The sequence below is a fragment of the Petromyzon marinus genome, chromosome 43 (assembly GCF_048934315.1).
Source record: "Petromyzon marinus isolate PM22_M1 ecotype Great Lakes invasive population chromosome 43, UKy_Petmar_22M1.pri1.0, whole genome shotgun sequence".
Lineage (NCBI taxonomy): Eukaryota > Metazoa > Chordata > Hyperoartia > Petromyzontiformes > Petromyzontidae > Petromyzon > Petromyzon marinus.
The window spans coordinates 5,303,879-5,414,022 of record NC_133709.1 but is presented as its reverse complement, the minus strand read 5'-3'; the positions used below and the strand labels follow the sequence as shown (position 1 = coordinate 5,414,022).

General features: G+C 48.9%; 5 protein-coding genes and 1 long non-coding RNA gene across 8 annotated transcripts; 3 read left to right on the top strand and 3 right to left on the bottom strand.

The window, feature by feature from the left end:
- Positions 1 to 3,512: 3,512 nt before the first annotated feature.
- GLIS2 (GLIS family zinc finger 2) lies at positions 3,513 to 29,358 on the top strand. Its single transcript, XM_032970529.2, has 7 exons — positions 3,513 to 3,998; positions 11,028 to 12,072; positions 12,614 to 12,717; positions 14,528 to 14,608; positions 16,128 to 16,261; positions 17,293 to 17,411; positions 18,054 to 29,358. The coding sequence occupies exons 2-7, from the start codon at positions 11,835 to 11,837 to the stop codon at positions 18,863 to 18,865; spliced, it is 1,488 nt and encodes a 495-aa protein (XP_032826420.2). The 5' UTR covers positions 3,513 to 3,998; positions 11,028 to 11,834; the 3' UTR covers positions 18,866 to 29,358.
- A 982-nt stretch (positions 29,359 to 30,340) lies between these two features.
- PAM16 (presequence translocase associated motor 16) lies at positions 30,341 to 38,538 on the bottom strand. Its single transcript, XM_032969990.2, has 5 exons — positions 38,233 to 38,538; positions 36,589 to 36,673; positions 35,874 to 36,010; positions 33,846 to 33,911; positions 30,341 to 32,421 (listed from the first exon to the last, which is right to left on the bottom strand). Exons 1-5 carry the CDS (start codon positions 38,233 to 38,235, stop codon positions 32,335 to 32,337), a joined length of 378 nt encoding a protein of 125 aa, XP_032825881.1. The 5' UTR covers positions 38,236 to 38,538; the 3' UTR covers positions 30,341 to 32,334.
- Positions 38,539 to 41,394: 2,856 nt separating this feature from the next.
- AMDHD2 (amidohydrolase domain containing 2) lies at positions 41,395 to 53,085 on the bottom strand. The gene is made up of 12 exons (XM_076073730.1): positions 52,848 to 53,085; positions 51,029 to 51,130; positions 50,042 to 50,178; positions 49,633 to 49,772; positions 48,143 to 48,197; positions 47,027 to 47,239; positions 46,395 to 46,483; positions 45,947 to 46,091; positions 45,683 to 45,790; positions 45,465 to 45,533; positions 45,038 to 45,139; positions 41,395 to 44,574 (listed from the first exon to the last, which is right to left on the bottom strand). The coding sequence occupies exons 2-12, from the start codon at positions 51,109 to 51,111 to the stop codon at positions 44,474 to 44,476; spliced, it is 1,242 nt and encodes a 413-aa protein (XP_075929845.1). The 5' UTR covers positions 51,112 to 51,130; positions 52,848 to 53,085; the 3' UTR covers positions 41,395 to 44,473.
- Positions 53,086 to 53,489: 404 nt separating this feature from the next.
- On the top strand, positions 53,490 to 65,600 carry ZCRB1 (zinc finger CCHC-type and RNA binding motif containing 1). Of its 3 annotated transcripts, none has more exons than XM_032970069.2 (8): positions 53,490 to 53,796; positions 58,304 to 58,407; positions 59,855 to 59,883; positions 60,888 to 60,999; positions 61,246 to 61,353; positions 61,699 to 61,814; positions 62,236 to 62,311; positions 63,075 to 65,600. In XM_032970069.2, the coding sequence occupies exons 2-8, from the start codon at positions 58,324 to 58,326 to the stop codon at positions 63,210 to 63,212; spliced, it is 663 nt and encodes a 220-aa protein (XP_032825960.2). In that variant the 5' UTR covers positions 53,490 to 53,796; positions 58,304 to 58,323; the 3' UTR covers positions 63,213 to 65,600. The 3 variants fall into 3 exon arrangements, with proteins under 3 accessions (XP_032825960.2, XP_032825959.2, XP_032825961.2); XM_032970068.2 differs by having other exon boundaries at positions 53,491 to 54,084; XM_032970070.2 differs by lacking the exon at positions 53,490 to 53,796 and adding an exon at positions 54,098 to 54,272.
- Positions 65,601 to 65,742: 142 nt separating this feature from the next.
- Positions 65,743 to 67,668, bottom strand: LOC116951682 (uncharacterized). The gene is made up of 2 exons (XR_004404272.2): positions 67,597 to 67,668; positions 65,743 to 65,959 (listed from the first exon to the last, which is right to left on the bottom strand). It is a non-coding gene; the product is annotated as an uncharacterized LOC116951682 (long non-coding RNA).
- Positions 67,034 to 109,641, top strand: SLX4 (SLX4 structure-specific endonuclease subunit). The gene is made up of 17 exons (XM_032970492.2): positions 67,034 to 67,784; positions 71,061 to 71,575; positions 72,016 to 72,508; positions 74,453 to 74,493; positions 74,976 to 75,174; positions 75,605 to 75,874; positions 78,205 to 78,425; positions 81,511 to 81,890; positions 82,732 to 83,116; positions 83,281 to 83,399; positions 86,667 to 86,807; positions 88,318 to 88,490; positions 89,086 to 91,153; positions 92,131 to 92,347; positions 95,365 to 95,470; positions 100,184 to 100,522; positions 100,905 to 109,641. Exons 2-17 carry the CDS (start codon positions 71,071 to 71,073, stop codon positions 101,359 to 101,361), a joined length of 6,114 nt encoding a protein of 2,037 aa, XP_032826383.2. The 5' UTR covers positions 67,034 to 67,784; positions 71,061 to 71,070; the 3' UTR covers positions 101,362 to 109,641.
- Positions 109,642 to 110,144: the final 503 nt, after the last annotated feature.

Here is a 110,144-nt window from a genome sequence, read left to right as displayed (position 1 = left end):
CTCCCCATAACGCATGCCACACAACACATTTGTAATGCAAATATAAAAGCGGCGACCTCTGAACTGCTACACAAATACATTTGTAAACACTTTAGAAATAAAGCCATTATTTTTTTTAGTCTAACAGATTATGGCTCTACCGTATTACTTTAAACAAATGCAATGTGTGCACTGCATACTGCGGCTATATATGTAAAATCATACGGTATTTACGAACCAGTGACCACATAACCCAACCACCCCTTCCCCTTAACAAATTGCTTGCATCCCACTGGGTTTTTTTGCACGGTGCTTTTTTCAGGAATATTTTGCTGTTTTTTCTTGGATTTTCTGTTTGCACAGTCACATAGTCACTTTAAGATGTTTTTTTCTTGTTTGTGTTATTGTTTTTTGTTTGTTGTGGTTGCACCCGATTCAAGAGCCGAATGGCTCACAGGGCTATACTAAAAATTGAAAAAATGCAGCTACGCATGCAGCCTCATTTAAAACCATGCATTGAGATTGTGTTAGTGCTGTGTCCAAATGATGGGCCGCTTTGTTTAACTATCATTTGTAGCCGGGTCACTTCTAAAAAAAATAAGTTAACACCTCAGCGGTGTTAACTTATTTTAGCTCATAAGATTAATTCCTGCAGTATAAATAAATATTCTGATTCATTCCCAACACACGCCAGCCACCTCCCCAACCCAGCCAAATGTATTTGTGAAACTGGCAGACTCCGGCTTTGCCCCTCTCACATTTCCTACACCGGATAGGCGGAGTTGGGCGGCCCCCGACTGCCGCGGCGGCGACGCAAGCGCCCATTGGCGCGCGAGCGAGCGCTCCTCGCCTGCCATTGGTTGGAACGAGAAGTAACGACCAATGGGAAGAGGGTCGGAGAGGCGAAGTTGGGCGTGGTGTTTGGGGGGGAGGTGGTGGTGGGTGACGTGGGGGAGGTGGGGGGGTGAGGTGGGGGGTTGGAGGGGAGGTGGTGGGTGAGGTGGGGAGTGAGGTGGGGGGGTGACGTGGGGGAGGTGGTGGGGGTGAGGTGGGGGGTTGGAGGGGAGGTGGGGGGTGAGGTGGGGGATGAGGTGGGGGAGGTGGTGGGTGAGGTGGGGAGTGAGGTGGGGGGGTGAGGTGGGGGGTGAGGTGGGGGAGGTGGTGGGTGAGGTGGGGGGGTGAGGTGGGGGGTGAGGTGGGGGAGGTGGGGGGGGAGGTGGGGGGTGAGGTGGGGGGGGGGCCCAAGAGAGCTAGGAAATGTAAAAACGTGAAGTGGACCCGGCGAGATTGTTGGATCCGGTTCCCCAATGGGAGTCAGCAAATGGGGGGGCTCCCCCCCCCCCGACCTCGCCCCCTCCCCCCGGTATTAATTGTAGCTATAAACTTATTTTATATATACTGTATAATACGTGTATTATGTAATTCGATCAATTAACGCGGGACATTCGTTACCCACTGCTGGGTGACGATCTTATTTTTCGTGACTGCAGTGATTCATATTCTTAGCTCTTTCGGTAAAGTCACGTTGAAGGGGAAACAATAAAATAAAATGAAAATATATAAAACAATAAAAAAAATTCTCACGACGTTTCGACCATAACACAAACGGTCATCATCACCTGTCGTGAGAATTTTTTTGTTTGTTTTATATATATTTTATTTTTTTATTGTTTCCCCTTCAACGTGACTTTACCGAAAGATTTCGATTTAAAGCTTTCGTGACTGCAAGGATTCATCTTCTTTGGTTCTTTCGGTAAAGTCACGTAGAATGAGAATAAAAGAAGGAACCAAAGAAGATTTACCGAAATATTGTATTTTTTGTTGCGTGGTTGTCGCTCATTTGGGTCCTCCCCTCGTGTGTCAGCCACCTGATCATCCCACTAATGTCCCCGACGTGAAGTGGGTAAAGCGCGCCTCACTCTTTACAATACTTTAAACTCTTTGCATACCCAAGTACGCACTTTGCACGAACTATATAGACGGATTTAGGGCGACTTGCTGTAAAGTATCTCAAACTATCTCAATAAGTAAAAAAAATCGAGGCAATATCAAGCAGTGTAACAAATTACCTGCTTTACGTAAACAATAACGTGCACCATGAGAATATATCACCGACTTTTACTTTAATACCCACAGGGAAAAGTGCGTCCTAATCTGGAGGATTAGCTATAATGTACAATTACCATTGGAACAATTAACCAAAAACCCCCCTTGGGCTCTACATTTCTCACATTCAAAAGCCACATAGCTCTATGACAGCTTAAGCACTAAATACTTAAATGGGCCAAAACATTTGGTAAAGTAATTTGTGTAAGCCAGTGTGTCCTGTTGGCGACGTTTCCACTTGTAATTGTTTACGCGGTAAAAATGGATAATTAAACAATGTGATCCCCATGAAATACGACTCACTGCGTGTCCCAGACACCTTTTCTCAAAAGTATTGCCAACTAATATTGGGATGTGTGGCCCATGTCCTCAAGTGAGATTGTGGCTTCACGTGAGAGCACAACGTACAACCTGGATCAACCCTCTCATGCGGGCGGGGGATACCAACTCAAAGCTCCGCACAGATAGATTTAATAACTCCTTGCTGTACGGACACAAACTGCAGGTCACCTCGAAGCCAACAAATACAATGGATATAGGCCCTGCCATACTTCCCATACTGTTGTGTGAACCTCGTATCTCTTAAAGCTCCCAACCGGGACGGTGGCTATGCTACGGCATGGATACCGTGCAGGATACATTTAGACAAAATACAATACGAAACATAAAATACATTTATGTGCACTGCGTTGGGATCCTAAGAATGAAATGCATCTTATAAATGCATACCTTGTCAACCCCTTATCAGTGCCTCTTTCTTTATTAGCAGACGGATTCAGACCTTATTGGCCACCCCGTGCCCTTATAAAGCTCAACGTTCATCTTACAAAGTCCCATCACAAGGGAGAAACACAAACAAATTAACAAAAAAACTTTTGCCAATATTGAAACGGCTGTACGCCGTATGGACTTGAAAACGCAATTTCCCCGTATAAGAATAGGAGGTAAACCGTATGGGTTGACAGGTATGCAAACTCGATGTTGCCAAGATAGTACTTGTACGTACAAACCATAATACAGGGTTTTTTTTTGGGGGGGGGGGGCGGGGGTTAGATCGCGTAAATATAAATGTGTCGTCGTGAAACCCGCCGCCACCACCCGACACAGCCAATTAGTAAGGTTTGTCAAGTGAACAAAACGTGCCAATGCCTCGCTAGTAGTACAGCAACAGCGGTGTGCTGGAGAGCAAATGCACAACATTTTGCAATCCGAGTACGACGTTTCGCCGGTAATTACAACGAGCATCATCAGGCGGAACCCATCCCGCGTTCCCTTCCTGAAACACCAAGCGCCGACGGACCATAATCGGATCGCCGCGACGGAATCGAACACCGCCCGCGATTCGAATGGGCGGGGCGTGAATAATAAACGCTGACGACGAATCGAATCGACGGAAATTATAAAACATACATTTTGGTGGATGAATCGAATCGAGTTCCCTCCCCCCCCACCCACCACTGCTGCTGCCGTGTGACTGAATTGGGGAGCGGTGGTGCAACGATTAGCGCGCCGCGCCACCCGAGTTGAGATCTCCCCCCCCCCCTCCCCACGGCGAACAACCAGCGCAAGTGTGGTTAGGAGACGACCTCTGAACCCTTCCCCCTGGACCTTCTCCTAGGTCGACTCGGCCTCAAATGAGCACTCGGTGGGCGGTGCGCAAACGTCTCCGCTCGGGCGACAAAGGCGCTGGTCAGCTCCACACCCCCTCTCGCGGCGGCCCTGCATAGGCGCTGCTCGCGAGCAGCACTTGCCCCGAGGAGTCTGTCACAGGCTAGCCGGGGGATCTTTGTCTTTGTTCCGTGGCTGAACGCTGCCCCGTTACCCGGTTCCCGCTGGGGGCTGGGACCTGGGACCCGGTTCCTCGGGGGCCGGGGCTCGGGAGAGAGCGGAGGCGGCGGCGGCGGCTTCCTTTGGTGAGTGGTCTCTGTGTGTGTGTGTACTCTTGTGTACTCTTGTGTACACACACACACACGGGTGTGTGTGTGTGTGTACACGGGTGTGTGTGTACTCCTGTGTACACACACGGGTGTGTGTGTGTGTACACACGTGTGTGTGTGTACTCTTGTGTACACACACGGGTGTGTGTGTACACACACGGGTGTGTGTACTCTTGTGTACACACACGGGTGTGTGTGTGTACACACGGGTGTGTGTGTGTACTCTTGTGTACACACACGGGTGTGTGTGTACTCTTGTGTACACACACGGGTGTGTGTGTGTACTCTTGTGTACACACACGGGTGTGTGTGTACTCTTGTGTACACACACACACGGGTGTGTGTGTGTGTACACAAGAGTTGAGTGGTCTCTGTGTGTGTGTGTACTCCTGTGTACACACACACGGGTGTTTGTGTGTACTCCTGTGTACACACACACACGGGTGTGTGTGTATACTCTTGTGTACATACACGGGTGTGTGTATACACACGAGTGTGTGTGTGTACACAAGAGTATATACACACGCGTGTGTACACACGTGCACACGCACAAGAGTATATACACACGCGTGTGTACACACGTGCACACGCGAGTACACGTCCACACGCGAGTACACGTGTACACACACGAGTACACATGCACGTGTACACGCGCAGAGTAGGCAAACGCGCAGAGGTACACGCGTGCAGAAGTAGTGTACACGTGTTCACAGATATACATGTGTACACACATTCCTATACAGGTTCGTCTGCATACGAATGTGTGTACACATCTGTGTTTACAGGTGTTGCATGTGTACACACATTCATACACAGGTTCATCTGCAGACAGGTACGCGCGTTGCAGAAATACCGTTAACTTATATACATATTAGTGAATGTCTATACCTAAGCATTGGTCACGTATTCACTCGTGTGTGTGTGTACAAATGTGTGTACCACTCACAGTATCGTATACGCGTTGTGGGGAGCATGCGTACACACTCGCTGTGCGCTCGGAGTGAACTGATAAAGGCATTTGTACACAAAACAAAGGATAAAAACTATCTCCTGTGACCTTAACAGACTGGTGGTGGTGGTGGGGTAGGGGTGCAAAACATACTGCTTGTTAGCGAGCGACAATCATGAGTTTAAAAAACACACAAATATAAACGATTGTGCGTGTGCATCACTGCAAAACTCTTCACCATCATCATCATCACCAACAACAACAATTATTTAACAGGGAGAAGGTTCGTGTCAAGTAAACAGAACGTGCCAATTCGTTACTAAGCACAACACGCACCGATTGTGCCACACAAGTTTACAAATCTGGCTGTCGCCTGATGTTGCTGGTTCTAAGTCGCTGGCGAAACGTCGTTTCACTCAGATTTGTAAATGTCGTGGATTTTACGCCACAGCACACCTAGTAACGCATTGGCACGTTCTGTTTATTTGACAAAGCTTACTAATTGGCTGTGTCGCGTTGGGTGGTGGGTTTAACGGCACTCTTTTGTTTACGTGATCTAACACTAAAAAAAAATACCCTGTACTGTATTATGGATAATATTGGTCGAGAAAGCCTACGTGTTAAATCGTTGTTGTTGGTGGTGGTGATGATGATGCTACGTGGCAGTCGTGCACACGCAACAATTGTTTATATATATTTTTTAAAAACTCAACACATTCGTCAATAACACTGCCTTAAAGGAAACTAATACATTAGGCGACGTTTCGGGCAATGGCCCCTTTTTCATAGGACTGTATATACACACACAATACCGTACAGACGCTCCAGTATGCGGGCTACATACGAGGAGGGGGCTTTTGCACATTCGCTTTATAATAATTATCACAGGGGGCATCACTTAAATGGAAATCCTTTGTCAATTCACTGCTTGATCCTGCAGACAACACCAATGGTGTGCACACACGTACTATGTGACAATGTGTACGTGTGTACGCACACACAAAGGTGTACGTGTGTGCACACTTGATATTTAAAAAAAAGCAATTATTGACGAAGGTGAGGATTTTGTTGTTGATACAATTACACACATGTACACCAATTCCATATATTTTATATCTGTGCATAGTGTACTATGCAAAGACAAAGATCCACCACACCCCCCCCCCCCCCCCCGTATAGCCTTTAACAGACTGTTGGGGCAAGTACTCTTTAGCGGGTGTCTTTGAAGGCCGGAACGACACACACGAGAGAGGGTGTTGGGTGGCGAATACTACGGCCTCATTTAAAGCTGAGTCGACCTAGGGGAGGCCCAGCACCGGTTCAGATATTCGCCAAATGTCGATGGTCCGTGAGCGGGCATTGACCTCGGCTCGCCTGGGATGTCGTAGCGCTCTGTACGCTAACCGCTTACACCACCCCTATACATACACGCGTGCACACAGATGTGCACACGCGTGCACACAGATGCGCGCGCGCGTGCACACAGATCCGCGCGCGCGTGCACACAGATCCGCGCGCGCTTGCACACAGATGCGCACACGCGTGCACACAGATGCACACAGATGCGCACACACGTGCACACAGATGCGCACACACGTGCACACAGATGCACACACGTGCACACACGTGCACACAGATGCACACAGATGCGCACGCGTGCACACAGATGCGCACACGCGTGTACACAGATGCGCGCACGCGTGCACACAGATGCGCACTCGTGCACACAGATGCGCACACGTGCAAAACCCCCCACAGTGTAGACTATTCATGATGCAACAAAGACAAAGCTCCCCCGTGTAGCCTTAACAGACTGTTGGGGCAAGTGCTGTTAGCGAGCGGCGCCTATGAAGGCCGGCACGGCACACGAGGGGCGGGGGGGGGGTGGCCAGCAACCACACCCGGCCGCCTTTGTCTCCCGAGTGGCAATGCTTTTACACATCGCACCAGGTACACATTTGAGACCGAGTCGACCTAGGGGAGGCCCAGGTACCGATTCAGATAATCGTCACTGGTGATGGCCGCGAGCCGAAATGTAACTCTGATTGCTGGGTTCGTAGCGCTAACACTACCACGATGCACACACACGCGCGCGCATAATTTATATGGCCCTGATAAAAAAAACAGATGCTCGCAGACACTCGCATGCATAACGTATCCATACAGATACGTACGTACTCGCACATCACGTAGTGTACAGATACACACACACACACGTGTGCGTGCACATTGTGTTGCGTACAATGCCGCTGCGGTCATATAACGCAAAGTCTATCGGGGTGCAAGTGACGTTTACGCTGATTTACACGCTACACACGTATACATTACAAGCGTATTAGGCACACGTGCGCACATGGTGCACGTACACACGTTTGCTCGTGCACAGGGAACACGAGCAAAAGAGTTGTATCATCACGGTACGTTTGATTGTTAGGCATGCGCATGTGTGTGCTAAAGTGTGTTTTCCTGCGGGCAGCGCATGGCTTAACAAGGGCAACCGGGTGATTTTTCTCTGCAGACTGTCAAAAAAAAACCTGTGCGTATATTCTTCGGTTCTTTCGGTAAAGTCACGTAGATAGAAAAAATAAACAAATAAAAAGAATACAAAACAAAAAGCACTAATGGAGACTGTAGCCTGGTTCTTAATCTGAGTGAGTGTACTGGCAGCCTATAATGTAGACTGTAGTCAAAATCTTGATTTGAATCTTGATTTGAAGCTTTCGTGACTGCAGGAATCCATACTCTTTGGTTCTTTCGGTAAAATCGCGTGGGTATAAAATAAAATAAATCACGACGTTTCGGGCGCAACACAAGCGTCCGTCATCAGGTGTGTTGCGCCCGAAACGTCGTGATTTGTTTTTCTTTTATACCTACGTGACTTTACCGAAAGAACCAAAGAGTGTGGCGTCAAAATGTAAACCTGTGTGCGAGGTAGCCAGGTGACGATGGCAGTACGGCAGTGGATTCTTGAGTCTCGTCTGTGCGGAGCTGAATGGCCACCACCACCACCACCCCCCCTCGATATCCGTGGTGGGTTTCCTCCGTGCGGGTTCCTCTCGACGCAAAGCCAACGGGCTCCGTAATTTTGGGTTCTTGACCAAACAAACGTCGGGACCCTTCCAAAGGATGGAGAGTCGCGAGATTAGCTGGGGCTACCCACCACCCCCCGCTCCGCAACCCCCGGAGTAAATCCATCGAATGGTTATTTCTGTGCGATATCATCATCATCGTCATCCGTCACCCACGGGGTGAGTGGTAGTGGCATGTGTCAAAATCGCACATTTGAGAGAAAATAACCACGTACGTTGTAACGAGTGCCATAAGTTTATACACTGTGCTGGTGCGTTTATGTTTGTAGACAGCGGTTTAAAAAAAAATCCACTGCTCGATGAGGACGAGCCGCGTGGGGTTTATTTGACCATTCTTCACGCTGGTCAGCTGATCAGTGCTGGCGAAGGCGACAAGCGCAGACGCGGGGGGCATAGAAAGTACGGTGCAACACGTGTAGTGGCATTGCCACCTGCTGATCACGTAGCCCCCCCCCCCCCCGACCTCTGTGACGGTCATCCATCCAAGCACTCTCCAGGCTTAACTCTGCTTATCATCCGAGATCTGACGAGACGCAGCGCATCCCGAATGACTTAAGTACTGGCTGCCCGTACGCACGCACGCTATTATTAATTCATACGTGACGCGTGATTTCTTAATGTAAGCACACAATATGCAGCATTGCCCCCCTCCTCCCCCCCCCCCCCCGTGATAACGCACACGTCCATAATTCCCATTCATTTCATTTAACGCGGTGAGAGCTCATTTGAATCGTGGCCAACCAAGCCTGGTCACCGCTCGGGTTGAACCGGTTAATTACGCCTTCATTAGCTCGGTCGTATTGAACAATTTGAAATCGCAGTGACAACAGCGGTTAAATTGTGAGCGATCGGCTTTATTAGGCTGCGCGAGTAAGCCCTGGGAAATGGAGCAAGGTGGTCGGTGCAGAATGGCAGGGCGCACTCCAGAAGTTCTTAGCACGACTAAAGAGTGACCTCTACTGGACATGGACGCGTGGACGCACATTTGGAGGTGACGGCTCAACAATTCTCCGTGCGTTTGTGTTTATGTCTTAACGGAGAGAGGTTTTGCGTCCGACGAGAACTCACTTCGAACAGACATCGTCCCTGCCCTATGATAAGTACATCAGCATTGTTTCAAGCAAGCCTCACTGCTGATGAGTCATTGAATGACGAAACCGGTCAAGTCTTTTGCTGGTACTTCGCCAATGCTGCTGATAATATGGCACTCCCAGAAAGAAAAGGCCGTGTTGCCGATGGGATGTGTTAAACAAACTATTGTAACTTATAATGTGGAGAGACAAACATGGGAAAGAGCCAACATTTTTGTTTATTTTGTGAACAACTTCCTTTGTCGCGATCCGGATAGGTGCTACCCGTGCGATAAAAACATCAGTAATCGTATCGTGCGTTTTATAAACTGTCGCTATATCCTCCCTTGTTTTTTAAATATTTTATCATATTTCCTGACAATATTTAGCGATGTCACGAGCACAAAAATGAACGTATTAACTAAACAACCATTTCAGACTTCCATTTAAAAATGCTGGATTTTCTTTTGCATCTCAGCGTAACGGAAGCCCTGGACTGTTGTTTGAAGTTCAATAAGTTGTAGAAGTTCAATAAATTACTTATCGTGGAACCCACGGCATATATTGCGTGTTATAAGTGTAATTAGATGGCAAAGTTGCAGTGATTTATCAGGACTATGTCGAACGAGCAGCATTTTCAGAACCTTGTAACACTACGGTAATCTTAAATTTTATTATTTTGTTGTTTCTCTTCAACGTGACTTTACCGAAAAAACTAAGAATATGAACTACGGTAATCATCATTCGAGCGGCAAGCAAAGCAGAGACCAAACCTCAAAAACAAGAAAAACGCGAAATACAATTACAGTACAAACTTATCAGAAGCCGATATCGCAATAATCATCATGTTGTTAAAAATCGGCATTGTATTGTCATATCTTGGGATTCCTAGATGATTTTGTTACTTGTAGCATGTTCCATCCCACTCGCGGACAAACACACACCCGCTTTAGATCATCATCGGTAAATACATTATTTATTCAGCATTTATAATACTGTGTTGTCGAGGAATGTTTTTTGTATCCGGTTTTTCCATGTTTATTACAATTATTTAGTTTTTAGACTATTTGCCATTCACTCCTTGTTTCAATTGCGATGTGTCTAGTTTTGGTTGCCGTGTACCAAACTTCATTATATAGGTTGGGCTTAAGTATTGAAAATCGCTGCTTTGGCTTTTGCGGCACTTTTCAAGAGCGTAATCCCCACGATATTCAAGGGTCTCCCTGTATTTCAATGTAGGTAGCGGCCCTGCTCTGAAGTGTACCTGTTACCTTGTCTTGATTGGCTCCTCCACTCCAGTCGCATCCTTTATCCTCCACCCTCTGAACCCACGCAGGGAGGACACCTTTGAAGTGTCATGCTGTGTCCATCTTCCCCATGCCACTTCTCCCCCGGATAAACTACCAGATGGTATATCATCCCCCTATAAACTGCCATATGGCTGGCCTTACCTTGGATAAACTACCAGATGGTAGATCTTTCCCAGATAAACTAATTTATGGTTGATGTTTACCCAGATAGACTATCGTATGGTGAATCTCTGCTCGGATAGAATACCTTTATGGTATAATATAAAAAAAAATAAAAAAAAAATAATATCACTAAAGTCGCCATTTAAAATATTTTTTAAAGTGTAATTCTTATTGTGAGGAGGTTGTGAAATAAATGTGAGCATCGGTGAATAAAAAACAAGATCACTGAAGGATATTCGAATGAGGTTAGTCCTGCTTGTGATCTGTAGCCACTAATGCGGATTTTTGTGTTTGTGGCAGAAAACTGGAATGCAAATGAGATTTGCATCTACGTGTCTTAAGTGATAATGTTTGTGAAAGTGGTAGTTTAAAATGTTAATCATTAACATTGTTTTTATAATGTATGATGTGGTCTCTCATCACAGGAGGGAAGAGCCCTGAAAATTGGATTGCTGAACAACCACATAGTCCCTCTTGGCACCACTGTGACCCAGAAGCCTAATCCTGAAGCCTGACCGTACATCTGAAACCTTCCTCATTTGCCGCACACGTCATGCACGAGAGATTTAAAAATAAAATCCGAACGTAATTTTTTTATATATATAAAAAAAAGTTGCCGTCAGAGCTTCAGCGACGAGGAGCTCACACATTGGATGGATGCGTCTGCTCCGATACTGATGAGTGCGACAGAGGGCCTGCGATGGGCGGCCAGGGCGCAACATAGCGATTGCTCGCGTGGGCCTGCCCTGCACGCACATCCCTAGCCCAGAGACCTCCCAGCGCCAACTCGGGGTCGCAGTATAAACGACGACACGTGCTGCACAGCACCAGCACATGACCCCAAAGTGTTTTTTACTTAAATTCTCAGAAACGTCCGTGGCTGAACGAAACGTCAATTTACTTGCGCAGAGTATACACTTATTTACATCAGTCTGCCGACTTCAAATTGCAGTTGCCCCTTGTTCACGACACTTAACCTAAAAAAATCCCCAGAAAACACCCCCTGCAAAAAGAACCACCGACCATCACTACCACCATCAGAACTCCGATCGCTTCACCAGCACCGTCACCCCCACGCGTCTGTCGGTGTTCTTGGCTCGCTGGCTCGGCGTCTCGCGCATGGTGACGCAGACCGTGACCTCCCTCGCGCTGCCGCTTCCTCCTTGCACCGGCCCCACCGTGCCCTCCGCCGCATCCTGGCCGTCGCGTGCCCCTCGCGTGCCGACGCGGTCATGGAGGCCTTGTGTCTGGAGGAGCCCCTGGACTTGAAGCTGGGCACCGGGAGAGCAGCGTTAGCAGTGACGGGGGCCGGCGATGACTGCGGACGTCGCTCTCTGTCCAAGAGCCGAGCGGCGGTGGCGGCGGCCGCTCAGCAATATTACGCAGCGCGTGAGCGCGGAGGGCTTGTGCTCAAGATGGCAGACGACGGGACGGCCCTCATCACCTCCTTGCCCACGTTCACCTCCACAGGTATCGTGTGTTTGTGTACGCATGTTTGTGTCTGTGACAGTTGTAATTTGGCACAGTATGGGGTACAGGTGGTGCATCTGCCAGTCATCTCAGTCAACCCATGGCACCTGGGTCTGCCCCGTGACCTCCTGCCAGCGTGTGTTCCACACTTCACGTGGCCTTAAAGTGTACATAGCCTGGCTTGCGTGCCGTGATGATGGCACCGCCACTTAGTGGCGAATGGCAATTGTTGTTGCGTGTATCTGTGTATGCGCGCACGCATGTGATGGTTCTAACTATGTACGAGTTTGCGTGTTTGATTACTGTGGTAACTGTATGTGCGTGTGTGTTTGATATTGGTGTGCAACTGTCTGTGTGTGTTTGTATTTTAATTTAGTGTAACTGTGTAAGTACGTGTGTGCGTGTAATAGTTGTGTAATGGTGTCTTTGTGCGCGTGTCTGTATACGCACGCGTTAGTTGTGTTTAACTGTCCATATCCGCACGTGTTAGTTGCGTGTAACTACGCGGTCTGGATTTGCACGCACGCACGGGTGCGAACAGATCTGCTGGAGCAGGCCCAGGAGGAGAGACTGGGCCTGGACGAGTCCACAAGCCTGGGCATCGCTTTGCACCGCGCCGCTCTGCTCGCCAAAAAGGAAGCAAACGTAAGCGCGACAGTGGCGCTCGCCCCTGGGGGGAGCGGAGACACCCGCCAGTGCAGCCTCACCACCGGCAGGGGATCTCGCTCCCGCTGCATACTTTCCAGGCCCTTTAACTATTCAAGCATTGCTCTCTCAATTTTTAAACCCATTTGCAGTGTACGATTTTTTTTCTTCGAAAAGCTAAATTTGCATTCATATATATTTTTTCCATAATCCCTTTGCGGGTTTCAAAAATTGGCGGCCTACCGCTTAACTCGGTAGGGTTTGTAAGAGCAGTCATCTCTCATTCTACGGCATCTAAATATACGGAATTTCACTATAACATAACTTATAAAATGAGGAAATAATTTGATATATGTTTTGTAAAATTCCCATTGACGGAAATTTTAATTTCTAAATTCTATATTTTTAGTGGGGGGAGTAAAATCGAACAATGCACAATTAGTAATTTGTCCTAGCGTGCATTGACATCAAACCATGTACCATTCGCAATTTGTGCTGGCGTCCATTCAATGCTGCTCAAGGTTGTTTGCGCACACTTTCATGTTTACTGGTTTCTCGCGCCTTTGATGGCGTCCTAGTTTGGCTGGTTTTGGTACGGTGATGTGATTTTGTGACTTATTTTTAGCATTAAGATTAGTATTTTAGCATAATGATCGATTATCCATGAAATATGCGCTTTGAAAGTGTTTGCTGTATTCTTAAGTGTCATTTTTATTACGTCCTGGGATCCGTAGGAATGCATCGCCATTTAAATAATGGAAGGTAATGGGAAAAATAGGGTTTGACGTACACAATGTTTTGCTTTACGGACAACTTTTCAGGAACGTATCTGTTGTGTATATCGAGGAATGCCTGTGTTATGTATTTAGACTTGATACTGACACCTAAGCCACGGTTAATTGAGCATCATGACCAAATGCTGGAATTTCTGCAAGGCATCATTCCGTAGATTTTTTTATCTTCATTGGCGGCCTCGTTGCGGTTTAAGGAGACGCAGGCTTTGAAAAACGTTGAATTCAATAGACTCGTGAGCGCGTAGCTTCACGTGAAGGTTCGTGTCGAATTTAGATTTTTTTATAAGGGGAGTACAGCAAAGCACAAACAAGTACAATACAAGTGTGAAATGAAATGACAAAGTAATGGGGAACTGATATCGCGATAATCGTCACGCATATGAAAACTTATATTACGGCAACGATAGTCACCAGCGCTGGCCAGATGGGTTGGCAAGGCTGCCCGGAGATTAGATTCCACTGACTCCAGTGCCCGAGACTGTTTGTACTGCATGGTGCGATCTGTAAGATACGCAGGTGCAAGCCCATGGGTTGATTTAAATGCCCTTATCAAGATTTTTTTAATATATGAACGGTTTCACTGGAAGCCGATGCGATTGTTGTAAAATTGGCGTGGGTTCCTATTCAGGGCTATTGATCTCTGCAAAAAGGTTTCTTGTGTGGAGTATTTAATGGTCTCGGCCGAGTCACTGTTGATTACACAAGACCATCCATTGTAAAACATGGTAAGTGCTGTGCTGTGATTGTGTGTGTGCGCATGTGCGTGCCGCAGGTGCCTTTTTCAGTTGTGTACTATACAGGTGCTTGCTAATAGCTCGTGCACTCCAGCGGTCTACGAGGCTACACAGGAGATATTTGCCTGACCTGTGCGCTGTAGGTGCCTTGTTTACCAATATACAAGTCATGATTTCTTGCCCCGCACCCCCCCCCCACCACCCCGTGTGGCTCTTTAAATAAGGATCTTTACCTCTGTGTTTTGTGTATCCTGTGTGTGCGTGCGCATGCGTGGCCTGCAGATGAGGTGGGATAGCCTGGTTCTGCCGCTGGGCCCGGATGACACAGATTTCACGGGGCCGCTGACTTGCCATTGGAAGCGAGTACGTCACGCAGCCACACACACTGCAGGGCCCAAGTCTAGCGTGGTTTGTGGCCAGAGAATACGTTACAGCAAAAATATGTTATCTGCAATTAAATAGTTACGGGAAACTGATGTGGTGATGATTGTCATATTGATAAGATGATGATATCGTGGCAATCCTAGTCACCTATGCTGGCGAGGTGAGTTGACGGTGCTGCCCAGAGGTTAGATTCCACTAGCTGTAGTGCCTGAGGCTTAATAATGCATGACAAGACTTGTAAGATAAGCAGGTGCAAGCTCATGGACATCGCTAATACTGAGGTTGTGTGTCCCTAAGTGTCCTGAAGTGCCTCTGCAGTGATGCGACTTAACTTGTATATACAGGAAAACCTTGTATTGCGAGCATAATTCGTTCCGGAAACATGTTTGTAATCCAAAGGACTCGTATATCAAAGCACTCGTATATGAGCTGTAATCACGTAATGCTCGGCAGTCAAAGCGTATACGTACTACTTGTATTGCAAGACCTCGCTCGTTTATGAAATTAATATTTACTTAAAATTTTTTGCTCGTCTTGCAAAACACTAGCAGACCAAGTTACTCGCAATCCAAGTTTTTACTGTATGTTTAATGTCTTTGGCACTGTATGTAGCCAACCGTGCTAATCGGAGGTGCATAATATTATGCACCTCCTATTCACAATTATGTGAATAGAATGCCAAAATAAAGTTTTACCATAATATTAACTTGACAGGATTTTTTTTTTATCATGAGTGAAACTTAAACTTGTGCCATACTGCTCAGGTGAATGCCTACAAGATAAATGCTACTTGATTTTAACGCTTTCTAAGCAAGGTTCGAAGCATCGATGCGTTAACTCTGTTCGTCCGAAACGGTGGGCGCACTCCAACTGTCGTAAAGATGATGCAGTATTAGCGATCCCGTAGGATAATTTTGTGTTGCTATTGGGGAATAACCTTTTTGACAATTGGCCAAATCGATCAAAGTGTTGCCCCAAAAACTTGATAGACAAAAAATAGCAAAAAGGGGTGTTTTGCGAATATGCAAATAAATGTTGCCCTCGCCGTTACTCGTAGACTTTGTTACTGCTAATTAAATTCCTCCGAAGACAAACACGCATTGGGAATAACGTTACATATAAATTACGCGTGCGGATGATTTTCCCCGACCTGTTTTCGGTGTTGCACCGTTCAGTAACCCACAAAGATCACCCCGTATAACCTTACCAGACTGCTGGGGCAAGCGCTGTTTCGAGCACCTTTGAAGGCCGGCACGGCACACGAGGGGGTGGCCAAAACCACACCGGCCGCCTTTGTCTCCCTTAGTGGCGATGTTTACACACCGCACCAGGTACTCATTTGGTTCTGGGTCGACCTAGGTGAGACCCAGGACTGATTTAGATAACCGTCACTGGTGTTGGCCGTGAACGGGAATCAAACTCATCCGCAAATACTACCGCTACCCCCCCGCCCCACGCGCGCTTTCCCACATGCGTGTGTTCTCGCGCGTGCGCGCAGTGCCAGCAGGTGTTCGACTCGCAGCAGGAGCTGGTGGAGCACGTGCACGACGCTCACGTGCGCGCCGATCGCGAGGTCGGATACTGCTGCCACTGGGAGGGCTGCGCGCGCATGGGGAGGGGATTCAACGCGAGGTGAGGGGCCGCGCTTGCGCGTGAAGGAAGGGGAAGAAAAATCGGGCACGCAAGCGGATTCTTTACCACTTTCCGACGTGCGGTTGTCCTCTCGACGCATCTACATTCGCGATAATAAACGATGGGTTTCAGGCCGCACGACGGGATGGCGTCGCGCGGCAAGGTGTCGTGCGATGTACGTTGCGAGATGACAGCACGTCGCCGAGGCCACTGAGGGTGATCCTTTTTAACGCCGTTTTTCTTCGTCAGTAATTTCACAAATTTTTCGTTCAATTTGAGCGTCTTCTGGTCGGTCCAACACCATGTGAGACTAGGCTCTAAGGAAAGCTGTCTCGGGTGTGGACCAATCAATTTCAAGGACAGTGCATATCATTATCAGAGTTGTTGTTTTTTGTTTGCGTTCCGACCGCAGGTATTGTGGTCAATGCAAACATGACTCCTTGTAAAAAAGGTGTCAGTTTTGTTGCCAGATAAAATGGTAAAAAAAAAAATTATCATATTTTGCTACTGACAAAGGAGGTTCCAGTGGAGGATAAGTCTCGTTTAGCAACTCTCTAATCTATATTGGATTATCGTTATTGAAGTAAGTAATCGTGCCCCCCCCCCATTACAGGCAGAAGGACAGAGATAATGCATTTAGAACGTGGGATTTGCTCCACTGCCATATACAGGACTGCTCCAGGCTGTAGCCCCCGCAGAAACCTATAACACCTGCATGGTGGTCACCCATGCAAGCACTATCCGGGCTCGATCCCCCTCAGCTGCCGATATCTGACGAGATTGGGTGCATTCCGGGTGACGGTGAGGTTGTACGGAAGCATCCTCTAGTCTCCATTTATATCCGTAAAGTGTCTGCAGCGACCAGGTGATTTGGCCATTAGGCCATTGACATTGCACATTTACGGCCCTTTTTATCAATTCGCTCCCGGGTGAGGGCCTCGCCACGCTATGTGAGAGGTGAGAGTTCATCGACCGTACTTCGCCACCCCGGCGTGTAACGTCGTGTAAATGTGGCGGCGATGACGACGCAGGTACAAGATGCTGATCCACGTGCGCACGCACACCAACGAGAAGCCGCACCAGTGCCCGATCTGCAACAAGAGTTTCTCGCGCCTCGAAAATCTCAAGATCCACGGCCGCTCACACACGGGTCAGGGTGGCGGTGGCAGTGCTCACCACACGGTGCACCGCCACCGCACGGCACATCAGCACCACACAGCACTTGACCACCACCACACTGCATGTTACCAGCACATGGTGCATCACCATCACATGGAACACCACCACATGGCACTCCACCACCACATTGCACATTACTACCACATGGCGCATCAACACCTCATGGAACACCATCACCACCACACGGTACTTGACCACCATACGCTAAATTTTGATTTAAAGCTTTCGTGACTGCAGTAATTCATATTCTTAGCTCTTTCGGTAAAGTCACGTTGAAGGGAAACAAGAATATATATTTTATTATTTTATTATTTTATTGTTTCCCTTCAACGTGACTTTACCGAAAGAGCTAAGAATATGAAACACCATACGCTACTTCATGCAAGCCACGTGGAACATCACGCACACTGTCTAGCGTGCACACTAGACAGATACACGCATACTTTGTCTCTCACTGTTCCTCGTCTGTTTTATATTCCTTGCAGTATTTCTCGACCTCTATTCTATAGTTTTTTTCCAGCTCCTTGCTGTCTTTGACTCCCTCCCTTTCCTGTGCTTGAACCTTCGCTCTGCCCTTCCCTCTCTGCATCCCTCCCCTGCCCAACGCCTCCAGGTGAGAAACCGTACGCGTGCCCATACCAGGGCTGCAGCAAGCGCTACTCCAACTCTAGCGACCGCTTCAAGCACACGCGCACGCACTACGTGGACAAGCCGTACGCCTGCAAGACGCCTGGGTGCCTCAAGCGCTACACAGACCCCAGCTCGCTGCGCAAGCACGTCAAGGCACACGGCCACCAGCACGGGCCGCCGCCCAACGCTCCGATCTCCTCCGGCTGCCCCCTCTCCTCCTCGTCCTCCTCGTCCTCCACCACCCTCCCCTCGCCGCCCCCGGTGCTGCTGCCGGGCTCGCCGCTGACGCTGCCGCTGGATCTGAGCGCCGTCGCGGCGCCGTTCGCTCTCGGCTCGCCCGTGGTCAACCTGAGCAAGGCGGCCATCATGGCGTCGCTGCTGTCCGCGATCACGCTGGTGCCGCCCACGCTGCTGCCGACGCCGTCCTCCTGCTCCTTCTCGTCCTCGTTATCTCCCGATGGTGCGACCCCCACGCTGGAGGCACAGTCGCCTACGCGGACTTACCCGCTCGTCGCCCCCTGCCTCGGCAGCAAGACGTCGCTCTCGTCTTTGGGACGGGGTCTCGGAAGTATTGGTGGCGGCGGCGGAGCTTTCAGCCGGGCGGCCGGAGTTCTGGACGCCGACTTCCTGCTGGGCTCGCCGATGGCCGGCGGGCTGCTGGCCGGGCTCGGGGGCCTGCCCAGGCTCTCGACGGAGGCGGTGGCGGCGCAGCCGCTGCCGTCCCCACCGCCTGCGTGGCTGCTCATCTCCCCCGGGCCACTGCTGATGAGGCCCACAGCCATCCACACAGAGTGACCACTGCCGCCACCGCCGCCGCCGCCGCCACACCCATGACGCCGTATGCTGCCGTAACGCGATTTTAAAGGAAGACGACACAACCCAATAGAACAACGTCGGCATCGTCATCTTCACCACGTAATATTTATACCGCACCTCCCATGCAGTACGTGTCGATGCGCTCTGTGGCAGAATGCAGTTCTAGTCTGTGAGTGGACATGAGTCTGCCAGGAGCGGGTGATGTTGCTTTGTTGTTTCCAAATTAAGTAATTTACGAGTCATTTGTCAATTTTGGCAAATTTGGACCAAGACGCTGGCACACAAGGCCTACTCCTCTCTTTCATAGTTCGTCACGTCATCTTTAATGTCCGCTGTGAATCAGACGGCACTTATCTTTTTTGGTATTACACCCACAGTATTAACTATGGCGGTCACTGGCCCTCGGACCTGCGAACCTTTGCAACAAGCGGCAAATGCGCTACCGCCTGCTCGTGCTGGGTGTTCCATTCATACGTTCCCTGAATAACACTTATTACATCTTTTTTACGCTCGCCTCTCTAAAATATCGCTTTTACAATATTCAATGACCTGTTGAGAAGAAGAACGGGTGGTCATTAGAAATCAGTGGGGTATCTATAAAAGGGATCGCCCTGTATTTCAATCGAGGCTGGCAACAGGGCGAAGCGGTTGCGGAAGAGCTCCAGTAGATGGGACCCAAGGTCCCTGGGCTGAATTGAGAATCTCTGCATCACTTCCAGGGCTGGTAGCGGTTCCTGAGCGCCCCTGGGGGCTTCTCTCAACAGGCAATTCATACCGTGCCAAGTGCTGTTTACATCTATAAGTTATGAACCGACCGCTGCGTTGTCCCGCCTGGCTGTCCGATGAGACGGTACGAGTGGGAAGCTTTGTCGATGCGAAAATACATTCAAATAATGGCCAGGCACTCCGCCTCGGCGCTCGAGTGACCTTTTTTGCTACGTTGCCGCATGTTACATGGTTTGGCGATGCCGCAGCGACGTCTACCCGAGTGCTGTGTTCGCGTGCCGAACCGTAACTTTAAAGTCCGTTTTCTCGTGAACGAAGCTTCAAGCTCGTGACGGACAGCCAGAGAAGCACGGCCGTGGCGTGTGATGCGTCTACACGACGAGGTGGTTGTTTTTTTTGGGTTACGCCTTATTGTTTTTTTTATGGAGTTGGTGTTGTAGCGTTCTTTGGCCACTTAATGCACGGATTCACGGGGAAGGGAGGGAGGTTTCTCTCCTGCAATAAACAGGCGCGCGCGCGCGCACACACTCGCTCCAGCACACACGCACACGTACACACCCGCGTGCAAGGGCACCCGCCGCGTATACACCCTCGCCTTCCCTTTTTACTCACGTGCTGTACCAGAGGGACGCTTTTTTTCAACGACGTATGCATTTGCATACATACCTTAGAAGCACTTGTGTGCATAATAATGTAATTATGCATACGCAACGTATAAATATAAGCGGGCCGTAAACTGTTGCTGCTCCGGTGACAACACTTCCGTAGCATTCGAATTGATCTCTCTTTTCTTGACAGAAAAAAACTTACTCGTGCCATTAGGCCACCTGCAAGCCTTGACAACTGCCGGACGTTAATGAAGGCCTGCCAGGCAAAGTGTCATATCCTTATTTTCGCCGGCGAAACAAAGACATTTTACAAATCTTACAATTACACCACAGTGTGGATGTAACGATGAATCCATTTGTCGATTCATATCGATTAGTGTTTACGATTCATTGCAGTTGTTTTGCTTGTGTCACATTTCACTGAACGGAGCACAATGTAAATGTGTAAATGAGGCGGAAAAACTAATTTAAACAGCACAAACAAGACCGTTAAAATGAGACGAAAAATAATCGATTCCTGATTCAAACGGTGTATTCCCTTGTCTTGAGAATTAACCGAGTTGCTGGGGGGATGGGGTCAATCGTCAAATGCATAAAATTGGCAGCAGTACCCGGCTGTAACAATTCCGGTTCATAATGCCATCCTGTTGTGTTGTCGGCTCGGATCAGATATCCCGTCAACTATTGGACGAAGCTAATTCATCGTCGTAATTAATTGGCTGTGCTGCCCCCTAGCACAGGCTGCTGGGTTAGACGCTCCCAGTCTCTACCCTCTGGCGCTGCGGGAGGCGATCGAGCGATGCGAATCTGCGCTTTACGAGAAATAACCACAGGGAAAAGGCGCATCATCCATCCGTTTCGTAAGGTAACCGAACGTTTGATCAAATATTAACTTCTGTTTTTTTATTTCATTGGTCATGAGAAAACCATTTCTGATATTCCTAATGCGCCACATAATGAAGCACTGCCATGCACCGTTCATAAACTTCAGTATTTTTCAGACAAGCTTTACTTATAAGCGCTGCTGGATTCGTGTTTGATGGATTGATTTAAAAGTCTGTTTGAATGATTTATTTTTACACTTCCATTCATTCCTCAATTCTAAATTGAAGAATGAACAAACACCCGAGGCCTTTAAACGCTTTTCGTTGACGACGGCTGCCGGGTTCACTGTGAACCCGTGTGAGCTGAACTAACCGGTGCGCGCCGAGCGATCGTGATCCGGCTTCCTGCTCGACCCCCCCCCCCCCACATGGTTCTCGTCTTTGGGGGGCTTGCGTTGGGAGGACCAGGACGGGCGCAGATGCTCACACCGGCTTGAGCCGTACCTTGCCAAGGTATCGGCTTGGGGTGGGGAGGGGGGGGGTGCCCTGTGATTGGGTTTACGACTACGTTAGGGTTCACGTCACGGGATTGTGGACACCCGGATAGAAATGACGGGCAGACTCGCAAATCGGCGGAGAGTTTTGTGTTCTCTCGCAACTGCTCTGCCCACTCCATCTCTGTCCTTTCTCTGTCCCCTGTGCCAGGGTTCTTCAATTGGTGGCCCACGGGCCATTGTTGGCATATTGAAGGCTCTTGCAGTGGCCTGCCGAGTAATGGCCCGTTGTGGCTTACCGAGACGTAAAGAGATTCAGATGGGTGAGATGAAAGAGCGAGAAACGAAGAGAAATATATGACACAGCTGGGAAACAAAGCAGTACATTAGCGGTCACGTATTCATACAGTAGGATGTCATATCTCACGTGGCCTGCCAGTGCATGCTAATTTTATTGTGGTCCTCTGGCACATATATTTGAAGAACCCTGTCCTACGCTGTCACCGCTCTCTCTGCCTTCTCTCTCAATGCCCCCCTTGTACAGTCTTCAATGTCTGCTGCACCGATTTGGCTGTTCGAAAATCTTCTCTCCATCATGTCCGACCCGTGTCTTCCTCACCCTCATGCTCACGCCGCTCACCGAACACTCGCTCCACGCTCATTCTGCGCTCGCTCACTCAACATTCGCCCCACGCTCACCCCACGGTCGTTTCACCTCTTCGCTCACCCCACAATCATCCCATGCTTAACCCTGCTTTCGCCCCACGTTTCTCACCACGCTTACCCTCGTGCTCACCCGCGTACTCGCCCCTAGGCTCGGCACACGTGGACGTAGCGCCAGCGTGTGCTCTCGCTCACGCTGGCGCTGAATTCCAAATGTTTAACTTTGCACTTTCTTAGGTTTGAATTCACGTTCCGGTGGCTCGTGACGTTCGATTTCACAACGCACGTTTAGTTCCCGTAGTTTACATGAACATTTTTTTCTTCCCATGGTGCATTTGCACCATTGACGTGTTGCTACAGCGCAACGTGTGTATTAAGGTTTCACCTCACTTAAGCGTTATTCTTTAGAGTTGGTAGCATGCATCGGCTTGCTTCGTGGTACGTAGTGCATATTAAGATGTTTTTCGGGGGGGGGGGGATCATTCCATAGCCGAGTTAAAGCCGCAATGAGCAATTAACTACCCATGATTACCGTCGACTAAAAGAATACGCATGAAAGGCCCTTGTTTCAAACTATATACGAACCCTGAGGACACTGTGTGGCTGACATTCCATGTTGTTTTAATCGGCCAGTCTTGGATCTGCTAGGCGAAAGACCTCTCAATGGGTTCTCACTAGGCATGCAACGATGCATCGATTTTTAATCGATTCTTACGCTCTCGATACGTGTGCATGCGGTGAATCGTGTTTGCGTGAATCGATCGTTTAAATTTAATGCAAATGATGCGGCGGTGTCATTTTAGGCTAATGGAGCAAACACATCTGTGCAAATCAGAAGGCAGAGAGGCCGAGAAACAATGCAATTAAGAGCATATAAAAATATGGAAAATTATCTGTTATTGAATCGAATCGCAATTCCCAATCATGACAAATAATTGAATCGCTGGGGAGTGGTGAATCGATGCATGCCTAAATTCTCACCCTCGTGAATAGCATCCTCATTTCACGATGCCCGCGTCTAAGACCACTGAGTTCACGAGGCTTTGTCATTTCTGAAGGCCAAGACCACTGTCCCTGCAGATGCAGAGCAAAATATGTGATTAAAGCACAACTGGTCATCTACCAAGAAAATCAACTTCGGCACTACCGGCCCTAATCAAAAGCCCAAACATAACTACAGCCCGTAATTCTAAATCCTAACCCTCAACTTTTATTCTAACCCCTAACTCTTTATCCTTAACCCCAAACCCTTAACTCTGAAGTTCTAACCTCCTCAACCCTCATACTCTTTGGTTCTTTTGGTAAAATACTAACCCCAACCCTATTCCCTAACCATTAACTCAATCAAACCCTACAACCCTAACCCCTTAACACTACACAATAACTCAATAAATGGTGTCCCCTAATATTTCATAAACTGAAATCCAAAAAAGGCCCTTGAAAGGATACAAATCTGAAGTGACAGTCGTCACTTGCTGTTGTAGGGGGGTCTGGCTCCTGACAACTTTGCCGTCGTCACACCCTTTCACCCACTGTCGCCAACTTAGCGATGTTGTCGCTTAATTTTGGTGGCTTTCTTGACTTCTCGTGCGACAACTTTTTTTTATAGCAGCGGGCTTTAGCGGCAAACCGAGTGTGACTGAGACGAAGACTTTTTACTCGTGCAGATTTAGGAGTGGTTTCAGGTCTGATTTAAGGAACCCGTATCAGCTGACTGTGTGTAATACGTGTCTTATAACATTTTAGACGACTTCAGAAGGTCCATCTGTTAGCGACGTTTTGCGACTTAATGAGGTTCGTTTTGGAGACATTCCACATTGAGCAGCAGTTGGCAACTTTGCCATTTCTCCCGCGAGACCCCCTACCGTTGTCACGGATGTCGCATATTGCGGTCAACTACTCCCATCTACTAACCGAGCAAATGTTACACAAATAACACCTACAGTAGTGTTTTTATATATATCGTGCATATTGAACAGACTACATATTTTCCGTGGCTTACACACCATGTACGTTGGTTTTGAAAAATGCACTGTAAGGCTCGGTGAGGGACACTCAGCGCATTCTGATTAGCAATGGACAGCAGCAAAGAAGACTCTGCCCAACGTCAGACACCCATATTTCATATAAATTGCAATCGTGAGTGTTATTGCTGTGCTTGTTCTACATGGTGTCCCCGTAATTATGTACCACGACAGTGGTGAAACTCCGGCGTTCGTGTTCACCGCCCACCTCCCCAGCGGTTGTGTTTCCTTTGATCGTCGCGATTCACGCTCGCGTTTCGAATCAAGAATTGATCACCTTGTTTTTTTTTTACATTGTGGTGAAGGTAGCAGCCACCAGTGGCCGCAATGGCCACGTGAGCCCATTTCGCACAACGACGAATCGAAATAACGTTGGATGCTTGTGTCGCCGCCCTTCATAAGGGCGAGAGATTTAAATCGATGGGTCGATGCCGGGCTACGCCTCCGGTGCCCTTTAATTATGAACAGATATCTGTCGGAGTAAAATGTGCACTTTGTATACAGCATGTCATAACAATGAACAATTGGTACGCTCTGCAAAGTTGTGCGAATGCATTCCAAATCGCTCAACCAGCCCATTGTGACGTCATCGCGTTCAACCAGACTAAATTCCACCTTCCAGCCACCGCCACGAGGGGGCAGGCAGCCAGTGGCTATCTGAACGGCTTCCATGTTGGGCCGCACGCGGCCACGTGTTGTGTGCAATGCGGTGTGTTGACCGTAGTCACCCATCACTTTGTTAATCCTGGTCTTGAGGCATCCTGGTCTTGAGGCATCCTGGTCTTGAGGTATCCTGGCCTTGAAGCATCCTGGCTAGCTGGGGGGGTCTATGTACGAGTGTAACCACCACATTGTAGTGCAAATGTAAAACGGGCAGATCCGAGTCCCAGGGCTTCCTGCCGCAACTGAGAGGAGCGTTGCGAGCCGGTTGGTGACGCGCCCCAACACTGAGTCAGCCACAGTCGTTGGGAGAATCACTCCGAGCCATGGGGCAATGAGCCGCTGCTTGTACGACGATTGAGGGGCTTTAATACGTTGCCCAAGGCATGCAGCTTTGCACTGAAAGTGGTGGCAGTCAAGGGAAAACTCGGTAATGGAGAGATGGGTACGTAGCTATGGAACGCGGTTTTCCCCCCCTTCACCGCTAGCAGTAGGGGGGTGTAATGATGCATCAATTCATAGATTGATATCAACACTTCAGCTCACGGCATATGCGAGGATTGCGCGTGTCAGCATTGATTTCCAAATTGTATGCGACGGGTGTGTATATGAAGAGGGGGACTTAAGCAAAGTAATCTTGCACGCCATGGTTTCAGCGAAACAGAGAGGGTGACCCAAGATCTGAAAACGTAATTCGGCACAACACCTGACAAAGGCCACGCAGAACAGCTCGAAGTGGACCGATCTCACAGCTGAGGTACTATCAGTGGCACCCGCAGTGACCGTTGCGGCTAAAGGAGAGGTGACGATGACCTGTGCGTAATACATTCACTAACAATGTAAACAAAAATCGACTCCTCAATCGAATCGCAACAATTAATCGAATCTCAAGGGGAGCGAATAGTTACGGGCCCCTAGTTATGGCAAGAATTGGGCGGTTCCCGTTGCGTTTTGGTACTGCAACGTGTGATCGCGCAACTCGATTCGGGTACAGCCAGCAAGTAGGGCCTCACATCGCGACTAGCCCAGACTGGCCGCGAACCGCTGGTCTTGCCAATATTAAGTTTTTACGAAAGTGGCAACAACAACAGCAAAACAACGTTTTTCACCTCGATATTTTGCGTGAATTATCGCCTCGAGCAGAACTTTTGCTTCAGCCGAGCCTCGCCAAACTGCTGCTATTGGCGGAACGGTGGAGTGGCTGCGTTGCGTTTGTGACGCAAACGAAAATGACGCCGTACGCCATCGTTTTTGAACAGCGTGGCTTTGCAGGCCTGTGGGGGGGGGGAGATTCATGCTTTGCCAACCCTCTGTCCAAGGTGGCTCGTGAGTAGAGCGAGCGATTTGGAAGGTTTGCGAGTTAACACCCTGCTTTTGGGGTTGATTCGTCCCATCAGCACTCTGGCATCGTTCAAATGAGTGCAGCTTTGTGGGGAAAGTCAACAGTGGTTGTCCTATGGATAGAACGTGGAATTTCTGACACTGGCTCAGGACTGTAAACAGCATGATGTACCGCGCACCGATTTCTGAAGCCGATTATATCGATATGTACGTGTTTTTTATGAAAAAATGTTGACAAAAGTTTTGCTTTGAAAATCGTTACACGGTGGAAAGGGTTTCAAAGTCTTAAGCCTGCTGCTAACGTGTGGGTAGGGTTGGCAAGTGTGGAGTTGTGGTTGTGATATTGCGACACTCGCAGAGTTATGCTGCACTTGTTGTTACGTTTTATTGTTACAAAAGGTTTGTGTACGGTGAGAATTACCATTGTGGAAAACGTGTTTGAAATGAGCTGTTTAAGGAGATGACATTTAACTTTTTTGAGGATTATCATGGACGAGAGAGATTTAAAAAAAAATGCTGGGGCTAGTGTTTAAATAACACAGTGATGTAGTTTTATTTTAAAGTTTAAATATTAAAACAAATAATTGAAGGGGGGGGGGAGGGATGTGCTGAAACTTTTTAAAAATAATGTTAATGGTTATAAAAAGGGGGGCCTCCTTATAAATGAGCTGCATGCGGCTCAATGGAACTGCCCTGTACAGAGGTATGACATTAGAATGTCAGTGTGGTGTATGAATGCTGTGCGCAGACATGAAGAGGTGAAAGAAGGCCCTTCTGGTCTTGGCCTATGAACGGTTGTGAACTGGGACCCTAGCAAAAGTGAAAGATGACATTCCATGGGATGGCTGCATAGCCTGAGCCTAACTGCCACATCCAATTACTGAACCATCTCTACAGAATCGAGATGTATTTGGTTGAAGCCCAGAGTAGGTGCGAAGAGTGAAACGATTGTCATGTGTGGTGAGTTTGACGGTCTTGGCTCCTTCACCAACGGCCACACGAAACATCCCAGCTACAATAAATCGGTGTTTGCACTTTGCTCGAAATTACCCAGTTTATGCGGGTTCATTAATCATCCACGCGTATAGGGAGAGGAGAAAAAAAACTGTCAACTGCACCACATTGCCTGGGGGTTTCAGGTGAAAGATGCGGATTAAAAACGATAGTGGGGAACAGGGGAATTCTGGTGGAATGCGTTTATGGGACTTGTTGGTGCATCTGCTATCTGCCCGTGGCTCTGGCATGTGAGTGAAGACCATTTCTGTTGTTTTCTATTACACTAAATTACATTGCAACGTAGGTTTGCGAGTGATTCTGACTGAGCTTCCCCCCCCCCACAGCTCAATTTAGCACTGCAGGACGAATACAGTAAATGCACCGATGGCTTTTCAGTCGCAGATATTGAGAAGTGTGATAATGAAGCCGTAGAGCTTCGTCCATCACTGCTCCATGCAGTCATCGACGGAAACATCAAGCCAGTGGTGTCTGGCAACGAGCACCCCCATTAATTGGTAAAAAATAATTTAACTTTTCATTTCACCAGGTAAAGCCCTCTGAGATATATAGATATTTTTTCAAAAGCAACCTGACTACAAATGATAGCTCAACGAAGTGGCTTATCATGTGGACATTTATAGCTACCAGATACTCTAAAACGCATATTTTTAAAATTGTAGGGGAAAAACCGGAGAATCCGGGGAAAGGTTCACACAACCACGGGGAGAGAGACACGCAAACTCCAAACATACAGGCATCAGGGTTTGGATCGAACCCACGACCTCCTGTATACAAGGCGAGATAGTTAACATCTCGCCACCGTGGCCTTCATTTGAATGAGAACTATTTGGACAGCATTACATTGGAGGGGGGGGGGGGGGGCGTGGACTCGCACTACCTTGCAAATCCAACAAAGATCATGTGAATAATGTGTATCTGCCTGAATCTATCACCACCAGACTTATTAATAAGTCGTTAGCTCTCGGATGTTTTTTTTTGTTGCTGTACCGCGTGTTGTCTAGTGCTGCTCGACTTTTCACTCCACGTGATTGGAGCTTTTTGATGAAATTTAGTTCCTGAAGAGGCTCCCAGCACATGCAGCGAAATGTTGTAAATGGCTCGCCGAGTTTCGTGACTCATTTATAAGACCATCTTCTTGCAACTGGAATGTTCTATTGAGTAAATATTCAGTCTTTAATGGGTAAAAAAGTGCCCTCTTGTTAATTTGCTATGGGCTGCCATGAAATATAAAAAGGTCACTATCTCCTTTTCCAGATTGGTGACTGGATCAGGTTGCTGTAAACATACCACCCCTCTGTTGGGCTTGCAAGCTTTTGTGGGTTTATCCCCACAACGCTCGAAAGATAAAAACACTTTTTGACACATGTACAACTGCCGTGCGTCTTATCAGTCCATGGGCCAGAGCATAAATTGGTACCACCTTAAGTATCACAACTTTAGGAGTCCCGATTCATGCGTCTAGCTAATACGAGTGAATTATTCGATAATGCACTCAATTTGAAATTGGTTTGCACATAATTCGGTGTTGTCAGTCACATTTAATAAATTGTAGCCGCTGAAGGGATGCCACCTTCAGGTTGTACCGACAAGTGAAATATCTGCAAATGGCCCCATGTACTATACTCGTATACGCAGCGTGCGATGCCCCCTGCGCTGCCCCCTGTGCCCCAGAAACAATCGAAGGCGCACCTGGTGGACTGACTCGCGCTGTGGATTGCGCGCGTCCAGACCGCCATGCTCGCCGTGCTAAAGTTGGCCAACTCATTCCTTTCCCCCCCGAAATGCTTCGCACATTCCGAATTGACTGCATTTTGTTCGTGACAATTCCAAGTGCCTTATTGCATGACGGTGTTCCTCATTGGCCTTTTGTTGTTATTGACGCATCCGTCCTTTGTGTCCGTTGTTACTCGTTGCGTTTGCTTTTCCCCCTTTCACCTCCTCTCGTGTTTTATAATCGTAACAGGCCGACGGCGGAGTTTTCCTCCGAGAAATTGGAACGCTCGTGACACGTGCATTGCGGCATGGCATGGCCGTGTAACATGCATTGCGTGATAAAAAAAAAATTGTTATATGAATTCACTTTAAAAGTTTGCTATTAAAATGTTGGTGAGAAAATGTGTCCCCCCCACCCCCCCCTTATCAGACACGGATCATAATAAACACCTCATGACGGGCGCATTTTTCGCGAATCGGACGCAACGGTCGATCGAGCACTCAGGAGGCGTGGGGCCAGAGCAACACACACACACAGCATGGGGGTTGAATCCATTAGGTCACGGTTGGGGCCACATCACAGTGACACACCAAACCCGAAGATTGCCACCTGTTCTGGTTTTCCCAGGATCGTCCTCCGTAAGGTGGTAGCCCTGTGAATTCTACAATTCTACTAGCGTCACTACCCGGCTTCGCCCGAGACTTGGATTCTTGTCTTGGAATAAAAACACGGCCTACGCGGAGGGTGGGGGGGGGGGTGTGACGTCAGCAGGCACCCTGTGTAACGCTGCCGCATGCGGGTGACATCACAGATGTGCCGTCACCGCTCACTTGCCGTGCAAAATATATCCATTATTGCGCCCCCCCCCCCCCCAAAAAAAATACAAAAGTCTATTTTTATACTTTTTGCATTGTGTACAGTCTGGAAGCTACCCACATGCCAAATTTCAAGTTTGGTGCATGTCGGGAAGTATGCTAAACATTTCGAAAAGACTTTCACAAATTTCCCTTTTATATAGATTTGTAAAAATTCCCTCCGGGTTTGTCGGCAGCATAATATTACACCACACGAGACAATGCGTGCATACGCAGTTCTCGCTCTTCCGGTATTGAGAGACGTTAACTTTTCTCGTGATACATTCAACCTCGCTTGTGTATATGTGGCGTTCCTAAGTGCCTTTACACACACTCCACATCTCGCACTGGATGTCCCTGATTTGAGGCGAATCCTTCGAGTCGCTTTAAACCCAATCTTTCATGAAAGGCAGAGGTAACGAATCGCAGTACGATGCAGTTGATTGAAAATGAAGTTACCAAATCAAAACATCTCGACGACCCAGGAGAAGGGGATATCCCCAAGGAGAGATGGAGCGACGCCAAGGGGTCGTGATGATGGGGCTTCACGGAAGTGCATCATTTATTGTATGTGTACAGAACTTTAACACAAGGATTCATTCACAATCGGTGTTTAGCAACACGTATCAAGACGGGTGTACAGCTGTGAACTTAAGCACGGATAACAATGAACGCCTTCATAGCAGCCTGTGAGATCCCAAGAGGATGGCTATCCAAACTTCCCACGGTCTGTCATCCCACATTTGCCATGTTGCTGTTACGCGCTCTGATCGGTAAGCACCTGTCCACGTAACCTTGATTAATTATTCCAACCAACGGAGATCTCGTTTGTGCGTCTGGTGTGCCGCAAAGAGTGCCGATTCAATGAATATATCGAATAAGCTTATGGGACGCAAGCTCTGTTGCAGTGGCTAACGCCCTGCTTTGAGTGAACCCTGCACCATGAGGAGTTCAATTCCCGGCCTTGGCTAACATCAGTGGTGAGTGGTCCGAACCACCTCACTTCAACTCGTACTTCCGATCTCGGCGACGTAAACAACCCGGCGTGGAGGGGAATCCTGCATCCAGCGAATTTGCAAAAGGTTGTACCGTTACGTTGGCCATATTAATTAATCATTGGGTAAATGGAGCGTGTGTTGAGGATTTGTATTTGAAAACGGTTGATAAATGTGGAAATAACGGACCTAGTGGCTCAAGACGACTGGAATTTTGGAAACCACACTATAGAAAGTTTTTTTTTAAAAGCCACCCAAGAATCTGCTACGAAATTGTCAGTCCATCCCAAGTGCCAAGCCAACCGCCTGGTCCACAGCAAACCCATGACAATCCGACCACATGTAACTTGGAAGTCTCGAGAGGGATTACGTGGTTGAGAGCTATCTTGTGTTAATTTCAAATGGCACTCCAAACACAGGTATAACATAGAAAAGTTAAGTCGTCACCAGATACAAAGATGGTGGCAGTGCAGTCATCATTGCGGCTTAACAGCTGTCCGTTGTGGAGAACACAGCGCAACCGCAAATACCCAGGGGTGGTGACAGGGGTGCCATTCTGCGTATAAGTGTACGACACTCGGTCTGGCGGACTCCGTGTAACTGCATTGTCAGAGTGTGTCGCCAACCGATGGCGTCTAGTTCAACAGCCTCTAATCATTCTTGAAATAAAAATTTGTTGAATGTCACCCCGGCCTGAAATCCTGGCTCCACAACCGCAAATACCTACATTATAGTATCCCCGTACTGTTTGTTGGCGAATTAATTCCTAATCGCGATGTAAGTGGTCATGAAAATATTCCATACGATATGGAAGGCTGCACTAATCTGGGTGCAGCAGTAAGTACGGACATCGCCGGCCAACCAATGGTGGAAGGGGAACTGGCACGTGCGGCACTCATGAATTTCGTAAACACTTAACGGGGAAAATCGCATTTACATTCGCTCTGCTGACCTCATAAGAGGTTCACCACTTGTGACCGGCTTGTCACGTTGGTTGTCAGTGCCTGTCCGCACGAAATATTCGGTTGCTTGATCAAACAAGCTGGCTCGGGCTCTTCCGCTGCATTCCCAAGGATGCTGAGAACACCCAAAATATTCTGAAAGCTCCATTCTTTGATTGGCTTTAGCAGCTAGCTGTAAATCTCCATTCAGATAAAATGTTATTTATTTACTTACATATTTATATAACATAGTTGTAATTCAAAATCGTACAACTAAAAAAAATCCTGGATGGGCATGATAAAGTTTACCATAAATATTGACTTTATTATTATGTCAAAATTTCTTTTTTCCTAGTATTGTTCACTGCGAATGACATATAACAAATATATTCTAAAACCGTCGCGTACCAAGCCCTTCCCTGGGTTCCAGAGCTGTATTTTAGTGCTGTGATGCAGTGTGGTGCACAATGATGTGTATTCAGTGAGGGTACTCTGTTCCTGTGTTGGTTTTAGCGATGGGTATTGCTTTGTTGTTGTAGGGCTGGTTGTTGCAGTGATGTTGTAGACATGGGTGTCATCAGGTCCTGCTAGGTTCCCGTCTCCGAAGTCTTCTGCTGATTTTCCATCTCCTGGATCTTGAGCTCCTCATCCAGACGCTCCTTTGCCCTTACCACCTGCCCAAACATGAACATCTCCCTTTTAGTCAGTGTTTGGCTAGAACCATGGCCAGCCACATTTATCCCTGCAGTGCCGATTTGGACCACATGACAAAAGCATTTAATTTAGGCTGAGTTGACCAAAGATAGGTTCAGACCAGGTTCAGATATCAATTTCCACTGGTGGTGGCACACATATGACCCTTTCGTCAATCCACTGCTGGATGAGGGCCTCCCTACCCAGTGTGGGTGACGGAGAGGATATTTTACCATGCTGGTCAGTGTGGGTATGTGAAGGCGAAGAGCACAGACAATGCATGAAAAATAATCCAACAAATGATTATGCTGCGTGGTTTTCGTGCGGACACCGCGTAGCACAGCCCCACAATTGCCTATGACAACCTGGCATACAAGGTGACCACCCATTCAAATGCTACCTAGGTTCAAACCTGCGTAGTGTCCGATTCGGTCATAGACACTGGCCGTGTGAATGACATTTCGGCAGTGTGGTTGTAACACGGCATTAAACCACTAACCCACCACTCTCGACGACGACAACAACCGGCATTCGCCACTAAGTGGCGGTTACTTCACCATGGCGCTTGTGCCAGGCCATGTGCACGTTAAGACCACGTGAGGCGTCGAACGCCCACTGGCCGGAGGTCATGGGACAGACCCAGGTGCCATGGGTCGACTAAGATGACTGGCCGATGCACCACCTGTGCCCCCGACTGTGCCAACTTGCTGTGTTTTAGGCACCCAACACTGCACTCATTGTGAGCGTCGCTCCTCTGCCCTCCATTGTTGCTGGAGGGCGACTGCCTCCAACTGCCCAGTAGCGTCCTTCACGAGCCTCCTCCACAGAGGCCGATCTTACCACCGCTGGTACCGGTCATCGGTAAGTCCACTCAGCTCCACATCCTCTTGTACCCACATCACTCCATCTCTTCTCTCGCCCATACCACGCCCGTTCAGCTCCCACTATCTCGCCGAACAAAAGCTGTTTAGGCATGCGGTGGCTGGGCATGCGGGCTACATGATCCAGCCAACGCAGCCTTGCCTGCCGGAGGAGCTCACCGATGGGACATTGTCCAGATCTTTCGAGCATTTCTGAGCTCACACAATCCAGCCTGGATAAAGCCAGGATGGATCATGGGCAGGCCGGCCTAAATGTTTCTAACCGGCGAAGATGTTCCATTGGGGGGGTCCACATTTTGCAAGCACGGAGAAGGAAGGGCATGACCCTGGCCAAGAAGACCCGACGCTTCGTGTGGAGCGACAGACCAGGTAGCTTCCACACAGCGTTACGTAGCCGATGAAAAGATGCCACTAGGCTGATTCGGAGTGAGACCTCTGCTGTCAAACCGGAGCAACTCTCCACAACAAACACACACAGCATGAAAACAGTTTTAAGGCTCGATCGCACCCAAACCCACTCGTACCTTAGACTGCAGGTAGAAGGACCCTCCTGAAGCCTTTTCATTCATTTTAAACAGGTTCTCGTAATTCTGTCAAAGAGAGACAATGGTTGGCGGGATGCATTATAACTGTGAGCAGATATACAACATCAAAATAATTGGGTTTGGATGATTCAGGGAAGACTGCCTCTTCTTTTCAGCCATTTGAAAATTAATTTATTTGACACTGCTTTTTGTGTTTAGTTTGTTGTCCTTCCCCGCACCTCCGATTAGCACGGTTTGGCTACGTACGGTGCGAAAGAAGTTCAACATCCATGCATATAATCCATCGGGGTTGTTTGAGCATCAGAGTTGTTTAACCATACTTCACCGTTGGTCAGTGCAGTTTGGTGATGGGGGAGGGAGCCTCAACTGGTACGGAGATATGAGATAGTCACCGATGTGAGTCAGGACCGCAAATCGAAATCTGGTCTCTCAGCGCAGTGCGTTAACGAACCCGTCACCGCTCCTCACAGAGAGACATTTGTAAGTGGATAAAGGAATAAAACTGCAGTGGCAGTGGTGAAAAAGCATCAATTCAACTAACACTGACCACATCCATCGCTAACCCTGCCGTGACAGCTAAGTGTATAACAGGCTCATGTTTCGTCCAATGGCCCTCCAAAGTCACTCGAAAAAGTGATCCTATTAAAGGAATCCCCCCGCCGCTTTAAGTTACCGCATCATGCATCGTTCCACACATTACGTTGCCAATTCATGAAGGAAATACCTACGTAAGTGTAATGTTTTGCACGTGCGTTATATGAAAACGATTGCGCAAAAATGTCGGCTATTTTGCGACGTAATACCGTGCTGTACACGCACGGCGCGCGTACCACCGAAATTCCCTCCGCCACGTGTTCAGCCTCTATCTGCCAGCCCGCCATTTTGCCTGATCGCCGCGCTCGTGTTAGGCACAAATACTGCATCGCGTGAGATGATAGTTAAACAAGAAGTGCATAGGGGGCTGAGAAAGACGAGTGCAAAACGCAGAGTAAATGATGATGAGCGCCTCTGGAAATAAAAGGCAAAAGTATTAATCGAGGGGTTAAATTCGAAGTTTTAAAGTGTTTTGAAGCTTGTAAAAAGGCAGTCGATTTTGCCCGGAACGTTCTGCAATTAAGCCAAAAGGTCCGGAGAAGGGCTGGAGAAGAGTCCAGTAGGGAGCCAGCTCCCTCTGGTGAACAGTCCTGTGGCTGCAGCTTCATCGTCAGATGAAAAGGAGTGAGATCATGCCCCTTCATTCGCATAACTCCACCACTGCTCACCCCAAAAGGCCTCAATCAGCAAGCTCTTCAAACACCTCTCGTACGTTTTATCGAATTATTTGCATTCATTATTCGTTAAATGTATGTCAACTTAAGATCATATGCATTTTGTACACTTCATGACATTTAGTCACGGATTTTTTCCCCCCAGAAATGCCAGCTAGGAATGCAGTACCTGATTTTAACATGTCTGTTAAAAGTTTACATTAAGTAGAAAAAAGGGGAAAACCTATTATCATATTTTGGTACTGGTGAAGGAGGTCCCATGCTGTAGCTGCTCACCCCGAGCTCTCATTACTCTGATAGTGGCATTGTCTTTGGGCTGTACGCCTTTTGGCATCCTCTGCTCTAACACCGTTTTGAGACGAGGCTCAAAAGAAAGCTGTCTCTGGTGTGGACCAATCAGTTTCAAGGACAATGCATATGTTATCAGTGTTTTTTTTGCATTCTGACTACAAGTATTGTGGTTAATGCATTCCTTGTAAAAGGTTTCAGTTTGGTGTTTTAACATCTTAACACCTGTTTTGTAGAATTTCTCAGGTACGCATGCATTATGTAAAGTGCGGGATTCCAGTGTTTGGCTGCAATACATTTCCACATAAGCCACTTTGTTGTGCTATTATTTGTGGCCAGGTTGCTTCTGAAAAGGAAATATAGAGCTCAGTGGGCATTAACTGGTGATAAAAATAGTTACATTCATAAGGTGTCCACATTAGTGACTCTAGCCGGCTGAGTCAGCCTGTACCTTCTGTATCTCAGCGGCATCCAACTTGCTCACGTTCAGGATGTCCTTGGCCTCCTGCAGGCCCAGACCGGTCATGCCGCTGGCGACGGCCGACTGCCTTCCAGCACGGCCGCGCGCCTCTGCTGCTGCCCTGCTCGCTGAGCCACGCATGCCCCTCGTCACCGCAAGGCCACACTCGCGCCTGCTCTCTCCATACATCTTTTACATTGCTACATCTGAACCGAGCCAGCGCAGGGGTCCTCGGGGTATACGGGTGGTTTTCCACTGCCTATTTGGCGTGCCGAGCCAGACATCCGAATCTGGCTCGGCGGGGGGGGGGAGTATCAAGCAGCCACCACGAGTGTGCGGAATTTCTACCCCTGGCTCAAGAGCTGTCGAGAGAAATGAGCAAAGACACCACTGAACAACACAAGCCAATTCGGAAACGCACAACCCAATGCCACAGTAGTTACCTTTCTGTATAGTGCCTAAGCTGGTACTGGCTGGCACGTGACGTTTCTCCCCAGCTAACAAGAAATTAGCTTTGTTTGCGCACTGTTCAGTGTTTCAGTGTCGAGTGCGATTTTAAATTATTTCAAACTTTTATGTTTTAAGGGTCACCACCCTGCTACCCCCTCCCCACCCCACCTAAAAAAACACATCTATTCTATATATAACACATGATATATCCACCCAGGTTATTTCAAGAACACGCTGTAAATTACTTTATTACTACCTGCAAATTCCTGGCGCACGGCCCGTGAGAATGCTTTGCCAACCACCTGAGCGCCCAGCATGACGATCTGAGCCAGGTAACGAGCCTGTGCGAGCACAAAAAGCAGAGGGTGAGCTGTGACTGTTAAGCATATTTCTGTTGAGTAAAAACTCCACGAGAGGGATTATTCTCCGCATGGGATATCACAGGCCGAAAAGTTGTGGTTATACGAAATTAGTGTAGTGTGTAGACACCATCAGTCTATCTACTGCTGGATGAAGCACCCCCCCCCCCTTCCCATGCCGTCTAGATCGTGCCAGTCAGTGTGCTTTGTTTAATAACACATAGTATTGCACGTGCAGGTGGTGTGTTCTGCCCTGAACATTAACGCATCATAATGGAGATAGATCTGTGTAAGAAATCACACGACTGCATCCTAGTCCAGAGAGTTAGACGACGGCACTTTTTTATGTGTGGCTCGGTTCGAAGTTTAACATAACGTCTGGAATGCAAGCCCACAGCCACATCACGCTAAATGTGCCCGATCTCGTCAAGAGAGCATATATACGCTCCGGGTTATTTTTAATCAGTGGACGAGAGGGCTGCCTGGGAATAGCAGACGTTGGTCTGTGCCGGGAGACGGCCAGGAGATGGCAGTAGAATCCTTGCGAGTGGAGCAATGAATGTCATCTCTTCATATGCATGGTGGGGGATCTCTGATTTCCTCCCCACATGAATTCAAGAGAATTGGCCAAACATCCCGATGCGGCAGACCTCGCATGAAAACGTGCATTGAGATTCCGCGCTACTCTTCCCCGGTAAATGAGAATTAATCATCATTCTCTTATAGAAGCGCCTTATCTGGATCCCGCAATCCCAAACGGGTGAAAGTCCGCATCAAACCGAACCCTCAGCAAGGCAATCTACTTAACGACGAGAGATAATTCACACGAAATGCCCTTTTCAATGAAGTCTTCCAGAAAGATCTCCCACCCCCCTCCTCCTGTACCCTACAAATACTATTTGGTGCGAGTACTCTTAGCGAGCACTTAAGGGCGCCACGGCCCACAAGGGGAAGTTGTGGTGGGATTTATTTTTGTTTTATCTGCCCAAGTGCAGAGGTTATCGACAATGCAAGAGGCGCTCATTTAAGTTCCGACTCAACTTTTCGATTTAAAGCTTTCGTGACTGCAATGATTCATCTTCTTTGGTTCTTTCGGTAAGGTCACGTAGAATGAGAATAAAATAATAAAATAACACAATAAAATTCTCACGACGTTACGGCCACAACGCAAGCGGCCGTCTTCAGGTGAAAGGTACAGACCTGTCGGGACGACAGAGCTTCAATGTCTCTGTCGTCCCGACAGGTCTGTACCTTCCGACTCAACCTCGAGGTTTTGCCCACGAGCGGGCTCAAAATTATTCCCGGTTAATGCATCCACAGCTCGCCCCGCGTGAGACGCCTCAAAGTTGTGTAACCACGCATCGAAGGCGCGAAGTGCGGCGGACCGCGCGGCCTAACCCCGTCCTACCGCCCAGGGGACGAGGAGAGCGGCGAGGGTTCTAGTCGAGGAGGGGGTGGGGGGTGGTGTTTGACCGAGAACCACCCTCTTCGAGAGGGGAGGAGGCTGGAGGGAGAACCCGCGTGTTAAGCGGCGGACTCACCATGACCCAGAGAGATTTGTCGGCTGAGGAGGTCACTGGTCTTGTTTCGTTTCTTTCCACCTCTCTGAAACCGCGAGGCGCTAAAGTCAAAAAGCGCCGCCGCTTAAAGGACACACGCGGTGGATCGATCCGTCGATTCAACTCCAACACGCGGAGTGTTACGTCGAATCGACGGGTGCGCTCTCTCGTTTGAGAGTTGTCTCTCGTTCGTTCGCTGTCGGTTTTTTATAAAAAAAAATTAAATTAAATTGGGACGACGGATGGAGACGAGCGGCGGCGAGAAATCGCCAACGACGACGACGACAACGTCAACAAACAACAAAAATCGAGACGAAGAATCGACCGGTGGTTAATCGTAATCGTCGACTCACTCGATTGGGCCGTGCCGGAGATTCTTTACCGTAATCTCCAGATAGTGAGACCCGCAATTAAAGTAAGACGCGCCACACACTGGCGCGCGGTCGCCAATTAAAGCCCTACAACTCTGATAGCACACAGATATAAACAAATCGACCGGACGACAAGACGATTTCCCGCAACTCTTTGCTTTAAAATACACGCGAAACGCGCGCTCGTGGAGTAATACGGTAACAGCCCGTGTGGTGCCGAGCGATTAATCGACATCGTTCGTAGCGTTCGCTGTCTTACGAATCGTGAGTTTGCTTCCGTCAATGTCCTATTTGCGACTCGTGTAAAGATTTAATCCACGTCCGGACGTTGTACCAACCCCCCCCCCCCCCCCCAAGAGGGCTGCGGGGGGAACGGGGGAAGACGACGACAAAAGGGGGTCGATTGTTTAATCTTCGATCGCCCACCGATTTGTAATCGGTTCGATAACGGAATCTGTGTGCAGGGGGTAGGAATCGACCCGCGCGGTCAAGGGCGCGCACTCAAACTGCGGCGGAGAACTCCGGAATCGATTCGATTCGGATCGAGTCGCGGCGAGTCGAAGTTCCGACGAACGGGGGGAGGGGGGTTGCCCAGCTGTGGGGTGCCCAGCTGTGTGGGGGTACCCCCCCCACCTCGCTGTGGGGGGGGGAGGGGGGTAACCCCAACAGCGGGGTGGAGGGGGGTAACCCCAACAGAGGGGTGGGGTACCCCCCCACCCCGCTGTGGGGGGGGGGCACCCCCCGACACAGGGGGGGGGGCACCCCCCGACACAGGGGGGGGGAGGAGGGGGGTAACCCCAACAGCTGTGTGGGGTACCCCCCCCACCCCTCTGTGTGGTGGGGGCACCCCCCGAAACAGGGGGGGGGGGGAGAGGGGTAACCCCAACAGCTGTGTGGGGTACCTCCCCCCCCCCACCTCGCTGTGTGGTGGGGGCACCCCCCGACACAGGGGGGGGAGGGGGGTAACCCCAATAGCGGGGTGGGGTACCTCCCCCCCCACCTCTCTGTGGGGGTCCCCCGGGGGGGGGGGGGAGCTGTACGCAGTCCGGGACCCCTCTCGTGCCCATTATCGTTGTTGGGGAGTCACATGTTGTGGGGTTTGCGTCATTGCGTTGTAGCATGACGTAATGTCTCTTTGGAAATGACGTCATTGATCCTTGGGCACGAGGTCATTGTTCTTTCTGCACGACGTCATTTGTTCTTTGGGCACGACTTTTGAACGTGGCTTTTGAACGTGGCCGCCGGTCTCGGGACAGGAGGCTGCTGTGGTTATTCAATGACTCTCGAACAATCGTACCCCGTGTCCCCCTGGTCCAGAGTCACGATTAAAGGTTGGGCAGAGGGGGGCAGTGGGGGGGCAGTGGGGGGCGGGTCAAGGTTAGGAGTTTGGTTCGTCGTGGTTTTTGGGTCGGGATGAGTTTTAAGCTTTCAGAGTTTGTTTTGTAGAACCAGCCGAGAACCAGAGCAACCAGAGTGAGCGGGAGTCTGGGTGTAGGGATTCAATGTAAAGAGGATTCGGTTTTAGCACGGTTGGCTAAAAGCCGAATCCGATTTGCACGTACCGTGTAAAATAAGTTCAGTATACAGTACATATAATCAGGACTCGGAGTTAGGGGTCATTTAAGGTTAGGGGTTAGGAGCTGGGTTTGTTCTGGATTAGGGGGGCATGGTCGTTAGGCTTTGGGGCCGCCCATAAATGACGTCACCCACCTGGGGGGGGGGGGTCAGATATTTGTGACGATGTGTGACGAGGGGGGGGTGAGGGGTTTGAGAAATGTGACGTCACATCAAAATACGCAACTTTAAATATAGACAACACGTTCTACTTAATTTAATATACTTTTTAAATAAATGTTTTCTCCTACAACATCAGAGTGCAACACCACATTAAATACGCACTACAGTGACAATAGTTTTAAAGCGATTTGAAGCATGTTTTATTTTCAAAATGCAAATATGGTTTTGGGGGGGGGGCAGAGCTTTGTGACGTCATATTTGAGGGGGCGTCTGGCTTTTTGTGACGAGTGTGGGGGGTCAAAAATCGCGTGACGTCATTTATGGACGGCCCCTTTGCGAATGAACATCACGTTCCATTCTGTCGTGGCCAAACGAAGAGCCGCCGTTAAGATTTTCAGTTAGAATTGATTTAGCCGTTCAGCCGCTTCTAGAGATGTCATAATAATAATAGTGCTGCACTATTAACCGTGGTGAATGTAGCGGCCTCCGGTGATCAGAGAGAACAAGTTGAAACTCTTTGCATATAATAGACGTGGGTGTCCAGTGCTTTGTTAATCCACGAAAGTATGAAGGCTACCCCACGTTGTGCCGGTTACGCGGGTTGTTTGACCATACTTCACGCTGGAGAGGGCTGTGGAGATGGAGCAGGCCCCGGTTTCAGTTATTAGCCCTGGCCGGGAGTCAAACTCAGGTCGCCAGGTTTATAAGCGCAGCTTCTTTCAGCAATGTACCCACACGAATTATAGACGCATGGATTGTTGATTTCTCACGGGCACGATTCTATTGCGAGCTTGGACAATGACACGGGGTTTCCCTCCACATTTAGAAACGTGTTTAAGAGTATTTGGCTGCTAGGATTTTCCACATAAACCACTTAATTCGGCTATCATGTGGCCAGGTGGCTTCTGAAAAAGATATACTGTAGTGTATATATCTCAGTGGGCCTTACCAAGTAAAAATATAAACAGATTTTGTTCAGTTTGATACGGATCAATGCGTCGATAACACTCCAATGAAAGACACTGCGAAGCGGTGGCGGAATTCACGTCTGTTTTATTGAAAACTTCTCAATCAACGAATGTCTTCACCTCCAGCGACGCAATCCACGATTGAGTTGCATCTAAGGCACCTTTCACCACAGGACATACGAGGGGGTGGCCAAACTTCCCGACTCTGGGAAGAGAGCCGCAAGCCAAGATCTCCACGTGGCCGAGAGCAACAAGGCGCCGCACACGGATCGCTTCCGCTGGTTGTTCTGTGGAGTTTGAAATTTAGAAATCTGCAGTGGTGCCCTGGGAGTGCTCATTGTCTGGCTCCGCTTCCAGGAGTGCCCCAATACACCAGCAGATCTTTTTTTAAATTCCTGGTTCAACTAAACCTCTATTGGAAAAAAAAAAAACCTATCTGCGTCTCTATCCGAAAAGGAAAACTATAACAGGTGACATTTCGGGCAATGGCTCTTCTTCATAAACACATAAAACCATAACTTCTGAAGAAGGGCCATTGCCCGAAACGTCACCTGTAATATATTTTACTTTTAGGGCAGTGTTGCTGACGAATTTGTTGGGAGTTTTTTTTGGTTATTTGCTCTTTAGCACCACTGCCCTTGCAGCAGCAGCATCACCAAATGATTCGTATCTCCATTAATCCGCATTTGAATTTCCCATGAGCCACGGTCTGGAAATGCTGTATTTGAACAAATACAGCATTTTGAACAAATACAGCATTTTGAACAAATACAGCATTTTGAACAAATACAGCATTTTAAACAAATACAGCATTTTGAACAAATACAGCATTTTGAACAAATACAGCATTTTAAACAAATACAGCATTTTGAACAAATACAGCATTTTGAACAAATACAGCATTTCCATCACTCGGTAGTGCAAACTGATGGGTTTAAAAAAAAAAAAACAATGATCTGCAAGTTTATCGTTAACGAATAGACTACTCTCACAGTGTACATACACGTAGCTCAATTGAGCGAGAGATTTGATATTGCAGTGTGTAGTCACACACTGCAGTGTGTAGTCACACACTGCAGTGTGTAGTCACACACTGCAGTGTGTAGTCACACACTGCAGTGTGTAGTCACACACTGCAGTGTGTAGTCACACACTGCAGTGTGTAGTCTACACACTGCAGTGTGTAGTCACACACTGCAGTGTGTAGTCACACACTGCAGTGTGTAGTCACACACTGCAGTGTGTAGTCACACACTGCAGTGTGTAGTCACACACTGCAGTGTGTAGTCACACACTGCAGTGTGTAGTCACACACTGCAATATCACCTGAACTAATCAGTTAGCTGAGGATTTGCGTGGGGTAGGTTGGTGGCCACCAGGATGGAGAGGGGGGGGGTCCCGTGGGAAACAGCCTGAGGGATGCTCGCCAGGAGCCTTGGCAGTGTTCCGAGCTTGGCCTCCCTCACCACCTGCCCCCCACTCCAAGATGCGCTCAGGCTGCGGCATAAACACCGTGCAGGAGAAATTCTGAACGTGCGTGGGGAAACGTCGGCCCCACGTTGCGGTGACGAATCGTAAAATACGCAACATGAAGCAAGTGTCTTACAAGTGCCTTATTGGTCGCGAAAGCCTACGTGTTAAAGTGCCTTACTACCACCGTGTTGACCAGAGGTGTGGGCATGTGACTTTGTTGCCTTGGTAACCTCTGGGAAGAGGGCACGGGGACCAGTGGTCTCAACTAGGTCGACATACCTACAATGTGGAGAGCCACTGGTCGAAAGGGTTGTAGGAAGTGGCACATGAAATTAAACATTTCACAGTACAACACTGAGGTCCTGCCTGCCCAGTGCATATGATTAAAGAACCTGTGGCATCAATCAAATATTTATACAGGAAATCCTTACAAGATTCCCAAGACTGTTCAAAAGAGGGCCCCCCCACTTGGCCAATTCCCTGATTGCATTTTTGGATTCATGGGAGAAGAGAAAAAAAAAAGATAACCCAAAGAAAACCCACCACACATACAGGGGGCTATAACACTCAAAGCCCGACACAGAAGGATATAAGATTCCATCTTGCAGCCCAGGGGGTTTGGGAGTTTTATAAAGTTGCGTGATGGACCAACCCTTTCCGCCTAAGTGCTGGATCACAGGCATGCGCCACCACCGTGGCCACTGAAGCTCAGTGGATCCTCCCTCTCCGAGGCCTTGTGCGTGTTTTCACAAACGGCTGCTCTCAGTTCGTGTCTGGCGCGTGCCTTGATGCAAGACCCAGCATGTGACTGCGATGATAACGACAAACACGAAGAATACAAACGTAGGATCCGAGCGATGAGAATAACGGAGCATTGGAGGGAATGTACGTGCACATACGCAGCCCGTTTGTCAATGCACTGCTGGATGAGGGCCTCCTCGTGTCTTGTGTAACCGTGAAGGGAATTTTGACCATAAATCACTATGCTGGTCAGTGCATACTTTTTAAGGTGGGGTGCGGGGGGGGGGAGTGCAGAAAAACAATGAAGCTTGCTGCACTGCTCTTTACTTGCCCCCACAGCGCCTCCTATGACCACACCTGTATTCTGTACACGGTGGTCGTCTGAGCATTATTCAGGTGAACCCTGTTTAACGTGCTAGATCTGGCAGGATCGCGCCACACATCTTGAGTTATTTGCTCATAAGCTGGGAATGTAAAGTGCGCGAGTAATGGACACATGCACACAAGTACTGCATTTTGTTTTCGCGTTTGCGCTATCGCCGCTTTTGGGTCATCCCACGGCGTGCTGGGGGGGGGGGGGGAGACTCCACCAGCGCGTGGAGCGAAATGTAAGCACGTTGTGCCGAACAGCAAGGGCGAAAGTACGACGCGAACGCGGTGCCGGAAGAGTTCTGCGGTCATCGTAAACGACGAAGGCGAGCCGGATGGCACGCGGGAGAAGGCGCCGGCCTCCCGCGTGGCCCCATCACGCGTGGTTGCTGGCCCCATCACGCGTGATTGCTGGCTCCATCACGCGTGATTGCTGGCTCCATCACGCGTGGTTGCTGGCTCCATCACAATCACGCGTGGTTGCTGGCCCCATCACGCGTGGTTGCTGGCTCCATCACGCGTGGTTGCTGGCTCCATCACGCGTGGTTGCTGGCTCCATCACAATCACGCGTGGTTGCTGGCTCCCGGAGCCGGTGCCACCCACACACGCTCGCCCCTTATGTAGGTGGCGCACACCTCCAGGCTCTGGCTGACGAGCACAAAATCTAGACGGGGGGAGGACAAGCATTGCGGACGAGACGTCGATTTCCTGCTTTTGGGATTGAGAGAAAGGTCGTAATTTAAATTTGGGTGCTGGCCCGCAACAGCCTCCTTTTTAAAATCGATACGATGATGTCATTACATACGAGCTGGTACCATGCGTTAGTTTTATACACTCCAGTGATATGATTATTATTCAGTTTGTTCACCCACGAAAGTATCAAGACTCATTTTCAAGAGGGTCCTACCAAGTTTTCGGAGTAGGGAGTTATATTACCACGTGTAATCCCAACAGACTGGTTGTCTTCGAAGTATTTTGTGATTTCAGTTCATGTGAGTTAGTAAATGCAGTGCTCCGTATTTCTTTCCATTCAGTTAAGAGCAAGCTGCATGCTTCCATGAGTTCCCCGTGAGAACGATTTGGGGGAGGTTGGCGACACACCGACACACACACACGGACGCGCTTACCTGCGTCCGTGCCGTAGTCAAGGGTGCCCTTGCGATCGCTGATACCCAGCATCTGGGCCGGGTGAAGGGAGGCAGCCTCAAGGGCACACTCCACGGAGCACCCTGGACACGCGCACGTGGGCACACACACACACACACGTCAGCACTTGCTCGGGAATTCTCTCTCATCAACGGACTACTCAACGCGTTTCTCAATGGCACTGCCCTAAAATGAAAATATGTACATAAAAGGTGATGTTTCGGCCAATGGCCCTTCTTCGGCAAGATAGATTATTTATTGCCAGTCTGGCTCTGTGCGGGCCCCAGCATGGATCGGCTGCTCTCCAATGCAGTGGAAAAAGAGGTATTTGCGGGTGAAGAGGCGCAACGCCGGTTCAGTGGGGGTGCGCGTGGCGTCTCGCATTGCAGGGGGTCCGCCGCTCGTCACCTGACGCCTGCCGGAGGTGACGCACGCACATGTCCATCGTGGCGATGCTGCCGCTAAGGGTCTTGGTGCCTGCTCACACGCGCAACCACGCGTTCGCACGCACGCACGCACGAGCGTTCACAGACGTAGGTTCACGTGCGCGCAGACTTGCGCCGCAAGAGGAGGGGGTTTTAAACGCCCGGCGACGGAAAGACGCGTGGAGGAGGTGCGGGCGCTACCGGCCACGTAGGCGTGCAGGCCCTCGATCTCTATGGTCTGCTGGCCCAGGTGGTGCCGCCCCTCGGGGAGACCCATCGCCATGATGGCATCGGTGACCAGCACGAGGCCTGCGCACACACACATGCACTACAATGGCTAGATGTGGTGTTATAGAGAGGGAGTACTTGCTATGTTTGATGTGGTGTAAAGTGTAGGTATCGGCTATCGGCCGGGTGTGGTATAGAGAAGGGTACTGGCTAGGTGTGGTCCGGCGAGGGCAGTACCGGCTGGGTGTGCTCGATGGGCGATGCGCAGCGCGGCCGGGTTCGTGTGGATGCCGTCGGCGATCATGCCGTAGAAGACTCTTCGCCCGGGCGGCACGCGGTCGCTCGTCAGCAGCCCCACGATGCCCGGGTCGCGGTGGTGAAACTGCGCAGAGCAGCGACGATGCACTCAGCCGCCTCGCCGCCTTCACGGCACTTGCACGCGTCATTAACGGTTGAGGCTACGAGTTTGGCACGGAGCTCACGGAGACCATGAATTTGAAGTCTTTAAATCTTAAAAATGGAAGTAAAACGCAATAGATCAGGTGCTTTGGTATGAACAAGCAATTTCAAGGCCGCACCTTCACTACCGTGCTAATATTGTAGCCTTAATCACGGTGAACGCGGGTAAACGGTTGTCACGCAGGGCAGCAGGGGACAGCCGTCGCCGCAGCATGCGCTGCCTCACCGGCACCATGGCGTTGAAGAGGTGCGTGATGAAGCAAGCACCTTCCTTCACCACCGCTTCGGCCTGGCATAGGTTGGCAGTGGAGTGCCCTAGGGGAAAGATGGAATCACCTGGTGTCAGCAGGGAGGGACACATGAGTGCCCGACACAGCGACCACCACTCACCACTTGGTGGCCTTGCCGCTACGCACCTCCGATTAGCACGGTTGGCTACGCACGGTGCGAAAGAAATTCAACATACATACATACGCAACTTGAGCGGGGTTATGTGTTATTCATGCATGAGAGTGCTGGAGGGCGTGTGGCAATTTGGCGCCAGCCATCATAGAGTGCAGTTGTGTCGCTACAGTTCTCTGCGGTGAGTACAATGTCTATACAAAAACAGTGGCGCTACACCTCTCTAAATAAAATCAACGCTGAACCGCTTGTGCGTTCCGAGATTCAGTGGCGAACGGGACCCACCCTGCAACTTTGCAGACATCTCGGAACGTGATAGGGTCAAGCAAGCACTCCATGCATTAAAATTCTCATCGTCTCTATGGAGTGATGTCTTTGTTTTTATATCGTGTGTGTCGCCTCCACAGTACGCAGCACAATGGGTGTCTCTCTGCGAGGGGTGCCGGCACGTCGCACCCAGGGAGACGCGGACCCCGCGGCGTGTCAGCTCCCGCGTGACCTCTCCGCTGCGTGGCATCTCGGGCGCGAGTGTGACGAGCGCCACGTTCGCCAGGTCCCCGTACATGTCCGCCACGTCCTCCATGCCGCGACGCTCGAAGCTGCGCAGCAAGAGCTCGGGGTGCGCGCCCTTCTTCTCCAGGCTGATGAACGGGCCCTCCAGGTGCACGCCTGCGTGCGCGAAGCAGGCGTGCCGGTAATTCAGGTGTGGTCCGAGCCAGTTTTGCTTAGACCGTGCGATTCGGGGCACTTTCCCAATCCGCTGACGGGTAAGGGCACCCCCCCCCCCCGTACTTCGCCACACTGCTCGGTGCGATTGGGTGAAGAGAAGGCCGCAAGGCGAATTCAGATTTAGTTTGCCGCTGATGTTCGAAGGGCTCAGAGCGCAAGTGTGTAAACCACTGCAGTGATTCCTTGCTCGAAGGGGCATTGAGGCAGTGCTCATTTCCTCGTTAGAGCCCTAAGCCCAGTGGTGGGAATTCCTCAATACCATGGCAGGTATGAGTCTATTGAAAAGATCACCACTGTTGATTTCTCCACAGTGGTACATATTTTATTGACCCTGGAGGGATGATTGGCCGAGTTAACCCCGAGACAGAGGAGTTGAAGTCGCAATGGTCTGATTGCGAGCCGCTCGCTTTACCGCTGAGGCATCTGGCCGAAGTCCTAGTCTAGTTGTCGACGGCCAGTGGAACGTTAACCAAGTCAAAGTCTGTGGATTTAATGCAGTGATTCTCTTGGACTAGTCGAGTAAAGCAAACGTTTCGTCTGCTCTTCGTCAAAGTGTTTTCATCACAAATTAGATGAACACTGCCCGCACGACCAGAGGAGAAAGAGGACAGCAGCAGAACAATGGCAGGGCTGGGGGTGGGGGCGACCTTAGCACGGCGGGGGGGCATTTAAAGAATTGAGAAACGTTGCACCATTGTTTCAATTGCCGGCGCTGGCAGATCAAACCAATCTCCCGGCGACCTCTGCATTGCAAGTTCAGGTGTGCTAACCATGACACTGCGGAGCCAACGGCGTGAATGTATTGAAGTGCAAAACGTCACTGATTGAGGGACGCAGACGCACCGAGCGTGCCGGCTCCGTGGGGGCCTCCCTCCGTGCGTGGAAGCTTGGGTAGCACCTGCTCGCTCACAAACAACGGTAGCAGCAGCAGCAATCGTCAATCACCAATAGTGGCGGTGGTGTCGCCATGGTGTTCGTGCCAGGCTATGCACGAGCACGGTTGGCTACGTACGATGCGAAAGAAGTTCAACATACATACATAGGTGCACGTTGAAGACACTTGACTTGACAAAGGTTTGCTTTCAAGGTACAGGTTCGGGTGTTGTGGGTTTACCAAGATGAATGGTAGATGCACCCTCTGTGCTCCCCACTGTGCCAACTTGCTGTGTTTAATCTGCCCAAAGCTCTACTCGTTATTGTGTCGCTCATCTACCTAACAATGTTTATGGAGGGTGACTATCGACCAACTGCCCAGGAGCAACTATCACAAGGCTCCTCCACAGAGGCCAATCACCTTGACACTGCTGGTACCAGTTGTCAGCAAGCCTACTCAACTCTCGAGATCCTCCTGCACCACGTGAGCCCATCGCCTCTCTAGCCTATGTTGCACCCATTTATCCCCCCCTTATTCAGCCAAACAGACGTTGCTTTTTTTATACGGTGGCTGGGCATCCGGGTTACATGACCCAGCCAATGCATAGTCTCCTGCCAAGGAGATCACTGATGGAATAAAGTCCATATATTTTTAGAGGACCTGTGAACTCCACACACTGTTCAATTTAGTTCCACCCGAAATGGATCACATGCAAACCAGAACAAATATGTCAGGCTTTGTCCGTTAATTCCTGTAAAAGGGTACACATTTTTTTGGATATAAATAGGGCATTATGGTGGCCAAGAAGACCCAGAGCTTCACGTGGATCAAGTGGTTTGAACCTTCCAGAAAGTGTTATTTATGCAACCGATGAGAAGATAATGCCACTCAACTGAATCAGAGACCTCCACCTCCAGACCGGAGCTGGTCATGAGCTTATTGGACACGTATCGGAACCCCTCCACCCTCTCTACAACCACCCCATTACTGAGGAAGAGTTGAAGGGTAGGAGTGTTTGATGAGATAAAATACCGAGGCAAGTGTTTTGTTCTGATGGAACACCTCCATCAGCCACAGTTTATGGACTGGATACCCAGCATTGCCTTAGCAGTTCCATAACCAACACTCGTGAACCTCAAGCATTTCTCCTCAGTATCAGCAGAGGGGAAAAATGCCAATTTCCAGATAAAAATGCTGATCAAATTCTCACTTGCAACTTTCAACAGCAGGCTGAGACAAGGCTACAGTAGGTTTGAATGGGGTCTTAGGTGGATGCTCAGTCCCACAATGATGAACAGAAGGCACATGTTACAGATGATAGGCAAAGTCAGTGGACAGATCATCTCACGGACACACACACACTCCCACATGTACACTTAAGTGTACACTGTTGTCATTCATCGATATACGCGCAGACACACCCACCCTAGTACGAACGAACACGACACACATACGGCACCTCATGGTAGAGCTGCGGAGGGGAGGTGATGAGCGTTGGGCAGAAGGAGGTGACGCCATGAGTCAGCAGCTTCTGAGCAACCAGAGATAGCCCTTCCTGTAGCCCTGATCCACCAGACGAAAAGTCCACTCCGTAGCCCCCTGCAGACACAAAAACAAGATCCCCCTTTATAGCCTAAACACACCGATGGGTAATGTACCGTTAGTGAGTACCTGATAAGGACAACATTTACCAGTTCAATAGAAAATACACACAGGCACAGACATGTGCTCACAACACACAGCAGTGCATAAGCTTCAGATGCTTATACGTTATTGTAAAACCGTACCGACCTCTGTTAAAATACACGAACCGCAAAATTAATGAAACGAGCACTTAATCGTAACCGAGAGAGCTGTGAGCATATTACCATTGAGTTGAACGTCGATGAAGCCGGGAGCGAGGATGAGACCGTGGCAGTCCACCCTGCGGTCAGCGTGCACCTTCTCATCGAAAAAAAGTTTTTCAGGATCAAGGATCCGTCCCGATCGCACCCACAGATCGTCTCTGCCCGGCAGAGGAGGAGGAAAAGGACAGGAAATGGATGTGAAATTTACTTTTCTGTGTGCCTATGTGCGAGTCTCTCTCTGGTTGTGTGTCTGTCTGTGTGTCTCCGTGTCTATGTTTTGTCTCTCTCTCAAATTTAGCAATCTTTGGAAGAACGTAATCAACCAGGTGGGGTGTTGATTGTTTTGTTGGCCGACTCTCTGTGTTGTATTGCATTATATTTCCATGTTCACTATGTTTATTTTCTCATTCATTTGTACCTGATGATGGTTGCTTGTGTTGCAATCAAAACGTCGTATTCTATTATTATTTAATTAAATTTCTTTCTACGTGACTTTACCGAAAGAACCAAAGAGAAATGTATGTGGTTCGTCCCAACATGCATTGGGATAACGATCCATTAACACAGTGGCTCTCAATCTATTTGGTACAGCAGTCCCCTCAATCAAGACCACTGGTTCCCATGCCTCCTCTTCCCCCAGCCACACTCATGCCGCAACCATCATAGGTTAAAAATGTAAGAATGGTGACAGCTTCTGCATACAGGACTACAAGTTTTAGAATGTCGCTCTGATAAATTCCATACGCAGCTCAATCTTGATTGAGTGTAAGATGTGGTGTAGTGACGTACCATCAGCCTACAGGCAGCTATTTGAACCCTTTTTGATTATTTCCCCCGCACGGCATCCATTCCGAAGCCTGCACCTCCCTCGAAAGGATTTGGAGAACACGCCCCATGGGTTGAGAACCGCTACTTCAAGGGAAGACGCAAACAAAAAAATAACTGCTCTTGCAGCGAAGCGTACGGGCTGTGTAGGTACGTACACATTTTCCCAAAGGCAGCCTTTACCTTATCAGCTTGTGGTCTTTGAGAAGCAGGCAGTTGATAAATTGCGTGATTGGCGCGTCTCTCACAGCCTGGTGAGAAGGCATGGCCCTGCGACACTTTGCCCTGTGCAAAGCAAAAGACACGTGTCGTACTTTCAGGCAGTTTATGCAGTCTGTATTCATAACTGGAAACGTCTGAAAGAAAACTTTTCACATTTTCGCATTTTTGGGCCCCCAAAATGTATGACTTGCAGTTTGATTGTTTCACTCATAGGGGCAGGGTCATTCTAAAGGTCTACATTGTTTTTTGTAAGTATCCTGCAATACACTTGAGCAGATTTTATTCCCATAATCAGTGAACCAAGCTATTCGCTGCTAGTGCAGGGTGACATTAAAGCTAAAGAGTGGTTGCCAGTAAAAAAAAATTAAGTTCGTGCTTGTTGAGCTTATTCAACGAATCATCATCGAATATGGTCAATCCACTGATGAAGTCCTCCATAAACCGCTCTCTCATCTCTCAAATCACGATCCTGGCTTTGTTACTAATCCACCTTCTACCTGAGCTGATTGGAAGGAACATGTTCATTAAACCACATGATTTTTTTCTTATTTTGCGACGGTAAAAACAAAACGCCTGCTAAATCAGGAAACGTGTTTACCCTTTATCCGTTACAACTTTGATTGTGCTGCTTGTTGCTGGCCGTTTGACGTTCTGGGCATGTTCAGAAATCCATACCAGTGCCTACCTTATTACAGACCAATTCAGACATAAGTCGTCTCCCCGTGCCCTTAAAAATATGACCGTTCATCCTTCAAAGTCCCATCACAAGGGAGAAACACAAAACACAGAGTCATAGACGAAACAATTTTTTGCTTGTCCGTATTGAAACGGCTGTACGCCGTATGGACCTGAAAACTCAATTTCCCTGTTACAATAATACGGCGTTAAACCGCATGCGTTGACACTGTATGGAAAATTGTGTGTTTTTTTTCAAGTAAACCTCCTCTACAGGTTTCATCCAGACGCGCAGCACCAGCTTGCTTGCACGTGTTGTTGTTGTTCGTGACGCGCATCACACACACACTCGGTCACGTGACTTTGTGCGGCGCGTGACTGCCCACGTGACCAACGCTGCCGGCGACTGTCAAGGCCACGTTGGACTTCCTCCTCGTCACGGGTCGCTTTGTGAAGTGTAAAAAAAAAAAAATTCAGCCCGAGTTTGTCCCGGGGCTGAACTCCGGAAAATATTAAAACATTTTTTTTTAAATCCCCCTCCCCTTGTGCAGTAAACCGTCTACAAACACTGACGCATGTGCGCGACACCAGCCGCTGGTACGTGCACGCGCGACGTCCGTGCTAAGTTTGTGCGCCTGGAACCCTTAACAGCTGCTGGGGGAGACCTTCACCACAAGCAGTAGGACTGACAATGGTTGCTGCTGACATGACGAATTATATCGTACGTGCGTGCCTACGACTTCACGCGCCCTTCTGTAATGATACACCCCGCGAATATGCAATGAGGTTCATCCCAATTACTGTCCTGTGGGGGGGAAGTTGAACAGCAGTTGGTTAAGTTCGCCCCCGTCATAGGAATGTGGAATTTCCACCACTGGCTCTTCAGGGCTGGCAACAGGAGTTTGAGCAACAATATGCATCAATGCTCACTCACGTTGACTCGTTGTGTCTTATACGCGATGTCATCTACCTTACACGCGCACATCAATACGCGACATCACACGGCGAAGGCAGGGTACAACAATCACAAACATTACCAGGGCAGTTGAGAATGTAAAGTACACACACGTACACACACGTACACACAAGTACACGCGCGCCTTACCCTAGTAAGGTCAGCTGATAACGCCGTGCAGAGACAGGCCTGCTGCTAGAAGGGGGTCCCCCGCCCTAGGCTCAAAAGACGTTTCCTTACGGAGCCGAGCTGCCTGCCGCTGCCGCCGCCGCCGCTGCCTTCGTCTGCCTCCACGAGCCACCCCCTCACAGAAGCCTAAGGACCTCGCGGGGTGGGGGGGGTGGCACGTGACGCCCGACGCGACGTCATTCGTCAACTCCGGCGTATGACGTCACGACGGCGTTCCGGTGGTTCCGGACGCTCTCGGCATGACGATGGCGGCTCGGCGTATTGCGTCACACAACACACACGCGACGCGTCGTCACGAGGCGTATGACGTCACGACGGCGTTCCGGTGGTTCCGGACGCTCTCGGCATGACGACTGCGGCACGGCGTATTGCGTCACACACACACGCGACGCGTTGTCACGAGGCGTATGACGTCACGACGGCGTCCCGGTAGTTCCGGACGCTCTCGGCATGACTGCAGCTCGGCGTATTGCGTCACACACACACACGTCGCCGCAAGGCGTGTGACGTCACAGCAGGCGGGACGTAACCGGGCGTCCGATGTTTTTGGTGTCTGTCGCGAGCTGTGGGTGACGTCATCGAACGTTACATCATTTAGGTGACATGACGTCACTTGACATTGGAACGTAATCCGACTTCAACAAAAACCCGACCACCACCACCACCAACAGCCGCCGCCATTCGCCACCAAGTGGCGGGGACGTCGCCACGGCGCTTGTGCCAGGCTAGGTGCACGTTAAGTGCCACGTGAAGTGTCGAACGCCCGCTGGCAGGAGGTAACGGGGGCAGACCCAGCAGGTGCCATGGGGTCGACGACTGGCTCGAAATGAGTGGCCGACGCACCACCAGCGCGCCCCCTACTGTGCCAACTTGCTGCGCTTTCTACACCCGGCGCGCTCCGCTCGTTGTTGTGAGTGGCGTCGCTCCTCCCGCTCTCCGTCCTTCACAAACCTCTCGACACCTTCCTCAAATAACACCGCACCCGAGACACGGGAATCTGTCGACGTAGCCGGGGTCTGGGTGGTGGTGGTGGTGATGCGGGACACGCACGTGTACGCACACCGATGATATCGCCCATCAGTTTATTATTCGAATCGGCCTCATATCTGCGAACGATTTCACTGCTGAGCGCGTGGGACGTCACGTGGGACGCGTTGAACAATCATCGGGCGCGTGCAGGGCGTTGAACGCTGAGGAAGTAAGTACATTGAACGCGGCAAGACGTGGCGCGGTGGTTGTGGTGGTGGGCCGAGAGGACTGGAACGGGGAACCCCTGCGTCTAGGCCCAGGGGTCTGCAACCAAAAATAACAATAAACAACAATAAACAAGATCCGCGTTCAGTGCATGTGAGGAACGTCACGAAGCGGTCCTTTAAAGAGCCGCAGGTTTGCCGACCACACAGGGTCCCTGGGTCCCTTCCCCCGGGGTCCCCCCACCACTACCACCGCACTACCATCACAGCACCACCACCATCACAGCACCACCACCACAGCACTACCACTACCCCACCACCACCACCGCACCACCACCACTACCACCCCGTGTAGCCTCTAACAGACTTGTGTCTGGGGGCAAGTGGTGTTGGCGAGCGGTAGGCCGGAACGGCGCACGAGGTTGTGGGTGGGTGGGTGGCCACCACCACCCTCGGGGCCGCCTTTGTCTCCCTCGGGACGATCTTTACGCACCGCGCGCCAGGTATTCATTTGAGGCTGAGTCGACCTAGGGGAGGAGGCCCCAGTTCAGATAATCGCCGCTGGTGTTGTTGGTGGTTGTTGGTGGTTGCGGCCGTGACCGGCAATAGAACTCCTTGTGGTCTGCTGTTGTGTCTCAATAGCATTGCGCTCCGCTGTTGTGTCTCAAGATGTTTGTGTTCCACTGTTGTGTCTCAAGACCTTTGTGCTCCACTGTTGTGTCTCAAGACCCTTGTGTTCCACTGTTGTGTCTCAAGATCCTTGGGTTCCACTGTTGTGTCTCAAGATCCTTGTGTTCCACTGTTGTGTCTCAAGATCCTTGTGTTCCACTGTTGTGTCTCAAGATGTTTGTGTTCCACTGTTGTGTCTCAAGACCCTTGTGTTCCACTGTTGTGTCTCAAGATGTTTGTGTTCCACTGTTGTGTCTCAAGACCCTTGTGTTCCACTGTTGTGTCTCAAGATCCTTGTGTTCCACTGTTGTGTCTCAACTCTTGTGTTCCACTGTTGTGTCTCAAGACCCTTGTGTTCCACTGTTGTGTCTCAAGATCCTTGTGTTCCACTGTTGTGTCTCAAGATCCTTGTGTTCCACTGTTGTGTCTCAAGACCCTTGTGTTCCACTGTTGTGTCTCAAGATCCTTGTGTTCCACTGTTGTGTCTCAAGACCCTTGTGTTCCACTATTGTGTCTCAAGACCCTTGTGTTCCACTGTTGTGTCTCAAGATGTTTGTGTTCCACTGTTGTGTCTCAAGATCCGTGTGTTCCACTGTTGTGTCTCAAGATGTTTGTGTTCCACTGTTGTGTCTCAAGACCCTTGTGTTCCACTGTTGTGTCTCAAGATCGTTGTGTTCCACTGTTGTGTCTCAAGTTCCTTGTGTTCCGGTGTTGTGTCTCAAGATGTTTCTGTTCCACTGTTGTGTCTCAAGATCCTTGTGTTCCACTGTTGTGTCTCAAGATCCTTGTGTTCCACTGTTGTGTCTCAAGACTCTTGTGTTCCACTGTTGTGTCTCAAGACCCTTGTGTTCCACTGTTGTGTCTCAAGACCCTTGTGTTCCACTGTTGTGTCTCATGATCCTTGTGTTCCACTGTTGTGTCTCAAGACCCTTGTGTTCCACTGTTGTGTCTCAAGATCCTTGTGTTCCACTGTTGTGTCTCAAGACCCTTGTGTTCCACTGTTGTGTCTCAAGACCCTTGTGTTCCACTGTTGTGTCTCAAGATCCTTGTGTTCCACTGTTGTGTCTCAAGATGTTTGTGTTCCACTGTTGTGTCTCAAGATCCGTGTGTTCCACTGTTGTGTCTCAAGATGTTTGTGTTCCACTGTTGTGTCTCAAGACCCTTGTGTTCCACTGTTGTGTCTCAAGATCGTTGTGTTCCACTGTTGTGTCTCAAGTTCCTTGTGTTCCGGTGTTGTGTCTCAAGATGTTTCTGTTCCACTGTTGTGTCTCAAGATCCTTGTGTTCCACTGTTGTGTCTCAAGATCCTTGTGTTCCACTGTTGTCTCAAGATCCTTGTGTTCCACTGTTGTGTCTCAAGATCCTTGTGTTCCACTGTTGTGTCTCAAGATCTTTGTGTTCCACTGTTGTGTCTCAAGACCCTTGTGTTCCACTGTTGTGTCTCAAGATCCTTGTGTTCCACTGTTGTGTCTCAAGATGTGTGTGTGTTCCACTGTTGTGTCTCAAGACTCTTGTGTTCCACTGTTGTGTCTCAAGACCCTTGTGTTCCACTGTTGTGTCTCAAGATCCTTGTGTTCCACTGTTGTGTCTCAAGATCCTTGTGTTCCACTGTTGTGTCTCAAGACCCTTGTGTTCCACTGTTGTGTCTCAAGATCCTTGTGTTCCACTGTTGTGTCTCAAGACCCTTGTGTTCCACTATTGTGTCTCAAGACCCTTGTGTTCCACTGTTGTGTCTCAAGATGTTTGTGTTCCACTGTTGTGTCTCAAGATCCGTGTGTTCCACTGTTGTGTCTCAAGATGTTTGTGTTCCACTGTTGTGTCTCAAGACCCTTGTGTTCCACTGTTGTGTCTCAAGATCGTTGTGTTCCACTGTTGTGTCTCAAGTTCCTTGTGTTCCGGTGTTGTGTCTCAAGATGTTTCTGTTCCACTGTTGTGTCTCAAGATCCTTGTGTTCCACTGTTGTGTCTCAAGATCCTTGTGTTCCACTGTTGTGTCTCAAGACTCTTGTGTTCCACTGTTGTGTCTCAAGACCCTTGTGTTCCACTGTTGTGTCTCAAGACCCTTGTGTTCCACTGTTGTGTCTCATGATCCTTGTGTTCCACTGTTGTGTCTCAAGACCCTTGTGTTCCACTGTTGTGTCTCAAGATCCTTGTGTTCCACTGTTGTGTCTCAAGACCCTTGTGTTCCACTGTTGTGTCTCAAGACCCTTGTGTTCCACTGTTGTGTCTCAAGATCCTTGTGTTCCACTGTTGTGTCTCAAGATGTTTGTGTTCCACTGTTGTGTCTCAAGATCCGTGTGTTCCACTGTTGTGTCTCAAGACCCTTGTGTTCCACTGTTGTGTCTCAAGATCGTTGTGTTCCACTGTTGTGTCTCAAGTTCCTTGTGTTCCGGTGTTGTGTCTCAAGATGTTTCTGTTCCACTGTTGTGTCTCAAGATCCTTGTGTTCCACTGTTGTGTCTCAAGATCCTTGTGTTCCACTGTTGTCTCAAGATCCTTGTGTTCCACTGTTGTGTCTCAAGATCCTTGTGTTCCACTGTTGTGTCTCAAGATCTTTGTGTTCCACTGTTGTGTCTCAAGACCCTTGTGTTCCACTGTTGTGTCTCAAGATCCTTGTGTTCCACTGTTGTGTCTCAAGATGTGTGTGTGTTCCACTGTTGTGTCTCAAGATGCTTGTGTTCCACTGTTGTGTCTCAAGATCCTTGTGTTCCACTGTTGTGTCTCAAAACCCTTGTGTTCCATTGTTGTGTCTCAAGATCCTTGTGTTCCACTGTTGTGTCTCAAGATCTTTGTGTTCCACTGTCGTTCCTACATGCTGCTTCACACTGGCACGTTAAATACAATTCTGTGACCTCGTTCGCAGGAGTTAGGCCGTTTTGGGCCGGCAACATGGTCCGATTTTTAAAGATTACCTGATTACCTGCATATTATTGACTTGGAATATTCATAGCAACCATTGCCCCCGACTGCAAAAACTTAACAGGACCCTTAGGCCTTGAGACTCCGTGAGTGAGGCTATCCAGATTAAACAAGTATAAATAAAAACTACGTATTAGTCCACGTGCCAGGACTAGATATTTCACTTGTTACCACCTGATGTGGCATAGCTGTTGTGATTCAAAATTTTGTATGTGGTCAACAATAGTACGTTATGTCATACGCATTTTAAATGAGTGGATTGTGAAATAATTAACTTGGTGGTACTAAAGTTTTGCTACCTTATGTGGTACCAAATTATGCTCTGACCCAGTGTTCCTCAACAATTTTCAGAGGAGGGGGGCACTTTCGCCAATAAGACATCAGTTTTTAGGACATCAGTTTTTAGGACCACCGTACAAATGGAACCATTGGGGGTTTGACAGCATGATGATGGAGTGTTTTCACCTTGCAATGAAGAACACTGATCTGAGCCGTGGCCTCTGCGTTTCAGTGTTAATTGTGTCTCAAGGGCCTTTCGTTTATAGTGGCTCAGAGCCGTGAGGTTGCTTGTTGAGTTTTGCTGCAATTAATGTGCAGCTGACCCCCTCCAACCCTCCCCCCCCCCACTGCTGATCCTAGGCTTCTGTGAAGAGTTCGTCATGAGCGGGGGTCTGGCTCCCAGCCGGAGCACGGTCTACGTGTCCAACCTGCCCTTCTCCCTCACCAACAGCGACCTGCACAAGGTGCATGGCCCCTGTCACGCACTCTCGGCACCTGCACGTGACGGGCGAACACGGAGTGAACAGTGAGCCGGAGAACACTAAAGTTAGATTTTGATTTAAAGCTTTCGTGACTGCAGGGATTCATATTCTTGGTTCTTTCGGTAAAGTCACGTAGAAGGGAAACAATAAAATAATAAAAATATAAAACTGTCTTATTTTTTTAAACGATAAAATAATAAAAATATAAAACAATGTCTTATTTTTTTATTATTTTATTGTTTCCCTTCTACGTGACTTTACCGAAAGAACCAAGAATACTAAAGTTAGAATTAGAGGTAGGTAGGGAGGGCTATTGTTCGGTTGACTCGTCTGGTTATAATCGAGGATAGGGATAGTGCAAGGGGCTGCTTTCCTTGTTTTACCTCAAGGTGAGGCTACCGTTCAGTGTGCTCGTGTGGTTAGAAGTAGGGCTATTGTCCGATTGGCTTGTCTGGTTATAATTAAGGATAGGGATATTACTCCAGGCTGGTTGTCTTGGTATGGGAGTAGAGCTGGTGTTTCGTTGGCTAGTGTGCCATGTACCATCCCACTTTAAACCGTCCTCACTCTACATTCGTTTTATACTTCTGATTTTTACAGAGCCTCACTCCATCCATGGAGTGAAAAGCCGGAACCTTGGTCTGTTTTCCTTGTCACTTTTGTCTCACTTTCTTTTTCCGTGGGTTCAGCAGATATATCGTTTGCCAGAAACTTGACACCACCTGCCTGTGGTGAAAATGTGGATTTTTTTTTGTAAAGGTCATAACAGTGGAGGTAACAATCCTTGGAACTCCAGGCCATTTTGTTTATTATCCGTATAAAAAGTTATCTGTGATGTGTTTTTTGGTTTCTTCCGAGAGCTATACAGCACGACCGCGAAAACCTATACATTAATTGGTACCATAAGGGTGTTGCTCCTCTGGTTGTACCAATTTGTGTACTGCTGCTTGTACGATGTGTCTTTCTTCCTTCCTATGTGCACTTTCTCTTTGTCAAACAGTGGATACGTTTTTTTGTGGCAGGAGAGGGGCGACTGTGGTTGGAGACGTTATGATTGAGAAAGTCACATTATAACATATTATTGGCAATTTCGGTAAAGTCACGTAGATAGAAAATAAAAGAAAAATAACAGATACAATCTAATAAAAATTTGAAAATACAAATAATACATTGAAAATATTAAAAGCAAAAAACCCACGACGTTTAGATCGCAACACAAGCGGTCTTCATCAATGTGAATTCCTGCAGTCTCTAAAGTTTCAGGTCAAAATCACATTATAACATTTTCAGTTAAACGTTTCAGCAACGCTATTTATTGAAGCTGATCTGGAAATCACATAAATGCCGGTTGACATTGAGATGAAACTGAGGTATATTTTCATCATAGTTGACCAAGTGTTCTAAAGAGTTGTGTTTTATTGTGTTTCAGATCATGGAAAAGCATGGCAAGGTTGTTAGGTAAGCAAATAATGCATTCATGAATTTGGCCGACATAACGTAGTGACAGGGTGGCATAGTGATTGGCACACATACTTATTGTATATACAATAAAACCTTGGATTGCGAGCATAATTCGTTCCGGAAACGTGTTTGTAATCCAAAGCACCCGCATATCAACGCACTCATATATCAGTTGTGATCACGTGACGCTCAGCAGACAAAGCGTATACGTACTACTCGTATTGCAAGACCTCGCTCGTTTATCAAATTAATATTTATTTAAAAATTTTGCTCGTCTTGCAAAACACTCGCAGACCAAGTTACTCGCAATCCAAGGTTTTACTGTATTTTAATCCAACCCGAGCAAATAATAGTTTACTTCTATTGTATGTACATGGTTTCCCCAAATGCCTGTATGGGCTTAAACATGTTTTATCATTGTGTATTACACAGGTTGTCAATGTCACCTATCGTTCGCTTAAATAAGTTTGATCATAATGCACACCACTGCTGCTGGAAGGGACTACACTGGAGGGAGCTCTAGAGAGACCACTCGACATTTTCAACACGAGCAACGATGTCTTGGAAGAAGCCGGAGTGCCCAGACTTTGCCCCACGAAACAAGACCCTGCCAATCGAATAACTGGTGTGCCCTTTTAGACTGCTGGGTTGGACAGAGGGACGGGGGAAATTAGTAAACTAGTACCATTCAGTGTTTTTTGTGCTTTATGTGATTAGTGCATTATGCGGGCGTCCTTTGTATGTGTAGAACTTACTTTGCACCGTATGTAGCCAACCGTGCTCATCGGAGGTGCGGAGGAAGGACAAGAAACGAGACAAAAAAAGTAGTTGTAAAGAAATGAGTTTTAAATCTAGATTTAAAAGTGCCCAGCTTCAGTGGCTTCCTAATATCGGAAGGAAAAGCGTTCCCAGACGGCCACAGCAGCGCATCTGAACGCGCACGATGCAGTGACCGTCTTTGTTCGATAGCCAGCCTAAATTCCACTGCGCGTCACCCGCAGGGTGACCGTCGTGCGGGACCGGGAGACGCGCCGCAGCAAGGGCGTGGCCTTCGTGCTCTTCCTGGACCGCGAGTCGGCGCAAAACTGCGTGCGCAAAGTCAACAACAAGGAGGCAAGCACCACGTCCGCACGTCCGTGATACTTGCAAGAGTTTTCCCCCTTTGTTTGGATTTCCTTGCTCTGAGCCCGAGAGATTTGAGACCACGTGCCGATGTCGTGCTCGTCACATCGCGTCTCGCGAGGCAAAGATGTTTAAAATGTTAAATCGCTTCCAAAATGCGGGCGTTTAACGAATGCACGCGCAACCTCGCCTAGGTTCTTCTCCCGTCTCACTGGACGTCTCCCTCGGTGTGTGCAGCTGTTCGGTCGGACGCTGAAGGCAAGCATCGCCGTGGACAATGGCCGCGCGTCGGAGTTCATCCGCCGCCGCACGTACACGGACAAGTCACGCTGCTTCGAGTGCGGGGCAAGTACTCGTACCCCACGCGCGTGTAAAAGGGGGCAAACGTGTCTGCGTTTGTTGATGTATGATGACACTACACGAGTATATGTGTACATCCTTGGAATGATCTGTCGACTGACATTTGGCCTTTCAGCTGTATGATGCACCTGCCCGGTCTTTCACTGTGAGAGAGGGCATCCACCTTAGACACCATTCAAACCAACAATAGCGTAGTCTCTGCTCCTCTGTTGAATGTTGCGAGAGTGAAATTTTATCATCACTTGGAGGCATCTTTCCCTTCTCCTGCTGATGGTTTTGTGTTGGATTCTGTGTGTGTGTGTGCGCGCACGTGTGCCCCTTGGCTCTTAGGAGGAAGGCCACCTCAGCTACATTTGTCCCAAGAATGTTCTTGGGGAGAGGGATCCACCAAAAAAGAAAGAGAAGAAGAAGAAAAAGAAGTTAGATGCTACACAAGAACAGGAAACGTAATGACCTCTTGCTTTGGCTACGATTTTGGCAAAGGGGTCAAGATGGTCAGGGAACTTCAATGACGTTTGCGAGCTTTTGGAAATGTCTTTAAAAATGAATTAGATTAACGTGGGGCTGGTACTTCGTTGAAGTATTTTTTGTTTTCCTTTGAAATGGTTACTTTAACCGTTTTTAACAAAATATATATTTTTATAATAACAAAAAAAACAGCTCATGAACTATATACTAATTTTTTCCCCACACCTCAGCTGCGAATTTCATAAAATTTGACTGTGCCAAAATAATAGCCTTTACCCATCACCGCTAATGCTTGTCCGTGTCTTGCATCGGCGTTCACAAACTGCGCGCTACACTCCCGCACCATCACCGAGCAGGAATTGATTGATGGCTGCTGTGTGGTGCACGCGTGTTGCACAGGAACGTGTCTGGGAGTGAAGAAGAAGAAGGGGAGGACCCGGCCCTGGACAGCTTGAGCCAAGCCATCGCTTTCCAGGTGCCTTAAAGCGACCGAGTTTCGGACTGGTCGACGGTACACGACTGAACGAGTCTGCATATCAATTTAGTTTCGGTTTCCACAGCCCCCGCCCCACGGTAATTTGTGATGGATATTGTTAAATTAAATTTTAAGCATCAGAGGGTAGTGCAGATGCTCATACACCTATGCTCCCCCACACGGACCAGCAGGGGTGAGGTATGCGTTAAGAGAATTTGGCTGCTATACATTTCCACGTGATAAGGCACTTAATTGGGGTATCATTTGTGGCCAGGTCACCTCTGAAAACCGGCCATATAGCTCAGTGGGCCTTACCTAGTACAAGAAAAAAGTTTAAATATTTTTGTTTTAAACAACCCCCACGACCTGTACGGCGTGGGGGGAGGCCTTCAGCATTGGACTAATAAAGGGCCGTACATGTACATCACTGTGGAAGTAAAAGACGCTTTTGGTATAAACATTTTCAACAGTAGGCCAATGAGCCTTAACAGCAAAAATACCAACCATGCATATTAAACCTGAGCAGTGCATGTATAGCACTGTGTGCGTGTCTTGCTCCTGTTTGTGCTGCTGTATTGCTGTCCGATGGGTTTTCGAGTTGTACCGCGTGTTGGTTGGCATTATGCCATGCGTGTTGTCCGACATGATCTGGGACATTATACCGGACAAGGTGCGGTAGAAGACTGTGTCTGTTAATGTATAATGGATGTATTGTTTGCTTTGCTCGTTGCGCTTGTGCTGGGGGACGCGGTGTGTTCCGCAGCATGCGCGTGTGGAGGAGGAGCGGCGCCATTTCGGTGGCAGTGGCGATGGCCAGCCCGGGACCTCGGACGCCGACGGCACGCGGCACCGCATCAAGCAGAGCCACTACTTCAGCGACGAGGAGGAGCTCAGCGATTGACGCCAAATGATCTCTCTCACTGGCAGACGACAGGGCCCCAGCGTCCCTTGTGCGCCGTTCACCAAGGCGGGCGGTAGTGTAGCCTAGAATACCGCTGATCTGCAGCGTTGTGCTGGAACCGATTGGTAGCCCTATCGTTAACCCCAAACCTCATTAATCTCGCTTCACCTCTCCTTTGGTTCTTTCGGTAAAGTAACGTAGAATGAGAATAAAATAATAAAATAACACAATAAAATTCTCACGACGTTTCGGCCACAACGCAAGCGGCCGTCTTCAGGTGAAAGGTACAGACCTGTCGGTACAGACCTGTCGGTACAGACCTGTCGGGACGACCTGTCGGTACAGACCTGTCGGGACGAAACGTCGTGAGAATTTTATTGTGTTATTTTATTATTTTATTCTCATTTACGTGACTTTACCGAAAGAACCAAAGAAGATGAATCCTTGCAGTCACGAAAGTTTTAAATCGAAACTCGCTTCACCTATACATAGTTGTGGTGCACCCATAATAAATACACCCATTACTCTTCCCCTTGAGCCCATAAACTACTTTTTCTTAGAGGTAGCAGTGTTTTGCAGAGCAGCGGTATTTTGAATCAGGCCAGAAGTTCCCATATGAACACTGGGTTTCGTATGCAGGCGTTTGCTTTTTGCCACTCGCTGCAAGATTTCACATTTGTTTCAAGTTTATTTTGTTTAAGCAGGGTGAGAACTCGAAGAGACCAAGATAAAGTTTCATTTGCAAGTGACTTGGAACACCAATAGCAGTATCGGACCTCTAGTGGCTAGAGATATTGGACTCTTCTCTGCATGCTTGTGGGTATGAGCATCCAAATGCAACTTTGCTTGTTGGAGAGTGGATTTCTGCAGCTGTGTGTGCAGCTCACCGGACGCTGTGCAACATATGCCAGCCTCTTTTTTCCCTGTTCGTGGCACCATGGCGTATCTCCATTTACGAGATCATTCAAACTTACTTTTCCAGGAATGCAACAATTGTAATATAATATGCAATTTGACCACCTCTACGGGGAGGGATTCCACACAACCTTAAGATTCTTCAACAAACTCCAAGATAAGGCTAAACTAATCGAGTCTCTCACCTTTAAACTTTGACTTTAACATAGCTATTTCCGTGACCAGTCACATGCTAATCCCTCACTTTAACATCATGCTAATCTCCCAGTTACATGCTAATTTCTGACTTTAGCACCCTGCTGATCCAACACTTTAACACAGTTATTTCAATGCTAAATTCTCCTGTTTGATATGTAAACTCCTTTGTCAAGGCGCTTTACTTCTCCCACCTAGCTTAAAAGACGCTGCGAATCTTAGCAGCGTTCATTGAAGCGCTGTCGTCCCGACAGTTCTGTTCCTTCACCTGAAGAAGGCTACTTGTGTTGTGGCCGAAACGTCGTGATAATTTTATTGTCTTATTTTGTTTTATTGTTTTATTCTCATTCTACGTGACTTTACCGAAAGAACCAAGAAGATTAATCCTTGCAGTCACGAAAGCTTTACATCGAAATTGTAATATAAGTTTTGTCATTAAAATATAACTAAATATTTGGTGAACTTGGGTGAAGAGACAAACATCTGTAAATAAATGTGTATATATATTTTTTTATGAATGTAGAAAAATGTGGAACAAACGTTAGACCGTGAATGTTTTTTTTAAATTCATCTTCCACTCTTTCTCGCAGTGGGCATATTTAATTATGGAGAGAGGAAGTCAAAGGAAAAAAAAAAGGTCTTGAAGAAGGACTTGAATAGGCGCAGGGAGTCCACAGCACAGATTGCTCGTGGCAAGGGAGTTCCAAACTATGATGGGGACATTGAAAGAGAACGAGCAACCTCCCACTGAGTGAACGTTGACCAGGAACTTCGACCGAATGCGTTTAGTACTGAAACAGCACGTGCGTTGAGGGGTGTAGAGTGGGATGAGAAGGCAGAGGTATGGTAATTAGCTTAAAGTAAAATTTATTTAATCAGGTGGGAACTCAAGAGACAAGGATAGTCTTATTTGCAAGCGTGACCTGGTTCACCAAAATTACTAATGGGTAATGGATGAGTGCATGGGGGATCTTCAAGACTGCAATTCTGAACATTGTTCCAGGATTTGATGGAATGTGAACGGAGCATGAGCGATATGGTCTGGTTTATGGGTGGGGTTAAAAAGTCTTGCAGTGGCATTTTAGATACGGAGTTTGGAGAGGAGGGAATTGGGGAGGCTGCAGAGGAAATGCAATCATCCAAGTCGAGATGGGATTAAGGCATCGATGAGTGTCGGCACCAACTGAGGAAATGGACGAGGAAAATTGAAATTTTACGATAAAAAAAAAATCTTGTAACTTCTTTCATAATAAAAGTGACAAAACGAGCGGTAAAAAATGTTGGATTCATTGCTTAATTTCCATGACGGTATATGCGTTCTGTTCTCTAATAAGAAAAAAAAAGATTTGTTGGTTCTGTGGAAACATCAACAATGCTCAATAGGAGGCACTCACTTCTATTGAGTAGGCCGAGACGGTGATCTCGCCGGGAACATTTTATTGATAAAGAAAATGATAAATCCACTGCCAAACAATGGTCTACTCACACTTGCCATCCGCGTAACTTTGCGATTCCACAAGCCATTTGGACATTTGAGCTGATCCCATCTCACGCGCCGGGCTGGAAGGGCAGTCGGAACGAGCGGGATGAGATGTCGGTCGGTGGATGCGGGGCCGTCCATAAATGACGTCACGCACCTGGGGGGGGGGGGGGTCAGACATTTGTGACGATGTGTGACGAGGGGGGGGGGTTTGAGAAATGTGACGTCACATCAAAATGCGCAACTTGAAATAAATATAGAATTGTTATAACACTCCTACAACATCAGAGTGCAGCGCCACATTAAATACGCACTACAATGACAATAGTTTAAAGCGATTTGAAGAATGTTTTTATTTTCAAATTGGAAATGTTTTTTGGGGGGGGGGGCAGAGCTTTGTGACGTCATATTTGAGGGGGGGGTGGGTCTGACTTTTTGTGACGCCGTGTGACGAGGTGGGGGGGGTCAAAAATCGCGTGACGTCATTTATGGACGGCCCCTGACTGGGAAGAGGAGCAGCAGCGTCTGTTTTCACAGTGGGTGGGAAGAGGGGAGGGATTAAGAGTGGGCGTGGCCACGCGAGTCACGTGATCTTCGGGAAGGCTTCAAATGATTTGGAGATCCCAGCCTATCCCCATTGTCTGACTCATTTGTATTGTTACTTGGTGAGATGCCAAGTGGAGTCGTTGTTCCGTTCCTCACAAATGGCTCTGTATTCGATTAAGGTGTTGGTTTGAATTACCCTTCTTTTAAGCACAGACCCAAAACGTCAAGCGACCAGCAACAAACAGCACCGTCAAGTTTGAACGGAAACCTTTTAACGTGTTTTTTTTTTATATTGAGCGAGGCTATAATAGCTTAATACTATCTTGAGAGACTGCATCAGGTTTCTGCCGAGTAGAATGTCGTTATATTTTAGAGCAAGGGACGATTATGTTTATTTTCTTATGGTATATCTTCTTTGGTTCTTTCGGTAAACTCACGTAGAATGAGAATAAAATAATAAATTAATAAAATAACACAATAATATTCTCACGACGTTTCGGCCACAACACAAGCGGCCTTCATCAGGTGAAGGGACGAGACTGTCTGATGAAGGCCGCTTGTGTTGTGGCCGAAACGTCGTGAGAATTTTATTGTTATTTTATTTTATCAATTTATTATTTTATTCTCATTCTACGTGGTGACTTTACCGAAAGAACCAAAGAAGATGAATCCTTGCAGTCACGAAAGCTTTAAATCGATTCTTATGGGATAGTTGCAAATGCAGAAAATGTTTAGCATAATCGATTCCTAATAAATCAGTCATTGCGAATCGATTCATAAACAATTCGTGTATTTGAATCGATTCCAAATTCAGTGGAATTGTTTAAATCGCCCGAATGGAATCGCTGATGAGACTAATAATGCCGATCAATGTCTATATTATAACCCACTTCGAATGCTGCAATCCCGAATCGTTAAATAAAACCCAAAAAGAAATAACAGCAATAGTCGTAAGTTGACAAAAAATATAAATGACATTTATTTTTTTTTAAAAAAAGCGCGTATAAATTCATCCAATGGCGACACGGCTTCTATCGGGCCGGGCTCGTATTGTCGCCGCTGATTGGATGAGACGGCCGCATTTTGAATGCGGGTTTCCGGTGCTGCTGCTGTTGCTTCTTCATCATCATTATCATCAATAATCAATAATCATTAATAATCATCGCCAGCCATGACCTATCCGCTGCTGGATGAAGCCCTCTCGTCTCTGCGGCGCAACGATCTGCCGGGCGCCCGCACGCGGCTCACCTCCGTGCGATGAAGAAGGTGAAGGCGCAGCCCCTGAAACTGCCCGCCCGCCCGCTCGCCTGCCCGCCCGCCCCAGCTGCACGAGGCGGCGGCGCCGGCGTCGTCGCCTCCACTGCAGGCAACGGCCACCTCCAAGAGGGTCATTTGGCCTACTCTTCCACGCCGGCCACACGTTCTTAAAAGGAGAGGTAGGGTCAGCCGCAACGTTACCACTCCCACCCCCCACCGCGCGCGACGACTGCGCCCATTGACGCCGCCGCTGCTGGGTAGGACACAAGAGGGGAGATCTTTTAATAAGTAATATTTTAGTTTTAAAACTTTTATTTATTGATTTTAAAACACGCTTTTTTTTTATTTAAATGTACCCTACAAGTAATGGTAGAACTGCACGACTCCAGGAAGTGGTCACGAAGCTTGGCGTAACGCAAGGGGACCGGTGGTGATTTACAGCCAACGTGAGTTGAGCGTGGACAATTAGACCCAAGCCGAAACATAACATGTAAAAAAAATAATGTTTAAATATATTTTTCATTTTTAATGATAGAATATAGTATTGTCATCAGTATGACATAAGTATACCGAGTTTGCAGTCGATACCACATTGGGAAGCCGGTAAAATTTGAGTTACAAGATTTGAGGATACAACAGTTAATAAAAAGCGTGTAATAATAATAACAACAATAATACCAATAATCAACTTTATCTGTGAATTCGAGAGCCGCGCCTGGAGATCGAATGGAGCCTGTGACCTGTGGATTGTCACCCGACGTACCCCTCTAAGCGTCTTTGCGGAGACTCTACTATCAGTATTAACAATACAGGGTGTTTAAAAAAAAAAGAGATGGACACAAATTTCAAAGCAAGTACCCGGGGTCCATCATTTTGAAACACCCTGCACAATAAATAAGCAAGACGATGTTTTGTTTAAAAAAAAATCAATTATGACACAACCCATCTGCCGCATGGCCTCATTCCGGGGAAGTGCAGTTTCGTTTCGGCGGCATCGATTCAGCACAGGCAAACTCTGGGGCGGTTTCCACATGCAGTGTCTCATCAGCAGTGTCTCATCAGCAGTGTCTCGTCAGCAGTGTCTCATCAGCAGTGTCTCGTCAGCAGTGTCTCATCAGCAGTGTCTCATACGAGACAGCAGTGTCTCGTCAGCAGTGTCTCATACGAGACAGCAGTGTCTCATCAGCAGTGTCTCGTCAGCAGTGTCTCATCAGCAGTGTCTCATACGAGACAGCAGTGTCTCGTCAGCAGTGTCTCATCAGCAGTGTCTCATCAGCAGTGTCTCGTCAGCAGTCTCATCAGCAGTGTCTCGTCAGCAGTGTCTCATCAGCAGTGTCTCATCAGCAGTGGCTCATCAGCAGTGTCTCGTCAGCAGTGTCTCGTCAGCAGTCTCATCAGCAGTGTCTCGTCAGCAGTGTCTCATCAGCAGTGTCTCATCAGCAGTGGCTCATCAGCAGTGTCTCGTCAGCAGTCTCATCAGCAGTGTCTCGTCAGCAGTGTCTCGTCAGCAGTGTCTCATCAGCAGTGTCTCGTCAGCAGTGTCTCATCAGCAGTGTCTCGTCAGCAGTGTCTCGTCAGCAGTGTCTCATCAGCAGTGTCTCATACGAGACAGCAGTGTCTCGTCAGCAGTGTCTCATCAGCAGTGTCTCATCAGCAGTGTCTCATCAGCAGTCTCATCAGCATTGTCTCATCAGCAGTGTCTCATACGAGACAGCAGTGTCTCATCAGCAGTGTGAGGCTCGCACGGATCACTCGCCGATCCTCGTAAAAGTGAGACGCAAAAACACATTCTCCTGCGGAGGGAGCTGGTTAGGAACGTCGGGTTGCTCGGTCAATGGCCAGGGTCAACGACGGCGGCACCACGTGGTGGATTCCGCACAATATGCCCGACTGTGAGGGCGGGCACAAGCCGGCGTGAGTAGGTTAAACGTTGAGTTTTATAAGGGCACCACGGGGTGACCAGCCCCTCCCCACCCAGCCACACCCCTCCCACCCCCCACCCAGCCCCACCCTCCCCACCCAGCCCCTGCCCACCCTCCCCTCCCCACCCAGCCCCTCCCATTCTTGAGTGCACGACGGACGGACGGACACAATAATCCCCTGTGGGCTGGTAGTGTAATAACCAGGAGGTTCCTACACAGTATAACACACTCTATCCTATCATTTGTACCGTGTGCTATTTTTGCAAGCAAGTTGCAACGACGTCCTAGCTGCACTTAGAGCAGTGGTTCTATAACCTTTACCGCAGCCTTGCACTCACTTGGTTCTCAATCGTAATTTTTTTAAATAATGTTAATAAATGCATAGGTTTTGATGAAACAAAGTAAGTTGTAGTTACGTGTCCCTGCTTAATTTCGTGTTTCGATAAATTTACACCCCCAAGAGAGGGCATCTCGCACCCCTGGGGGGTGCGTGCACCCCAGGTTAAGAACCAGTGTGCGAGAGGGTAATATTCATCTCCATATATATAAAAAGCGAAGTTGTGATTATGTGTGTCCGTTCAAAATGTTTACCGTACTTCCCGACATGCAACAAACTTTAAATTTGCCATGTGGGTACTTTCCAGACTGTACACCATGCAAAAATTATAAAAATACGTTATTTTTTTTGGGGGGGGGGGGGCGGGAGCTCAATAATGCATTTATTTTTGCACGGCTAGTGAACTGTGACGTCAAATCTGTCACGTGACCCTCGCATGTGGTAGCGTAACGCATTGTAGTGTAGCGGTTAGCGCTACGCCGTGCTACGAACCCGGCGACCCGAGTTCGATTCCCGCTCACGGCCACCACCGTTGACGATTATTTCAACCGCTCCTGGGCCTCCCCTAGGTCGACTCAGCCTCAAACGAGTAACTGCTGTGGTGTGTGAACATCGCCACTGGGGAGACAAAGGCGGCCGCGCGTGGTGGATCCAAGTCCCGGGCGAAGCCGGGTAGTAAAGCTAGTCTTTCATAAACGTTCAGTCATGTCTGTCACCGCAATGGCCATTTTCAGTGACAGACGTGACTGAGGTGTGTGCACGTGCGAATCACTTGGTAGTCGTGAGAATGTAAAGATATTGCTGTACAGTGGATGTAAACACAGTGAACAGGGGAGATGTGTAATACAGTACATGCACAACTATGGTGGGATTAGCCCATAGGAGCAGCAGAGAAGAAGTTACCACGTTTTTTTTAGATCAAGGTGGAATGGTTGCGCAGTGCTTAGCACGCTGCACTATGAACCCGGCAACCTGTGTTAGATTCCTGACCACGGCTAACATCAGTGGTGAATATCTGAACCGTTCCCGGGCTACCCTTGAGTCAACTTGCATCTGTTGTGATGTGTAAACGTTGGCGCTTGCCGGGGGAGCGGGGGGGGGAATTCTGCCCCGAATCGATGCTCGCCAACGGAACCTTCCCCAACAATTTGTACGCCTATACGGGCACATTTTTGTTTGCCTTTGTTCCGGCTCAGAGCGGGTGCCATGATGGCAGATCCCATCGCGTTCCCGAGCAGTGAGCCCGGCAGGATGGGACGGAGTGACGGAATGGCGCTCTCCGTGAGCAGCTCCTGCGGGTGGGACTCTGAAGACGACGACTTCAACCCGGCGAGCACGCGATGCGGTCCTCCCGCGGCCAAGTGCCTGGGGAAGGACCGCAAACTCTCCCGGCGCAACAACACGCGCAGCGCCGCATTGGCGGTGAGCCACGATGCTGCTGCCGCTGCTTCCAAAACTCCGCCCGCCGGCGCGACAGCATGGGAGGATGGCTCGTCTTCGAGGAGCACCGAGGAGCAGCCCGGACCGGACATGGAGTGTGCGCGTGGTCGGAGAGCGGAGGAGCACCGGCAGAAGCCCGAAGACGCGTCGGTGAGCGCCGAGGCGAAGAAGCGGCGAGTGGCGCGAAACCCCGCCGAGGTGTCCGACCTGCCCGGCGGCTCGCTCGGCAACGTTGGTGCAGAGCACGTGGCGAGGGTCGCGACAGCTGCGGGTACATCTACACACGCGCTCATGTGTGCGCATGGTGTGAGCTGATTGAGCTCCATGCTTATGCTTCTTGTGTCCTCTCGCATTCACATATTCTTAAACTCGAACACAGCAGAAGTTGGATATAAGCACACCCCTTGGGATCAAGACTAGGTGTGCTTCTGTTCCAAAGTAGTGTACTTGTATTAGAAGTTTCCCTCCGCCTTGCCCCTACTTGTGTAATGTTGCTTATATTACAACTGTGCTAGTAATGTGTGCTTATAACCAGCTTCTTTACATAATCTGTAATTGTGTGAGTGCTTTTCTCATTACAGCAGATTAAACGCTGCCACCTTTGAAATGTAAGCACACAGGCAGTCACAATCTCAGTTCTAAAGCGACATAAACGTCATGTGGGGCCACGTGGCGAATATTCGAGCGAGTGCGTCATCGTCAAACCCACAGATGGGCACGCGGACGTCGCGCAGGACGACCGGCGTCTGCAACCGGTGGGCGACCACAGCGCTGGCGCCGGGAAGGCGACCGCCGAGCGTCTGGTGCGGGCGCCGTCGACCGTGGGCTTGGGAGCCGGCACGGGCGACGAGGCGGCTGCTGCTCGCCCGGGCGAGCGCTCGCCCAAACCCGGCGGTGAAAAGGCCGAGGCGTCGCGAGCGGACTCTGTCGCGAAGCAGGACGGCATCGTCGCCGCAACGCCTGCGACCGAGGGCGCCCGCGAGGGAGCGATCGGGGCGACTCGGCTGCCACTGCCCGCGCCGATTCCGCCTGAGCCGCACGGAGCGGCCGGCGATGGCGACAGCGACGGCGCGATTGTTGTAGCCGAGTGGCCGGCGGGGAAGGCGGCCGCCACCTCGGTCGCTCTGAGCACGAGCGTAGGCGTCGCGGGTAAGCCGAGGCCTCGCGTCAAGGACCTGGTGTTGGAAAAGCTGCAGAAATACAGGTAGAGTGGATGGCTCCCCGTGTGCATGGGTTCATCAAGAGCAGTGCCCCTCCTTACCTGGCCAGTTGCTTTTATGCTTGTGAGGGCAACTGGGAGAGCAGTGTGCTTGCTACTGATCCACTTGGGCATTGGGTGCCTGGTGGATCTTTTTTGGGAGAATTTACAAGCTATGATCCGCGTTCGATGGTAGATGTTGAGAGCCCCTGTGATGTAATTTGCAAGGATTGGGTATTGCTGGTTTCATAGCCTAAATTTAAATAAATAACACTTATAATGTTCACAATACATTTATGAAAATCATATGTGAATGAATAATCAAATATGTATGATTGATACAAATGATATCCAAAATATATACGAAGAATACGCCAGTGTGCCTTTTGCGCTAATTCAGCATGTCAATAAGGGTATCGTCCATTCGCAAAGAATTATCATTGGACAGCCGTTTCAACTGTTCGAAATGTTGGCAAACATTTCCTTTTGTATATTTTTACCACGAGGTGGCAGATGCATAACCCACTAACAAAACTACACCATTACTAGGAAAAGCAAAAAGTATAATGTTTGTACGTGTGATTTTGAAGTGTTATCTGCGTGGAACAAGAATTTTAAAGTTTTGTTTGGGAAAAACAAATCACCAGAATCACAGGCCTGGTATTGTATTTTTTTTTTAATATGATACATTGATTCAAAGATATCGGGTTTTGGCAGGCCCTCTGCAGTCATAAATAAACGTATGAAAGTGTTGCAGAAGTCATGGTAGCCTAACTGTCAACCCATACGGTTTACCCGATATTCCTGTACAGGGAAATTGAGTTTTGAGGTCCATACGGCGTACAGCCGTTTTAATCCGGGCAACAAAAACAAAGTTTTTCGGAGAGCAGTGCAACCCTTCATATTTAGGAATGGCCCACAGAAGCGAATATCATGAAAAAATGATTCAATTACATTGGACAGCAGTGTGAGCTAGGCTAATCAAACGTGTCTGCCCATGACAATGATGACGCACATCGCACCAGGATTTGAGAGCGCTCTCGCGAAGTGCAGAACTCAGTGTGTGGCATTCATAATCCACTCGTAGAAGTGGATTATAAATAAGCAACAAAAAGCAACAAAAACAAAGTTTTGTTTGTGTTTCTCCCTTGTGATGGGACTTTGCAGGATGAACGTTGAGATTTATAAGGGCACGGGGTGAGCAATAAGGTCTGAATTGCTGAGTAATAAGGTAGGCACTGATAAGGGGTTGACAGGTATGTGGTAGGCAATTGGCAGTAGTCGACTCGAAGAGTATCACTGGAACTGGGTGTTCCCAGGAGCACAGTTGACAACATCGTGCGTCAGCAACTCGGTATTATGGTACAAGCACGGGCACTTCTACGAGTGGATTATGAATGCCACACACTGAGTTCTGCACTTCGCGAGAGTGCTCTCAAATCCTGGTGCGATGTGCGTCATCATTGTCATGGGCAGACACGTTTGATTAGCCTAGCTCACACTGCTGTCCAATGTAATTGAATCATTTTTTCATGATATTCGCTTCTGTGGGCCATTCCTAAATATGAAGGGTTGCACTGCTCTCCGAGAGATCCGAATGGATTCTTTGTCAGGTGACGTGGCATCGATAGTACAAGCAGAATACCTTCGTGTACATCCTGTAAAACGAATAAGACACTACATACAAAGCGGACAACATAAATGAAACGGCACAATTGAGACAAATATATAATCAAGTTTTTTAATCGAATCCTGATCCACAATTGTGGCAAACGGTTTAATTGACAGGGGATGGTTGGTCATGAGCGTGTATTGTTCCATGCCAACAAACAACTCTAAATCAAACAAACCGAAACCACAAATAACTTTAAGGCCTTCATCTGTCAGCAGATGGAATGGGTGTTGATGATTGTTAACCGTGGTGGTGGTGTTTACTGCTTGTGTTCGCAGGCGGCAGGCTCCTGAGAGAATCTACCTTGGCCCTGACACAGGTATGCGTTCGGAACACGTGCAGGCCTATGTGAAATAACAAGTGCATTGTCTTTTCTCGATACTGCCAGGCCAGCATTTGCCCTTATAGTTGTGCTGTACTCAGTCCTGAACGGCTGTACCTGTGCTGTGAGTTTCTGACATTCCAAAAATTCTCATTGCAATTTCTACACATTTGAAAGTGCCTTTCTGTTGGATACGATATTTCTGTAGTCCTTTGTTGCTGTATACCTATTTTTTACCCGAGTTCTTCACAGAACTGGGACGAGTAACCGATTGAGCCGATTAATCGATAGGGCAAATTCGCTAGTGCCAACACCACTTAGATCATCATTACGAGAGTGATTGGTGACCCCATGTTACAGAAACAAAGTGACAGACGGGTAATGCATCTTTTCAACTTCAATTGAAGAGCACTCTTGGGACATATTTTCACCACTAAATCCGTGAACAGAATTTTAACGCTGGTGTGCGGGCACCGCAGGCACGGCGTCGGTGCTCAGCGACGAGCAGCTGGCGCGGGTTTTGCAACAGCAGGAGGAGGAGGAGCGGCTGTTGCTTCTCGCTCCTGGGCTTGAGTGTGCCCTCTTTGGTGAAGTGCCCTCAGGGCTCTGCTTCTGCCACGTCTGCCAGAAGGAGCTGACGCACATGAACAGCGTACGCAGACAGCAGCACATCAACAGGTTTGCCACCAGACCAAGGCGGGCTCACGCCTTCTGCACTGCTGCTCATGTTATGCCGAGTCCGTATTTTTTACATTCCTTGCATATGTATTTGTCACAGGCACAAGTGATGGAGCTACACATAGCGGCCATCTGTGTAATCAATGACATTTCTGTTTTATATGACAATGCAGTAGTGACGGTATATTTGTTATACCACTGCATATGTTTTGGCGGTCGTGCTGTGTAGCTCTACGATGTATTTTCGGGATGTACCGCCTGTCGTTCGGCGTGATGTCCGACGTTTTACTGCAACACGTGCAGTGCTTCTATTCACTTCCTGAACGCAATTGAGGCCCTTCCGCCAGCAGTGGCGTGAACAAGGGGCTGCAGCGCTGCACCTTTACCTCTACACAGCCGAGAGACGCGTTGACATGTCGTGTTGTCGTAGGTGTTTAGACGATCAGGAACAGTTGTGCCCGGGCCAGGCGCCGGCTCCCGCTGGTGGCGCTGGTGTAGCCGCTGCAGCGGGTGCAGCCGTGCCCGAGTGCCCCATTTGCGGGCGCCATTTCCAGACGGAGAAGGCGCGCGCCGGCCACCTCAAGCGCTGCGCCCGCGAGCTGCACGTGGCGTCGCGCGACCTGGTACTTGCTGTGCAGCGCCAGCAAGCGCAGGCCGGCACGGCGGCACCGCCTGCCATCGCCACCGCTGCCGCCGGCAGGTGAGATGACCCGGCAGCTTGCGCTGCAGGCACTTGCGGCAGGGGCGTGCCGAGTAGCGTTGCCGTGAAGTGGCAATGTTAATGATAAGGTCCGCGAGAACCGTATCGTCTGCAATATGAGTATTCTGTTTTGTTTCCAAGTTGTGTCGCTATGACGGATATCTCCAGCTGTGTAGATAAATGTTCGTATATAAACCCATTATTATTATTATAACCATTGTTTTTCTGATATTTATCCTCGGCCAAATATTTGCAGAATTGTATAAAGGTCTTTTAACATTTCCTGAAATTCTTTCCTATTGGATGTTATAATTACTTTGTCGTCAGTAAGCCTCCTACATAGTGAATCTTAATGACATAAGAGCTTCACACCTAGCGTAATTTCTGGTGTGGCGTTTTTGTAGCCACAAAACTGTTGTGGATATTAAAGTCACACACGGACTATGATCTCAGCACCAGGATATGTCTGAGTAATATTTGAGAAGATTGTTACTACTTGTGGTAATGACAAGAAATTAATTTAGTAGACGTGAAATAATCTGACGCACAGATGATCAAAACCAGTGCCAGAGTTTTCCACACGAGGGAGTGTGACATGGAGACGCTCTCGCTGGCGGTTACATAAAATCCACAGTGGGGCCAGAAAGAGTGAGAAAGGCTTTAGACTGGGAACATTTAATGTGTGAGGTCAGATGATGGGGAGATCCGAGTGTCCGTGAGGAACAGGAGATGGTGTTTAGTTATATCAAGGTGACAATACATGGACATCATGTTACTGAAATAAGTGATCATTAGAAGTGAACTTCCTGTTTGCTGCAGTAGAGGAAACTAAAGTTACTATTCAAAGAAACATTATTTGTCTGTTATAATGAAAGCGAATAAGAGATGTAGTGGTGCTCAAGTCACAGGTATTTTAAGACATTTAGCACAGACACACTCACGTTAGATATTTTTTTTGTTTATAAATGAAAATGCATCAAAATGACAGGACGGGAAGCGTTTAACGCCCGCTGCTGCTGGTGCACTCGGCGTGCATTAGATTTTAATAGGCTCTTAGGACAATAAAGCCATGCCTTTTTTGGCACTTGTGTACTTCAATCATGAGAGGCTTCTGAAGTTCACACGACATGAAACAATGTACAGACCTTGAAAGCAGTGAAGGCTCGATAGCTGCAACGGGATTGGAGACACGCGGTCTGCAGGCGAACAGAACTCGCGTTACGTATTTTGCAAGGGCTGCTGTGATAGGGTTGATGCTACAATACACTGTATGATAACACATTCTCCTGCGGAGGGAGCTGGTAGGAACGTTGGGTTGCTCGGTCAATGGCCAGGGTCAACGGCGGCACCACGTGGTGTATTCCGCAAATATGCCCGACTGTGAGGGCGGGCACAAGCCGGCATGAGTAGGTTAAACGTTGAGTTTTTTTAAGGGCACCACGGGGTGACCAGCCCCACCCATCCCACCCAGCCCCTCCCCACCCTCCCCACCCAGCCCCACCCCTCCCATTTTTGGATGCACGACGGACGGACGGATGGACACAATAATCCAATGTGGGCTGGTGTAACCAGGAGGTTCCTACCAGTATAAGCTCTCCTATAGTCGTACGGTTCGTTTTGAAATACAGCCACCACAGCTGTATTATTGTTAGTACATTTTTAAACTACTGTATGTAATTCCGTTGTGAAATGTATTTATGAAAAAACAATATCATTAAAGTAAAAAAAAAATCCACTGATTGCTTTGGTGCTCTTAAATATGTTTCGTGGTTAAATTGACATGTGGTTATGTAATATTATTTTTTGGACGGCATGTGTGGTATGAGCATTACAAGATTGTAAAGTTATTTGTGTTTGGGGTGAGAAAGGCTATAAACATCGCCATAATAGTCATATTGCGAAATCTTAAATTGTATCAGAAAAAAATATCTTTTGGCAACCTTAGTATTTTCCATAACTCTGTACATCTGTGTGTGTGTCGGCCTTTGTAGGTGGTGGCAAACGGCACTTCCCCCAACAGTCTTTTAAAGGCTATACGGGGATCTTTGTATATGTGTACCCGTGTGTGTGTGTGTACCTTTGTGTTTGCTCGATTATCTGAACCAGTCCTGGGCCTCCCCTAGATAGACTCAGCCTCAAATTAGTATCTGGTGCAATGTGTAAACATTTTCCACTAGTGAGACAAAGGCGGCAGGGCATGGTCCTGGCCACCCACCCCCTCGTGTGCCGTGCCGGCCTTCATAGGTGCTCGCCATTAGCACTTGCCCCAACAGTCCGTTCCGGCTATAATGGGGGACCTTTGTCTTTGTGTGCTCGTTGGGCCACCACAGATCCTTGGGAGCCGCCCCCAGGGGCAAGAAGAACAAGACCGGAGGCTCCGCGGCGGTGCGAGGAAGGGGTGGGGGCTTGCCTTCGGAGCGGCCGCCCCCCACGGACGAGGAAGAACAAATGAGGGTCGCTCTGGCGATGTCGGCCTCCCTGATGGAGCTCGAGGAGAGGGTTCCTCCTGGGAGCACGGGGCTGCTGCAACTCAAGCCTCTTCCCGACAAAGGTGAGGCGGAAAAGGTCAAGGTTTGGCAGTCGGAAGGGGCCCGGTAAATGAGATCTCTTAGCACTGTCGTTTAGAATCTGAAGGAGAATATTTATTTACATTGGAGGAATCTGATGAGCTATAAAGCCTCTTTTTCACAGATCTCCAGCAGGGGCGGGTGAGAACGTAATAACAACAAATATTACAAACAGCATGGTAGTGCACAGCACAAAATAGGTAAAAATCACCCAAACACATACAAATAAAACTAAACCATCCCCATTTTACCAGGCAAAGCCCACTGAGGTATTGACTTATTTTTCAGAAGCGACCTGGCCACAGATGATAAAGTGGCTCATCATTTGGACATTTATAGCACCAAAATCATCTAAATAAGCTCAATGAATGTTTCTAAATATTTAAAAGGGAACACAACCGTACACCGTGTCGATGCATGCCCGGGTTTTGTATCAATGGGCTGTCTAATATGAGTTTTATGGCAAAGATTAATGACAAAAATAGCCTTTAGAATGATGGTCAAATGCATAATGGTGGCGTGCAAGTGATGTCACCCCTGTGCAGATTGATACGTCACAAATGCTGTCGCATCCCAGGAATGCTCTGACCAAATCCCTGACTGTTTTGTTGAATTTACATTTGTCGGATAACTTTAGACACCACACAGCATAGGTGTACATCTACAGTGAGGTAAAAAACGTATTTGATCCCCTGCTGATTTTGTACGTTTGCCCACTGACAAAGAAATTATCAATCTATAATTTTAATGGTAGGTTTATTTGAACAGTGAGAGACAAAAAATGATTGCATTTTATTGAGGGAAATAAATATTTGACCCCCTCTCAATCAGAAAGATTTCTGGTTCCCAGGTGTCTTTTATACAGGTAACGAGCTGAGATTAGGAGCACACTCTTAAAGGGAGTGCTCCTAATCTCAGCTTGTTACCTGTATAAAAGACACCTGTCTACAGAAGCAATCAATCAATCAGATTCCAAACTCTCCACCATGGCCAAGACCAAAGAGCTCTCCAAGGATGTCAGGAACAAGATTGTAGACCTACACAAGGCTGGAATGGGCTACAAGACCATTGCCAAGCAGCTTGGTGAGAAGGTGATAGCAGTTGGTGCGATTATTCGCAAATGGAAGAAACACAAAAGAACTGTCAATCTCCCTCGGCCTGGGGCTCCATGCAAGATCTCACCTCGTGGAGTTGAAATGATCATGAGAACGGTGAGGAATCAGCCCAGAATTACACGGGAGGATCTTGTCAATGATCTCAAGGCAGCTGGGACCATAGTCACCAAGAAAACAATTGGTAACACACTACGCCGTGAAGGACTGAAATCCTGCAGCGCCCGCAAGGTCCCCCTGCTCAAGAAAGCACATATACATGCCCGTCTGAAGTTTGCCAATGAACATCTGAATGTTTCAGAGGACAACTTGGTGAGAGTGTTGTGGTCAGATGAGACCAAAATGGAGCTCTTTGGCATGAACTCAACTCGCCGTGTTTGGAGGAGGAGGAATGCTGCCTATGACCCCAAGAACACCATCCCCACCGTCAAACATGGAGGTGGAAACATTATGCTTTGGGGGTGTTTTTCTGCTAAGGGGACAGGACAACTTCACCGCATCAAAGGGACGATGGACGGGGCCATGTACCGGGTGAGAACCTCCTTCCCTCAGCCAGGGCATTGAAAATGGGTCGTGGATGGGTATTCCAGCATGACAATAACCCAAAACACATGGTCAAGGCAACAAAGGAGTGATTCAAGAAGAAGCACATTAAGGTCCTGGAGTGGCCTAGCCAGTCTCCAGCCCTTAATCCCATAGAAAATCTGTGGAGGGAGCTGAAGGTTCGAGTTGCCAAACATCAGCCTCGAAACCTTAATGACTTGGAGAAGATCTGCAAAGAGGAGTGGGACAAAATCCCTCCTGAGATGTGTGCAAACCTGGTGGCCATCTACAAGAAACGTCTGACCACTGATTGCCAACAAGGGTTTTGCCACCAAGTACTAAGTCATGTTTTGCAGAGGGGTCAAATAATTACGTTAAAATTACAAAAAAATCAAACATCACGGAACAATGTGCAAGTGTCATGCGGCAAACTGGTTTTTTGTTACCAACGACAACTAAGCACTTGTGTGTTTAATTGCCGAACATGCACAATTACGTCTCGAAATGGGTTCGAGACGGAAAATTAGCCGTTCCGTAAATTGGCACGTGTCATTGAATAAATGATCAGTCTAACACACGTCGGCATTATTTGGGGATTCTTATGCACTAACGCTGAATGTTTATTTAGTAAATTAGCGGGCACTTAAATGTGTTAAGTGACCTCGTCTTCTGAAAAATTGTGTTTAAGAATCGTGAATTGGCCACGCTTAATATAAAATGCCAAATACGTTAAATATCGAAATAGTTATTAACATTACTGAATAATTAGCTCCACAGCATTAACAACATTAGTGGTGGCAAAGGAATGAAGTTACAATTTGATGGTCGCGAGCTCAACTCCTATCGCGCTCAACACGAGTGGGATTTCACCAACGGTTGTGTTGAGGGATGTTATATTTCTGCCACTGGCTTAGGACTGCCAAAATGATCCCACAAAACACCAACTTTTATACCGTGGGGTATTTGGTTTAAAAGTCGAGCGAAACGCTCATGATTTGGAAACCTGATTTAATTGCGGTGGCTTCAACCCAGATACCAACTCAGGTTCTTGTTAATTCTAGGTTCTACAGTTCCACTACTGGAATGTCCTTCCCGAGCTGTCCATTCACCGCGTTTGAGTGCCGCGTTTGACTTGTGTATACTGTACACACAACAAACCCGAAGACCCGAGTTCGATTCCTGCTCACGGCCAACACCAGTGACGAGTAATTGAACCGGTCCTCGGCCTCCCCTATGTGAATATCGCCACTGGGGAGACAAAGGCGGCCGGGGGAGGTGCTGGCCACACACCCCCTCGTGTGCCGTGCCGGCCTTCATAGGTGCTACCCGCTAACAGCACTTGCCCCAGCACTCTGCGTAAGCTACACGGGGCGGGGGGGGGGGTCTTTATCTGTGCGATCGACGTGCTTGGCAGCCGCACCCAGGAAGGGCCGCCGGAAGAAGAACGCCGGCGCCGTGTCGGCCCTGCTGCAGGCCGATCCCGCCGCCACCGTGCGCCGACTGGCAGAGAAGATGGCCGTGCTGCTGGTGCCGGACACGGAGCTGGAGCAAGAAGTGGCGTCACGTCGCACCCCGCCACTGCCACCCAGCCGCCTGCTGCCCCCGTCGCCTGCGTCGCCATCGGTGCCAGCGACGCCGCTGCCACCGCCGTGGTGTGGCTCCGCGGCGACGGCGCTGCTGTGGAAGCGCAGCGCGCTGCTCACCGCGGACGTGCAGGGAGAGGCGCCATTTCTCTGCCCGGCCCTCGTGCCGCCACTGTCGCCGGGCGGCCCGGTACCAACCGGGGCAGCCCAGGTGTGTTCGTACTCCATTCGGATGCGTGTGGGTTTGTCTTTTTTTGTGTGTACGTGCGTGCATTTGTGCGTGCGTGCATTTGTACGTGCGTGCATTTGTGTGCGCGTGCATTTGTAGGTGCGTGCATTTGTGTGTGCGTGCATTTGTGTGTGTGCCTGGGTTGGTGTTGGTGTTGGTCACCCCATGTGTGGTGTTTCGGCCTTCATAGGTGCTCGCTAACAGCATTTTCCCCAACAGTCTGTTAAAGGTGGTACGTTGGCCCTTTGTCATTGTCTTTGTATCTGGGTCTGTTCCGTAACCTCCCATCAGCGAGCCCTCGACACTTCATGTGGCCTGTAGGTGCACTTAGCTTAGCACAAGTGCCGTGGTGATGTCACTGCCACTTGGCGATCGGCGGTAATTGTGTGGGTTTGTACCTTGCGAGCGGGTGTGTGTTTGTGTGTGCGTGCATTTTTGCATGTGTTTAGGTGTGTACCAGATAATATGGTATCATGGAATGGGCAAGTTGATTCTCATCAAGGAATTGGTGAATATTTACATCCCCACTGTTTATGTGCGATTCATGGTGTGGCGGTCAGTGTGTGCACTTCTACTCGAGAAAACTAGGTTCAGTTCCTGTCCATGATACACGTGAATATTTGTTTGTGTTCGTGGAATATTATTACCTGGCGCCGTGTGTCCACATCAGCACCTATCACACAGTGTGTGGCGCTGCCCTTAATAGTCCATGGCTAACAACTTTTACTCAAAAAGCCACTGTAGGATAAACGGTAGACCTTTGCTTTCGTATGTATCCATTGCACAGCTACATCCGTGCATGTATGTGTGAAATCCATTTCAGAAACAGCTGTCTTTCTCCGAGACCATCACTGCCTCTGATGCGCCAGCGAACCCGGTCGGAGACCGAGTCTGCCTTCGGCAAACACCGCAGGCTGCCACCGCCACCTTGGGTGATTCCTCACTAAGAAACTCCCAGCCGGGATCGGCCCAAGGGAGTGTGGGTGGCTGCGCTGGCGACGTTAGTCGTGGAGGAGGTGGCTCTGGCATTGGTGGCACTGGTGGTGGCGGCGGCTCGTCGGCCTCTGAATTGGGTCGCTCGGGAGAGTGGCAGCAGGAGGTGTCGGGCAGCCAAACGCTGCTGGCGCTGGTGGAGTTGGCCAGGGAGGGGCTGCCCCTCACTCAGTTCATGCAGGACTTGGGCGAGCCGCCTCTGCCTTCATGTACAGGTCAGTGTGTGTAAGGGAAGTATACAGCGTCCTTACGGCATGGGAATGGCGAGGCAACATGAGGGATCGTTGTCTTTGTTGGCGATTAATAATAATGATGCTGATGAATATGATGATGATGATGGTGGTGGTGGTGATGATATCATTTGCTGATTGTGTCACAGGAGCCATAGAGGAGATGAGTGGTTTCCTGCCCGAGACGGAGCCCTGTGTCTCACCGTGTCCGTCAGAGCTCCACGGTGCAGGCCCAGCCCAGCACAGCTCTGCAGAACCCAGCCTGTCGGTCCGTACACACCCAGAGCCTCGTGCACGTAACAATCACTTGCGCTGCCTTTGCATATACGGGGGCTGATCAAAACGTCCATTTCTATGCCATCCCACAGACTTTGCAAGTGCTCCTCATTAATCATGCTTTGACCAGAATCCATGCAAGCAAACCTGAATCTGCTGATGAGGCACCGATTGTTGAAACCGGTCCAGAGGTTGCTGGTGTTGAATGGATGCATTGATTAATCGGTTAATATTCCTAAGCTCGCAATCCAAGCGTCGGATTGCTTCCGTTAGAATTGTTGTTTTTTATTTTGCTTATGTTGGGTCGCGTGACCGCAAATCGTGAGAATTGAATTGGGAGTCGGGAGCGATCTTCACCACCCTGCTCCTCTACGAGAGTCTAATGCAATGTTACGATGGCATTCCATAGTTTCGATGGGTCGTAACACAAAACCGCCTTCTTGTTACAATTGAGTGGTGGTGCTCTCTTTCCCCAGATGGTGCTAAATGTCTTGTTTTCCAGTCCTTTGGCCTCTTGGGTCATTGTGGCATGACGTTGCTGCATCTTTTAACTGAGATAATAACGAAACATAATTTTCTACATTTGGTTTTCCCACCGTTTCAGTCGTGCAGGGTTATCACGGAGGCGCTGTGTTTCACAGATTGATATCAGAATCGGAAGCTTTATTTCGATTGCAGGAGGAATCCAATGAGCCTGTGTAGCTTTTTTTCACAGATGTCCAGTATAGGCGGGGTGAGCAAGTTTTCCACCAGGGAGTCTATACACTCTGTGTAATCTCGATTGACTAATTTGTGCATAATTTTTCAAATTTAGCTAATTTGGACCACGATCAGGGCACTCAGTTGTTATACTTGCTTGGAACGACGGCACGGGGGACCTTTTAACATCTGCTGCAAAGGAGACGAGTGTGTACAGGTAGTCCCAGACTTACGATACAGGTAGTCCCAGACTTCCGATACAGGTAGTCCCAGACTTACGATACAGGTAGTCCCCGACTTACGATACAGGTAGTCCCAGACTTCCGATGGAGATGCGTTACGACGACCCCATCGTAAGTCAAAAATATCGTAAGTCGAAAATAGCCTAGCCCTACCCAGGAGTCTTAAAGAATGGTGATAATTTAGCAAAACAGAGCAATTTACAGTACTGTACTGTATAAACTATATACTGTATGTATTTATTAATTACAATACTGTATTGCACAGTAAAATTGCAAGTCAAAAAACAAGGTAAATTCTTAGCCTACCGATATAAACTGCAATTTCCTAGAAAGTTTTTTCAGGAAACAATCCTATCTGCTATAAAAACTTTTCACATGCATTGGACGTATGTATCGTATCGTGTTAACCCTAAAATGAAATCGCTAAAGCTACGTATCATACATGCATTGAACGTATCGTAACGTATCATATTCTACTGTTACTCGCCAAGATTCTGTCCGTCGTCTGCATACTTGAACGATGTGAGGTTGTTGATGGCTACATTAACTTAGTTGTCGGAAGAGGAGGATGGTGATGATCAAGTTACAGTAGCGTACTTCGTACGCTGCTGCGTTTGCCTTGCCGCGCGAAATTAAAAATATTTTACAATTTTGTCATATCGCTAATCGCCATCGTAAGATCGAAATATCGTAAGTCGGACCATCGTAAGTCGGGGACTACCTGTGTTTGTATGGCTAATACAAATGGCAGGGATAACCAGGGTAGCCCGCCAGATTCTAACCGTGCACCTCCACCGCAAAGCGGTGAGCGCGCTGCCGATGGGCTGTGTCACCGCCTAAAACATGGCTTCCATCCCGTCTCCAGGGCTTGGTGTCTGATACGCGGTCACTTGGTGGTTTTCCACCTTCCAATGGGAGTAAGGGGCAGAATTGCCCTCGACCGATTTTTGCATAAATTATATAATCCCAAAAAGGCAAAATGTACAACGTTATTAATTGATGTAGGTCAGGTTATTTACATCATCATGCTGCTCTGTATTTTCCCGACAAAATAATATTGGTAGATATATATTTTGTAAAAGTGTAAATAATTTTGTTCATGATGGAAATTACATTGAGTGGTGACGTTTCCCTAAAAATGTAATACTCCACTTTGAATTGTCGGTCATTCAAATAATTACGCTTAAATATTAACTTAATCATGTAATATATATTGAATACGTGTGAAGTAGTGTAAAGGAGAGTTTTGGAACGTTTGACCACTTTTTTTTTTAACCTGGTAGAATAAAAAACCATGGCCCTAGAGAAAACTGCAGCACACGAGCGGCTAGAACTCGAATTACACACACAAGCAAGTCATCAACTTACTAGCTTTTACTACCTCTTGTGGGCCCCCACTTACGGTCCAAACGGCCAAGAGTGTGTCGGTCGGGTCACGCCGTGACGTCGTGCCAGCTAATACGGCTTTTCCCCCGAGGGGTCAATACTAAACAATATGTGCCGTCTGCTCATTCATTTATGCATTCTGTGGACCTCGGCGTGTCGCCCTGACTTTAATCGTGCGCTACAATGAAACGGCGGCGCTCGCAAGAGCCCGGGAGGGGGGGAGCTTGCGCGTTGAAGTGACCGGGAGTGGGTCTGTTCCCTCCTGTGGACTTCAAGTGTCCTCAGAAAGATGACGGCAAAATACAACACCTGGTGTCCAATCCGAATGGGCTCCCCCGGGGACGCCGCCGCGCATGATGACACATCGAGCCGCGAACCCCGCGAGTTCAACACTTTTCCTTTTTTCTCCCTGTTCGGACAAGTTTTAGTTCAAAAACATAAAACTCAAACCGACGTTTGGGAAAGTACTCGAACCATCTCCAACAAATCGACCACCGGTGGCTCTCACTGGCTCCCACTGACTCACTGGCTTCCACTGGCTCCCACTAGCTCTCACTAGTCTTTACTGGCTTTGACTAGCTCCCACTGTATCTCTCTCGCTCCCACTGGCTCCCATTAGCTCCCACTGTCACTGGCTCACACTGACTCCCATTTTTGCTGGCTCCCGCAACCAAGGAGATATTGGTAAATGTCATTGTCATGCCCCTCCCCCCCCATCGACTCAAAAAGCTAAGAGATTACGAGAGGAGGAAATTAAGTACCTTCTGGGGAGACTGCACTACTTTGTGGGAAAACGAAAGCATTTATCCGCCGTAGGATCGTGTAACGAATGCCACAGTGTCATTTGAAATGTGGCTCGAGTGGCGATCGATATCCATGAACGAGTGACGTGCGTTTCGTGCGTGTGATGTCTGTGCTGGTGTGTGTGGCAGGCCGCCAGGCTGGTGGCTGATCTGGCGGAGATGGTGAACAACCCCCACATGAGCGACGTGCAGCTGCAGGTGGACACGGGGGAGCTGGCATACGCACACATGTTCATGCTCTACGCTCGTTGCCCTGCGCTAATGCAGCAGGTGCGTGTGTGTGTGTACCTGTGTGTGTGTGCTCATGTGGGGAGTGGGTGTGTGTGTACCTGTGTGTACCTGTGTGTGTACTCATGTGGGGAGTGGGTGTGTGTGTGTGTGTGTACCTGTGTGTGTACTCATGTGGGGAGTGGGTGCGTGTGTGTGTGTACCTGTGTGTGTGCTCATGTGGGGAGTGGGTGTGTGTGTACCTGTGTGTGTGTGCTCATGTGGGGAGTGGGTGCGTGTGTGTGTGTACCTGTGTGTGTGCTTATGTGGGGAGTGGGTGCGTGTGTGTGTGTACCTGTGTGTGTGCTTATGTGGGGAGTGGGTGTGTGTGTACCTGTGTGTGTGTGCTCATGTGGGGAGTGGGTGCGTGTGTGTGTGTGTACCTGTGTGTGTGTGCTCATGTGGGGAGTGGGTGCGCGTGTGTGTGTGTACCTGTGTGTGTGAACATGTGGGGAGTGGGTGCGTGTGTGTGTGTACCTGTGTGTGTACTCATGTGGGGAGTGGGTGTGTGTGTGTGTACCTGTGTGTGTGTGCTCATGTGGGGAGTGGGTGTGTGTGTGTACCTGTGTGTGTGCTCATGTGGGGAGTGGGTGCGTGTGTGTGTGTGTACCTGTGTGTGTCTCATGTGGGGAGTGTGTGTGTGTGTGTGTGCTCATGTGGGGAGTGGGCGCGTGTGTGTGTGTGTGTACCTGTGTGTGTGGGGAGCGGTAGTGTAGCGGTTAGCGCGCTGCGCTATGAACCTGGCGACCCGGGTTCGATTCCCGCTCACGGCCAACACCAGTGACGATTATCTGAACCGGTACCGGGCCTCCCCTAGGTCGACTCAGCCTCAAATGAGTACCTGGTGCGGTGTGTAAACATCGCCACTAGGGAGACAAAGGCGGTCGGGCGTGGTGCTGGCCTCCCACCCCCTCGTGTACCGTTCCGGCCTTCATAGGTGCTCGCTAACAGCACTTGCCCCTACAGTCTGTTAAGGCTATACAGGGGATCTTTGTCTTTTTATCTTTGTGTGCTCATGTGGGGAGTGGGTGCGTGTGTGTGTGTGTACCTGTGTGTGTGTGCTCATGTGGGGAGTGGGTGCGTGTGTGTGTGTGTACCTGTGTGTGTGTGCTCATGTGGGGGGCAGTAGCTATGAACCCGGCGACTCGAGTTCAATTTCTGCTCACGGCCAACACCAGTGACGATTATTTGAACCGGTCCTCCCTTAGGTCGACTCAGCCTCAAATGAGTACCTGGTGCGGTGTGTAAACATCGCCACTGGGGAGACAAAGGCGGTCGGGTGTGGTGCTGGCCACCCACCCCCTCGTGTGCCGTTCCGGCCTCCATAGGTTCTCGCTAACAACACTATAGTCTAAAGTATTTATGGGCGGTGGTGGGGGGGGGGGAGATATTTGACTTTGTTAACGTGTGTGATTTTCACGCGATCGCTTGGATCATCTGTCGGCATGCCGGCACACAGCGGTGGGCCACGAGGCTCTTTTTTGTTGGGGGGGGGGGGGGGGGCGGTGTGCAGGTGTTCACGGAGGGCTTCGACGCCGTTTGTGAGCGCGGGGAGGCCCAGGGCCGGCGTGTGATCGTGCACGACGCCTCGCTGGACGCCGTGCTCGCCCTGCTGCACTTCGTGTACACGGGGAGCCTGCACGTGGCGCCCAGCGCGCTGTCAGAGACGCGCTCGCTCGCCAACAGGTATTCTCCCGCGGGAACGACACGCCGAGGGCGCCCGTTGGTTCGCGTCAGATCCCGCTGTTGGCTCCCGTCGGCTTGCGTTGCCTCCCATTGGATGGCGATGGCCCCCCCCATTGGTTTCTGCCGGCTCCCAATGGCTCCCATTGGTTCCCACCAGATCGCATTGGTTGCTGTTGCCTCTTGCTGGCTCTCATCGGCTCGCATCGGCTTCCATTGGTTTCTTCTGGGTCCTACTGGCTCCTGTTGACCCATGCTGGCTCCTACCAGCTCCCCATTGGTTCCTGCTGGACCCATCGGCTGCCGCAAGCTCCCTTTGGCCCCCGCTTTTGATCCCGCTGTTAAATTATACTTGCGCGTAATTAACCGCCAATACATTTAATCGACACTTAATATCAGTGTATTTTAAGACGTATGTTTTTGTTTTTTAAATAACAATGTGTTTATCATGGTAGCCTTTCTGGCTTAACCCGGATCTCAGAGAGGTGTTCCTGTAGTAGTAGTAGTAAATAACAATAATAATTATCACGCCACTTGCCCCCACACGGTGCACGAAGCTTCATGCGGGGCTCGTTGCGTTGCGCGTGCCGAGCTGCAGGTACGAGCTGAGCGACCTGCTTAGCGCATCGCCGCCCGTCAGCGGAGGCGGCGCATCGCCGCCCGTCAGCGGAGGCGGCGCGTCGCCTCGGCCGTCGTACTCGGGGGCGGCGCGGGAGGGCGACGCGGCCATACGGGAGCTGCTGCGCTCGCTCTGGGAGCACGAGGAAGAGGAGGAGGAGGAGGACGGCGGAAGGGACGGGGAGCCCGTCAAGGCGCGCAGGCACGACGGCGACGACGGCGACGACGGCGATGGCGGCGGCGGCGGCGACGACAACGACGACGGTATCGGCGACAGCGACCTGGACGAGGTGTACGAGTTCGTGGCCACGCAGCGGCGTGAGCGCGGCCGCCGCCGCGGCTCGGCCGACGCGGCGAGCGAACGGCTCGGCTCCAACAGCGACGGCGCGAGCGGTCTCGACAGCGAGGAGGAGGAGGAGGAGGAGGCGGCGGCTGCGGCGTACGTCAAGGATAGAGTGTCGGACGCGAGCGCCGCTCGGTCGCCCCGCGCCGACGACACCTCCGCCGGCAGCTCAAGCGAGGCGGGGACGGTGGCCGTGGCGGCGGTCGCGTCGGCCTCGTCGGGCCCCGACGACTCGTACGAGCGGATGTTTACGGAAGAAGACGCGAGCGGCGGGTACGTGGAGCCGTCGCCGGTGACGCCGTACGCTCACAGGCCTCTGCCGCGAGCGACCGATGTTTGCGAGCGGGCCTCTACGCGGCCTCGCCCCGGGACGCTCGGCGAGGGTTGCGACGACCCCTCGTCGCGCTCCCCCTACCGGTTCGGCCCCGCCGCGTCAAGTCCGTTCAGAATGAAAAAACGCTCGGAGGGTCGGCAGCGGCCGACGCTCGGCGTCGGCCCCCATCTGCGATGTTCGCTCGGCGAGGCTGAGCGCTCTCACTTTGATCGCTCGCCCGTCGCTCGCCATCCATCGCCCGCCTCGGTACCGCCTTCGCCGCAACATCCGTCGCCCGTGAGGCAGTCGCCCGGAGTAGCCGTTCCACATCCGGTAACGCCTCCGTGCTTGAAAGCGCTTTCACCAGGTTCCCCCGCTCTACTCACGGCGCCGTCCGCAAGCGACGCTGTGCCGACGAGCTCGCCCCACGCAACAACCAACCACCCGTCCCCCGGGCGCGCCGGCCGGTCCATTTCCAGGGCTCTGCGCAAGCAACGGCGCCATCTCGCGAGCGAGTTTGATGCTCTGCTGTGCGCCGGCGGCGAGGGCGGGCCGGTTCGTACTCGAGCGGACGGAGGCGGTGCCGCCACCCTGGAGCCGTCGTCAAAATTTCACGCAACATCCTCCATCGGCGCTTCCGTGTCGGAGACGTCGGTGAACTTGCGGCTGTCCACCGACAGCGAGATTGGCAGCGGCGAGGTCTCCTGGCTGATCCCTGGTACGCCCGGAGCGGCTTCCAGGTCCTGCGGCATTCAGACGTTGCAGTCGTGCCTCCTCCCCGGCGCTCGCGGGGCGTCCTCCCCCGGCCCCGACCACGGGCGCAGCCACGCGCTCATCGATCTGACGCTTTCCCCGCGCGAGGGCAACAGCTGTGCCTCGTTGTTCAGCGGGGGGAGCTCGGCGAGAGACTCGGGGGGCGCCCGCCGTCGAGATGAGGGGGCGGGCGCCGCTCCCTGCCCGAGCCCAGACGCCGATGATGCGCTCGAGTCGGCCGTCATCGTGTTGGACGACTCCCTTGAGAGGAGCCCCACGGGCGAATTCCTTCCGCCCACACTGCCCGCGCCGGTCCGAGACCACCGCGTCATCAGCCTCGGGCCGGGCTCTCCGGAGCGTTGCTCGCTTGGGGACGTCCCGCGTCCGGGCTCGCGCGACCTCGGCACGGGGCGTGCGCGTGTGTCCGCGTCCGCGGCGGGCGACTCGGGCGGAGAACTGTCGGGTCGTTCCCCCGCCACGCCGGACGAGCTGCCGCAGCGGACGCCCCAGCGTGACGGCGCGACGCTGCCCGCCAGTTCGGCAGCCTCCCCTTGGCAGTCGGGGTGCTTTGCCCGCATGGAGCTGAGCCTCAGAGAGCGGCTACTGAGCAGGCTCGCGGCTCCAAGCTTTCACACCCAGGTGAGCGGAAGTTGAACCTCTTTGATTTCTGGTGATACCGACCCACTGAATTGAAGTTGAATGAATCGTGGGGTGTTAATGTCTTGACATGGCTGTGAGAATTGTTACATTGACGGTGATGATAATTGGCGGCGTTCAACGCTTGTATACCTGACCCAGTTCTAAACATAATTAGATTGTTCTGATGCTGACGTAAATAGGCACTGCATCCAATTAGCATGGTTGGCTACATACATTGTGAAAGAAGTTCAACATAAATTTTGATTTAAAGCTTTCGTGACTGCAGTAATTCATATTCTTAGCTCTTTCGGTAAAGTCACGTTGAAGGGAAACAATAAAATAATAAAATGTATATAAAACAATAAAAATTCTCACGACGTTTCGACCATACATATATTAAACTGGAGCTGGGCTATCCGATCATTTAAGTCAGGGGTGGGGAACCTTTTTTCTGCCAAGGTCCATTTGGATATTTATAACATCATTCGCAGGCCATACAAAATGATCAACTTAAAGATTAGCCTGTTATGTTTGGTAAAACATTTAATTAACTCACCCCTAATGTGATGGGCTGGAACTGCTTCTCTTTGGCGAGGTGTGTGATGATGTTATCTGGTATTGACGATGATGTTGCTACTCGCAACTGCTTTTCCAGGTTTTGCTCCTAGATTTATTTAATTTCGAGTCCCGCCTGCGGTTGCCTTGGCAGGGCCAGAGACCAAATGATTTCGCGGGCCGGACGTTCCCCACCCCTGATTTAAGCAATTGATTACTCTTCCGCTTATCAACTAATTGAATAACACGACGGAAAAAGATAGAAAAAGCCTCTCCTCTGTAAGCTGCGTCCACCACTGGAGACGGTGGAAGGGTCGGCGGGGGGGGGGGTGGGCGGTGACATCGTCGCGACCCTTCCTCGTCACCCTGGCGTAGCTCTTTTGAATGAAACGTCGACGACGGACGGCGCGGTGCCGCTGCAGGAGGACGACGAGGATCGTCTCGCGCGGACGCAGTGCGCCGCCGCCGCCGCCGCCGCCGCTGATGGCGGCACCGCCGCCGCCGGGGAGGAACCCGCCGCGTCGCCGCCCGCCCCAGACGTCGCCTTCGACAGCTGGAACCCCGGGGAGGAGCAGCTGTGTGGCCTGGGCCTCGGCTCGCCCGACTCGCCCGACTCGCTCGCTGGGGTCACCACCCCAGGTGCGCAGGGCGTTCCATGAGTCGTGCGTGTGATTTGTGAGCGCTTGTGCATTTGTTTGTAAATGCGGGGAGCGGTGGTGCAGCGGTTAGCGCCGCTGCGCTACGAACCCAGCGACCTGGGTTCGATTACCGCTCAAGGCCCACACTGGTGACGACCATGTGAACTCGTCCTGGGCCTCCCCTAGGTCGACTCGGCCTCAAATGATTACCTGGTGCGGTGTGTAAACATCGGCACTCGAGAGACAAAGGCAGTCGGGTGTGGTACTGGCCACCCACCCCCTCGTGTACCATGCTGGCCTTCATAGGTGCTGCTCGCTAACATAGGTGCTCGCAAACAGCACTTGCCCCAACAGTCCGTTAAGACTATATGGGGAATCTTTGTATTTGTACATACGGTATCTGTGTATGTACTTGAACGTATGTGTGTATATTTTCACGTGTAAGTATTTTCATATGTGTATGTATTTGTATGGGAAAGTGTCCAGATGTGGTCACAGTCCGATTATCGGTGAGCTCCTCCAGCAGGCGAGGCTGTGTTAGCTGTGTCATGTAGCCTGCATGCTCGGATCACCGCATGCCCAAGCAGCTTCTGTTTGAGTGGATGGAAGGGCCTAAACTTGCCCATGCCAGGTACCAGTGGTGTCAAGATCGGCCTGTGTAGTAGAGGAGGATTGGTTGTATAATGACCATGGAATCAGAAAATCTGAGATGGGTTATATTTTCTCCATCTCTATCATGTTTTCCCCAATCCATTTATAATATAACTAGCTTTACTACCCGGCTTCGCCCGGGACTTGGATTCACCACGCCCGGCCGCCTTTGTCTCCCCAGTGGCGATGTTCACACACCACAGGGGAGACCTAGGGGAGGCCCAGGAGGCCCAGGACCGGTTCAAATAAGAGCGGGAATCGAACTCGGGTCGCCGAATTCATAGCGCAGCGTGCGAACCACTACACTACAATGCGTTACGCTTCCACATGCGCGGCTCACGGGTCACATGACATATTTGACGTCACAGCTCACTTGCCGTGCAAAAGAAATATGCATTATTGAGCTCCCCCCCCCCCCCCAAAAAAAATACAAAAGTGTATTTTTATAATTTTTGCATGGTGTACAGTCTGGAAAGTACCCACATGGCAAATTTTAAGTTTGTTGCATGTCGGGAAGTACACTAAACATTTTGAACAGACACATATTCACAACTTTGTCTTTTATATATATGGAGATATGGTATAATTATACCATCATATCAATACTATTGGAAACCCAGTTTAATCACAGGTGGCTAGATGGATTCGAACCTAGGAAAACGAATAATAGTTATTATTATCTACTGAGTCCAAATATTCCTTTTTCAGGAGGATCCTGTATTAGGATATTAGGCCAATTATTTTTTTAGCTAGGGGAGTAAATTTTAGAACCTTGAATAAACCCATGCAGAACAGGGAAAACATGCACAACGCCTCACAGAAAGCCGCCCAAGTCAGGAATCAAACCCGGGTACATTTTGCTTTGAGGTGCTCGGAAATGGAATTTGGGCCCTGCGCCACTTAGCCGTCTCCTACAAGTATAAGCTATTTGTTTGAATTGAGGACCACCTGTCATTGCAGATTGTTCAACACTCAACCCCTGTCCCCAGGCCTGCCTGTAGTGGATGCATGCCCGCATTCAGCAGCTGATATTTTTATTTGTGTCCTCTCTTTGATAGGGCACAATGCAACAGAGCCCTCGTTGCGATAATAAATTGACATCGGTTCGCAAAATAAGCACAGTCCTTCTGCTGTCAGGTGCAACTGTGTTTTTCTTTTGCTTACGAGGTGGCCGTGTGATTTAGAGGGATACTATTCATGTTTTCAGACCAAGCGTCGTCTTGGGTGTTCTTGTTTTGAGCCAGGGATCACTTCTCACGATTGTACATATTTATTGTGCTCGCGAGTTTGAGAGTCTCTGCTCAGACCTTGGTCACTGATGATTTTTGCATCTTTTTTTCTCGAATTATCTTGCAGTTGTACTCTGTTGTCATACAATCAGATGAAGAAATGTATTTTTGGAGCAGTGCATCATCCCTTGTTAGAGAACTGCATCTGGAAGCTCATATCAAAGGTCTGCTGTTAGATCCATTCAGTTTCCCTTTATCCACCGTGAAGAGTGGCTGCGCTTTAACATGCACCTGGCTATCGAGTTGTCACATGACAGTCAAACCGAAATGTTTGATTATTAGAGCTGAAATTTGCTACATTAAAGTGAAAACCCAACTTTAACATTATGGTTTTGTTCAGGCATTGCGGATGACTGGGCCGAGACCGACCGTCCACTCACTGCACTTGAGAACACAAATGTATCCGCGGCCAGCTGCACAGAATCAAAACCCAGGATCTCGGCGGTGATGGCCCAATACTCTGAGCCTCCCGAGTTACCCGGCCACCTCATTGTTGTGTGTCTGGATGGTTCAGGGGTCACTAATGAATTTGGTGTCACAAAAAAAAGGCAATGACTTTGTGTTCCATTTTCGCTTAGTTCGCCCAGATGTGGATTGATGCACATCAATCGGATAAAAAAAAAAACCTATGCCTCTTAGAAATATCATTATCAGGATTAAAGGAAAACAAGACTTAATACGATGGGATTTTTTTCATGCAGTCATTAGGTTACCGTGGCTGACATAATATCGGTACATCCATCACTGAGCATGACCAGGAATCTAGCTTAAGTTGCCGCGTTTATAGGGCAATACTACTGCACCACCAATAGGTGCACGGGAGTTGTCTGAGTCTCGCAGTGTTTAGCGAAGGCGAACCTTTCTGTTTTACATCTTCCCCAGATAGTTAAACATCAACGTCACTGGTATGCAAACTGCACGAGTATATCCTGGATTGAAAAGTTTCTTCTCGGGCTAATGACAGGCACATTTGCCCGTACACGCACACAGACAGCACAGTAAACTTTTGTCTTGATTGTCAGTGGCCCTTCTGTAACGAGAACCTTTTTGGGAACGTTGTGCCCGTGAAAACCCACAGTCCACGAGGCGAGGGGCGCTGGCAGGCAGCTCCAAGCGGGGTCGGCCACCCCAATGCCCTACTACTCCGACATGGAGACGCCCCACCTCAAAAAGGAGTTGAACAGGTGAGACACGCGGGGTCCTTTTCGCCGCTCTGCGTAATGTTCTGGATCGGCGATGATAATGGTATCGTGTGGCCAATCTTTTCCTTTCACAAGGCTGCCGATGTCAGTGCAGAGCACCAGCTACAATTTCACATTCAGGTGGAGAAGCCAGATAACCGCGTCAGGAGCAGCGGAGCAGTGTATCGCTGTGATGTCTCCTCCGTATTTGTGGATCGGGGGGGTCATTGCGTCGTTATACGTTGCACGGTCTGTTCTGGATGACCGCAGTTGCCCGCTGGACAGTTTTCAATTTGACATTTGTGCATCGGGTACCCGCATCTGCCATGGTTTGTGCAGATGCGAATTACGGTGGACCATGATCTTCGTGGAAGATCATACCCAGGGATCTTCTGCGTTGGGTCTTTTCACATGGGGGTTTGTTTGTTTGTGAGTGTGGCCAATGAAGAGCAAATATTTAGAAATTCAGTTCTCGGTGATTTAGCCATTCAATTGCATTGTCTGAGAGTTGGTGAATTTCTGTACATGTCAGCGCTTTCCAATCTTTCTGGACCTGTGGGCCACTGTCAACCCTCAATAAAAAAAGTGCAGTCCACCACGCGGCAATAAAATGTTAATGACTCATTAAGCACTGTAAATTGTTTTAGAAAATCTAGTAGCATCTGAAACAGTTCCACAGACCACTTCCCCCACAGCCTTGCGGAGCACCGTTGGTCTGCGGACCATAGGTTGGGAACCACTGCCCTTGATAAAATAATATATAAGCACAGCTCTGCGTCTCCGCATATTAGTCATTGACCGATGGGCTTTTCAGACCAATATAATCCGCCAGTATTGGTTTAAGCAGGCAAACTCTGGACCCTCTTAGATCGTCTGGGTCTCGTCAGAGCCATTGGTCTGCAAAGTGTTTCGCTTTGATATGCTTCACAACTGTGCATGATGAGTGTGTATACGGTAATGTTCTCGAGACATTCCCTAAATGCCAATTAGAGTGTGCATCAGGCTCACCGGTTGGGATTTTAAGTCAGAATGATTGATCGCGAGCACATGGTTCATGGCGGTTAGCACATCTGCATGATAACCGCGTGAGTATATTGCAAGGCCGTAGCCATGGAGTCAACATTGGGGGGGACCAAATCTTCCAGGGGGTCTGGGGGTCCCCCCCCCAGAAAAAAAGTCTTAATTTGAAAACGAATTTCCTGCCAATTCCCACCTAAAATATAAAAAAAAATAACTAACACATAGGATGGACTTTATTTTACAATAATGTCTAATAGTGTTGTATTACATTGCTCTGTAATGGCAAAGATTAGGGATTAATAAAGTACAACCATAACCACAATCATATAAACAGAAATCTATTTTATAGCAATATATTGGGGGGGACATTTTGAGCATATTTGAATATTGGGGGGGGATGCGTCCCCCCCCAATATATATTATAATTACGGCCTTGGTATATTGCATTACCTAAATGAGTTTAAAGTCCTCTGTAGCATTGAGAGATTTGGTAGGAACACCCATGAATCTAAACTCTCAATGGCAAACCGATTGTTCACGTTTGGTTTGATTAACGAGGTGAGAAGTCATGAGATCAGGATAGTCTTCATTTGCAAGAGTGACACGGGTAACTAAAATGACAAAAGCAATACAAGAAATAAAAGTACGACGAGAAGAATCTAGAAAGCAGAAGCTGAAACAACCAAATCGAAATGGTAGAAAAAGCAACCCGCATTTCTAGATGAAATAAAAAACACTTGCACGAAACTAAATCACAATTATATCGAGTACATTCCCCATGATGAAAGCGAGGTTGGAAGAAAATACTTACAAATAAACCATTCGTAGGCCAATTGAGTTACAGAAAAATTAAAAAAGGATTCGGGCCGATTAATGCACGAATTTGTCAACAAGCTACTCTGCAGTGAGCGCAAGACAGACGGACGGCAGGGCATGTATACCTGCCAACCCCTTATCAGTGCCTACCTTATTACACACAAATTCAGACCTTATTGGTCACCCCGTGCCCTTATAAATCTCAACGTTCATCCTACAAAGTCCCATCACAAGGGAGAAACACAAACAAATCGAATTAGTTTTTTACCTGTATTGAAACGGCTTGATACCGTATGGACCTGAAAACTCAATTTCCCTGCACAACATGGGTGGGGAATGTTCGGCCCGCGGGCCGTATGAGGCCCGCAAAATCTTTTAGTCTGGCCCTGCCAAGGCAACCGTAGGCGGGACTCGAAATTCAATAAATCTAGGGGCAAACCTGGAAAAGCAGTTGCGAGTAGCAGCAACATCGTCAATACCGGCTAACATCATCACCACGCCTCGCCAAAGAGCAGCAGTTCCAGCCCATCGCATTAGGGGGTGAGTTAATTAAATGTTTGACCAAATATAACAGGCTAATTTTTTAGTTGATAATTTTGCATGGCCCGCGAATAATGTTATAAATATCCAAATGGCCCATGGCAGAAAAACAGGTTCCCCACCCCTGCTGTACAAGAACACGGGGTAAAACCGTATGGGTTGACAGGTATGGGCATGGGCCCAAGGACGCTGAGTGCAGACAGTGGCCGCCCACATTTGACTGGGGTGCAGAGTGCGTCGGCTGGGACCGAATGGAGAAAATGTATTCGTTGTCCTCAATTGGTTTGATATGATGTAGACTGTCAGCAGCTTTTAACAGCATTTCCTAACGAAACAGCCCTTTTCAGTCATCGTTTCCCGAAGTCCAAGAGCAATATTCTTCTCAACGATTTTGAACTAAATGTCACGGGGAGAGGTCGCGAGAGGCACGAGTTTGACCGATAACGCCCCGCGGAACAATTCTCTCCAAAACGAGCGCTGGGTAATTACTGCGCGTGTGTGTGTGTGTGAAGTGTGAGGTGTTAGCGAGCACCTCCTATGCAGCACTTGCCCCAAAAATATGTTAAAGGCTGCATGGGGGCGGGTCTTTGTTTTTGTACGAGATGTGCTGCTGTTTGCATTGCCCCCTCAGGCAAGCGGTCTGCAAGACCTTCGTGTTGTATAATAAAGACGATGACATTGTCGGGCAATGTGAGCTCACTCGGTGATGCGTAGATCGCCCTGAGAGGGTTGATCCCATCGCGTAGCCGGCGCAAGCCGAGATTTGCTGTGGAAGGACCTCGAAAACATGAAGGCAAACGCTCAAGAGTGCGTAGCTCGACCATGAGCGCTGCCGTGGAGCGACATAAATAGCGTGAGATATATACCAAGGGCACGTTAATGTCCTCTTCATTTGTTTTTTTTATCCGAGAGTAGTTTGTCTTGTTTCATCGTCAAAAGCCACATCCTGACATCGTACACTCTAGCCGAGAATAAGTAAAGTAAAAAAAAAGAAAATAGTTTTCAACGTAGGCTTTCTCGACCAATTTTGTGATTCAGGAATTAAGCTTCTTTTCGTTCAGATCGCGGAGATACGTTCAGATCGCGGAGATATGTTCAGATCGCGAAGATATGTAAATTTCCAACCATAAAAATATGCAGTTGTAAAGAAATCCTATTTTTACCACCACTAAATATATTCACCTTATTATTAAACTCTTCTGGCCAGCAATCAACTCTTAATGATTAAACTGGTTCATCTGCATGGCTGTGCTGATGATGTCATGGCACCTACTTAACACCTGATGATGCTGTATGCAATCTCCAGAAAAACGTCGTGCAAATTTGTCGAAAATATTGCTTGCTTTTTCAACATTCTTCCTCTGGGTTAGCCGACAACCTGACTTATTTCATTGGCCGCCGGGTGTTGTCAGATAGACGTTACACCTCCATGAGAAACTTAATTGTGAATCGGAAAAAATAAGCGTTACGATTTACGGCTTCGGTGGTTCTCTCCGCTGCAAAAGACATCGCTATTATCGGTGGACTCCCACTCAGTTACACGACGTCAAGTGCAACGGGTTCTCGGCTCGCACGCGCGTGGGGTGGTACACATTTCCTCCCTGCGGTTCTGAGCTGATGGAGTAAATTCCTCTTTCACCACGGTGCAGGTGAGCACAGCCACAGTTGACTTTTCAAATAAGTGGTGCTCATTTTTATTGACCCCTGGGGAGATGATGGTGATGGCGGTCCGAGTCGTCCGAGTCGACCGGGATTTGGACTCGCAACCTTCCTGTTGCGTTTTGCACACCCCGCATTTCCACCTGGCCGGAGACAGTTACACGCCGATTGATTTATCTTGCTGAAAGTTTATCATGTGTGGAGTGCAGCACCCAGTTTCTAGCTCAATGTACTGAAGCAGTCGGGGCCCATTGGCGATCCAGCACACTCAATGGATGCACTCCTGTCACTCGGTCCTTGGCGGTCGCTCGCCTCTCTGGTGGTCGTTGTCGTGAGCTTCACCCGTTGTTTTGAGCACTCGGTCTACCGGGACCGGCTGTGTCGCCTCACCCACACTCCGTTCAACCACCACACCACAGGTCACAACGCTTCTCTTTCCACTTCTTACCTCGCGCCGCTCCACTTTGGAATTCCCTCCCATCGTCTCTTTCCCCCACCCCCCCAAGCTCTTACAATAATAACGCGCTCTGATTTCGTACACAATCAACAATGCTTTTTGTCGCCGGCCGCTTGGCGTCATTGTGCTTTTGGTCCTGTGCTCGGCAAGCGTGATGTTTTTGTTTTTAAGAATTAGACTTTTTTTGTTTGTTATTGAATCAAACGCCTTTTTCGTTTCATCAGGTTTGGCGTACGCGCGCTGCCCAAGCGCAAGATGGTGCTAAAGCTCAAGGAAATCTACCACTACACACACCCGGACCGGGACCCCAACCTAGACCCTGGGGATCGGCGGACCGGCACGGCGGCGGCGGTGGTGGCGGCACAGAAGAGGCCGCGGGGGAAAGGTCGCCCGCCGCGCTCGGGGCGGCCCGCGCCCACGCTCCCCCGCCCTCCGATGGGGGGCAGCACCAGCGACGAGGTGGCCGCGACGTCCGACACGGAGCGGCAGCTCCAGAACCGGTCGCAGGAGAGCACGAGGTCGTCACGCGCGTCCTCATCGCACACGGGCGAGGACTCGGACAGGTGAGGTCACATTCGCACAGGCCGAGGGGGTGCGCCGGGAAACGTTTCACGTGGTTGCAACGGTCGCCTAGTGGCCAGAGTAGCCGCCGCTCGACTCGTCTGCTTAAGTTCGACAGTTCTGTTCGCATCGCCGCCGCGACGGAGCTGCGACAGGGCAGTTGTCCTAGTGCCGCATCTGCCGTCGAAAGCGGATGTTTAAAGACCCGTTGAGTTGCGGTGTCACAGTTCATTGAAGGTACCATTGTCAAAAAACACGTTTTCACATTGCGAGCAATGGCCTATCAGCTAGTAAACAACACTTTGGTTTTGCTCATTTGAGAAAAAAAAAATCTGAAAGAAAACTAATGAACACCAAAAAACGTTCTCGTGAAATTGACCGCAGCTCTGGCAGGGAGGAATTCGCAGACCCCACGTTTTTCCTGGAGGAGGGCAGTGGCGGTGCAGACGACGACGACGAGGAAGACGGCGGCGGGACGGCCGCCCAGCATGCCCTGCGCGCCGAGGAGAGGGAGGCGGCCGTTCTGGCATTCATCCGTTCGCGTCCCGAACTGCACCGCGCCATGCTCCTTTACCGGCCCTTCGAGCTGTCCGAGCTGCAGTGCCAGATGCGCCAGGCTGGCCTGCGCGTGCCGGCCGCCGCGCTGCTTGACATCCTCGACGCGCTCTGCGTGACGTTCACCGTGGCCAGGGCACGCCGCTCCAAGCAGTCAGGCCGGGCTAGGAGGGGCGGCAGAGGCGGCGGTGCCGGCCGTGGCAGCCCCGGGAAGCACGGCAAAAGGAAAGCCAGCGTCACGTCCCCCCGAAAGGCGAAAAGGAAAAAGAAGGATGCGCCGATTTGACCTCGGCTTTCCGCGTGGGTCTGTGGGTGAGAAGCTCCCAGCATGTGGAGCGGAACATCGCACAACATGCCCGAACAGCACAACCCAAAAAACGCATCGGAGAGCTGTGTAAGGCACAATCGTGGTGACCCTACGCAAGAGTAACGTTGAGGCTGTCGGTATATTTCAAAGCCGTGCCCACGTCATCACATCCCACGCCCAGTCGTTTGCCACTCGGTTTTTGAAAAATCTGCTGCGATATCATGGTGGATAATGCCCGGACTCTCCAGGTCTTTTGAGGCAAAAGTTGTGATGAATCATGTAGATCTGAGAAACTCCCAAACCTTCTGGCATTTGAGGTGGCCAGCAGATGGCGGTACAGCAAGCGTGTTGTGAACACGTCCCTGCAGATTTTAAGAGAGCTGTCCTTTCGTATGTGCGGGTGTTCTCCGGGCCTACAAAACAACCCAACGGTAGAATTGGCCATATGTTTGCAATCAAACGGGAGTCTTTCAGATTCAGTGGGTCATTCTATAAATAAATGACATTGTCATTGTTTTTTTTTCTCCAAATGGACCGCAGTGTATATTACCGGTCACTGTGCAGCCGTGTGAGAGTGAGACCGCTCGTGTGAAAACACCAAATTGTAGAACACCTCCAGCTGAGCATTGTACCGGCACTGGAAAAATGATTTAAAAGTAAATTGACGGCCTCGTCTGGAGTGAGCTGTGGCCCTCTGAAAGACTCATTATTTGATTGAAAACGTCTTAAAATAAAAACCCAATTCAGGACCATTGTGAAACAGAGTGCTGTGACTCAACGTGGCATTCCTTTGATAAATAAGTAATTATTATTAAATTAATCCTTAAGGATAATTATGGGGATTTATTTTCTCGTAATGTGTTCCGCTTGTGCTATCGGCGTGACGTAATGAGCCATAGAATCCATTCAGACCTCTCTCACAGGGCAGTGCATGCATGTTCTTTAAGACGCCTAAGTTATCCTTTGCGCAGTAGGAAGTCTATTTACCCCACACTCTTAAATGATTTGTACATGACAACCAATATTTAGTGCTTCTCAGAGCTGGAAGTTATCCAAATTAAGTTGTAAATATAAAAAAATGATAGTGTTTTTTATGCAGCCATTGGTGACTGAGCTGAGACTACCACCACCTTGCTACCCCTGAGAACCCAGTTTAATCACAGTTGACTGAAACAGATTGGTACCCGGGATCTCAGCGGTGCCAGCTCAGTGCACTGACCTCTGTGTCCTGCAGTCACTTGCCCTTTTATCTTGACTTGCCATAAACTCGGGAATACTTATATATAAACAAATGAAGCCATCATTATTTTGAACCTGAGCCAGCACAGTCTCCGAGAAACGACTGAAAAGCTTACAAAGCGTGTCATTGACGATTGAAAGGCAGCTGAGTATATGATTGCTGCTGGGTGGCAATTGAGTCTCAGCAGTTAACACCAAACTCGTTGACTTTGGGGGGGAGGGGGTGGGAGGGTGCTAATTTTAGGCTGAGTGAACCTGAGGGTGGCCATCATTGCTGAAGAAACTGATATGGAGCCCAAGTCAAACTGACGGTTTCAAAAGCACAAAAAATATATATTTAAATGTTGCGTCTTCATAGTTTTATTGGACAACATTGAAAAATTGGTCGCTCAAGTGACCTCTTGGTATTTTGTTTTTAATATAAAACAACATATGGAGGACGATCTCAGACGTAGATTTGCATCTTCCCCCTCTCTCCACATCGCCTCTTTAATCTGCGGATAAATGGCACCGAAATGCCGTCAACCTTTTTCTTCATGAATTGTGTTGAGATTTTGACAGATGCCCCGCACAGGATGTGAAAGCTGGCCTTGGAAAAAATAAATAAAGATGAAATATAAATGTCGCACGGGGAAAGAAAAAAAAAGACCCGACTAAACTTGTCGATCCTGCTGATAAAATGTGCGAGAGTGTTGTTGCGCTGGGGAGATCAATCTTGAAATGAGTGTGATGGCATTAACCAGTTTTTTTTTATATTCCATCATCAGCGCTGCCATGTAATCGGGTGTTTGTAAAGATACATGGGAGGCAATCAATCATCAATTTCAAACCAATGTTCTTCGTGTTGAAATGCCGTATGTTGATTGGCGTCTCCTTTGTTCAATATTTGTTTTTTTTTCCCAGAGTCTGGAAAAGTATTACCATTAACGAGTTGCACTATCTTTGGGGGGGGGAGGGGGTGGGTACATGAATGCTGACAAACGTACGGTAGTAAAATAGAGAGCAACCATCACGTTAATAGCATTTTAATGTCATTGTCTAACTATGTAACATTTTAAATATACAGAGAGCAAAATTAACCTTTTGAAATGAGTTTACATTTGGCGCGCATTCGATTCAGACTTTTAAACATTGGTTATTTTTCACACACCTCTTTCGTTGGCGAATAGCTTGCCGACACGCACGTACTTTTTACTGACTTACCGTTCCATTTTCAACGGTTTTAACTTAACTTGATTCCTGTGTGGTGGTCAAATCTTGTAATCAAAATTTAGTCCACTTCCTGTTGTCCAATTCATTCAAAATACTGCACGCGGTACTCAGATCCGGTGACAATGCGTGGCTCTATCAAAATCGGCATCAATTAATCAAGTAAAATTGCCTCCTTTCAAGCAATTAAAATTATTGTATGGACGGCTTATTCATTATATATTTTTTGTGTAGGTCAAAAACGTCGCGATCCCTAAACTGTGGAATCGGCTCGCACGAAGTTGTTAATACAACCGTTGTTTATTACATCCGTCAATAAATGAAGGTGGCGTCAAGCGGGAGACGTCCAAGAAGCTAGCCATTTTGTTTCTGTACCGAAGCCGCCTCTTAACTCCGACCACCTATTTATTTTTTGTACATAGCACAACTTTGTCCAAAGTTGGAATCCGGCTGTCACATGTGGGGTGAAGCACCAAGTTCCTAACTCACTGTGAGCCTTTAACATTTCATTATATGGGCGCCTTTAACATTAAACATTCGGGAGCCGTTAACATTTGGAGTCTATGGGACCCTTGAACATTAAGTCTATGGGAGCTTTTAACATTGAAGTCCATGGTAGCTTTTAACATTAAGTCTATGGGAGTACTATACTTCAAAGACATCCAACGTAAAGCAGTCGGTTTGATCGATGATTCGGCACCCACTAATTGACTCCCAATGGCTTTTCTCACCAGCGGTCAATTGTCTCTCTAATCACGCTTCTATCGCTACCCCACCATGGTCACCGTTCACCCGTGGACTTCTGCTGCTCAATTTCTCCGCCGACGGTTGAGGACTCCTGGTCTATCGGACTCTTTGTTCTCATCCGTGACACGTTGAACCACCACACTGCTGCAGATCACAACAACAACAACAACAACAGCAGCCGCCGCCGTTCGCCACTTAAGTGGCGTTGGCGTCACCACAGCGCCTGTGCAAGGCCAGTCCAGGTGTACTTTTGAGGCCACGTGAAGTGTCGAAGGGCCGCAGACAGGAGGAGGTCACAACAACACGCTCGCCCACTTGCCACGCAGCACTTCTCTTTCCGCTGCTTCCCGTGAACTGCTCTCCTTCGGAGTTCCCCTCCCTTTGACGTTGTTCGAGAAAGGTATTATTGTTCATTTCGAGTGTTGCTCACGTCTCTCGCTCTTTGTCCGAGGCACTTAATAATTTGCTTTGCACGTTCCCCTTTTTAGGCAACATTGATCGCAGCAAACCCGTGTTGTCTGGTTTTTTTGCTTTCACCCTCGGTTCAACGAGCCAACGTTGTTCAGCATGGCTTGTGATACACGTGGGCTTGAGTGGCCTCTTGAGATGTCCTTATTACTCTCCAAAGCGTGCCCTTTCGTTTCCCAGACAATTATGACTGATTTAATGAAAACTTTTAGACCATTGCCCTTTTATATATACACTATCCTACCGCAGCCTAGCAATTATTTCCCGGCGTTCTCTCTCTGCAGAGTGCCCTCATCGTCTCTGCCAGTGCTCATCTCGGTTTGGTCGGGGGTGGGTGTAGAGGGTGGTGGACAGGTCGAAGAGAAATCGACCAGAACTCGTGGTAGATGAACATGGGAAACCTGCTTGCATGTGGATAGTAAACGCAGTGCTTAATATCAACCACAATCGTCGGGAACGCTTTCGGGAAATGATTTGGCGCGTGCCCCCATATTAACCAAATTCAACATCCATTTCTACGTCGGAATTTAATTTGAAAAATTTTTTGGTAACTATTTTAGATTTTACCAGGTAAGGCCGACTGAGCTACGTAACTCTTTTTCAGAAGCGACCTGGCCACAAATGATAGCTCAACGAAGTGTGGAAATTAGCCAAATACTCTAAAAGCATATTTATGAATGTGGAGGGGAAAAAAAATCTGAGACCCTGGATAAAAATCCACGCGACCACGGGGAGAACATGCAAACTCCAAATATACATGGTCCTGATCGAACCCACGACCTCGTGAGGCTGATGTACTTGTATAATCCACTGCTGGATGAAGAGTGCCCCATATCGTCAGATTGTTATGTATAAAACAAAAAAATCATCATTTTTTCTGTGGTCAAGCAGTCATAATTACGAATGCGGCGACTTTGATTCACGCCATTGCGCACCGCTGCCAACGCGGTCCCCTGAATTCTTTGTTGTTCGTGTGAGACGCGAACGACCATTTAATGAGAAGAGAGCCAATATCGATTATCTTATTTTGTAAGCATTACCTTGATATTCGCAATGGTATAATTGTAGTTATTACATTGCATCCTTCAATGATGGACAATTCGTAGACATAATTGTTCGTGTGAGACACGAATTAGCATTTAATGAGAAGAGAGCCAATATCGATAATCTCATTTTGTAAGCAACACCTAGGTATTCGCAATGGTATAATTGTAGTTATTACATTGCATCCTTCAATGATGGCCCATTCGTAGACGTTGTAATGCCATTACTCCGGGACTGGGTAGCCTCCTGTGAATGACGACGATCACGTCCTGCCCACGAGGCATGTAACAATTCGCCCTTCACCCCCTGACCCCGGCGACCCCCAGTGATTCAAGAGGTCTCCATGATTCAAGCGTTTATTCCTTCATGTCTTGTATTTACCCTCCCCCCCCTCTCATTTGTTCTCTATCGCTAGTGGTAGTTTAGTTCAATCTCGTTAGCCTGACACGTACTATTATATTTTTGTAACAATTTTTTTTTAAAATTTTCAGCTATATAGCTCTTTTTATAGAAGCGACCTGGCCACAAATGATAGCTCAGCAAAGTGGCTCACCATGTGGGAATTTATCGCGGCCGAGTACTTTTAAACGTTACGATTCTAAATGTGGAGGGAAATCCGGAGGACCCGGAGAAATTAACTCGACCTCGAGAAGAGAGAGAGAGAGACACGCACACTCCAAATATACAGCAGCAGCAGGCGTCGGGGTCGGGATGGAACCGACGACCTCCTGTATACCAGGCGAGGTAGTTAACATCTCCTAGCCACCGTTATGATGATGATGAGAGAGAGACACGCACACTCCAAATATACAGCAGCAGCAGGCGTCGGGGTCGGGATGGAACCGACGACCTGTATACCAGGCGAGGTAGTTAACATCTAGCCACCGTGATGATGATGATAGAGAGACGCAAATCCAAATATGCAGCAGCAGCAGGCGTCGGGGTCGGGATCGAACCGACGACCTCCTGTATACCAGGCGAGGTAGTTAACATCTCGCCATCGTAAAACAACGCGGTTCCCGAGAGTGACCCGGCGAGCGTGAACAAATTAACCCCACGCGTGCCAGAGCGTCCGTTGAATTTAGTTTTTTTTTTATATTCGCTTGCAGTTGCTTGCTAAGTCAGGATACCCCACCCACAAAATGGATAATTGGTTAAAATATTGACGCATTTATTTCTCAAGGCGGCGGGGGCGGTGGATAACTCGTTTGAAACAAAAATCAATAAGGGTGGGGGGCGGGGTACAAGTAGCCAACAATGGTTGAGAATAATCACTGCTCTAGACTACGCATTAGGGGATAAACTTGGTTATTTATGCACAACGTCTGAACATTCATGGAGGCTTATTCTTGGTTCTTTCGGTAAAGTCACGTAGAAGGGAAACAATAAAAATAATAAAAATATAAAACAATACATTCATTTTGATTTAAAGCTTTCGTGACTGCAGTGATTCATATTCTCGGTTCTTTCGGTAAAGTCACGTTGAAGGGAAACAATAAAATAATAAAAAATATATAAAACAATAAAATTCTCACGACGTTTCGACTGCAACACAAGCAATCATCATCAGGTGTGAAAACCAACGGCAATAACATTTGATGATGACTGATGATGACTTTGTTTTGCAGTCGAAACGTGAGAATTTGATTGTTTTATATATTTTATTATTTTATTGTTTCCCTTCAACGTGACTTTACCGAAAGAACCGAGAATAATACATTTTTTTTATTTTCTTGCTGTGGTTTTCACACCTGATGATGATTGCTTGTGTTGCAGTCGAAACGTCGTGAGAATTTTATTGTTTTATATTTTTATTATTTTATTGTTTCCCTTCTACGTGGTGACTACCGAAAGAACTAAGAATATGAATCCCTGCGGTCACGAAAGCTTTAAATTAAAATTCATGGAGGCTGCCTGAAAGTCCTCTGGTAGTCGTCATGAATTCTGGGGTGGGGGGGGGCTGGCCCTAATCGTTTTTTTTAAAGCGATTTCCCTCAACATCTTTATAGCAACAGCAACATTGGCACACGTATATCGAATGTCAAGAACGAGACCCTTTCCAAATTGGTTATCAAACCAAACAGATGAACCGCCATGACAGGAAAAAAAAACACGATCACTGTGGAATAAAAAAATCGGCTCAAAAGAACACGGCTAATTGTTGCCAAGTTAAATGTTACGTTTAACACGTCGGCTTTCGCGACCAATACCATCCCTAATATATAGGTTGTACGCAGACTATAACGGGTACTAATATTTTATTGCACGCAAACAACAGGAGGTACAAGAGCAACGTGCATGCATAATGCACGTTGATAATTACCATATTAATAACCCAACGGGCAGTGTATACCCATTGTCATTTATATACATTCATTAATATCCCCCCCGCCGCCACTTCGCTCAAGAAGGGCTCACAAGCGATGCCATCACATCTAGCCCTCGATTTAAGGAACGAAACAGGAGGTTTTATACACAAATCTGGCTGTCGCCTGATGAAGCTATATATAATTACTGGCGAAACGTCGTACTCAGAGTGCAAATGTTGTGGATTTGCTCTCCAACACACCGGGTGTGCTGTACTAATGACGAATAGGCCACGTTCTGTTTACGTGACAAACCTTACTAGTTGGCTGTGTCGGGTGGTGTCGGGTTTAACGACACATTTATATATTTACGTGATCTAACCCCCCCAAAAAAATCCCCCTATATTATTAAATGTTACGACGAGCATTTTCAAACCATATTTATTCAGTCGTGATTTAAGCATTGACACTAAACGCCATATTTCTCGGGTTGGCAAGTAACAAAATACTGTCGCTTTTTGTCCTCTACCAAACATTTCTACGATAAATGCGTAAAGATTTCATGCTCTTCAGTTCTCACGACAATTTTACTCTCATGGCGAAGTGCATAGATAAAAAAACATAAAACTACTGATCGTCGCTCGGGACGTGTAACACTGAGGTCTCGTGAAGTTAACATGAGCAAAATAAAACTACGCTTTGAAAATACATATCTTTCGTAAATATCTGAAAGCATTAGACCTGTCTGCTCTTCGTGCTTTAGACTTCTCAAGCTTGGCGATGTTTGCCTTGCCTTTGTTGGCTTTGTGCCTCTCTGCACGTGGAGTGGTGGGGCAACGCTTAGGGCACCGCACCAACAACTAACCGGCGCCCTAAATTTCGAACACCATCGGCAAAGTGACGTTAGAACTGGATGTGATATCACTTTGCAATCACCAGCATGGTCACACAACCCCGAGACAACAGCGGGAGGGCCCTCGTACAGCAGGAAGTTGACTAGGGGACCGTCCATAAATGACGTCACGCGATTTTTGAGGATTTTTGACCCCCCCCATCGTCACACGGCGTCACAAAAAGTCAGACCCTTCCTCAAATATGACGTCACAAAGCTCTGCCCCCCCACCCCCCCAAAAAAAACACATGCTTCAAATCGTTTTAGACTATTGTCATTGTAGTGCGTATTTAATGTGGCGCTGCACTCTGATGTCGTAGGAGAAAACATTTATTAAAAAGTATATTTAATTAAGTGGAACGTGTTGTCTATATTTATTTAAAGTTGCGCATTTTGATGTGACGTCACATTTCTCAACCCCCCCCCCCCCTCGTCACATATCGTCACAAATGTCCGACCCCCCCCCCCCCCAGGTGCGTGACGTCATTTATCGACGGCCCCATAGGCCTGCAAATTATTATTATCATTACTACCCATGTGACCCAAGCGTCAAACATAACCCATTCCTGCGGAGGGAGCTGGTAGGAACGTTGGGTTGCTCGGTCAATGGCCAGGATCAACGGCGGCACCACGTGGTGTATTCCGCAAATATGCCCGACTGTGAGGGCGGGCACAAGCCGGCGTGAGTAGGTTAAACGTTGAGTTTTATAAGGGCACCACGGGGTGACCAGCCCCTCCCCACCCAGCCACACCCCACCCAGCCCCCAACCCAGCCCCACCCTCCCCACCCAGCCCCTCCCCACCCTCCCCACCCAGTCCCTCCCCACCCTCTCCTCCCCACCCTCCCCACCCTCCCC

Bases quoted from the DNA above. Each gene is read 5' to 3' on its own strand.
- GLIS2 (XM_032970529.2), top strand. From the start codon at position 11,835: ATGGAGGCCTTGTGTCTGGAGGAGCCCCTGGACTTGAAGCTGGGCACC. The intron at 12,718-14,527 runs GTAAGCGCGACA...CGTGGCCTGCAG, and splicing joins TCGCCAAAAAGGAAGCAAAC to ATGAGGTGGGATAGCCTGGT. The intron at 14,609-16,127 runs GTACGTCACGCA...GCGTGCGCGCAG, and splicing joins TGACTTGCCATTGGAAGCGA to TGCCAGCAGGTGTTCGACTC.
- PAM16 (XM_032969990.2), bottom strand. The intron at 33,912-35,873 runs GTACAGGCTGAC...TCTCTTTGACAG, and splicing joins ATGCCGCTGAGATACAGAAG to AATTACGAGAACCTGTTTAA. The intron at 32,422-33,845 runs GTACGAGTGGGT...ATGTTTGGGCAG, and splicing joins CCTTCTACCTGCAGTCTAAG to GTGGTAAGGGCAAAGGAGCG.
- AMDHD2 (XM_076073730.1), bottom strand. From the start codon at position 51,111: ATGCCTTCTCACCAGGCTGTGAGAGACGCGCCAATCACGCAATTTATC. The intron at 49,773-50,041 runs GTAATATGCTCA...TTGTGTCTGCAG, and splicing joins CATCGACGTTCAACTCAATG to GGGGCTACGGAGTGGACTTT. The intron at 44,575-45,037 runs GTAAGCGCGTCC...CCCCCCGTCTAG, and splicing joins TGACTACGGCACGGACGCAG to ATTTTGTGCTCGTCAGCCAG.
- ZCRB1 (XM_032970069.2), top strand. From the start codon at position 58,324: ATGAGCGGGGGTCTGGCTCCCAGCCGGAGCACGGTCTACGTGTCCAAC. The intron at 61,815-62,235 runs GTAATGACCTCT...CGTGTTGCACAG, and splicing joins GCTACACAAGAACAGGAAAC to GAACGTGTCTGGGAGTGAAG. The intron at 62,312-63,074 runs GTGCCTTAAAGC...TGTGTTCCGCAG, and splicing joins GCCAAGCCATCGCTTTCCAG to CATGCGCGTGTGGAGGAGGA.
- SLX4 (XM_032970492.2), top strand. From the start codon at position 71,071: ATGATGGCAGATCCCATCGCGTTCCCGAGCAGTGAGCCCGGCAGGATG. The intron at 86,808-88,317 runs GTGCGTGTGTGT...GGCGGTGTGCAG, and splicing joins GCCCTGCGCTAATGCAGCAG to GTGTTCACGGAGGGCTTCGA. The intron at 100,523-100,904 runs GTGAGGTCACAT...AATTGACCGCAG, and splicing joins ACGGGCGAGGACTCGGACAG to CTCTGGCAGGGAGGAATTCG.